At 34.8% G+C, this 144,179-nt stretch overlaps 1 protein-coding gene across 1 annotated transcript; it reads left to right on the top strand.

The window, feature by feature from the left end:
- The first annotated feature begins 35,230 nt into the window (after positions 1 to 35,230).
- On the top strand, positions 35,231 to 107,414 carry LOC149535112 (WD repeat-containing protein VIP3-like). Its single transcript, XM_089803570.1, has 2 exons — positions 35,231 to 35,714; positions 106,551 to 107,414. Exons 1-2 carry the CDS (start codon positions 35,376 to 35,378, stop codon positions 107,178 to 107,180), a joined length of 969 nt encoding a protein of 322 aa, XP_089659696.1. The 5' UTR covers positions 35,231 to 35,375; the 3' UTR covers positions 107,181 to 107,414.
- The last annotated feature ends 36,765 nt before the right edge of the window (positions 107,415 to 144,179 follow it).

Below are 144,179 nucleotides of genomic sequence, written 5' to 3' on the forward strand. Positions count from 1 at the left end.
CTTTCAAATATCTTGAAATAACTCACATTAGGTGTATGACAATACTAGAGTTCATAGAGTGTCTTTCTTGTTCCTTTCTTCAATTGAACTCGATTAAGAGCTATTGAGCAATCATTTTACATGATGACAGTGACATAAATCTTTACAAATTTCTCTCTTGAAAATTTTATCAAATTAACCAACTCCAAGGTTCCAGATGGTTATTTTTCAACCCACTAGGTAGCTCAATTGAAGATAAATGTGAATGTTCACAAGGAGGCCTTTGCTGGTATTTGTAAATCCTATAGAACTTTGAAAAGAAAGTGACCAAAAACTCATATAATTTTGTCTTTTCCAATTTTATGATGAATGCAATTTCCCAACAATTCAACTATATGAATTCCTATTCTAACCACTTGCTCAAAAGAGAATAACAAAGTTAGGGTAAAGAGAAATTTAAAAAGTTTGTGGAAAATGAAATTCCTAATGGACATAATTCATAGCCACAAGACATATGTGAATTGAATTTTTGAAAGGAATCAAGAGGGGAAACAAATAAAATTAGAAGCAATGTGTCCTTAACCCCACCGATGTAATCATGAAAGGAAATAATGAAAATGGTATAATATTTCACAATTATCAAATTATGAAGCCACAAAAAGTGCACACATACAAGACAAATCATTATGCAAGAACTTGAAGGTGATATTTTCTCCAATTCATCACAATAGAAGAATTTGTTAAGAAATGTGACAAATGATAGAACCAATTAGTCGCATGAGAATTAACATACAACAAAACTATTGGCTTCATTGTTATTCATGAACATAAAATTCACAAAGAAAATGCACATTCTACCAAGAAACACTACACACAAAATAAGAGAACCAATCTAGGATAATTTATTGCATCAAAATATTGGCCTTGATTAAATATTACATCTTTGTATCTATAAAAAACCCCATCCTTCATGTAATTATTGGATCTAGGGATTTTTCCTTTAAAAAATAATGCTCAAATCACTAATTTTAGGAAAATTATGTACAAATAGACTCCTAACTAGGTGCTAAGTAGGCTTGCACTTTTTATTTTATTAGTTAAATGGTGCATGGACTTACATGACTTCAAAAGTAATAAAGAAGAAGAAGATAGGAAAAGATAATACTTTGGATGATCTGGGAGTCTTTAGCACTTCTTTGGATGCAACCTTAGGCTTCACTATGTGTCTCTATTACTTAGACTGATGTCAATATGTGTTTTTAGTGCATGAAATGCTCAAAAAGTGAAACTAGTAGTGAACTGTCAGCACTACCATGACCGATCCAAAATTGTTAGAACACTTCCACATATTAGAAAATCGTGCACATGCACACACACACACACACCTTCAAGTATCGTAGAGTAAAAAATGATAGGGATTTTCTAACTCCCAAAATTTTTGTTTCCAACATATGGGTCCTCTTGACCTTCTACCAAAATGATGTTTGGATGTTTTGCCTTAAACTTCTCAATGGTAGTAGCAATCTCTAGAGGATCCGCATATTTAATGGCTTGATACTTGCCTCTTACTTCCCTATGAAAATCTTGGACCTCTTGCCTTACCTTGACAAAATCCTCCATCATGGAGTCCAATTATTTTAGTACCTTCTTAGCTTTGAATATTCCTCACATATCATGTTCAACAATGTTGCCTTGAAAGATGTGTGGAATTGTTACACTACTTTTTCTAGTGAGCATAGCTAAGTCCTGGAGTCATCACTAAAAATCTCCAGACTAGCCATGCTATAATATTTATCTACCTCCAAAATTTGGGCTTGATTCCTTGCTTGCATGTCCTACATGTCCTCATATAGGTCAACATGACCATGTTTCTCAATTGAATCTTCTCAATCTAGTCATCAATCTTGTCAAGCTCTTCCCCTTTATATACATTCAGTAACATTTGGTATATTTGGCCTTTTATAGTCTGCAATGCTTCTAGGTCATTCATCCAGGTGGACACTTCATCCATTAATCCAAAATCTTGATTGACCACTCTTATTAGACTATTCACATTCTATATATGCATGTTAGCTTATATGATCTCTAATCTATGTTCCTAAAAAATGTAGCACCATCTCTTATAGAAATCCAAAAATGAGTCACTAGGTTCCAGGGTTGGAGCTCATTTTTTAGGGTAGTTGCTAATGCAACCTCGGGGTGATATGGGTCAATGGGATTGGCCACCTCTCTCACAAAACCTTAAAAAATTCATTATATTTCCTCAATATTTGGAGCTATTTATCTTCGTTGTCCAATTGTTGGAATACCTACTTTAGAACCGAACTTATTAACACTTTGGTAGTGTTCTTGGTGGGCTTCCCCAACATGATCTCTTATATAAAAAAATCTTGAGCTGTAATAGTCTCAAGATTGACATAGAGTGAAGGAATAACTATATGTGCAACCATGCCATCCTACATATTCTTCAAAATATAGACCAATCGATGTGGCTCTTTCATAGGGGATGGTGTCATCAGCACAACCTATATCAAAATTGATATTCCTTCCACCTTTGTTTGTACATACCTTCACCATTGGGTCTCCACTACCTATATCAACCATGTTGGGGCCATACTTGAGGAAGACATGTCTTGACTTACTGACAAGACTATTGTGAATGCCAATGCCTTTCCCTTATATATACTCCTCTAAGTCTCTTATGTTCCTATCTACTTCATACTAGATGTGACCATTATTATTGTAGGGATGGAGGAGGATGGCTGCACTTTCAAAGGAACTTGTTCTTTTGTTGCACCCACCAAACCCTCTAATGGATCTTCCTCTATGTGGGATATTTGTGCTTCTCCCTTTGCAATGTTCTAGCTTGGCTCTTCCAATGTTGGAGTGGTCACTTATGCAATTTTTTGTTCTGGCAAAGGTGGAGGAGGTATTTCCAGTCTTATAGGAGTCAAACGAGGTATGCCAACTATACATTGTGGAAGATGAGGTATTGAATTCTAGTCATCACCTAATGGCCCCTGGTGTGCTATGTGAATTATCTCTCCTTTCTCTAAATGTGTCCTAATTGGCATCTAGTCAAAATTAAACAAATAAAACATATCTAACCCACTCCCCATTGGTGACTCAATTCATCCCTTTTTATTCTTGATCTATGACATCGTCAATCTTGATGAGTTGGTCTTCAATGGTTGGGGGTGTTTGCGTGACACTTCGTCCTCCTCTTTCTTCTTTGTTCATTGATGTTGAGCATGTCTTCTTACTAAGAGGGAGGGTTTTGATCTCATCATCTTCTCATTCTTCTTCTTCAACCTCAAGGACTGTCTTTGGGCTTTGAGGTGAAGTGGCAATATTCTTCTTCAATTTCCTCCTTTTCATCCATACAACCACCATCTATGTTCTACTATTTTTGGGTATTAATGGGGAGACTTTAGCTTAGGTTGGGGGTCTTCAGGTTGTGTTTCCTCTACCTCAGTAGAATTTATATTCTTCTTCCCCTTAACCTTGTCATCACTCTGGACGTATGCTACCTCTCATTCATGCCTATACACGATCTCGGGCTTGACTAAGGATTTCTCCTGGTAGATAGAGATGGTGACCTTGGTTCCCTCTCCTTTCTTCGACCTTGCAGGTGCCTATAAGGTTGGAAGATTTGGTATTGGTTCCAAGCAGAAATGATTCCTAACCCATTATTTTGTAAGCTTGATGACATGTATATCCTGATGTTAGATATCATCATTTTCCTCATTGCCTACCTCTACATTTATAATCAGGTGCTCAAAGATCTTGTCTTTGTTGTATAGGGGTTCTAGTAAATTGGGGCTATCTTTGTTTCATACTTCTAGAGATATACTCAAATTAAGGGTATTCTCTACAAGTGGTAGACTCATCCTATAATAGTGCTTAATATAAACTTTTTAGTCATTTACACAGTTCAACCAGTGGTCCTCAATAGCAGCATTGGGTATGAACTCCTTTCTTGTGATTTGCAAGATCGTCCCAATGTTGTTAAAGTAAGGGTGGTGTACTAGATAATCATCCAAAGAGTACTAGTCCCATTGTATCTCATATGTAGCAATTTCCTATGTTTGTTTCACCTCAAAGGGTACTATAGTGATCAACCACACCCATGTCTTCCTATGCATTTTTCAAACTCTCTTACATGTAGAAGCCAATTGTCTAGCAATCTCTAGAAATACAAGCCTATCTAATTGATAGCATGGAAGCTTCTTGGGGAATAGGATAGTTCCAGCCACCCAGATATATGTATATGTGTTGAATTGGATAAAATATCCACCCACTTGTGTTACTCTGGTTGCAGCTTCCAAGGATAGCCTATTCACATAATCTCCTTCAATGAACTAAATTATAGAAAAAATAAACAATATTATTAGTGGTTTTATGTGTTATCTTATTATTTGTGAGGATATATGTATGGTTTATACTACTGGCCCTTATCATACATCATCTTTGTTGTCATCACCTCCTATCCCTTTATCTACCTTTATCACTATAGGACTTGTGTCAATCCCATAATACCCTCATGTACCACCTCCCCCACCATCCCCTCCAATCTCCATTACTCTTATATTATTCTTGATTCTCCCCCTCCCCCCATTATTTAACTAACCCTATATGCATACATACATATATACATATATATACATATACATACATACATACATACATACATATATATATATATATATATATATATATACATATATATATACATACATACATACATACATACATACATACATACATACATACATACATATATACATACATATATATATATATATATATATATATATATATATGTATGTATATATGTATGTATGTATGTATGTATGTATGTATGTATGTATGTATGTATGTATATATATATGTATATATATATATATATATATATATATATATATATATATATATATATGTATGTATGTATGTATGTATGTATATGTATATATGTATGTATGTATGTATGTATGTATGTATGTACGTATGTACGTATGTATGTGTGTATGTGTGTGTGTATTTATGTATGTATGTATGTATGTATGCCCTCAAACCTGTCAACCTTTCCCAAAAAGCCCTGCCCTATTCCTACCTACAAGATTGCAATCTCATAGACAATATTAGATGGGGTTATAGTCTTTCCCAATAACCTAATCCAATCCATGTGGGATCTTTATCTTACAAAAAAAAGATACTTTTACAAATTAAGCAAGACCATGATCTCACCCATCCCTACATCAATCTTGCATGATTGAGAATCCCCTACCAAAATTAATAAATGTAGTAAAAACTAAAGTAACGTGAAGTTTTTTGACTTGCCTCTTAGTCCTACACTCTATGTTGGCATACACTCCTCACAATGTCTATTTGGTTCCCCAGTCATTTGTCATGTGCCATCCTCATCCTCTCTCTAAAGTCAATGCAAAAACTCACGAGAAGGCTCTCAAACATTCTATTTCTCTATAGGGATTTGAATGTAAATGAGGCTATTTAAGCCCTCCCCAACCTTATTAGGGTCCCTACTAGGGCATATTTTTCACCTTTCTAGCCCTAGAGTGACATTTTCTCACCATGTTTTCTCCTAGAGACTCTATTTTACATTTTGATCATGATAATGTATATTATTTTCATTCCCCTTTCTTTTATTCTACAAGGGAAATTTATTTTAGAGATATTGCGCAAGCCTCTTTTTCTTTCACAACTTGCTTATCAAGGGGGCATCATCTAGTCTACTAATGTCATTTCTCATAGTCCAAAGAAAATTAGTTACCTTTTATTATTTGGTTCATTAATATTTCATATGTCTTTGAAATAACATTATTTGGACACTATTCAAAAGAGGGATAAAATATAGATACCAAAATTCTATGAACAATTTTATGATCAAATTAGCTCTCTCCTAAGAGTTTTAATTACATATTACTATTTTATTAAACTAGGTCAATCCTCTAATTAATTAATTATAGTCCAATTAATTAAATACATAACCTTGGCTACTCAATTAATTAATCCTCCTTGTTCTATTAATTGAAACAAATACCACTATTTGATTTGTTTAATTACTTAAGCCTTTTCCTCTATTATTAAATTAAATCAATCCCATTTAATCCAATTTGGAAACATGGCTCCTAACTTTAACTACTCTTAAACCAAACCACATAACTCATGGTTATAACACAAACCAACTCATTCACACAAACTAAACTCACTTATATAGTTAATTGACATTGATTAACTAATTACCCATCTACTCATTCTCTCTCCTCCCATTTTCCTTTTCTAATCCTCCCACTTGCCCACTTACCCAAGCCTAATCCCATCCTAAAAATTTCCACAAATTAATCTAAGGATAAAGGTTCATATACCAAGCCTAAGTCAACCTTCTATAATATCCTCTCAAATACCAACCATATGCATTTAAGTCAACCTTAAATGCTCTTACACATCCCTTACATCCTCTTAAAATTTGTCCCCCATTCCCTCTTCCCAAAATATCTAGAATCATCAAGTCTTGGCCTTTTGCATTTGACATAATATGTGCCCTGAAAGACTATCTTCTCAACCCCCCATGTCATCTTGACTTTTCTCCTTATGACACTTGTCACAAGGTTATGTGTTTGAATAAGTAGAATATGTGCACTCACCTTCATATACATCATCCTTTCATCCTGATCATTTGTTCTCCCCTCTATTTTCCTATAAATTGAACCCTTTTCCTTCACAAATCATTCACCGTATAGAGAAAAGTCATAGTGGAATTATGAATCCAAATAAATAGAAAAGTATCCTTCTAATGTCAAAATACTTACTCACCATTGAAGTTTGATAAAACAACACTTGAGCACACATCCTATTAGAAAAATCCACATATCAAAGAAATTACTTGGTGTATGATGTTGACATCCTTTTAATTTATTTAGTATTCTTTTTGTCTTCTCATATATATTGTATTAATTTATTTGTTTGATTACTTTATTTATTTAATTTTATTTGATGGATAATTCATTAACCAACCATTCACATACTAAGCCATTCAATACAAGGGAAAGTGGGGCTTCCAAAAATAACTCTCAAAATAGCCCAAGTTAGATTAGAAATGCCCAAATGGAATTAAATGTAAAGCATGAAAGGAATCAAGATAAATTTAAATATTCACCTTCCTTGGTGAAACCCTTGTCAATAAGGATTTTGCAATACTTATGCATTGTAGATGTTGAATTTGCAATGAAGGATGTAATAAATATACACAAATGAAATGAATCTATCAAAATAACAATATGTATCCATGGATATGAATGTGCATAAATGAATAATATGATTAATTCCATAATACATATCTCCTCCCTTGATGGCCAACAAAACATTAGGTCTTGAAGAGAAAATGCTCACAAAGGATCCGTGAATGCTTGATAAATGCTTGAAATGCCTTAGGAAACTTTCTTTCTTGAGTTCTTGAATGCAAACATGAATGTATTTTTAATGATATATGGATGATGTATGTCTTGTGTATATAAAAATAAGGTGCCTAGGCTTCCTTTTATACTAGTTTTCAGGTACAAAAACAAAGCAAGTCGACAAGGTCACCAAATTTTCAAATTTGGAACCAAGATAAAATTAGCCTTGGAACCGAAAGTCCCTATGGAATATGTCAAGATGAGTCATTATATTATAGAATAGGTCAAACTAGGTCAAACTATTCTATGGATATCTTGAGAAGGGGTAATCATGAGGTCTTAGAAACTACAAAGATGAAAATAGAAGAAATGGGATTGAGTGAGAAAAAGATTTGATTGCACATGAATCCATCCATGGTCTATAAGGTCACTACAGGGTTGGATATAAAAGGTCTTAAATTATGGGTGCTTTTATTTTAAGATGGTATAATTACATTCCTTTAACAACTATTTCGTTGAATTCAAGAGGATTACCACATAACTTTATCCATAATTGGGATGAGCTAGGAGAAAGACTATGCAAATACTTCAAAGATAAAGTGCTCACCTGTCACTTTTAGAAAAAAATAATACAACCAAAAGAGCACCCCATTAATTCATGTTAGACTTCATTTATAGATATAAAAAGACATGACCTGCTTTGGTAAAGCCTTCCCAATGTAACACCTTCTTTCATTGTCTCAAAGTTTTCAACACTGATATTTTTATCATGTTGTAGATAATGGTAGAGACACTTTAACACCTTCATATGATGTTGTAATCACCCAAAAATGGTCACCTAGAATATTATCCCCCTTCTCAACATTTTGGCTAAATTATTTAATTATTTGCCTAGATCAAATCTTTAAAAAACAATTTATTTGATTTTATCCTATAATTTGACCACTATATAATAAGTTCATATTTAATTAAAAGAAAAATGTCCCCCCTTCATTAAATAAAAGACCCCTTTCACCCCCTTATCCTAAGTTGCACACATGAAACATTTTCCCCAATTTAAAAATAAAATAAAAGATTGTGTGTCTCATATGGAGATGCAAAAGTCAACTCTTTCTCATTGGTGGAAATGATCTTGCACATGGATCGTGCTAATAGTCAACCCCATCCTTCATCATATGCCTCTATATTTTGATCTCTACCATTTGTAGATCTTTGAAAGGGAGAGATCTCCCCTCATCTAAGGATTTGAATTAAAATTATTGTTATCCTAAAGGTTTTTCTATAGGTTTCTTAGAGCATTTGTGGATAGCTTCTATTCTCTCTCTCATTCTTGCATAAGCATACTAGCATAGTTTCATAGTGCATTAGCTTAGTTTATTTTGTGTAATAGAAAAGCTTAGATATCTTAATTAGAAGGATTTGTGACACTCTCATATTGCTATGTTTAGTTGCATTCTTTGCATCTCATTTAGATAGTTGCATTATTGCATTGCATTCCATGGAAATTCTTGGACACTAGCATTCTTTCTCTTGTCTTAGAATCTCTCATTTCATGGTTTATTCACAAGGGGCTACATTCCTTAGGCTTAGCTAAGAGCCATCTTATTTCTCATTGTATCCCTTTGCATTCCATGACTAGGGAGCTCCAGTCTGCCATCCAAGCTTCTCAATCTATGGAATACTTTGGATAGAATGGTTTAGAGAAGTGCACAATCTAAGTGTACATTTTTGGTGCCCACTGTGTGGAAGAACAACTCTTTTTTTGCCTCTCTTTGTCCATTTTTAACATCACTACATTTTCTATTTGTGGTTGTTTTTATTTTTCGCTGACAAAGTTATTGTGTGATACTTTTCCAATATCATACGATATTTTGTTATATACTAGTGCGATACTTTACTAGTTAAAATATTGCATACAATGTAGAATTTTATCGCACCATAGTTATAGGTGTTATCGTCCTCATTTATAAAGAGTATTTCACATGCTAAAATATCACTCAACCATACAAGGAATTATCGCACGACATTTGTGCAGTCAAAAGTACCACCCGGTTCAAGGCAGAGGATAGTTTTTAGTTTTGATTGGCATTTTGAGTCATTGTAACATCTATTTTTTGGTTTTGTGCATTCTTTTTTGTTCAACTAGTAGCTTGTAGATTTTCTACAAATTTTGGCTAACCCTTTGTTGTTGCACTAACTCATTGGTTTTGTAGGGTTGTCTAGGTGCTTGCAAAATTATTTGATAAAAGAATGCATGTCAAAGACAATTTCTAACAAGGGCTACTATCATTTTGTAGGGTTTCCCAACAAAAGTAAAAACAAACAAACCAAGTTTGTTTGTTTTCATTTCATTTCAATTGTGACATATGCTAGTTTCTCTATTTTCATAAGCACATAAAAACTTGCAAGTAGGTCTCTTTATTGATAGAAGACTATGATCTTCACCCTTTTGGTGAATCATAAATCTTGACCCTTCATTGAGTCTCAAAAGTGAGTGGCACATTTCACTTTTTAGTGGTCTTAATTAACTTGTTTGGTGTGCTTGGGGGAATCACTTGGAATATGAGAGTATACTCTTCACCCTTTGGGTGAATCATAAATCTTGACCTCTAACTATGGATCCATTTTGTTTCTATCTCTTAGAGAGATATTACCTTTAGAGGGCCTGCTATTGGTGGAAAGATAACAATAGGAATGACCCAAAGTGGGAATGAGCACAACCCAGCTAAGTCGGCCCACTATAACCATAAACCCCTTGGCAAAGGCCAAAGCCTTGGGGGGCATAACACTTGTCTTTATTTAATAGAAGTACTTGTGGGATTGGGACCATGAGGAAAATACTAAGCAAGATTGCTTAAGGTACTCTAGTGGTCGCAAGGTCTATTACCTATTGCAAGGTAGGGTGTCATAATTATAGGTGCAAGAGGAGTTTTGTAAATGAGACCCTTTATAAACACCTTAGGATTAGAAGATACCCTTTTTAATCTTCTTAACATCTTGGTGCAAGGATTGATCCTAGTGGACTACCCAGATCACCCCAAGATTTTACACTCATCATTTGTGTCCCTTTGGTTGTGCCAATGGCACCTCCATGATAGAGCCAACATCTATTATGGAAAACTACTTTGTGTGAGGTGAGAGGGCATCAAGCATGGGCCAAGTTGTTGAGTAATGAATCATGACTCTTAGGTAGATCTTGCTTGATGTGTTAGACTTGTGGGAATTATTTGAACATACACGTGACGATAGCATTCATGGGGCTTTTATTTGAAAATCTCACAATGTGCTCTTATTGGAAAGGTTATCTTGCCCCTTGTATAATTGCTTGAAGACATGTGTTTGTATCACAATTGCTACCAAAACATACTACATTGTTGTCAAAACTGCAACTAAACACTGCTAAAATGGTCTATTCAGTCAAAAAACTCAACCAAATCAAGTCTTTTGAGCAAAAACACATCAAAAATTTTCTTTTCTATCAAATTGGGATACTGTCTTGTTGATGCACACAAAATATCATACAATATTTTTATTTTTTTACAAAGCGTAGTACAACATTTTATGTTGTCAAACTATCACCTGACTTACTGTATTGTCTCGCTTGGTTGCTAAACTTGATTTTTCTTGCTCCAAACTTGTTCTTTGGTTGTCTAGAGTATCTATACTTGGTTTACCATGGTTACTTGGGTTTGAAATCTACATGTTAGAGTATGTTTTGCTAAAATGGCTACCTTGATCTCTTAATTACATTGCTTGATTGGGAGAGTTGTTCATTTTTCTTTACCTATCTATCTACTTGGCTACTTTGCTACTTGGCTTCTTTCCTAGCTCTTGACTTGAGCCACTCATGTCATAAGTTTCTTGGACACTTTGTTGGACAAGTCACTCGTTCATTGCTACCTCTCTTTGACGAGTGAACACTCTACCTCTCTAGTTTGGACATCAAGTTATCTTGTGTCACCTTATTAGCTTCCTCTAGTTTCCTTCATGCATGATTTCCTATCTACCACTATGGAATTCAAACCTTGTGCTACCAAACCTCAATCAAGTCTAGATGATCATGAGTTCTTCTATGTTGCTAAAGAGTTTCAAGATCTACAAGCTTGATACAAAGGACTAGAAGAAATAAATGATCTTTCTTACCTTCATCTCACTAAAAGTGTGATAGAAATCAAGTCTAAAATTGAGATAAATGTTAGAGGAAAGAATGGAATTATCACATGAGCTTCCCTTAAGATCTCAATATACACATGAGTCATCTTCTTCAAGATCATATTCTTCTTCTTCTTCTCTAAAGACCTCTTTAGAGAGCAAGCAAGTGATACCTTCTTTGAGCCTATGCCAAGATTTCATAATAAACCTATCTTTGATGAAGACATTGATGCATTCAATGTACTTGATGAACAACAAGAAGAACCTAGATATAATCTTGAGAGAACTCTTACTCCCTTGGAAGATTCTTATGATGTCATCTTGCAAACACTTCTTGTTAATGAGTTCATCGCATTACCAAACAACTCTAGACCTTATGAACCTGAAATCAAACCTCCATGGTGGAGAGATGGTCAATTTTGTAATTATAATAGAAACAAAGGTAATAAAACCAAATATTTCATAGAGTTTAAGCATAAAATCCAAGATCTTATCGATGTTAGGGTAATTGGAATTGAGAACTCTAATGACGTGTGTGATGAGGATACTTCTCTTGAGCAAGATCATATTGATGAACCTATGACTATTGATGGTCTCCTTGATACCTTCAATTATTCCAACATTTGTGAACTTCCTAAACATTCAAATCTTTTCAACATACCTCCATCAAATAAAGAACCTAATGCTTTCAGTATTGACTATGCCTATCCTCAATGGCTACCTCTAAAAGAAACTCAAGTTGATCTATACTTGGTTGCAAACATTTTCCATGCTACTAAGGCTAAAGATCCACAACCTTCATGCAATGTTATGCGTACTATGCCCACTTAAACTAGTCCTTTGTTATCCCTTCAAGATGCTACTATGAAAACTCAACATTCTCCCTTGTCTTTAGAAGTGGCTCCATGTCAAGACAACTCTCAAAAAGCTAAAACTATAAATAAAGATCAAGACTAATCACCCTTCCATATCCCATGTCTTTTCCACCTCCTAAGTATGATGAAGACACCACTTCAAATACTTACATTGAGCTTATTGAAAATCATTAGAAAATCACTTTGCCTATGCTATCTAAAGAAAATTGTCAAGATCAAAGTATCCCCTCTTGCTCTACTTCTCCATGCCCACTTCAAAACTATGATCAAGCTTCAAATGCTTCTATAAAAGGAATTTTTCCTACTAGAGCTACTCTTGAGGCTATTGATGGCCTTAGTCACATTGATCACTCTAAAGATGTTGATATCCCTATCTACTATCCATTCACATCTTCTAAGTCTATCCTTGGTCCTTATCCATCCAAGCTAAAACCTTAAAACCTTCCATCTATATTGGGTCCTTCTATTGCTCCATCTCCTACTTCCACTCCTAGCTCATCATCTACTTCTACTATACCTCAAGATCAACAAAGATAATCATCCTTGAACCCTTCACATTCAACTTTTTATCTAAACTAGTCATATCAACCTTATTTATTCACAAGTCCCAAGTATTTTGGAAGTAATTTGGATGATCAAATTAAGAATCAAAACAAGAATCCATTTACAAATAAGGATCATTATGTCTCATCTAGTCGACATGTAAATGGACAAAAAGAACAAATATTCATCAGATCACAAAGGTCCACTATTCAAAAAGTGAAATTAAAGAAAATATGGGTTCCTATATCCATTATTGAATAAATACGCTCTAAATCTTCCAAAGGAAAAGAAAAATATAAAGCTATATGGATTCCTAAGTCTATTTTAAAAGACTTTAATATTGAAAATGAAGAAAGTTGACATTCAAGATTCCAAAGGCTTCCACTCCATTTCCTTCCAAACATCTTCCTCAAAATATTTCAAAGTCTTCCACTTCGTCTCCTTCCAAAATTTGTCTACTACCTCATACATCTAAACCTCAAGCTATTTTATCAATGATTCCTCCATCATTACATCACCCTTCAAGGTGTGTGTCAATGTTGATCTTCACCATTTTCTCACCCACCCTTATGAAACCCTTTCAGTCCTACACTTACCTACTATCCATATTACTTCTAGCTTTCCAAGGTATGAACTCTTATCCTCCATATTTGTTTTCTACTACCATCTCTCTTCCATCACCCTATCAACATCTTTGCGCATACCTTTTTACGGTCTTGGCCTATCATAAGTTATCCTTCCAATAGAAGCACTTTTTAGTCTATCTAAAAATTCAAAAAAAGAAGAAAGAAAGAGAGAGAGAGAGAGAGAGAGAGAGAGAGAGAGAGAGAGAGAGAGAGAGAGAGAGAGAGAGAAGAGAAAAGCAATGTGCCTTGGTGAAAACCTGGAAATAGGCACATTGGTAGCAAAAGTAAAATAAATCAATTCATCCTATGGTGAAAACCACTTCTTGTGGCGCCTCAGAGAAGTACCATGATGAAAACTTGGTAAATAGGTGTCATGCATAATTCTTTCATCTTCCACCTATACCCTTTTCTCTCTTTGATCTTGACAATGTTAAGCTATCCTTCCATATTGGCTATCTTATCCATGAGATTCCCTATTATGCTTTCTCATTCACTCACAGCCTTCATATCCAACTTCATTCTTATTGATCTATCACATTTCTATTCTATCCACTCAACCTCTTAGTCTTGATCACACAAATAAAAACACATTTCTTAGTCTTGAGCAAGATTACATTGATGAACCTATGTCTAGTAGTGGCTTCATTACATCTTCCACTTCTTCCAACACTCGTGCATCTCCCAACACTTCAAATCTTTCCAACTTGCCTCCAACAAACAAAAAACCTAGTGCTTTCCATATGCAATATGTGTACCCTCAAAGGGCTACCTCTAAAAGAAACTCAAGCTAGCCTTCACTTGGCTGCAAACCTTTTCCATGCTACTAATCCTAAATATCCTCAACCTCCATGCACTACTATGCCTAATCCAAGCACTACTCCATTCACTCTTCATTCTCCCTTTTCCTTAGAAGTGGCTTCATGTCAAGAGGACTCTCAAAAAGAAAAAGCTATAAATGTCAAGAAAGATCAAGATCAAGCACCCTTTCATCTCTTTCAAGATTTTTCCCCTCCATATCCTATATCTTGTCCACCTCCTAAGTATGATGAAGATAGCACTTCCATTATCTCCCTTGAGCTTACTAAAAATTATGAGAAAAGTTCTCTTCATATGCTATCCAAAGCTACTTGTCAAGATCAAAGCATCCCCTCATGTTCTACTTCTCCATATCCACTTCAAAATTGTGCTCAAGCTTCAAGTGCTTCTATTAAAAATGTTGTTCCTATCAAAGGTACTTATGAGTCTATTGATGGCTTTGACCATGTTGCTCATTCTAAAGATTTTGATATCCCTTCCCACTATCCCTTTGCATCTTCTAAATCTATCCTTGGTCCTTATCCATCTAAGCTAAAGCATTCAAACCTTCCATCCATATTGGGGCCTTATGTTCCTACATCTCCTACATTCACTCCTAGCTCATTCCCTAGCTCTCCTATAATACCTCAAGATCAACAAAGACACTCATCCTTGATGAATTTTCACCCATCTATACATCTAAACTAGTCATATCATCCTTATTCATCCACAAATCCCAAGTCCTTTTGAAGTGAGAATAAACATAAGAATCCATTGAAAAAGAAAGATCACTATGTCCCATCTAACCGACATGTGAATGCTAAGAAGGAGAATGCACAAAAGAGACCGCAAAGGTCCACTACTCAAAGAGCTAAACCAAAGAAAATATGGGTTCCTAAACCCATCATTATACAAAGGCACTCTCAAGCACCCAAAGAATGAGGAAAATCTAAAGCTATGTGGATTCCCAAGTCTCTTTTAAAAGACTTGAATATTGAAAATACTTCAAAGTTGACATTCAAGCTTCCAAAGGCTTCCATTTCATTTTCTTTCAAAAATCTTTCTAAAAATATTCCAAAGCCTTCCACTCCACTTTTTTCCAAATCTCTTCTACCACCTCATACATCTAAACCTCAAGCTACTTCATCCATGATTACTCCATCATTCCAATACCCTTCAAGGTGTGTGTCAATGTTGATCTTGTCCAATATTTCAACTAGCCTCATGAAATCCTCTAAAGCTTACACTAACTTTCTATACATGAACTATTATCCTCCATATACTCTTCCTACTACCATTTCTCTTTTATCACCCTATCAACATCTTTGAGCATACCTTTCTATGGTCTTGGCTTATCATGACTTATCTTTTCTATAAGAGCACTATCTACATTCAAATAGCTTGAGCTCTTTCTAAAAATTCAAAAAAAAAAAAAGAAAAAAGAAAAAAAAAAAAAAGCAAAAAATAAATAAAAATGAAAATGTGCTTTGGTGAAAACCACTTCTTGTGGCACCTTGGTAGCAAAAGTAAAGAGAAATAAATTTATTCTATGGTGAAAACTTCTTCTTGTGGCACCTTAGATAAGTACCATGATGAAAACCTGGCAAACAGGCATCATGCGTAATTCTTCCATCATCCATCCATCCCCTCTTCTATCTTTGATCTTGACAATGTTGAGCTATCTTTGCATATTGGCAATCTTATCCACGAGATTCTCTATTTGTGCTTTCTCATTCCCTCATAACCTCCATCTTAAGCTTTATTTTTATTGCTCTATCCCATCACTATACTATCTAGTTGACCCCTTGGTCTTGATCATAATAAATGAAACATGGTTCTCATAGGTCTCTTGACATGGCTACTCTTTTGGACTACGCACTTCATGCTATCTCACTTGTTGGCTTCATTGCTTATCCTAAATGCTATCTTTCTCATTACTTCCATTTCTTATCGAAAATATGCTTCATATGACTATTTCACCTCTTTCCCTAGCTTGGGTACTCTTGAGGAGTCAGTTCTTGAGGATCACTTTCACTTGCTTCACATTCCTTTCTATGCATCTTTGCTTATCCATCTGGCTTGTTTCTCCATCATGTCCTATACCTTGCTAGACATTAGGAGAAAATGATGTGATCTTGCTTGAGAACTAGTAATCTCTAAAACCTTCTAAAAAATCCAAAAAATCATATAGGATGTTGAAAAAATCCTAAAAATCAGAAAATGTCAAAAAAAATCTGTCAAATTGGTGAAAACCTGGAAATAGGCGCTACTTGAAACCCTTGCACCTATGTCTATCAATCTCAATCATCCACTTCGCTACACATTTCCTAGCTTGGAATTGTTTCTTGTCCTCATCTTGGGGGCATAGCTACTTAGCCTATTGAGGTATTCTTGTTCATTAGGGTTTCTTTGACAACTCACAAAATAGTGTTTCTCAACACTTCCCCCACTTTGACATCAAGTGTTTTTCAACACTTTACAGATAGTTTACCTACGGTCTCCGATGTCGCGATATTTCTCACTATCAGAATCAAGTCTGGAAGAAATGGCCAAGTGACTTACACACACGCACTTTAACATTTAAACGACTAAGCTATGCTGATATTTATCTACTTTGTGTGCTATCTATGATGATTTCTTTGCCATGTGTTCCCTCCCTAATAGTCTTTCGAGGATGTCATTGACTAGAAGACTGGGGGCATGGGACATATTAGCATTTATGCTGGTCCTATTCAACACATTGACTTACAAATGTATCATCCTTGATTGTTTTGCAAGATCGCACTCAGGGTTTATCCTGGCGCTTATGCCTTGATATAGGTGTAATCTTGCTAAATTAAACTTAGGGAATCTAATTGTGTAGTTATCTTGACTTACATGTCTTTGATGCTTAGATTGGATTTCCACATACCTATCTGATATCGATCATATTAATATCCTCATAGCTATACTAGTGATGGTTGTATGATCTCATGATGTCCCTAATAAATGCTCAATGATGAAATTAAGAGTCTAAATGTTATGCACTTCTTGCTAGTAAACCACTTTTCATATTAGCTTGCATTTTAAGTTCATTTTCTAGATTAGTCTTGCATTCTTGCATATGGGAGAGCTCTCTCTTCATCTTTTTTGTGGACATATTAGCTAACTCCTTTCATATATTTCTTTACTTTCTTCTTGTTCATGTCTTTTCATGTTCTTAATCTTTCACTTCATCTCTTTTTCTATCTTATCATCACATTATATAAAGTTTTGACCTCTTAAATAATTCAACATACTAGATTCATTTTCAGGATCGAAATCCAAATTCGAGTTCATCTTGATGGTCAAAACTGTCTTTTAAAATTCTACTTTCTTCTAAGCAATTAGCTGACCTTTTGAGGTCTAATCTCTGAATCATCACTGGGGCATCTTCATTTCTTCATTTCTTCATCATTTCCATACTTCATATCTACTTCAATTCACTATTTCATGTCTAAAATCATCTTTCTACTAGATTTGACCTAATTTTACGCTGTGTCCTTCATGGTCAACTCTAAGTCAAACTGGGGCATTTAATCACTTTCTTATAGTCATTCTTGGGCTCTAATCATCTATCTGTCATCTTGGACATTGCTATATTCTCAATTTTCTCATATCTAGCTACTTTCTGCTTCCTCTTACCTCATTTCAATTTCGATCCCGAGGGGGCAGATATACTCTATTGATGATTGTTACAACTATCTATTTCTTAGGAGCATTTGTTTGATCTTCTCACTTGTTCTCGATCTATCGACTTTGCTAAGTGTTAGCATTCTTCTTGAATTCTAACATCATCATCTTCCTAATGTTCAGTACAACTGCTATCAGGCTGTGCATTTAGGACTTGCTATCTATTTTTGCATTTCATTCTTTGGAATTAGACGTCTATATCTATCACCGCCTACTTGGCTTTCTATTTTCTTTGACATAATGTGTTCCCAGATCAATCACGCATTAGTCAAAGAGGGGCAAATCTAATCAACTAAAAATGGTCATCTAGACTATTAGCCCCCTTTTCAACATTTTGGCTAAATTAATTTAATCATTTACCTAGACCAAATTGCTAATAATCAATTTATTTGATTATAACCTATAGTTTGACTATGCTATCCTAAGTTCATTATTTGATTAAGAGAACATGTCCCCTTTTAATTAAATAAAAGACCCCATTCTTCTAACCCACTTAAAGTGCACACATAAAGTCCTTTTTCTATTTTGCAATTAAAAGAAAAGGCTTTGTGACTTTTTTCTTATATGACAAGTCAACTTATATTCTATTGGTTGACTTGTGTGTGCACATGGATCACTCCTCTTTTTGAATTCCACCGTTGATCATCTACCATCTTCATCTTGATCTCTACCGTCCATACATCTTTAAAAGGGAGAGAGCTTTCCCCCTCAATCCTCATTTTTTGAATATTGTTATGCTCCAGGTTTTCTAATAAGTTTCTTTGGAGCTTTGTGGAGAACTTCTCTTTCTTGTCTACATTCTCTCATTCATGGCATTCTAGCTTAACTTACCTTTCATTTTTACATGTAGCTTAAATCATATAGTCTAATATTTGGATTGCAACACTCTCATACATGCTTAGCATAGCTCCACTTTACATTTCATTCTAGCTTAATCTTCATTTGCATTGCATCCTTGAGGAACTCCTTGGGACATTTGCATTCTTGCATCTTGTCTTTGGAACCTCCCATTGCATGGTTTACTAGCAAGAAGAGTATCTCTAAGGCTCATATGAGAGATTTCTTATTCTTAAAATATACTCTCTTGCACTCCATGGATAGGGAGCTCTAAGGCAGCATCCAAACATTCCAACTCATGGAATTGTTTGGATAGAAAGGTTTAGAGTGTGACACAAATCAAGTGTACACTAGTAATCTCTAAATCATTCTAAAAAATCCAAAAAAATCACATATGATATTGAAAATTAAAATACTAAAAATTAGACAATGTCATGAAAAAATGATCATCCTAGTGAAAACCTAGCAATGGGCATTTTGATGCATCACAAAAAATTTTAAAAAACCAAAAAATATAACAAAATTATAAAAAGTTTTGAAAAAATTTCCAAGTGGCAAAAACCTAGAAACATGCGCTACATGAGACCCTTCCACCTATGTCTATCAATCTTGCTTTGCACTCGCTCGTGCTTCACTTTGCCTTGGCTAGATTAGAATCAACTCTTGTCTAGGTCTAGGGGGCACAACTATTTAGCTTATCAGGGTCTTCTTACGCATTGGTTTCTCTATGGGAAACTGGTCTAAACAATGTTTCTTAGCACTTTCCCTTGACATTGAGTGTTTCTTAACACTTTTCGGATACCTTAGTTACAGTCTAAGATGCCACAATATTTCTCACTATTAGATGTGAGTCTTGAAATGGTCATGCAACTTACACACACACACACACACACACTTAAACATTAAACGTTCCAATACTTGATTGATTTTATTTTCTTTGTGTGTTGTTTATGACGATTTCTTTGCTAAGTGTTCCCTCACTTATAGTCTCTCAAGGATGTCATGGACTAGAAGATTAGGAGCATGGGACATGTTTTACTTGTTTTTTTCTTGTGGGTATACCTTGTTAATCTAAAGTGTCATGAGAATTAATGCTTGTCCTACTTGACATTTTGGGTAGATAGTGTATAATCCTTGTATGTTTTCACAAGACTACACTCCGTGTTATCCTAGCACTTATGCCTTGATACAAGTGTAATCTTTATATACTAAACTTATGGAGTCTAACTGCATTAGTCATCTAGACCTACATATCTTTGATGCTCAGGTTGGATTCCCACATATCTACCCAATATAGGTCATAGTAATATTCTCATAGTTATACTAGTGAGCATTGTATGATCTTTCTATTAGAAACAATAGTCCACCAAGATAACTGAGAGGGGGTGGGGGGTGAATCAATTATCGAATAGTTAAAATATTTATCCACCTTAAATAATCTTAACCATTCAACCAAAGTAAATAATAACCATACAAATATGTAAATACACAATTACACCAAATATGTTAACTAGGGAAACCCTTGATCAGAGGGAAAACCCCAGTGGGAATGATGCCCACAAGATGATGTACTAATATAAATATTCCTCATTAGAGGATGGACCTTGTTAGGAGTCTATTACAACATTTAGTACATATGAGTCCTAGCTAGGAGACTTTGAATCCTTGTTAGAAGATTCCAACCCTCTTAGAAGATGTGCCAACCCTATTAGGAGTTGTAGAAGACAAAAGGACCCACTATCCAAACAACTTCTAGGGAAAAATCACCGAACTCACTGTCCAATTGATCTCTCATATATTCCTTGCAGAATAATTGTATGTATTGTATTTTAACTTTTTTCCTTTGTCTTGTCAACCGAACCAATCACTCTCTGACCTTGTAGACCAAGTCACGGACCTCAAATGCAAGTATCAAACTTCAGATCACATAATAAAACCTTGGCAATGAAGTTTCCTTCACCTTCGCTCTGGTTTACTTATCTTCACATTCCACTCTTTGTGTTGCTTACAATCATTCACTCCTCCCATACAATGATAAAGGAAAATGTCCTTCCTTTATACTGAATCCATAAAATAATTTCCTGAGTTGGCTATTACACCTTCTCAATTAATTATTATAGGACCACATTAAGAACACGTTACACTTAGTGATAACATTAATCTTCCACCTTGTAACTTGAATAACTTTCTATACACATATCATTATGATGAGTGAGCTTAGTTACATCATCTCTAGAATGTATTCTTCACATATTTAACTTCGGCTTCTCAGAATAACAAATCTGCTAAGAGATATAACAAGTTTACTAGAACATGTGTCTGTAAAGTCTATCTCAGAACAGTCTTTACCGAAACTTGCATAACTTCTTCCAAAATTAATATCTTATGTTTTTGTGGTTAGCTGCATATACTAGAAACTTAGTAGTATCTCCCTTTAAGCTCGCTTAATGAAAATGCTCAACTATCTATTTGTACCAACTTGATCTATTTGTTTGTTCTTTTGTTAGAGACCACAAAAAACTACTATGTTGACATCAATGACAAACACAATCATGAATGTAACATATCATCATGATAATGATCTAATCATGCTTCTACAATACTTCCTCATAGAAATATCATCAACATTCATGCTTCCAACAATCTCCCCCTTTGACATTGATGGCAACGTAGATGAAAAACATCTAGTTCCAAGAATACCAATGGCAAAAGACTGTTAACCTTTCTTTTCAAATCCTCTTCATCAATCATTCTTCCATGTTGTACTTCTCCCAAACCATTTTCCATGCTAAACTGTCTTTCACACTGTACTTATCTTGCTGTACTTTTTCTCAACTGTTTCTCTTCTACCAAACTATTTCCAAACTTCTTTTCATGCTAAACTTCTCCCCCATTGACATCAATGTCAAAGGTTTTAACAACAAACAATCTCTGCAAAAACTGTCCCTGACATGCTCAAGTGTCCAAAGACACTGTTAAAACAACATCCAACAAGAGTCCTAGATGAGTCTATCCATCAAAGATACTCCCCCATATAGGAAGCATCAACATTCAATCTAGAAAAACAATAGTGCTATGTTATACTGGACTGATGCACTCTTGCATCATCTACTCTAATGTAGGAAGGAGGCATAACCCATAACATACCTTGCAAATACTCAAAAGTCTCTTTGGGAAGAGGCTTAGTGAAAATATCTACAATTTTCTCTTTAGTGCTTACATACTCCAATCTAATTTCCTTTTCTACAACTTTTTCTCTCAACATGTGATACTTGATAGAAATGTGCTTAGTCTTATAATACAACACTAGATTCTTAGACATATTTATTGTGCTTATGTTGTTATAATGTATGACAACAAGTTCACTCAATTCTATCCTTATATCCTTCAGCATCTACTTCATCCAAAAAATTTAATTACAATTTTTTACTACTGCAACATATTTTGCTTCTAGTGTACTTTGTGAGGTACAATCCTGCTTCTTGCTTAGCTAAGAAGCCAATCTTCCTCCATGAAAAAAGGCTCCACCACTAGTGCTCTTTCTGTCATCCATACTACCTGCCCAATCAACATTACTATAAGCATATAGAGTGAAATCATTAGATCTATCATACCACAATCCAAAATTTGGTGTTCCTTTTAGATATCTACATATCATTTTAACTGCTGCATAGTGTGCTTCATTGGGGTCATCATGAAAACTTGCAACAATTCCAACTGCGTTTGCTATATCCAGCCTTGTGTGAGTCATATATTGCAATCTTCTGATCATAGATTTGTACTTCTCTTGTTCAATAGTAGGTGTCTCATCCTTTGTAGATAACTTGTGTCTAGTTACCATAGGTGTTCCAATGGGTTTACATGTTTCCAAACCAAACCTTTTAAGTAAATCTTTCAAATACTTAGTCTAAGAAATAAAGATTCCTTCTTTGTCTTGCAAAATTTGTAATCCTAGAAAATAAATCATTTCTTCTATCATGCTCATTTAAAATTCCTTCTTCATTTCTTCTACAGACTTGTCACTTTCATCATCATTTCCTCCAAATATGATATCATCAACAAATATTACTAAGATCATTAATCCATCATCAATTTCTTTCCAATATAGATGACTATCTGAATACCTTTGTTATATCAGAGCTTTGTCAAATGCTTGTCCAACCTTGCATACTAGGTTCTGGGTGCTTGCTTCAAGTCATACAGTGCTTTCTTCAATCTACATATTATGTCCTTTTCATCTGTCAAAAGACAACCTTCAGATTGTTCTATGTATACCTCTTCTTCAAGTTCTCTATTTAGAAATGTTGACTTGACATCCAGCTGATATACTTTGAATCTCTTATATATTGCATATGCTAAGAATAACCTTACAACTTCTATTCTTACCACAGGAGCATAGGTCTCATCATAGTCTATTCCTTCTTGTTGTGAGTAAACTTTACATACTAGTCTTGCTTTTTTCCTCACAACTTCACCTTCTTCATTCACCTTGTTCTTGAATACCCATTTTGTTCCTATTACATTCTTGTCTACTGGTTTGGAGACCAATTCCCATGTCTCATTCTTTACTATCTAATCCCATTCCTCTTTCATAGCTTGTTTCCAATAGTCATCTTTACATGCTACATCTGTATTCTTTGGTTCAACTTGAGATATCAAACATAGTTCTTCATTGATTCTACTTTTTTCCATCACACCTTTATCTCTGCTTTCGATGATTTGCTCAGGTGGATGATTCTTTGCCATACTTTTACCCAAAGTAGGAGTTGTTATCTCAACTCTTAGCTCTGTTGAAGGTTTTGAGCTTTGTTCCTGCCTTGGCTCTCCTTCATTCTACAAATCATTGTTAGTCTCAAAGAATACTTCATCATTCCTTGGTTTAGTAACAACATTCTCATCATTTGAATTGTAAGAAACTATTCTTTCTTGTATCTTGAATTTCTCATCAACTCTCACATTTGCACTTTTTCATAATAGTCTTAGTTCTTAGATTATAACATTTATAAGCCTTTCTTTTCAATGAATAACCAAGAAACATACCTTCATCACTTCTAGCATTAAACTTATCAATATCATCATCTCTTATGATATAGCACTTACAACCAAAAATTCTGAAATACTTGACCATAGGTGAGTGACCAAACCATAGTTCATAAGGGGTCTTGTTTGTGTCTTTCCTGACTTGCATTATGTTCATAGTGTAGACTTTTGTATTTACAGCTTCTCTCTATAACATCTTGGATACATCATTCTCAGCTAACATAGCTCTTGCTACTTCTATTACTAATCTATTTCTTCTCTTTGCAATGCCATTCTGTTCAAGGGTTCTCGAAGCTAATAACTGCCTTTTGATTTGATTTGCTTCACAAAAGATGTTAAAATCATTTGAGGTAAATTCCCCTCCTCTATCTGATCTTAAACATTTAACTTCATACTTGATTCATTCTCAACTCTATTCTTAAATATCTTGAACTTATCAAATGCCTCTGATTTTTCTTTAAGAAATGGAACCCACATCATTCTAGACAAGTCATCAACTAAAATCATGAAATACCTTTCACCATAGAATCCTTTAGTCTTCATAGGACCACTAAGATCTGTATGTATAATCTCCAATTTTGTTGTAGTAGTAAACTTCTTGCTGGGAAAAGAAGTTATGTTATGCTTTGCCAATACAAATTCCTTGCAAATTATGTTAGTAGGCTTTACAATCTCAGGCAAATCTCTAACTGCAAACATACTACTAGTCTTTACAATGTTGTCAAAGTTTATATGACAAAAATCTCTTATGCCATAACCAACTATCATCTACCTTTGCAACCAAACATGTCATTTCAATAGGATTCAACTGAAATACATAACCTCTAGTTCTAGTTCATGTTCCAATTACCTTTCCATCTTTGTCTCTGATCATACATGTCTTCTCTATCAATTGCAACTAATAACCTTTATCCACTAGTTGTCCAATGCTCAAAAGATTGTGCTTCGAACCATCAACAAAATATATATCCTCAGTGTTAGTCTTACCATCAAGAGTTATAGATCCATTACCTTTAACTTGGCATGTTGCATTGTTTCAAACTCTAGCAAGCCTCCACCATGAATTTTGAAGTTAACAAATTTGTTCATATTACTAGTGATATGATGTGAACAACCACTATCAATTATCTAATCAAATTTCTTTTCAACCTGTGATACCAAAGCCATTTTCTCTGGACTTTCTTTTTTAATAGCTACAACTCCAATTTCATCATCACTAGCACTTATTTGCTTATTCATCATAATCATTTTCTTCATTTGCCTACAAACATTCTCTATCTCTTCTAGATTTGAAATTTCCTCTATACTTTTTCTCTCTTTAAGGACACTTCAATGCATAATGACCAAATTCATTACAAGTCTAACATTTTAAGATTTTCTTACCGTCCTTTTCTCTTCTTACCAGAAGAGTTACTCCTTCTTCTATCTTTTTGTCCTCATCAGATTTGCTACTGCTAGCAAAGTCTCCTCTAGCACTAGTGCTCCTTGATAAACTAGGTCGAATATTCAAGGCATTGAAAGTTGTTTCTATTTTGGTCAATTCTCTGGATTGTATAAACTCATTCTCAACTACTTCAAGTCTTCCAAGTAGTGTTTCCTTTGTGAAATCTTTGGTACAAGAGATCAACAATTGTATCATTTGAACTGCTAACTTAAATGGTGGCGTTAAGCTTTTCAATATCTTCCATATCACCAAATCATCTTCTTTGGTTCCTCCTTGAGATTTAATATCTATAGTAATTTTTGATATCCTGCCTACATATGTCCTTATAGATTCATCTTCCATCATTTTAGCATCTTGAAATGCACAAATCTAGCTTTGTAACCTCAATTTCTTAGAATGTTCATCACCTTAAAAACTACTTTCCAAAGCTTTCCAAATCATATGAGAAGTAACAAGTGACTTTACCTGGTTGTACTCAATTTTAGGAAGTGCAGACAATAGTTCTTCTTTAGCTCTCTGTCACACACGAAGATTTCCCTTTCTTCCTCAATGCAAGTTTCCAAATCTTTTTCTAGCAATGACTGTCTTTTCTAATTTTGTCAAAATCCAATATCCTGGAGTCATACACAATAGATGTGTCTTCATCTTTTCCTTCCAACTATCATAATTTGTTCTGTCAAATTTCAGACTATCCTTTTCTAAATATGTTCACCATGGATCTCCCAAAGTTTTTAAAAATTATCTTCAAGGACCTGATGCTCTGATACCAATTGTTAGAAATAATAGTCCACCAAGATAATTGAGAGGAGGGGGGGTGGGGGGGTGTAGGGGGTGAATCAGTTATCCAATAATTAAAACATTTATCCACCTTAACTAATCTTAACCATTCAACCAAAGTAAACAACAACCATATAAAGATGCACATACACAAGTACATAGATATGTGAACTATGGAAAGCCTTGATTAGAGGGAAAACCTTAGTGGGAATGATGCCCACAAGATGATGTACTAATATAAATATTCCTTATTAGAGGATGGACCCTGTTAGGAATCTATTACAACATTTAGTACATATAAGTCCGTGTTAGGAGACTTTGAATCCTTGTTAGAAGATTCCAACCCTTTTAGGAGGTGTAGAAGATAGAAGGACCCACTATCCAAACAATTTATGGGGCAAGATCACCAAACTCACTGTCCAACTAATCTCTCAACTATTCCTTGCAGAATAATTGTATGTATTATACTTTGACTTCTTTCCTCTATCCTGTCAACTGAACCAATCACTGTCTGACCTTGTAGACCAGGTCATGAACCTCAAATCCAAGTATCAAACTTCAGATCACAAAATAAAACCTCAGTAATGAAATTTCCTTCACCTTCGATCTACTTTGCTTATCTTCGCATTCCACTCTTTGTGTTGCTTACAATCATTCACTTCTCCCATACCAAGATAAAGGAAAATGTCCTTCCTTTATACTGAATCGATACAAAAATTCCTTGAGTCGGCTATTGTAACTTCTTAATTAATCATTATAGAACCACATTAAGAACACATTACACTTAGCAATAACATTTATCTTCCTCCTTGTAACTTGAATAACTTTTCGTACACGTATCATTATGATGAGAAAGCTTAGCTATGCCATCTCTAGAATGTCTTCTTCACATCTTTAACTTTGGCTTCTCAGAATAAAAAATTTTCTAAGAGATATAACAAGTTTACTAGAACATGCCTCTTTAAAGTCTATCTCATACCAGTGTTTACTAAAACTTGCATAACTTCTTCCATACTTAATATCTTATGCTTCCAAGGTTAGTTGCTTATACTAGACACTTAGTAGTATCTCCCTTTAAGCTCTCTTAGTGAAAATGGTCAACTATCTATCCATACCAACTTGATCTTTCCGTTGTTTTTCTGTCAGATACCACAAAAAATTGCTATGTCGACATCAATGACAAACATAGTCATGAATGTAAAATATCATCATGATAATGATCTAATCATGTTTCTACAATACTCCCCCATAGGAATATCATCAACATTCATGCTTCCAACACTTTTGATGTCCCTAATAATGCTCGATGAAAAAATTAGAGTCTCAAAGTTATGTGTTCCTTATGATTAAACCTTTTGCATAATAGTTTGCATTTTAGGTTCATTTTAGCTTAGCTTTTGCATCTTATATGTTGAGAGAGCTCTTTCTTCATCTTTCATGGATACGTTAGCTAACTACATTCACCTTCTCTTGCTTCCTCTCAATCACATCAACTTAATGCTTCTATTCCTGTCATAACAAGGGGTTAATCTCATCATCATATCTAAATACCCTTTTGGACCTCTTTTGACCTAATTTTTGAATTCCTTAGAATTGTGTGAAAATTTCTCTCCTAGCTAATTTTGACATCCTAGATCCATTTTCAAGATCAAAATCAAAATCTATGTTTATCTTGAAGGTCAAAATCACATATTAAAATTTCTTACTTATTCTATACAATTAGCTGACCCTTTAAGGCCTAATCTTTGAATCTCATTGAGGCATCATCATTTCTTCATTTCTTCATTATTTCTACACTTCTTACCCACTATAGTTCACTTCATTTTGCTTCCACATCATCTTTCTCCTCGATTTAACCTAATTCTAATGCTTTGTGCTTCTTGGTCAACTTTAGTCACACTAGGGCATTTTATCACTTCTTCGTGGTCACTCTTGAATTTTAATCACATATCGGTCATCATGAACCTTGCTTTATCTCAATTCGATCATATCTTTCTCATTTTTGTATCCCTTATACCTCATATCAATTTTGAACTCGAGGGGGCAAGAATATTCTATTATTACCATAAATTGCTTTTCTGCTATGGTTATCTATTTCTTAAGAGCATATGCTTGACCTTTCCATTTGCTCTTAATCTATTTGCTTCACTTGATGTTAGTACTCTTCTTGAGTTCTGATATCCTCTTTCTCTCCTAAGTGCTCAGTACTATCGCTACTAGGCTATGTATTTAGGACTTGCTATCTTGCTCTACATTCCATTCTTAGAACTAGATCTCTTTATGTGCTTTTGCCTACTCAACTTCTTCATTCTTTGACATAATGTGTCCCTAGATTGATCACACATTAGTCAAAGAGGGAAAAATGTAATCACCCAAAAATGGTCAACTATACTATTATCCCCCTTCTCAACACTTGGGCTAAATTATTTAATTATTTTCCTAGAACAAATCTTTAAAATCAATTTATTTGATTTTATTCTATAGTTTGACCACTGTATCCTAAGTTCATATTTAATTAAAAGGAACATGTCCCCCTTTAATTAAATAAAAGACCCATTTTACCCCATTACCCTAAGTTGCACACATAAAACATTTTCCCCAATTTAAAAATAAAAGAAAATACTTTTTGTCTCACATGGAGATGCAAAAGTCAACTCTTTCTCATTAGTGGAAACAATCTTTCACATGGATCATGCTAAAATTCACCCCCACCTTTGATAATATGCCTTTAGATTATAATCCCTACCATCTGTACATCCTTAAAAGGGAGAAATCTCCCCTCACCTAAGGATCCGAATTCAGATTATTGTTATGCTTAAAGTTTTTCTATAGGTTTCTTGGAGCATTTGTGGAGAACTTATATTCTCTCTCTCATTCTTGCATAAGCATACTAGCATAGTTTCATAGTGCATTAGCTTAGTTTCTTTTGTGAAATAGAATAGGTCACATAACATAATTAGAAGGATTTGTAACACTCTCATATTGCTAAGTTTAGTTGCATTCTTTGTATCTCGTTTAGCTAGTTGCATTGGTGCATTGTATTCCATGGAAATTGTTGGACACTAACATTCTTGCTCTTGTCTTAGAATCTCAGATTTCATGGTTTATTCACAAGGGGCTGCATTCCTTAGGCTTAGCTAAGAGCCATCTTATTACTCGTTGTATCCCTTCACACTCCATGACTAGGGAGCTTTGGGCCAACATCCAAACTTCTCAATCTATGCAATACTTTGGATAGAATGGTTTAGAGAACTGCACAATTTGAGTGTACAAATGTATGTGTAAGGGTTGAGAATTTCCTTATTCAAGGAGGGAAGATGACTCCAAGGATGCTGATGCCTTTATTTTAGATATGCCTACACATTAGCCTAATATTTCGTATTTCTACAACCGCTATGAGTTAGATTCTTATTGTTGGTCCATCAATTTCAACCCATTTGTTCACAAACCATACAAAATGGAAATAGCATGCCACGTGATTTTTGTTGAAATTTCGTTAGAAATTTCATTAATGGAAAAGTCATTAATTAGGAAAGAAAATGTTAAGTTTTTGGATATATGTGTCGAATCAGTTGGGTCAGTTATGCACCTTGTTAAATCGCAACTAATCTTGGGAAGTTTTTTTTAAGTTTTATGGATGTTTTCTATTACATCCCTAATCTGCTTCCTTTCTCATTATTCTCTGCTACATTGCCTCTATACCTTTGTTTTTCCATGGGCCAATGAAAATGGCCATGTTGTTTAACTCATTTCCTCTTCTTTCTGCAAAACTGAATGACCTTCATAATGCATTCTTGGAGATGGGTTTCTATATCTTCTACTATCAATCTCAGTGTTTGCTCGAATGGGACTAAAGAAACCTGTCATGAGCATTGGACACATTCAAATGTTGTGGACGTCTGCACAAAACCCAAAAGAACTATCAACGATTCAACTAATTTTGGCAAAGTCTATAACAATCCTCTGTGCCTGGCAAGGTCTTCCCCTTCCAAAAGAGTTTTTCAATGATACAAGCATAAAAGGGGTTTCAACTTGGGAACAAAATGCAATAGAAATCCTCCACCAGGTAACAACAGTGGCAAAGCTATTCTTGATGCTCTTTTTTTTTGGAAAGGCTTTTGTTGAAGCACTTAATGAGTGGATAGGGGCAGCTGTTGGAGAGTTCTTGAGTGAGATTGGCAGGTTGCAAGTAGAACAACAAAAGCAAACTTGTGGTTTTCAAGAAGAAGTGCTAGAAAGGGCTAAACTAGTGAGGGAAAAAGCTGCCCGTGAAGCCCTTGGAAAAGAGAGCGAGAAAGATTTATCTTCTTCATCCCAAATTTCATCAACTATGGTGTCAACAAATTCAAGCTTTGTATCTAATTCTTCTTCTTTACCAGTAGTTCCAAACTCCTCTTCCAGTAACTCTGAGGTATCAAATATAGATTCAACTTAAAATTAGGGTTGCATAGGAAGGAAAGTGGAAGGTGGCAATGCTTGTGACATAATTGAAGGAAATGATAGTGAGCTACCAAAATAGGTGCCCTTTCTTACTTTCTGCTTCTTGAATATTGTGGAAACATTCACCAGTTAAGTTTAAAAATCGATCATGTTGTGTTCTTTTCATTTATTTTTCCCAAAAAAAAGTCTACATTCTCAATGCTTTAATAGCTTGTATATCTAACGTTGCATTTGATAGTAGTTTCTAAGGCATTATCATCAGAAGTAGATGATCCAAAAAAGATTCAAATACATATAAAAGAAAACTATCTGATAGTCACCTAGTGTGTTAACCCACTTGAATAACGTGGAAACCAAATTATCAGTCTCATTCATTCTATGATTTGGAGAACAGTCTTTAAGATTGACCTATGTAAGCATGTCTCTTAAGTTGTTGATTTCTTCATTGTCGCTCGATATAGATGGGTGGATATCTGTAAATGACAGGAGTAACTAGTTTTCTTTTTATCTTCTAAGATCATATGTCATTCCGATAAGAGAAAAATTTGTGCATTAACCTAAACTGTGAAATCTTATTATCTTAAGACATACTATCAAAGTGATTCACAAAGCTTCATTTTCCTCGCCTATTGTGATCAATAGGGTGGTGATCATTTCAACCTTCTTAGATACTGGTGTATGGTTGAATGTCTTCACTAATTTGTGGATACTAATGCAAGAATAGGACCATTGAGCAGTTGTAGTCTCATATGTGCTAGATAAAGATGGTTTTCATTGGTGAGTGAATTCTATAGGTGAAATTTAGCAATAATTTTATTCCATACTTATACTCACCATAGTTACTTAAATTTTGATGGGAAATACTTGAAACTTAGATTTCATTCAAATCATTGACTCCTTAAACTGTAAACGTAGGAGATTTATTCTACCACTTTTCTTGTGGTTTTGAATGTCAGGTTGTTGATTATTCAAAAAGTGCTCCTTACTTATTAACATAGTCAAGACAAATATACTATGATTGATCACAAATTGAAATGAAACTTACCCACCATAAAAATCTTATTGAACATGTGATGTTCTTGACTACTTGATTGGACTGAATTTAGTTTTGTCTTGAAACGTAATAACCATTCTTCCAAATTTTCTTTTCTTGAGTGGTTACCCTGCTGTTGTATAATCTTGAGCCAATACTTTAATCGTTTATTTGTGAATGATCAGACATATACTATACCAAATTAGTGAGATGCCATTAGAATAAAGATGCATTTATCTGACAACTTAATTTTGGGCATATTGTAATCTATTATATTAAGTTTAAGTTGATGAACAATGAATGTCTATGACTATATTTTTGGTTAATGCATAAATGTTGCATACATTTTACTTTGGAATAATGATATTCAAATCTTTCTTATTATTGTCCAAGAATTTTATGAGAGGCTTGAGATTTATGGTGGGATACTACTCAGAAATTATCATGCAACTTAAATATTTCACATGCTATGAATGTGTATTATGATAACTCTTACAGAACACATAATTTATTTGAAATAACTTATGGAAATGCCAATGTGTAGATAGTGCATATTGAGAAACTGTGAATGTGTTCATTTTCTTTTTTGATGCATGAGTGCATTGTGTTACCTTTCGGAGTTGGTGGAGATTTTATGAATATGCTATAAATAATGTATTGCACAATTCCATTACTTCTCTTGGTTTTACCAAGTTAGTCTTCCTTGATGCCGAGCTAGGTATCTTTCATGTCAGGAAAGATTCCAGGGAAGCTTAACAACTTCGTGGTAGGGTAGTAAAGCACTCCTACAATATTCTCGCCCTTGTGTTCTTAGACAAGTTTTGGAGCTCTTTTCAACTTGGTCCTCATGGTTATACCACCTGGTATCTGGTATCTAGTAACAAAATTATGGTTTCTTTTAAACTTGAGTATATAAGAATATATAAGTACATGTATCATTTGTTTAAGTTAATGACAGTTAATCAACTAATGTTGACTAGTCAATATTCAAAATACTTTGAACCTCGTTGATTTTTTCGCATATTATGGAGATTGCTGATGTGGCATTTATTTTGCAGGGGCAATCTTTACAAGTAAACTCTTAACCATGATAGAAACCATGATGCAAAAGATAAAAAATTAACAATATATTTAAAATACATTTAAACTTGTACATATAACACACCTAAAGTAAAATGATTTTCACGTGTAAAACCCTACATAATATAAATGATAATGATGATACCAATTGATAGGCTCGTTTGATCTCCCTGCTTTGCCACTCCTTAATCTATCCAAATGCTCATAAACATTTTAGTCCCTGCCAGGAGACTATAGTTTTTTCCCTGTTTATACTATTATTACTTTTTTCAAAAACCTGAAAAATATTACCAAATGTTAAATGTCTCTTAATATTATTATTAAAATACATATTTTTCACATTTAAATGCTTTTTTTTATTGGTTATTACTATTTTTGCTAGTGATTTAAACATTTTTAAAAATCCATTGAAATTCTTTTATTGCTATTTGAAAGGAAAGTGGCTTAAATAAAGGACGCGCATTTAATTTGGCCTTAGTGGTTGCATTATATTCATTAAACTTCTACCATAAATGCATTTCATTGAGGAGCCATATATGCATTTTATTGTGCATTGCATTTCATGCCTAACTCGTAATTAAAACTTATTGTTTTTACGAGTTTTAATTTAGCATTTTCAAATTTAATTATAAAATGCATATAGTTAGATGCAAGTTTTTTAACTACATAATTTCTATTAAATATTTTTTGATGATTTGATTGGGTGAATCATTTTGAGTCTTATATGCACAGGATTGAAGTTAAATATTTTTATTTGTGAGTAAGTTAGTTTAGATGTTTATACTTTCAATATTCTATTTTAAGAATTAATTTTTTTCAGTTAACTAAAATATTTAAAAAAAAAATCTACACTTATATTATATAATATTTTAAGAAACACTATTATATATTATTATTAAGATATTTTTATTTTTATATTATAATTTATTTATAATAGTATATATGATATATATGAATAGAATTTAACTATATAAGATTTGCATTAATTAAAATATTTTATATACTATGATAAATATATTATTTTAACATTAGATTTATACTAAAAACTATTAAAACTAAGGAAAGTACCAAGCCATTATATTGCACTTGTTTTATATTTCATACTTGCTTTTTGGAATACTCACAAAGCTTGGGTGTTTTTTTGGGTTGGGTTGGAGATAAGTAAAACTAGTGTAGTTGTCTTTCTCCATTATATTCTATGACTCATTTTGCCTTATGGCTTTCTTGTCTTTTATATTATTTGAATTTTTTCTGTTCATATCACATCAATATTGGATTTGTATTGTATTGCAATAGCCTTATATATTTTTATAAAGGGTTTGTATTTATTGCAGAGATTCCATTCTCAATAACGCATCAAAATAGAATTATACAGAGTTCATATTCTTCAAGTAACGAAAACTCCAAGTCAGAGTGGTGTGTTATGTACTCCTTGGATAAAAATGGTGTTCAACATTATATTTTAGGAGAGGATGTCTACTCTCATTATGAAAATAATAGTACATAGTTTTTGTTATTATATAGAAGACTCCAGACATCTTCATTCTTTTTCTTTTTGTAATTTTTTATGTTCTGGGCATTTTTTATATTTGTAGTTACTAACTTTCAGTTTGTGCTACCATTCAACGTGAAGCTCCTCCTTGGCCACGTATCTATTTTCCTCCTTAGTCAGGTACATATTCTTGACATCTCTTTTTAAAGAAAATATTTTTTTAAAGATAGGGCTTTGTTTTCATGGTGAATATTTTAGTGTTTGGCCCATCTTGTAGTAAATTTCATAATTTCTTTCTGCTATCTGATTAACCTTTTTCTTGCTTTCAAATTTTTAAACTAATTGTTACATGTGATATTTTGAGGGACAAATTGGTGTATTCAGATATCTTTTCTCTAAAACATCAACTATGAATATATATTGAAATAAATATATACAATTATTTTATTATTGTCTATCTTAAAATAAATTTATTTACAATAACTAATATTAATTTTGTTGCCATAAAATTGTTTGCAAGAAATGCATTAGATCTTATCCATACTATATATTTATATATTATGTTCTAATTACATACTTATAGATTAATATTTAAAAAAAAAAATATAATTAATACAAAATTTGACAAATCAATCATTAAAACAATCATCTATTTTTTTTTTTTTTGATTTCACTAAAACAATCATCTATTTTTTCAAAAAAAACACGGATTCTCTCTTCTAGAGCCTTCGTTGATATCTAGTTTTGATCACCCTTGGTCTTCGTAAGCGATAATATCCAACTCTGCATCACAAAACTATCCAAATGCTCATCAACATTATTGATATCCATTTTGATAGCCCTTGGTCTTCGTATGCGCAATATCCAATTATGCGTAATTGAAAAAATAAAATTTATGCTTAAAATAAAAAGAAAGTATACACCGATATGCGAGCTTATACACTCCAGAGCTACGCACCATATAAAGAAAACAGTACTCTTAAGAGTCCTCGCAGTCTTTTGTGCCTTTGGTAAAGCTGAGGAAGGGGAATTATTGGGAAACAGCAATAATAAGAACACGAGTATAGCCCGTGCAAAAGAGGAAGAGGAAAAAGAAGAGGAAAGGGAAGGGTATTGCTGGGGGAGGCAGTTTCGGAATGAAGCTTGCAGGTTTGAAAACTGTGCAAAATGCGCACGGAGAGTCCATATGGGCTGTGGCGTGGGTGCCTGCAACAGAGTCGAACCCCGCTTTGCTGCTGAGTGGATCATTGGACGAGAGCGTAAAGATATGGCGGGGGGATGAATTGGAAGAGGAGGCCTGCAACACCGGGCACTCGCTGGGAGTGGTGGCAGTGGCGGCGCATCCAGCGGGTTCAATTGCCGCCTCCACCTCGCTCGACAGCTTCGTCCGCGTCTTTGATGTTCACTCCAACTCCACCATCTCCGTCCTCGATTCGCCCCCCTCGGAGGCCTGGAACATGCACTTCCATCCCAAGGTATTCTTTTTACAAACTCTGCTTCTCTGCTTTATAATCCCAGACGGGTATCAGGCGAAAGGATTTGGGATTACAATCCAAACTAATGATTTGATATTATGTAATATATACAAAATAGTTCCCACGTTCCAAGCTGTTCGTACTTGGGATTATACTTACTAATGTTGCAACCATAAAATTTATAATCCTTTTGTCCTCGACTGTAAACTCACAATTTGATTTTTGTTAATGATGAAGAACATTCTCGAAACGTGGTTGGAATTTATCTATGCTCACAGTCTAAATCAGACGAATATATAATTGCCTGAACGATGCTTGTTACTTTTATCAGCCTAACGTCGTGAGAGAAAATGTTCGTCAAACTTTTATGTCAATGAAAATGGTTTCTGCAGTCTATATTTTGTGAAAATCAGCCCAACACCTCCCGCACGTCAATTTGAAAAGACCTCTACTTATGAATTTGATTGGAACGTGTTGATATATGCTCCAGCTGCATTATCCTTTTTTATCTGATATCCCAAAATTTGTAGGCCTCTATATCCAAAGTTAACAATGCTCAAAAGACGACCTATGTCTTCTCCCTCGCTAGATGAGAGCGGGGGAAGTTTAAATATTAATAATCGTTATGTCTCCTACCAACTATTTTCAGCCAGATTGCTCTCGAATAGTGGAGATTGACTCCTATGGTATCATCATAATGTATATGTTCATCCTAATACCTCCATTATTTTCTCCCATAAAGTTGAAAGGGGTAGTCACCTTGGGTTAGTAAACAACACACTTTACCTTTAATTTGAAGGATAAGCAACAGTCCTTCAAGTGAGCAACAATTCCTTCAAATGTGAAAATTTTGTAAGAGTTCTCCAAAAGGTGAACCTCTGGGCATCGTCAACACACTCTTTCATGCAAAATATAATTGTTTGTTCAGCCGTCTAGAAGTTCTTTTACTAAAAGTTGTGTGATTCGTCTTCCTGTTCTGAAGATTTTGCAGGGGATTTTGTTACTTTGAATACACCCTCCACTATTGAACTCACAGGTTGTGAATAATTAGGAATACAAAATGCCCAGTCTTCATTGTACATCATTTTGTTGCAATTGAAGGTTAATTAATTATTATTGACAATATTAGATGAATTGCCCTGCTCCTGAGACTGAATAGATTAACGCATTTAAACATCTCAACACTTTTGCCAATGTGCGAATGTGGAGGGTGTTACCTTCTCATCCGTGAGATTTGTGAAGTCTACTTTGCAAGGAGTTTAGTTATGCGAGTAGGTTTTCTATGGTGAAAAAGTAACTAGCTCTAAACATGTAACAGTTGTAATTTGGGTGCCAACCAAAAATTCTGAATACCTTGAAAACTTATGTGTTGAAATAGGAACAAAGACATACAATAACCATTGAGAAAAGCAGCTTCATCATGAAATAGATGGATTTGAGCTATGTCCCTAGGTTTTTACGGCCCTGGAGTAGCACCCTATCAAGAATAGGATCCAATCTAAATAAAAGAAAGAAAACAACACAGTTTTGCCAAAAAAAAAAAGAGATCCGCTCCTCGATAAATATAGGAAAAGCTAAAAAGCTGAGCGAGTCATGCTGAAAAAGAATAGCTGCCAAGGAACAGCTAGAGAAAATCTACACTAAATCCCATTGTTATTGGAGTTAGTGGTGTTGTTGAATTTCAAGACTTTAATTTTTGAGGCCCATGTATCAGCAGTCACAACCATGATACTGATGCAAGATTGGAACAGAACAATAGGAGCAATAAGCACCAAGGGTAAGATGCCTCATTTATCAAGATATGATTCATCCTTTATGTAAAATTATATGACATGAACTATGCACGAGTAGAAATATTGCAAGGAAACTTGTTAAGTGGTTACCTGTTTCAATTCCACTGATAAATCTAACTGAATATTAGGATAATAAAAAGGTATAAAATAAAAACTAATTCTTGCATCCCTAGGTGGTAGGACCCAGGATCCACTTTAGTGATGATATAATATCACGATCAGAGATCTTCTTAAAGTGGCTTCAGCGGGGATTCTGGCAATGAGAAGAACTATTGTGTTATCTTGAAATTAAAGAGAGCCAAGTCTCTTCTAGTGGAGGAGAAATGACAACCTGAAGTTTGAGAGGTTCATGTTTCCAACCGTAACACATATAATGTTTGGTTAATTTCTCATGCTCAATGACTATTCACTCATAACTGCCAAATGAAAAGCAAATTTGTGGATTTGGTCCTTGATAATGGCTTCCAATAGACCTTTATCTCAAAAGTTGGTGGATGATCTTTGTTTTCCGACTCAGTCTGTCCATGCCCATACTAGTGGAGATGGGTCAAGATGGAGGCATGTTAATCTCTTGTTGCTTGCAAGTGCAATGTGACTTTATTGTTTAGTCATTCTAGGAGATAGTTGAGTATGATGTCCCTTCCTCAATTTGATACTTGGAGCTTTGTATATTTATGGTTGCATTACTTTCTATTTTGGCTTTTCCAAAGCAATCAGCTTCAAATTGCCAGTAGAGCCTATGCATATATATTTTCTTATAGTTTCCCTTTCTGATAGGCTGCTGTTAAACAGGTAAGTCTGCATAAATTGAATATTCCAATTGCTTGGGAAGCTAAGGTAGATGATGTCTAAAAGTTCCTTGCAGCCATCAAGTCTTCTTGGTGGGTGTTCCAATGCTTGTCAGGAGTCTAAAGGGCTTCCATATTGTGCTTGTGTCACAATCTTAGGTGACCAATCAGCTACTGTATCATGCTACATCCAATGGGTGTGCTGAAATGTATAGTGGCAAATCATGCAATTGTTAAGGGAAAGTGAGGTTCAGCACAGCAATTCTCTCCATGGACCTTCTCTTCTTTTAGTGCCAACTTAAAAACTTATGTAGTGGTAGTTTGTCACAGATTATTGGGATTTGAAAAAGTTCTCTATCAGAAATTGCTAAGTGCCCTTACCATGTCGATGAATATTTAGAATAGCATTACAAAGCAAAGTACTTGTCTGAGATCAAACTGATTTATCAATATGGTAAAGTCTGCATTGAGCTTTGTGATGTTTGGGAAATAATCTTTCTTGAAAGTAACCTTCAAGACATTTTGGAGCTTCATCAACATACTTGCAATTTTCATTATTTGAAGAGTGGTTAAACATGCAAAATGGCGAGGGTATCCAGTTGGGAGGATTTATGTGGATTATCTTATTTTGCTTGCCAAGTTTGCCTATAGTTTGCAAGAACATTTATTTGTTCTTGAGTGCTTTTGTAGAATCATGGGAATGCAGGTCAACAACAGCGAGACTAAAGTCATGGATTTTTCTAATAGTGAAAAACAAAATCAGTATAAGTTTTATTTTGAAGAAGTTGTGAAGCACAAATATCTCAAGATTGACTTAAACAAAAATCTAAGCTGGGAAGGTTGCAGAAAGCAAAGAATGTTAGGAGGATGGGAGGCATTTTGTGCTCTTCAAAGTAGGTGTAGAGAGGCAAAGCTTTAGGATTGGAAAACTACTCAAACAAACTCTTTTTGGTCCTTGAGTTTTGTCAGTTCTTTATGGGTGTGAATTATGGGCCAACAAGCCTCACAATGGAAGCAAATTGAGAGAATCCAAAAATGTTTGACCACAACCAAGTTCAAAATCAAAAGCACTATCACCTATGATCTCATGCTACGTGAAATGTGGGCTACCCCTATTGAAGCAATTGCTATGGTACTTCTCATAAGCTATCTAAAAAGAACCGAACAAATGGAATAAGGTAGATGGCCTAAAGTTGTCTTTGATGATATATTGTGCAAAAGGAAAAAAAGACGTAGATGCAACAAAATGTCAAGTGGATGAGTAAATGGGATATTTATTTCAATATGTGCCCCACACAAATAACAGCCGAATAAAGGTCTTTTTTATGGATAAATTATACAAGTGAAATTGGGAAATTGGACTTAGAAGGAAGAAAAAATATTATATCAATGAGCTCAATCCCACATGTGATCAACTTTAAAAATTGTACATAGGGGCCAACATTTTATGGAAAGCTAAAATTCTTATTGCCGAACTGAGCATCAACTCTTAAACCAAACGCTGGAAGAGGCCAAAAGAGGCTTGGGAAGAGAGAGTTTATAAATTGAAAAACATTTTAATGTAAAATGTGATGCATACAAGGACAGTAGGGACAAATTTGTGAATTTTTTACTTCATAGCTCTTGGCATAATTTATTTGGTGAGGAGTACATTGAGAAGTTAGGAATGCTCATTGTTAACTTGCAGAAGAAAAGAGAGTTACTGAAGCTTGCTTAATTTGGTAGGCTGTCCCACATGCTATATTTAGCCTTGTGGACGTTAAAATTATTTTCTTGATCTTTTTCTACATGACATAAATGAAGTTAGTGTTGGATCTTCTCCACCATCAACATCAAGCTTAGATAAAGAACTATATGTCCTTTTGGCAAACTCCAATCAAGTACTAAACATCGACTAGAGGCAATTGTAGATAAAGTTAAGGTCATTTAGGAGTTTTCTACTACCTTCCACATTTTAGATTTGAAATGTTCTTCACGAGCTATGGACTGCTCAAGAAATTTTATTTGAAGTCAGTTTTCTTAATCCCTTCTTCAACTTATTCACTATAGAAATTTGAGGATGTAATTTGCATTGCTCTTGTGCTTGTTCTCTGGCTCCTACAATTACCACTGGAGCTTGATATTGTTGGCGCACTCCTTTAGTAGGGGAACATCTATTGCAGATCATGTTAAGGCCTTACCACAAGCCAATGTCAGTTATAGTACTTACAAGGTATTTATTGCTTTAGTCCAAGTACTCAGGCAATTGTGCCAATTAGCTTTTTGATAAACATGGCTTCGTGCTGCACAGGGATTATCAACCCCTTCAATTGTTGAGTTCTCAAGCCAAGATTCAAGAACAATAATGTTTGAAATGGCCTTTGTTTGTGTATTAGGTTCATTTGGTTATCAAGTACAAGAAAGGTTGACACAAGAATGTCTTGGGGTTTGAGCAACTAGCATTGCCGATAGTAGTTATTTTATTTCTAGTTTTGATTGGTTTGTTCTAACCTTGGTTTCCTTTATGTAGATGAGTGTTGGACCTTCAAATTACTTTCCCTCCCAATTTAGAGTGGCCACCTTAGAAAGAATTAAAAAATCTGGTTTGAACCTCCTAGAAAGTTGAAGAGTTACATTTTCTCATTAGGGCACTTCAGATGGTGGGCCTCTTGCTTGTTGTTCATTTAATCTAAATAATTTACCATCCTTTGCATGTCCTTGTTTCTTAATGAAGTTCCCTTGTGGGAAGGAGTTTGGAGGTATAATTGTTGGACTAATCGCCAACATTCCCCTTCAGTATTTGTGACATGGCTTAACCACCTCCGGTGTTCTATAAGTCTAGTGGTTGTATTGAGCATTGACAAGTTGATCTCTTATTGTAATGACAACCCTAGCTTGTAATAAGTGGTATCAGAGCTTGGACATAGGTTCTAATCTCCTCAGGTAATGTCAAGGGGGGCATTGTTGGACTAACTACTGACGTTCCCCTTTGGGATTCAGGACATGGCTTAACCGCCTCCTGTGTTTTATAAGTCTAGTGGTTGTATTGGGCATTGATAGGTCAATCTTTTGGTGCAATGACAACCCTAGCTTGTAACAATAATCTCGTATGACAAGCCTTCATGAGAGGGGTCTTAATTAAAGGAATGCTGTAGTCTTCTTAATTAGTGCTTTGAATTTTGTGGAGGATGTTGTCACTTATAGTGGAGGTTCCATGCCATGAGTTAAATGAATTTGAGGGCTATTGATTTCTTTGGAGAATGACATTACATCAAGGAGGGGCTACATTTGGCACTCTAGACCTTCTATAAAATTGCCTATCTAGGTTATATACTTTAAGAGATTATAAACAATGGAGAAGATATCTTAGTTCGGTTGGTTTACAATTTTACAAATGTTTTTTTTGCTGGTTGAAGGTGAAAGGCATTGGAGATTGCATTTTCGGGTTGGGAGATAAAGGGTCGGGCTTCAAGTCATTGATAGGAACTAGTCATAGTTTTGGTAGTCTAGATTTCAATCTTGTGTAATCTTGTGAGGCTGTAATCTTACTTGTATCAATTTTGTAAGAGGAGGCTTTGCCCAAATTCTCCCTTCAAATTTCTTGTAACTCGGTTCGTTCAATCATAATTAGAGTGAGCATATTTCTTGTGTGGTCTTTTCAATTTTGTATCCAAAATCAGCAATGTTAAAACTGTTTTATCCAGATTAATTCCTTATTTAAATCAATATTAGTGTCTTCTGATGTGCTTAAGGTCTGCAACAAATCAGCAATCATCTTTGAAAGTCTCCAAGGCAAAAACTCTATCAACATTTTAGTTAGTGAGGATCCTGTCCATGTATGTAGATCGTTGAATTTTCTGTCTAGATTGATGTCTCATGAGAGCATTTTTCAATTTTATTTTGTCTTCATCTAATAGACACCATATTGACCCCTTAGAGTGGCGTGCTTAAGTCTTTCTGCAACAGAAAGTTTGTCATTCAAGTGACTTCTTTCGCCTGGTTGCATCGAAAGTTTTCAAAAAAGTGGCAGATTTTATTCATTATCCTTTTTGACTTCATAGCATTTTAGATGGTTGATGTTGCTACCTTATCAAGCCAATATCTTGGCTCCTTACATCCTCCAGTTCAATCATTGACATTTCGCAACAGCGCACAATGAACATTCAATTGCTTTTCCTTGACTACAGTTTGAAATATAAGTTGTTGTAAAGGCTCATGCGACCTTGCATTTTTGTCAGCGCTTGAATATAACTTATAACTTCTCCTCAAGGGACTTAATTCACGTTATGGACATTTTGGCATATCACATGACTTGCAATATATGCATTTCCAGTTTGATTGATTTTTCTATGCAGATGGAGGTGGAGTGTTGCATACCTTAGTGTTTCCTTTGCAGCCAGTCTCAGACCTTCAATTAGAAATTTGGGTTACATCAGCTAGTGTTGCTAGCTTCATGACTATGCATATCTATTTTTCTCGGATTGCATTAGTGGTCTTAACTCAACTCAGCAGTAACATGAGTGCATATTTATGGTGGTGTGACTTTTATTCAAAATGACGTTTATTATGCCTTGTGCCAAGATAGTTGATGCTCTGCAAGTCTCTGACCCATTCTTCAAACATATTTGGAGTGATAATGTTTACCACCCACTATTATTTTTTATCATGGCTCTTGCTTGCTGGTTACGTTTGGAAATCATTCTCAGGTGTCTTTGCTGCCAATTGCGCTTTTTGAATTACGTTTACATTTTGCATGGTTTTGATTAGTGGTCTAACCTTAACATTAACATAAGTGCATATTTATGGTGGTGTGGATTTTTTTAGAAAGACTATTTTTATGCACTGTGCCAAGATATTTGAGGCTCCACAGGTTTCTGATCTGTTCTTCAAACATTTTTGGAGTGACAATGGTTGCCACTCACAATAACTTCTGATCATGGCTCTTGTTTGTTGGGTCACATTTGGAAATCATTTTGAAGTGTAAGCACTTCTCAATTACTTTTACCTGCACACTGCTTTTCCATTCATTCAATCCATGCTCTCCACATCTTTCTGTGGTGCAACTATTTGCACCTAAATCAGGATGATTGCTTTTGGTTATTCATGTTTCTAGAACACATCATTTTTGATAGAGAATTTTATATTGTCCGCAACTTAATTCGGCATGATTGCATCTGGTTATTCGAGTTTCCATAAGGCATTATATGTTTTTCTGTTTCTCATAATATTTTGTTAGACTCCTTCATCTTTTATTCATAATATTCTTGAGCAGTCTTTGCACTTCTATTTCCTTCTTAAGCTTGAATTCTTGTCAGTTATCTTTTTTGCTGGATTATTATCATAAATGTATCTCCAATTATGTGTTAGAATTTTTCACCTTTTGAATGTTGAATCCAGACAAAGTACCATACTATTTTAGAACCATTTTTGGGTCCTTAGTCCTATTGAAATCTTGGAACGCCTTTATCAAGCTTCTTTATAGCTTCATATAAATGTCTGTCTGGGTTCCCATCTGTTACCCTTGGAAATGATAAGTGGTTTGCAATTCAGGCAATTCTATAAGTCCATTTATCTCACATTGAATCAAATGGTTTGGTATGTCAAAGTTTGAGGCAAAGTCTGATATAGTAACTACTGCAGTTAGAAGCATGAAAACTGTTTAAGTGATTTATTTTCTATCAAAGACTGAATTGAACATCTCAAAAGAAAGAATGGATCACTGTTTCTAAACAGCAACATAATTATTTCAGTTACAGGCAACGTTACATGGGTGCGGGTGTTTGCATGGGCCATGTACATTACACCTTGTTAACCACCAAATCTTGGGTATGTGGTTGCTCAAGGTTTCATGGGTATGCAAGGTGCTGACCTAGAGATATTAGGTACATGAGGTAGCATCAAAACCAAAAAAGAAACCAAAAAACTTGAAAGTTGACACTTGAAATATAGGATCCTCATGCAACACAGTAATACTAATATCATAGCACATGAGATATTATTTAACAAACAAGTGATGTTATATAATGTATATCAGTATTACAAAATGATTTAGCTGTTGGGTGACGAGCTAAACAATCCAATCTCTGTTTCTTGCTGAAAATCTTTTGTTGGCTACAAGTTGAACACAAGAGTCTTTGGTTTTAGGAAGTTTATGGAAAGCCAACAGTTTGCTTTTAAAGCTATGAAGAGAAGAATGATTATTGAAAATGCGAGTTAAGTCAAATTAATTTAGGGCTGTCCTTTGACTTTTATACGCTTTTTATCGTTCTTAATATTACAATTTTTTTTTTTTAGTATTATATTTTTGTAAAATATTTTAACTGGGGCGTGAACTATACCAAGGGTTATGTAACTAAATTCTCAGACTATGCTTAAAAACTCTAGGATGTGAAGAGGGGTGTGTTTAACACCAACTCCCATTTAATCTACACACTTTTGTTTTGAGAACAAGCCAACCTTGGTTGGGTATGTGCAATCAGACTTCCTTGGTTACACTTAGTCTTTGGTGACTTAAGGAAGCTGAAGTTTGAGCAAGCCTTTAAAAATAATAGCAGTCGTTGAATCAAAAAATTAAATGTCATTTGTTTGTACCAGGATGTGTCCATGCATAGAGATGATGTCCAGAAAAATATTGAACACCCTTTTCCAATGCTCCCCATTGTATGATTTCCTTTTCACATGGATTCCAAGAATAATATCCTTATTTTCTCAAACATACAGATGGCATTATGTAGATGTCTCATGTATTTGTTTCTATGGCTGGCGATAGGAATAAAGCTATTTTGTGTGTTTGTCATTGAGACATTTGTAATGTCCCCATGGAACAAGGGACATCTGAGGGGTGTTCTTGTTGTTAGACACATACTGAGAGAGGGTTTCGGAGGGCGGGGGGAAGTGAATTAAAATTTAATATTTTTTCTTTAAAATGCTGGTTTCACAACACCATTAAAAGAAAATTTAATAAAAATGCAAGCAATGCACACATCAACAAAAGAGAAAACTAGATTTACAGAGAAACCCAGAAGGGAAATACCTTGGTGAGAAAGATGCTTGAATCTAGCGCCCAAATCCAATCTCATCAAAATAGTATAGAAATTATACTAGTTTTATGGCCCAACCCACATGATTTACAAACCCAACATAGCCACTAGGCACCAACTTAGACCAAGAGGCTTTAAGCTCAAGTACAATGAAGTTATAGGACCGACAAAGAATAGTCATGTGAATGCAAACCTTTTCAATACAATCTACATCTCTATCATATTATATCTGCTTCACAATATAATCATAGCGTGGATAGGATATTGCATCTTCACCTACAAAATTTTACAACGTATTTTCATTCACTACCTTCTTCACATCATCATTAACATACACCACACTAAAACAACTATCTATCTATTGACCTACCTATTTATTCCAATACATTATTAACATCATGATAGTGGCCTAGAATCAATTTTTGCCATCTGCAATTCATCCTGTGGGCCAGGATAAATTCTTAGTTGAAAACAACATAAAACATGTAGTTGGCTCAACCCAAAATTGAATGCATTATCCTAGTTGTAATAACATGCTATGTGTTTCTTTTCTTGAACTCAATTGGTCTGCTTCCTTCAACTAGTGCACATTTCTTCTCTCTGGTGCAAAACCTTTGAAACTTGAATATAACATATATCATGTTTAGCCTCTAATCTAAACTGCAAGGCAAAAAAATCACTGGCAGTAGAATGCAATACCAAAAACAATAATAGTGTAACTTGGTACAATTACCATATGAGCAGTATGCCTCGGAAACTTGATGCTAACAATTCTAGACTTTAGAATTCTTGGTAACCATTTAGGAACAACTTATCTTGATATGTCTTCCCCATGTTGCTTTTATATCGATAACCCCAATAATTTCCGATTGACATTCCATAATGATATCAATAATAGTAACTGTCTTGCAGAATTTGTCCAATGCTCAACAATCTCCAGATGACCTTTGTTGACATCCTTGACATTAGTGACAATGCTATGCTCTACACTTCTTGGTTGGCATATCCCTTGATTGTCTTAAGCTTAGGTGCAGGGTATGCAGCAAAGGACTAACACACCTTGTTTCTGCCAATATGGCAGAGTTTACTACCAAGTACGAAACTTTTATACTCAACTAGTCTACAATATTATCCCAGTATTCATACTACTAAATGAGACAGGCAAAATATATCTTTATGTACTGTACCAAAGAGTTTACATTACCAATACCATTGATATCCAAAATTACCACATCCTTTCCCAAACTCTAAGATCTCTATATAAAGGGCTCGGGTTTACGAGAGCCAACTATCGCCATCCTTGGTACATGTCTTTTACTAACAACTAGTTAAAGTACTTTATGTAATTACCTTCTACATTATCCCCCTTCCCCCCAAAAAAATGAAGTTGTCTTCCAAACGATGGTATTACAATACAATACTTTATGAAGAGGGGTGACATGGTGTCCCTATAATGGTGGATGCTTGCAGTCGTGCTAATTGTTGTCTGAGAAGTTCCACATCCCGTTTCGCCACCATTTGTTTAGCGTGTGCACCTTGTAGAAGTCCCAATGCATTTATTATATATTTTTTCTACTGCTGCCAATTACTCTATATACATAGTTGTCATCCGTGCAAGCTTAGATTCCAATTTCTCCACTTGCTCCCCTAGAATAATTCGGTCACCTTCTGTCTTCATCAATTACCAATGAGCTTTTTGGAGCTCCATGAATGTGGATCGAAAAACTTCTTAGACAAAATAATTAAGGGAGGGCCATGCACTTGTACAACTCGCGATGCTTGCCACTGCTGAGACTGTCCCTCTGCCTTGTCAATAGGCCATCCCTGTTCTGTGAATAACCTCATAAATTCCTCATGGCAGCCATCTTTCATGAAGTGCAAAAGTGATTTAACGGTCGGAACTACAGTAGTCATGTCTGCCTCCATGGCTTTCATTCTGATCTCATGTGTAGCTTTAGTGATAGCCTCTAGCTCCTTTAGGAATAGTTGTAGTACAGTGGCGAGTATTCCCGCCTGTCACGTAGGTGAACCGGGTTCATTCCTTGGCAATAATGCTAGAGATGTTTTTGCCAATTTGGTAGAATTTACTATCAAGTACGAAACTTATGTACTCAACTAGTCTACAATATTTTCACAGTGTTTATACTACTAAATGAGGCAGTACACACAAATGGCAAAATACATCTTGATTTATTGTACCAAAGAGTTTACATTACCAATACCATTGATATCCAAATTTACCATATCCTTTCTAATACACTAATATCCCTCTATAAATGGCTCAGGTTCGTTACGAGAGCCAATCGTCGCCATCCTTGGTGCATGACTTTTTCTGAAAACTAGTTGAAGTACTTTACATAATTACCATCTACACACATGAACTAGGTTTTCTCAGGCAAGGGTATACCCTAGTTACTTTAAGTTCACTATGGTTGTGACGTTGTACCCACAGTGTACTTGGGATGCACCCAAGTCTACATAATTACTATCTACTGGGTTTTCTCAGGCAAGGGTATAACCTAGTTACTTTAAGTCCACTGTGGTTGTGACTTGTGTACCCACAATGTACTTGGGATGCACCCAAGTGTATTTTGGGTGTACTTGGGGTGAACCCACCCTTAAGCACTTAAAGAAGTGCAAAACAAATTTAAAAAAAAAAAATTTTGTACCTTTTTTTTGTAGTAAAAAACATTAAAATTGTCAACTTGAAATTTTGAACTTTTAGTTGGCATTGATCAATGATGAAGTATCATACTATCACATGTATTTAGTTTTAAAATTTTGCATATTTCTTTGAATTTTTGAATATCTTATAAAATATGTATATATGTCAATGTGTATACACACATGTATAGATGCACCCAACTTGTACTCGTGCCCACGCCCATGCTCATAATGACAACTTAGGTCTTAAGTAGCACCTACATGTCCCTAGTGACAAGATTGAACACGTGTAAGTATAATTTGAAGAAAAGGGTATGAAATCTTAAAGTGGAGGGCAATTACTTCCAATCCTAATGCAACCTCCAAATCCCAAAATTGTGACTATTTATTTTGTCTAGTAAAGAGAGGACAAAATGAACGAATGAAGAAGAAAAAAGTGAGCAACAGGAAAAGGAAGAGGAGTAGATTAGCATCCAAGGAAGGGCATCTAGCACATATTTGCATTCTTTACTAAGTACTAATGATTTTATCTTTATATTTTCATTTTTAATGTTTGTATTAACAATTCAAATCAATTTGTGCTCAACTTAGTGGCAAGTTATTGAAAAAATTATTCCCACTGATTTATTATAGTTGAGACTTTACCCAACCCCAAACTCTCCCCAGTTTTTGGTCTATTACATCCCTTTTGTCTAGACTGCAGGGTATAGCACCCCCTATAGTGTACTTGAGGATAAGGTCAATGAGAATGAGGAGGATATTCATGGGAATGATATGCCCCCTATAGCGTACTTGAGGAGGATAAGGTCAGTGAGAGTGAGGAGGATATTCATGGGAATGCTATGCCCTTGGGATATTGATCTATTACATGGCCAAATTTAGGTAAGTAGTTTAATTTTCAATCTATTGCTTGTATCATCAAAGTTTTCTACCTATGTCTTCTAGTGACTGCGACATCATCTAAGCAATTTTCATTTTGAAACTTCAGACTTGTTGGTGACACAATCTAGGATTCAATTCCCTTGTCATATTGATAAATGATATTGAGTAATGAATTATCATATTGCAGCTCAACTTTTATTTAGTGGTGCCATTGGTATTTGAATTTTGACTTTGACCCCAAATTTTTTATATGAATTAATTTTGAAATTATTTTTAGTTGCCCCCAAAACCTGGTAGTAATTTTATCGACCTTTAATAAAAATGTCTTCATGTCCTGGAAACTTACACATTTATTGAGTTGGTTTGGCTATTTACTTAATCTTTATTGAAGGGATCCATCCATACATTTAAAAAGCAGTATTATTTACTTTTTAATTTCATGTGTGCATACTCAATTTCATTCTCGATATCTAGTCAAATTTAGGTTAGTAGTTTTGCTTAAAAATCTGTTGTCTGTAACGTGATATCTTAAAATTCTTGTAGCAATCTTTCTTAATGATCAGCCTCATATTTAGATGGTCAACATCTTCTATGGTGTGATGCAGGGCTTGAAAGAACTGGGGGTTATATGTGCCTGTACAGGTCTGCATACTCCTTGGGTATGCCTAGGGACTGCTCTAGACATCACTGGTACAATTAAAGTATGTCTGTAATGTATGTGGGGGTATTTGTGGGATCTGGGCACACCCAAAGCATGCCACGCATGTAGGGGGTATTTGTAGGGCCTGGGCACACCCAAAGCATGCCATGCATGTACCCAAGCAAAGAAAATAAAATAAAAAATGCATTAAAAAAGATATTCAGTCCAAGAAATAGGACTTTTTATTATTTTATTTTATAAAATTGCAGTTAGGCTCTATAAGTTCTTTTTTCCCTGGCAAATTTCAAATCCTCATTGCCATCCTTGCCAACCCAATTATATTAATTTTTAAACATATATAAAAAAAACTATTTTGATGTAGGTAAATTCCACAAATTTTCTTTTCATAAACATCTTTGAGTTTCTGAATCCTCATTACCCCTTCATTGAAAACATTAATCAAAATGAAAAATAAAATAAATCAAAAGAATGACAGAAAAATTGGTTTGATTTTTACCATCTTATCTAGTGATTGCCTGCACATTTGGACAGCCAACATGTTCCATGCTGTGATGCAGGGTTGGCCGGAACTTGGGGTTCTGCCACTCCTGGATGGGCCTGGTTGTATACACATGATGTCCTGGGCATTGTGGGTATGCTTTTGAGTTTGAGTACATTTGAGATTTAGGTGGAGATACTTGTAGAACCCGGGGCACCTTGTGTGTACACAGCATGTTTAGGGGTGAAAAAATAAAACTCCATTTGTCAAAGGAAAAAACCCTCTAAAAATAATTGCAGTTAAGCTTTGTACATTTACTTTTTATTAACACTTGCAAGTTTCAAATCCCCACTGCCATTTTTTACGAACCCGATAAAATGAACATATTAGAAAAACTCCATTTTTGATGTTAAGTTTTGCAGACTTTTTTTTATTTGGAAACTGTGCAGCAAAAACAAAGAAGAAAATAAATGTTAGCAGTGACCATAATGTTCATAATTAAAAATATAATATGAAAACTTATTTTTAGCTAGAGAAAGGTTTAACCTAAAATTTTGGTGTTCAAGTGCATAGAAGAAGAAAACCTATCTGCAAGTGGAGACCCCCAATTATACTAAAATACACTTTTTAAGCATACAATATGATATAATTATTGCATTTTTATGAAAAAAACATTAACAAAATTCAGTAATGGGGAGGCATATCTGCATATCAGACCTCCAAGATAGAATCGAGACAAAAGAAACCAATACTGTAAAGTTTGGTGACACCCCCAGCCTCCGGCCCCTCCCCAGCTCTCAGATAAATTTTCCAGATAACCAGACATGACATTTATACTGTATGCTACTACAATGGCTTGTGCCACCATTGCCAGAATTAGCCAGGAACCAAACAAAGACCTCGAGTAATCTCATCTCTTCCTGCTATGAACCAAAATATCCCCTGCCACAACTGGAAGTGTCAATATGCTTGCAACCACCATTTTGTACCATCCTTATGAGAAACTAATAGAGTTTTCACCAGCATTTGAAGGTCAGGGAAGAAGGATGAAATAGACTGAAATTCTTGCTGCACGGTCCACAGCTCAACCTAAAGAGCTTGAACATCACCTACTGAAGGAGGGGATTGAAGATCCTTGAAAGGGACCTAGACCTGACATTTAGCAACATTCTTCAAAAGCACTCCAACATTTTTAATATATATTATTAGCATTTATTTACTATGTTAGATTTTAAATAGATGTCATTAATGTAATATTATTATCTATATTTATTATTAGTTTTTAATAAATTAATGAGGGTTTTATTGGGGCCATTTCCCTTGAAGAAATTACAATTTCTGAAAGGAACCACAGGCTACCCAAAGCACATTCCAGCTTCAAAAACACAAAGAAACCCTTGAATTTTGTGAGGCCCAGCCTTTGAAAAGAAAAGACAGTGGTCAACAAAAAGGTAAGACTTATAAACCTAAGTTACCAGTTCGATTTTGGTTCCTAGTTCGAAGTTCGAGAATTGGTTCGCAAGTTCATCAAAAGTTTGGAAAGGGGTTTGGGTTCATCAGTACAAAAACATGTAAAAATCATATATATACATATTTATGAAGCATGAGTTAAAATTAGAATGTAGCATAGTAGCATAAATACATTTAAAGAACAAAAACACCATAAACTTGTAATCATAGTGATCATACCATCATATAGCTCAAGTAACAAGTTCAACATCAAAGATTCAAAACATAAAAAATATATCATAGCATCAAGTTCAAGTATCATTGTTTCACGTTCATTGTTTAACTAATGGAATAAAAATCTATTAATATTCTAAGTTCTTCAATCTTCATCTTCTTCTTCATATTTATCTTCTTCATCATCTTCTTCTCTAGCATTAGTTGAGCTAAGGCCAATGAGATTAGCAGTAGCAGCAACAATGGTATTGACATCAAATTCTTCTAAATCATCTAAGTGTAAGCCAAGCAGTGGAAGCATCCAAGTCCGCAACCTCTGCACCTACATCCCACTTCTTTGTCTCCCCTTCTTTGTATTCTTTACTCTTGTGCGAAAGAAGGTGCAAGTTGTAATGCACAAATACCGGGTTCTCTGCTTTTTTTGATTGCAACCTATTGCGCTTCACCTAGTGGATGAATGAATAGGTGCTCCAACTTCCTTTTGATGTAGAAGAACTAGCAACCTATGAAGACAACACACAGTAAACAATTAAAAAAGAATTAATTCAATCTTATAAATTTTTTAATATTACTTTTTAGTCATGATTCTTTTGAAAATAAAGCTACCTATTTTTTTTCAAATAAAACTTACTTGTGATATAACTTTGATTGCAAGGAGCTGCAATGTTTGGAATCTTTGGCCATGGAGGTACCACCAACTATGAGCATCCTTCTTGAACTAATGATGAAGAGCATTGCTACTTAGACCTCTAGCATTCACAAACTCTATGAACTCATCCATGATTACATCTCTCATTTCATCATCAGGAAAGAGTCTTCCAAATGTGGCCGGACACCTGTTAGACACTTCTATATCTCTATAGGGTGGCAACCTTCCTGGTAGATCACAATATTGAGAGCAATAGTATTCGGGCATCAAGGCATAGGCAAGCGAAGTGTAGTGGAACAATAATTGCTTGCAATTGTTTGAAGGAGGTTTCTTGTGGATCTTGCTCCTTGTCATTTATTATTTGCTTGATTCTCTCAAGCATTTGAGTCTATGCCATCATAGATCTCTCCAAGGCAAGGCCTATCCATGTCGGTGTACCTAAGCATGCTCATAATTGACTCGGTAAACTTAAGGAGATATTCCACACGTTCCCATCATGAGTCATCCAATACCCTTTGCTTTATTTTGTTTGCCCTATCAGTATTCCTTTGCTTCCATACACCTCAATTGTGGCTGATTACCATACCTTGTAGTGCCTTTTTCACTAGCACAAGTTGTCTCAGGACAAATATATTTGATGCAACACGGCTCTCAGCAACCTGTGATATAAATTAGAGCAAAGAAACAACTATTAGATACATAGTTTAGAAAAGCATATACATTGCACAAACAAAAAATGAAAAATCAGAATTTGTCAAATATTAAAAATTAAATTACTAACTTGAGTTCAAGTTCATTTACCTTCAATAGCTCCAATTTTGAGTAGGTTCTGAAAACGGATTGAGTCATGTGGTGGTTTGTGACAAACATTTAGATGTCCTTAGCCTTTTCATACACTATTTTGATCCACTCAATATGGTTCCCAATCTTTTGTAGCATAAGATTGAGTGAATGGACCGCACAAGGTGTCCAAAAGATATGCTGATATCGCTCTAAAACCAACAATCCAGGAGCTCTGCAATTCTTTGCGTTGTCCGTTATGACTTGGGCAATGTTTCTAGCACCCACTAGTTCAATGGTCTCAATTACAATATTAGCGATAAATGACCCGTCTTTTACTTGGCCCTCACAATCCACTATTTTTAGAAACATTGCCCCTTTAGGGGACACCACAAGGACATTGATCAAGGGACGGTTCTTGGAATCCTTCCAACTGTCTGAAACAATTGTCACCCCTGTCTCAACCCATGAGTCCTTTATAGGCTTCAATTAATCTTCAATCAGCTAGACCTCTTGATCAAACAAGGCGGTGTGTACTTTCTCAAACCCGGGGCCACAATACCCTCTTGGAGTTTCATTGGCAGCCCTCAACATGTCCTTCCAAAATGGAGAGCGAACAACATTAAAGGACAACCCATTTGCCTATAGGCATCTTCCCACCTTAATGCAACAATTTCCCAACTCTTATTTTCAAAAGCAGTTTCTAGTGGTCCCTTTCTTTTGTGTGTAATGGGTATAGATTTTGTCTTAGTGTTTGCTGTAGTAGTAAAAAAGGGGTGATCTTGTGCCATAACATCTGGGGAGGGGGGGTTGCATCCCCCTTGCTTTTTTCTTACTTTTATTGCTATTGAGTTCGGTTGCCCTACATCCTTCTCTCTCTTCTGCTGCTTCATGCTCTTCAATATATTTTAACATGGTTTCATTTGGTATAGGGGTACCTTTTTTGCCAGGGCATTTTTTTGACTCCTCTTATAATGTATCCACACAAATGGCCCACCACACGATAATAAAAATAATTTCTTTCTACACCGCAATCCCAACATCTCCAATGGAATGCACCACCTCCTGGAAGGGGGTTTATAATATCAACATACTTCTATAGAGATGCATTAGAGTGGGGTTCTATTATTTGTTCGGTATTGACTATTGATGAAGAGGTAGATACAATTGCAGTTCGTTTTCCTATGGCAAGAAATCAGATACATGTTCTTTTTATAATTTATATGCAAGAAAATGGAAAATTCTGAAAAAAATGGTAAGATCTTATGAAGAATGAAAGAGAAATGAAAAAAAGAAAAAATAGAACAAAAACAAAAGAAAATGAAACAAGAACTTACCTTTTCCAGCCATTGTGAGCTTGCAAATCTATAGGAATGAGGCACAAACACTTGGAGAATGCCCACAAATCAATCTTTGAACTCCTCCTTGCACAACCAAACTCTTGCTGAACCACTTATGTGCTCTTCCTTAAGTTAAAATAACCTGTTTGGAAACAAAAAATGACAATGAGAGGCCACCGAAAGTAATTCATAACAACCTTCTAGGGTTGTGGATGCCAAAATATTATTAAATTTTGCAAAAAAAACTCATTTTTGTCGTCTGCGGGGTCCAGCAAACAGGCGGGTTTGAACTTGGTTCACTATGTCCGTCGTGGTCCACCCATGTTCGAATTGGGTGGCAAGAAGTTTGAACCCACAGTGAAAAACCTGAACCCTGCCTGAACTAGACATCGAACCGGACTGGAACTTTGAATCAGTTCAAACTTCTGCTGGTCCGGGGAGTGCAGGGACAAACCATGGTAACTTAGTTATAGACTAAACAATCTTCTTGAGTGGGGGAACAAAACACTCATTTCTCTAACCTAACAAAGACCGAAAGAGAGCAAATACAAGAAAGCTCCGAAGTTAAAGAGCTATCTAAGTAGAGAACAACCTGTCTCCTATCCTTTTTGGATAGGACATCCTCCATACTCCAGCGGGACTTTGAGCTATAGCTTCCAAATCTTCTTACTGCAACCTATCCACTTCTGTCCTATGTCCTTTTATCTCTTTGGATTTTTCCAAGAGTTTAAACCTTTCTCCAGATCTTCATACATTCCTAAATTTCTGGAGAGGGAAATCCTGAAGCCCCAGCCAAAATCTATTGAGAGTCATTCTTGCAGAACAGGCCTAAATTTGTTTTTATATCACCATCACACTCCCTTTTCCTGCCCATCCCTTGCCAATCTGTTTTCCATTGTCCCATAGACGGGTTGAGCAGTAACCCCTTCCAAAATAATAGAAACCCCTAGAGGCTTTGAAGGAAGTGCTGAAGGAGACTGTAATTCCTCCAACTAATATATTAATCAGTCATTTCAACTTTTCTGACCCATTGCTAAAATTGAACCAAAGCAGGTTTTGAAGGACAAAAATAAAACATTCTGAAATTTTATATTGTAACTTAATTACATCAAAAAACATATGAAAGATAAATCTTCAAAGTTCACATATTGAAGCCAAGAACCTTGTGCTGATGAAGCACTGATTGTGTGATGCAAAGGTTTAGGGATATTTTCCATAGCACAAATCCTCACAAAATTGTTCTGAAAGCCAACTTGCTTACTATCAAACCTCACAAAATTGCCTTTTCGCACAGTCAATCAAAGCTTGATTTCTCAAACCCAAAGGAAGTTTATAATAACGAAAGAGGGACTTTGGAGATGATTTCAGTTTTGGGGTCAAAAACATTTCCACAGGCACACACACACACACCAACCTTGCTGAACATAAGCCATTGGAGCACAAAGGCTTCTGAAAGTTGTCTTCCTTAAGATTAAATAGGCCAAAAAGAAGCCCTTGGAAGGCAAAGCTAGGGAAGGACCTTTAACTTTGCAATAAATACTCTCTGTCCGTCTGTAACTCTTAGCTACCAATGGCCTTTTGCCCAAACACATGCACACCAAAGAACTACTTTTTTTCTATCTGAAAAACTGTTTGAAATAGTCTTCAGGAATGATCAGCTCTTAAAAATTCTTCAGCCAACTTGACTGGAGTATCTCCTAAGAAAGAGATTCAGGATGGACAACATCCATGTTTAATTCCTAAGGAGAACTGGCAACAACAATTCTGTCAATCTCTCTGTTGACAGCACTATGTTGGGTACATTGAGCCTTTCCCTTTATCCAATAAAATCTTTATCCTGCAGGAAGGCTGTACATTAATGAAAAGGTTGGAAGCATTTTTATAGAGGCTCTTCTAAATTTAAAGCTCCCATGCTTTATGTGGTTTGACAACTCACATTTTTGTTGCCAACAAAAACAGGCCACCCTATTAGGCCTGGATTTATTCTAATTGTTGTTCCTGTAAATTGTCTCTATACTTTACCCAGTTCTGTTCAGGATTCTTTTTTTAACCTGGGCATATCAATAATATTGTTATATACCTCCAATAATCTGATTGCAATTATACCTGATTAATTGTGAATTATGGAGCCAGCCAATTTCTCTCTGAGAAAAATGCTTGGTTCACGAAAAATTGACCCAATTTCAAATGATATATTGTGTTTAAATCGTGCTAAAATCATGTTAAAATCCTTAAAAATACAACAAAATAGTGAAAACAATCGTTGGAAAAACCTGCAAAGCCTTTAAAAAAATTGCTGAATTACTAAATCGCTAGAAAATAGGGCTAATTCCAGAACAAAGGCCAGCATGGAAACAATTTGTTATTTTCTCGTTTAGTTTTCTATCTAACCTCTAAAAAATCCTAAATAGAGAAGCAATGGCTGTCATCAACCAATTTTGAAAGGGCATTAATCTTCCTCATCCCAGAGCGCATGTGACAGTGTTGAAGCAGATGATGGAGTTGCTCTACACTCCTTCAATATGACTGGAGCTCTCTGCACTCCCTCCCCATGGATTCAGATGTATACAAGTATCTAATAAAAAATATTATACACTAATTTAAAATTTTTAACCGTTATGACTGTTATAGATGGTACTATGATGAGGAAGTAGCCAACTTCTATAGTTTATAGTTTATAATAAAGAAGTTTCAAAATTTAAATTTTTCTTCACAATTAATATTTTTTAATAGTTATATTGATTTTGGAATGATGTTTCGAAGATGCGAAGTGGTCCCAATAGTTTGTTGCAAAAACGATGTTTGTAGACAAAGGAAGTATGTGAAGCTTATTGTAACCCCTTCTGTAAGAGGATGTGCGAAGCAACAACAATTATTATGTTTCATAAGTACTTCAGTAATGCTTTTAGCACTAATTTGTAAATGAGGATGTGTAATACTTCCTAATACCCATATTGTATACATGTTTCTAAATTTCCATTTTTTGGCCAAGGCTGGAGGTTCTTTTGGCCCAACTCTTTTCTACCAGTGCCCCTAGTGAATCAGGTTGTGAATAGGCTTAATGTTAATAAAAATCATCTGGCTACGGTCCTCTACCTACAACAAATTTTTTTTCATTAACAGTTATGTAGTAAATTAAAATTTAAAACAATGTAAAATTTATAATGCACATATGTAATTTTATTATTTACATTGGTCTCAACCTAAAATAGTAGTTGCAAGCTAAGGATTACCAAAACCAGTGGCTTGCTAAACCTTTACTTCAACGAAACAAATTTATTTTCTTGGATTCTACCCCAGATAAAGAACTTAGCAATTGCCATTATGGAATATAAAGCATTGCATTTGTGGATTATAGTTTGATAAGCTTCCTAAAATATTAGATCACCCCTACTAAACTCCTCACCTCATGGCAATGAAAGCCTTGGATCATTGCAAAACGGCTTCCACATTTAATAAATTCCTAGCAGTAGCCAGATTGCTGTCTGATAAATTTTGATCCCAGTTACTTCATAGACTTCGCGAATATTTGATCCCAGACAACTATTTGGTGACTGCCCTCTTAAAAAGTAAATTATTTTGATCTAAGTTACTTCATAGACTTGGCTAATATTTGATCTCAGACTAAGACAACTATTTGGTGACTGCTCTCTTAAAAAGTTAACTGAATACTTGTCTATGGAATCAGCAATATGAATATAAATTGACAAAATCTATTTTTTTCAGTTCATTTTGATCCCTATAACTTCATAGACCTAGCTAATTTTTCATGTCAGACTTAGCCAACTATTTGGTGATTGCCCTCTTAAAATTTTTCACTTGAGTATATTCCTATCTAATGAGCACTGTGAACATTGAATATAAATGACAAAATCTCGTTTATACAATTAATGAATCAAACTCTTTTATTTGCTCTATATATCTCTATGCTATGGAAACATCCTTAAGTTTTAAATAAATTTAATTCGTCTCATTTTCGACAATTTTTTACATTTTCTGAATCTGATTGTTTCCCGATTCTTATGGTTTGCCAATGTTTTCCCCAAATTTTTAATGCTTCTGTGAGCGAGGCTATTCATTCAATAATGGAACCGAAGATAAGCAACATGTTGATTAAATTCAGATGTTAACAAGGCATGCAACAGGGTTGAATGGTGCTTCTTCCTGACAGTTAATGGAGAGATTTGACTTTTGCAGAAGATGGCTGGATGATATTTTTTATTGTATTTTGACTATGTAAATTTCTGTTGTGGTCAATGAACCTCTTAGTGGTCTTTTTAATACATCTGAAGGATTACAGCAAGGAGTTCCATTGTCCCCATTTCTATTTGTAGTGCAGGGTTTTGGAAGATGAAAGGAGATTTTAGTGGCAAGTGGGGTAGAGTAAATTACACATGCACAATTTGCAGATGATATGATGGTCTTCAAGGAGGTTAGTGTACAGGAGGTGGAGATCATCAAGGACACACTTGATTAGTATAGCTGGTGCTTTGGATAGATAATCAGCAAAGACAAACTGAAGATATTCTTCTTCAATACTAGCAAGAGGTGGCAGCAACAAATTGGATAGGTTCTGGGGTCCATAGTTACATTGGTTCCAGCCAAGTATATGGGAGCACCCAATTTTAGTGGGGCAGCTTGGACAAAACTATGAAGTGAAGTTATTGAACAAAATCAGAGCGAAGCTTACGCATGGAAAGGAAGATGGCTAACACTCACCAGAAGGGTCGGCATGATGGAGGTAGTGTTAAGTGCAATAACGATCTTTGTCATGTATATTAGATCTTTGATGGGGAAAGCGACCTCCATTTTGGAAGGATCTTGGAAGAAATTCCTATAGGAGGTGGCAATGAAAACAAGAAAATTACACTGGTTCATTGGGATAAGGTAACTAGTCTAGTTGATTGTAGGGGTGGGGGTGGGAAAAGGATTTAGGGGTGCAGAATAGAGCACTAGATGCCAAATTGGTATGGAAAATGTTAACATCCCCTAATAAGCAGCTGCTACATAGTAATACGAAATAAATATCTCAATAATATAGACCCAAGTGAAATCCCCACATTACCTTTCGTAGTGGCGGTTTGGCTGTTTGGAGGTTTATGTGGGATTGTCACTTACTGAATCATCTTGCATGGTGCATTAACAATGGGAAGATGGAGGATTTTTGGTTTGATTTGTGGAGTGGCAATAAGCCTTTGGATTCTGACTTTGACTTCACAACTTTAGAAGAGATACTACAATCTTAATACCTGAAAGTGGAGTATTACATCCAAACTGTGTAAGGGCAGGGTAGAGTAATATGGATTAACATAAGTGACATCTAGGGAATAAAAGAGATAAGGACAAGTTTAGAGAGGAATTGGGAAACAAGAGGTCATAGTGCAACTCACTGGATGGCATAATATGATGTATGGTGAAGTCTGGACAATATTTTGCACGTTTGGGGTAACTTGTTGCAAAAACTATCCAAATGGTTCATGAGTATTCGATATGGCTGAAAGAACTATGTTGGGCTTTCACATGGATTGCATGCTCCATCGTAGCATTCTCACTTGGGAAGGGCTACAAAAGATAAGATAAATGGGCCAAGTCAGTGTGTTTTTTGAAGTAGGTTGAGGAGACCACAAATCATCTTATGATTAATTGTATGCTTTCGGAGAGATATTGGAATTGGCACTTGTGGCAGGAATGAAACAATTGGCTTTTCAACAATACAAAAGCACTACTGGAAGAAGTGATTGAGAAGATGCAACACAGTCTAAAGAGATAGAAAAATTACAATCAAAGGTAGCTCCCATTTTGCACTCTGGGATATAAAGATCAATAAAATATAGACTGATCTCAAAGTCTCGACTCAATGTGGGATAGGAAATTAGAGATCAAACCCGATGGATGGGCACCCTGACTAGAAAATAAAAAATCAATTTTGACAAGGTTGCTAAAGAAAACCTTGGTCGTGCTTGATATGGGTGCATAACAAGGGGTGCTCAAGGAAAGATGGTTTGGGCAATATTTGGTCAGAGGGATTGGTACAAATATTTAGGCTGAAATTAGGGCAATAAATTGAGGGTTCGGGGAGTGCAGACATAGTAACGAGACTCGCTGTGAGTTGGGCGAGTCAAGTTACCTCAGCGAGGTCAAAATGACCCGTGACCCTGACTCGGTAGGTCAACTGAGCTGACTCGCGTAACTCGGCTGACTTGGCTAACTCGGCTTGGTGACTCGGCTTACTCATGTGACTCGGCTGATTTTTAATTTTTGTTTTCAAAATTTTTTTAATACATCTAAAATTTGCCTTTGTACTTACGTAATCGATGTGTGTTTTATATGTGATCAAATTACATTCTATATTATGATGTTATTGTGTCTCTAAGCTTTATTCAATAATGGGTGCATGGAATTAATTTAAATCCTAAAAAAGCTCTAAATTTCAAGGGTTTTCACTTTGCCAAGTCACTGCTGAGTCACAGGCAAGTCCGAGCCGGGTCACGAGTCAAGTTACCCTTGCCGAGTTCGAGCCGGGTCTGAGTCTCGTTACTTTGAGTGCAGGAGTAGGGGCAATAAGGTGGTTGACATTGAAGGAGACTTAGTGACGTGTAATTGCAGTTAGGAAGTGTTCTACACCAAATTGGAAATTGATGAGAGCAGTGTGTAGAGCTTGGGATGTCTTGGAAAATTTAGACTTTTCCATACGACATGTATATCCGGGGGCCATAAGGTGGTGGACCTATTGGCAAATGATCGCATTGAAGTGGAAGCAAGGGAAATTGTAGATGTGATGCTTGAGAGATGGACTAGTTTGAACAAAGTTACTTTTGAGAACATGGTTTGGATGATGATCTAACTATGTTGTTAGACAACATTTTAGTAGCACCCCATTTGATTGATTAGGCGCAAGGCTGCAAAAATGACTCTCAATGCAATCATATTCATAGGTAGTAGGGGGTGCAATTGGAATATTGAGACTATTGAGATCTTTAGATAGTTGATGGAGATTATGATGTGATCTTGAAAGACACTTGTATTTTTTGAGCATATTGCTTGCCTGGATACTTGAGGGATGAGAGGTGAGAAGAATGCAATTCAATGCCAAGCTTCTTGTAAATAGTTTGACTAATGGGGGTTGATTTTGAAGTGTAATGCCAGTGTGTTGTGGAGTCCTAGGAAGAGCAAACATCAGCCATATTTCGACTGAGAGATGATGAGGCTTGAGAGGCAATCATTAAGGAGATGGGTGCAATGGCTTGGTTTTAGGGGCACATCCATGATGGTTTGGTCTTCAAATCTCTCTTCTCGGTAGTTGTCCAAGTACTAAAATAATGCAGTAGATGAAGCAATTGATCTTCTTCCAATGTAGCATGTGTTAGTAGTGATGGTGGTCATTGTAATCTGGAGGTTGAAGTGTAAGAAGACTGTTTGGTTCTACCTTGTTTAACTAGCACTGCTAGATGGTTGTTTTTGCAATTTTATATTTTTTGGGTTTCATGTTTTTTTGCTTTTTGAAAATATAAATATATTGAATGCATGAAATCAAACTAACTTTTGGAACAATGCACAAATTACTCCTCTTATTTCAATTCTGGAAATAAATTACGTGCAGTGATCAACTAATATTATGAGGAATAAATTTATTGTGATTAGATAAATTAGGAATAAGATCGTAGCTTTGATTTATTGGCTCAAAATGGATCATTGGATTTGTTTGAAAGCAATTAATCCTTAGGTGCCAATGCTAAATGAACAAATGGCACTCAAAGCCCCAAAATGTGCCTTCTCATACACCAGTTTCCTCCCTTATAGGTTCACAAGGCTTCGATATTCAAGCGCTGCCGTCATTAATTCATACACTGATCATACTAGGCTGCAATTTGAACCCCCTTTCTGTCTCTTGCCTCTTTGTTATCAATATAAACAAAAACTATGTCGAAAAAACCCAAAGCATTTATCAATAAACACAAGCATGGCCTTTGAGAAAAGCCATAGCCAATTGCACAATTCATTGGATCTTGCACCAATGCAGACTGCTCAGAACTGGAAGCAATTATGATTCTCCAAGCATTAAACTTCTACAAACCCTTGTCTGTAACAACCAGTTTATCCCAGGTCTAATTTAACATTTAACATAAGCGTAGAATTCAGTTATAACTTTGATTTCATAGGAAGGCAATTACATCATTCATGTTCATGTGAAGAAGATTTATCGTTAAAATCAGTTAAACAAAATTTCTTATCTAATTACTTGAAATACCATTAAATGAAATAACTTCAGAAATTGAAATCACATACCTCGGAAAACTGAGACCGGAAAATCAACTAAGTATGCTTCTGCAACCACCCGGGTTAGTCCACAAATATATTATAACAATTTCTCAAATCGACTGCTATCTCAAAAATCATTTGATGAATACCACTAAATACCATTATAACTAAAATTAGGGCATCACATATCATCTTACCAATTAGGGCATCAATTACCATCGGTTTATTTAGGGCTTTTGGTACTGCTTTACCACTTAGGGCTTCCGCGACCACGGATTCAATTTAGGGCTTCCACGACAACGGATTTATCTAGGGTTTTCGCGACGACGGATTCAATTTAGGGCTTCCCCAACCATGGATTCAACTAGGGTTTTCGATACCACGGATTCAGTTAGGGCTTCCATTACCACCATTTCAATTAAGGTTCCAGCTGTCACACAATCAATTAGGGCTTCGGATTTCTTTTCCTTCTGATTGCTTATCTATGACAATTTCTCAAAATTAGATAATTACTTATACTCAATATTGAGTAAAATGATGATAACAATGAAATACCTCAATTTAATCTTACTTTCTCATAAACAAAAATGATAATACCTGTTTCCGATAGACAATTGATTTCATGGCTTATCTCTGTTTGACGCATATCTGATATCTTGAGAGAGGTGAAACATTGCCAGGGGCTTTACCACCCAACCTCGGACCACAATATATCCCCACACGATCTCTTAACGAGAAAGGCCCTCCTTACCTGGAATTGACAGGGAACATCTTACCATTCACTGGGCATCATGATATATAACACGCTATACGACTTGGCAGCAGAAAATCATCATAATAGGAATATGCATGAGCTATTATTAATGATATGTATTAAAATGTCATAACTGATATTACTGATTCTTATTGTTGATGAATCTTTCCTCACGCCCCCTCAATCTCATCATGCCTCCAAGCCCGTGATTTCCAGGTGCTTGTTTAGTATCAATAAATTCACTCTTGCAGGGTATGAATGTTTGTAATACATTCTAAACTGAATATCCATATCTTTTATACATATTTAATACTCTCTTATGAATAAAGAAACATTTATGGTTTGAGATGGTTTTCCAAGAACAAGAATTCTTTTACTGACCATCTCAATTTAGTCTACAATTGTATTAATGAAAAAGAGACACATTGAACATTCTTGATTCAACAGTTGCATTAGAAAGAAAAACACGATTGGCCATTCTAAATTTGGCAACATTCTTACTGGTCTCCTACGCTTATATCTCCGACCAATTTTCAATATCTATATCCTTGATAAACAAATTCTCAATACACACAGATACAACGGATGAACTCATATTATGTCCAACTTACAACTAGAAAAGAACAACTCATTGCACTCACTAACCATCAACAAATCTTTAGTTCGATGTCTCCTCGGTGCCTGAACCGTTACATCTTACACTTATTCATATGATTGAGACTCTACATACTCAGAATTTCCTTGGTATTCAGGGTTGATATTTATTATTGCTTTTGCTTGTTTGATAATAGAGCATTTCATGACACAAACTACAGATTAATGGCAGGGTTTGTTAAAAATATAATCCTTATTCAAAGGTATATTTGAATTAAGTGTTGGAAATTGGTAATAACCGACAATGTTTAAGATGGAAACATAAGTTTTACTACTTCCATAATTGGCTTCTATCAAAAGATCATCTTTCTAATAAACAGCTAAGTAATCAAGCTCTGTTGGCATTATTCTATTATTCTGAGCACAAGAAAAAGATCAAGACTCTAATCTGTGCACTTTGTATCAACTCGACTCAGAATGAGGATAGAAAAAGATGAAAAACGTGAGTGAAAGGAAATGAATTCGATTTTAGACACCCTTACTTGGCTCTGATTTACGGTGCGTCCAGTCTGGTGAATGTCTACCGAATTTTCGTCGCTCAGGGATGTGTAGGATAGATTCACGTAAGCTCAGATATTTGGTGTCGTGGTAAATCAGATTGATGCTGAAGGCATTGATTGCTTGGGGGAGAAAGGTCGACTAGATATCTTACGACAGAACACTTCCAAGGATTGGACAAACTCGGGTTAATGAAAGTCAGAACTTTGTGATTATGGCAGAAAGCAAGAGCAGACGGGAATGTTGTTGCCCCCATTCGAAAATGACAAAGGCAATATAAAAGATATTAATCGGCTTTTCATCTTCTGCTGTTACAAGACTCTAATGCGATTTGAATTTCCATCGATTGGAAATATGAAACGTTGGAACAAAGGTGAAAAAGTTTTATTAGTATCATTAAATGTTATATTATTATAATTCGAAAATTTATTAAAAACTTGTAAGTATTTTTTTTAAAACATCAATCTATTAATTTATTAAAAGATGCCAAAGTATTTTTATATTCAAATGGACATGTATAAACTATTATTAAAAATATAATATGACAAAAGATAATTAAAAATCTTTTAAGAATACGTTTATATTTAAACTTAATTAATTATTAACAACTCATGCAGTTCCAGAGATGAACCCTGTTACAAATCGCTTGGTCCTCTACTTGTCTATCCAATGATGGTGATGCCCTGCCTAATTCTTTTCTGACAGTGCTTCCACCCCCTTCGACAAGCTCCCTGCAAGAAATTTCTCTGTAATTAAATTATAAATTATAAATAATTATATTAGTTAACCTTTCGTCTTAATTCCATGAATTCGCGATTAACGAATAACTAGCATGTCATCTTCACTTGAAATCATAACGACTAACTATCTTACGATTTTGCCAAATCAAATTAAACTACCAACTGACTTCATGTGAACTTCAATGTCTATATTTCAAACTAGGTCAAAAATTGGGATGTAACATACCATTCCCCTTGAGGTTCATCGTCCTCGATGAACTAAAAAGTGCAACGATCATTATAAAGGAGTATTTTAAAATTGAAATGTAACGTACTATTCCCCTTGTGATTCATCGTCCTCGATAACCTCTGTATTGTAGATACTAAAAGAATATTCCACATACAAAATATATATATATATATAACATTGTGATATCATTTCTTTTCTCAATTGGGTCAGAATGAAAATCATAATCAAACCTCAAGATCCATTTTTTTTACTTTACAGTTTCCAAAAAGATTCTTGTATGGTAATATAAAATTAAACACGCACTCACCTGAGTTCACTTTACTGTAACGATGGTCATCTCAGCATCGGTTGAGTTGATTCTGTATCATATTCCTGTCATACTTATGTAGGCACTCACCATATGATTAGTTCAATTTCAATTTGATATCTTTATTTAAGAAAATTTTCAGGGTTCAATGCTTGAAAGTAGGATAAGCATTCAAAACTGAAATTCTTCAATCAGCAAGTCTAGATCATAACTTGATCATAATTTAAGTCACTCATACGTACCATCTGACACATAGTCCTCATTAATGGTTAGATCATCCTTGTAACTTACAGATTACTTGTAAGAGGTTAGTGAATCCATGTTTTTCCATCTTGGCCTTAAAGCCCAATATTTCATTAGAATAATCATTTCATGGTAGAATATCTCCAAAACAATATACAAAAGCTCAATAAGTAAAGTCAAATTCGCATGTGTATTATATATGTATAACAATGTGTCAAAGGGTAAAAACATGATATACTAAGCAAGCTCATTAAATCAAGATCATAAGTATCTAAAACAATTCATAAGATTCTCATCATTCAATTGTAAATACTTGGAAATTCATCCTTTCCACTACTATGATTCAAGCTTCCGTGCCCATCTCATCAAAAGTTTACATCTGTAAACAAACATTGCTAGTTCCAACTCCTTACTGGAGCACATAATGATCTTTTCATTTAACCAACATTAAAAAGAATCATGGTTCACAGTTTTGTTTTCATTCAATTCAGGTTCAAATTGGTAACAATTTATTTCTTTCATTAATCTGGGTCGACAAACCCGTTCATTGTGGATTTAGATATCATTTTATCAAGATTATAAACTGTGTTTGGATTGCGCAAGTCTAGGCATCGGGACCCTTTTAATCTTCTCATTCTCGACAAAGAATGAGCCTCCCACCAGGGATAATACATATGTAACATTCTGGTCCTGCCACTGAGTAATCAGGTGGGTTGAAGTCCCAACAATTATTCGACAAAATAACTAAAGCATCAGGACAATCAACAAGATCAATTGTTCCGACAAATCTGCCTAATTCCACCCTGGCCAAGGATTTCAAAATTTGGGTCGTCAAACCTGATCTCCACCACTCAGCTTGCCAATCGTTTTTATCTTTTTTTAATTGTTTATACATTTGTTCACTTAATATCATTTCAGCCTTCCTGGCTATTCTGAATGATTTTCCAGTGCGTTTTCCCAGTTTTGATTGCAATATTCGGATATCCAAAAATAAATCTTTTTCAACATTTACATTTTCAGTTTCTTAGAAACAGTGCTGGACCCAAGGTTTCAGGGTTGAACCCAGCGCTCTGATACCATATGTAACAACCAGTTTATCCTAGGTCTAATTTAACATTTAACATAAGCGTAGACTTCAGTTATAACTTTGATTTCATAGGAAGGCAATTACATCATTCATGTTCATGTGAAGAAGATTTACTGTTAAAATTAGTTAAACAAAATTTCTTATCTAATTACTTGAAATACCATTAAATGAAATAACTTCAGAAATTGAAATCACATACCTCGGAAAACTGAGACTGAAAAATCAATTAAGTATGCTTTTGCAACCACCCGGGTTAGTCCACAAATATACTATAACAATTTCTCAAATCGACTGCTATCTCAAAAATCATTTGATGAATACCACTAAATACCATTATAACTAAAATTAGGGCATCACATATCATCTTACCAATTAGGGCATCAATTACCATCGGTTTATTTAGGGCTTTTGGTACTGCTTTACCACTTAGGGCTTCCGCGACCACGGATTCAATTTAGGGCTTCTGCGACAACAGATTTATCTAGGGTTTCCGCGACGACGGATTCAATTTAGGGCTTCCCCAACCATGTATTCAACTAGGGTTTCTGATACCACAGATTCAGTTAGGGCTTCCAATACCACCATTTCAATTAAGGTTCCAGCTGTCACACAATCAATTAGGGCTTCGGATTTCTTTTCCTTCTGATTGCTTATCTATGACGATTTCTCAAAATTAGATAATTACTTATATTCAATATTCAGTAAAATGATGATAACAATGAAATACCTCAATTTAATCTTACTTTCTCATAAACAAAAATGATAATACCTGTTTCCGATAGACAATTGATTTCATGGCTTATCTCTGTTTGATGCATATCTGATATCTTGAGAGAGGTGAAACATTGCCAAGGGCTTTACCACCCAACCTCGGACCACAATATATATCCCCACATGATCTCTTAACGAGAAAGGCCCTCCCTACCCGGAATTGACAGGGAACATCTTACCATTCACTGGGCATCATGATATATAACACGCCATATGACTTGGCAGCAGAAGATCATCATAATAGGAATATGCATGAGCTATTATTAATGATATGTATTAAAATGTCATAACTGATATTACTGATTCTTATTGTTGATGAATCTTTCCTCACGCCCCCTCAATCTCATCAGGCCTCCAAGCCCGTGATTTCCAGGTGCTTGTTTAATATCAATAAATTCACTCTTGCAGGGTATGAATGTTTGTAATACATTCTGAACTGAATATCCATATCTTTTATACATGTTTAATACTCTCTTATGAATAAAGAAACATTTATGGTTTGAGATGGTTTTCCAAGAACAAGAATTCTTTTACTGATCATCTCAATTCAGTCTACAATTGTATTAATGAAAAAGAGACACATTGAACATTCTTGATTCAACAGTTGCATTAGAAAGAAAAACACGATTGGCCATTCTAAATTTTGCAACATTCTTACTGGTCTCCTACGCTTATATCTCCGACCAATTTTCAATATCTATATCCTTGATAAACAAATTCTCAATACACACAGATACAGCGGATGAACTCATATTATATCCAACTTACAACTAGAAAAGAACAACTCATTGCACTCACTAGCCATCAACAAATCTTTAGTTCGGTGTCTCCTCGGTGCTTGAACCGTTACATCTTACACTTATTCATATGATTGAGACTCTACATCCTCAGAATTTCCTTGGTATTCAGGGTTGATCTTTATTACTGCTTTTGCTTGTTTGATAACACAGCATTTCATGACACAAACTACAGATTAATGGCAGGTTTTGTTAAAAATATAATCCTTATTCAAAGGTATATTTGAATTAAGTGTTGGAAATTGGTAATAACCGACAATGTTTAAGATGGAAACATAAGTTTTACTACTTCCATAATTGGCTTCTATCAAAAGATCATCTTTCTAATAAACAGCTAAGTAATCAAGCTCTGTTGGCATTATTCTATTATTCTGAGCACAAGAAAAACATCAAGACTCTAATCTGTGCACTTTGTATCAACTCGACTCAGAATGAGGATAGAAAAAGACGAAAAACGTGAGTGAAAGGAAATGAATTCGATTTTAGTATACCCTTACTTGGCTCTGATTTACGGTGCGTCCAGTCTGGTGAATGTCTACCGAATTTTCGTCGCTCAGGGATGTGTAGGATAGATTCACGTAAGCTCAGATATTTGGTGTCGTGGTAAATCAGATTGATGCTGAAGGCGTTGATTGCTTGGGGCAGAAAGGTCGACTGGATATCTCACTGCAGAACACTTCCAAGGATTGGACAAACTTGGGTTAATGAAAGTCAGAACTCTGTGATTATGGTAGAAAGCAAGAGCAGACAGGAATGTTGTTGCCCCCATTCGAAAATGACAAAGGCAAAATAAAAGATATTGATCGGCTTTTCATCTTCTGCCGTTACAAGACTCTAATGTGATTTGAATTTCCATCGATTGGAAATATGAAACGTTGGAACAAAGGTGAAAAAGTTTTATTAGTATCATTAAATGTTATATTATTATAATTCGAAAATTTATTAAAAACTTACAAGTATTTTTTTTAAAACATCAATCTATTAATTTATTAAAAGATGCCAAAATATTTTTATATTCAAATGCACATGTATAAACTATTATTAAAAAAATAATATGACAAAAGATAATTAAAAATCTTTTAAGAATATGTTTATATTTAAACTTAATTGATTATTAACAACTCATGCAGTTCCAGAGATGAACCCTGTTACAAATCGCTTGGTCCTCTACCTGTCTATCCAATGATGGTGATGCACTGCCTAATTCTTTTCTGACAATGCTTCCACCCCCTTCGACAAGGTCCCTACAAGGAATTTCTCTGTAATTAAATTATAAATTATAAATAATCATATTAGTTAACCTTTCGTCTTAATTCCATGAATTCGCGATTAACGAATAACTAGCATGTCATCTTCACTTGAAATCATAACAACTAACTATCTTACCATTTCGCTAGATCAAATTAAACTACCGACTTCATGTGAACTTCAACGTCTATATTTCAAACTAGGTCAAAAATTGGGATGTAACATTGTCTCCAATTTCTCTTCACACAATTCAATAACATCAAATGCATAGAATGCTCGATATTTTGGCTTATATGTTTCCCAAGTGCAAATTCTATCATGAGTCTTCAAGAATACACGTCACATGATTTAAAGGTGTATTTGCTATTGTTTAAGTTTGAATTATAATATTAAATTATATGCCTCTCCAAAGCCAGGCACCAGAAATCAAATAAATTAATCAGAACTTGGTGCCAAACTTTATAATAAGCTTTTAACATTATTATTAATTAAGTAAAACTTAATTAATAATCTAATAATCAAATTATTAGCTTATTAATTTCTCTTAGTGGTCAACTCAAATTCTAAATGTCCACTGTCGGAGCCAAACACCTAAGTGCCTTGTCGAATATAATGACTAGACAAAATTGACTTACTATAACTAGTAAGCCCCTCACCAAATGAAAAATGTAGAGATAGGAAGCTGATCCCAAATATCACTGAAGAGAAGTATAGTCACCTTTGTTAAGGGTAACAACAAAAACCAGAGACTCTCAAACCATAATATTAGCCCACAAGGGTTGCAATGATGGGCAAACAACTTAACCACTAATTGGCTAAAAAGGGGACATTACATAAAGGAAAGAAGACTCTTATACAAAAAGCATGGAAACTATTTAGGAATAGAGTGAAGAAGATAGTGTTGGCTCCTGATTTGATAGAATTTTAACTATCAAGAAGCTGAAACAAGATAGTACTAGCTAATTCCTATGATTGATGCACTTGAATAGAACATGGGCCAATTGACAAGGTGACACTCCTACTGCACTTTAGGCTCTGCAAAATCTAGGCAGGTAGACCTTGGATTCATACAACATAACTAGTGCTAAACACATTTTTGAATCCAAACAAAGCAGATAATACCCCAAAATCTTCTATACTTATGCAATTAGATAGGTGTGCAATAGCCTAATTACCCACCCTATAAATCCACAAGCTAAGTGAGGGTCCACAATCAATTCTTAAAACATGAAAGGGAAACAAATTTTTGATATTTGAAGATTCAACAAGAACCAGATGTAAAACAACAAAAAACATGTAATCTCCCAGCTAAGAACAACTTCTTATCTACATTGGGCCACTGAGTCATAAAACACTTCACATAGCATATCAAACTTGATCAAATAGCTTAGATCTAAGAAACAATGCTTTGCATGATTTCCATATGAGTTATCTTGAATCAACCTTCTTATCAAATCCTTGTGCAAGCTTGATTTATCTGCAACTCCTATTAAGCATTTAATTGATCCATTGAATCAAAGCATAAAAAGAATGTGCATATCTCACAGAAGACAACAAGTGAGCTAAACCCTTGGTTCATCCACATGAAATAAAATCAAGAAACACATAGGATAGATCTGAAACAAGACTTTATTTCCTTTAATTTCTTTGCTATCTCTGGTATACAATGCAAGAAAATGGTTCAATAAACTAAAAAAACTAACATAGATTCAACTACTTTCCATTATTTTCTCAAGGAAAATGTACATCTGCTGTTCATACACAAAGAAATCCTGAAGAATGGTGGAAACACAAGCTGGAAACTTGTCCAAACACTTGGATCCAACCGGGTACGTTAAGAAAGAAAGAGAAGATATAGGAGAATGAAGAGGGTCGGATCTGATCTTTAGATGCCAAATATCACCATCATTCTTCATCTACCACTGAAGCAAAGCTTTTCTCCTCTCTCTTCAACTGTAAATTCAAAATCAAATCTCATCATTTTCAATAGCAAACTTGCAAAATACCTCTCCAAATGATGATGAGAAAACCCCTTTGAAACTGCCCCAAAAAATTCATAACTGCTGCTAAAACCCTTGCCAAACTTCCCTCTAAATGGATGGGAAAGCAAAATAACACTGCTGATAGACTCGTCTCCAAGTTTGGGACAAACCCACTTCATTTTCCTAGAAACTGATTTTGAATTGCTATGGAAGAAACAAAAATAGTGCAGGCGACAGTTAAATTAAAAAGTATTAATTATTATCATTAACTACCAAAAATTCACCCTCTATTGTTTGAGGGGTTCATTTTCAAATGGATGTTTGGAAGGTCATGAAAGAAAGAAATATTTAATTCAAAGGAAGCAATAATTCAGCCATCCGCTATGTATTAAGTGATTAATATATATAGCAGCGGTGGAATTCAGAGTATGTATAGTTTGATGACACTATGTTGGTTAACAGTTTGTCTTGATATTTTGGTTTATACCTTAACTCTTGACTTGCCCAATGGCTTATGGAAAACAAAGAAGTTAACAACAGAATGGGTTAGTGCAGTAATCTATCAAAGACCCCTGAATTGAAAGGTACAACTCCCTTATGAGTGCAAGATATGCAATGAATTTCTTTCGGGTTTTGGGGGTATGCTCTTAACCAGAGAGCAGAAGAGGCAAAAACCAAGTTACTCAGCACCTTAAAACAACCTAGGCAAGAAGGGGGATTAACCCACAAAATGCAATCTACTTAGACTAACAATGCAAAGAAAAGGAGATGCAAAACTAACTACGACAAGAGGAAGAAAGGAAACATAGTGAAATAAGTAATTCCTGGATTATGCAGTTAGCCAATGTTTTGACAATACCCAAATTGTCTATCCCTCAGCTACTCCACACACCAGTTTTCGCCTTCCTTATGCAATGAACTAAGCTAAACACACAAACCACAACGAGCAACAAAGATAACAGAAGACATGCTTATGTTGAAGAGAGTAAGGCATACAATCCATTGAACGAAGGAAACAGAGCGAAGTTCATTCACATTCATTCAACTTTTAATATTAACACATTCATTCCATAAACTCAAACTGAACTAAGTGAACAACAAAACTTAATATGAACTTAGAGTCTCACACAGTAGTCCCAGCTATAGGGGTTTGCCCAAAGTAAATTTTGCCGATCATATTAACTTCAATAAAGATTATGTTTATAGGCCTTCTCAAAATGGTCGGTTACGTTGAATGATTGCTTCACAGAGCATCTCTGAACAAAAAGACTAACAATAGGACAAGCTTGAATCATTGTCTGTTACAGAGATTAGCAAAATGCTAATAATGGTTAAAATTAGAAAATAGAAGAAGAAGAATGACAAATGTCTGGAAAAGCATCAGAACATCATGTCTTCTTAGAAGTAACCGATTTAAATCTATAAGCTTTCATGGTTTCAGTTACTTTATCTAGTTCTTCAACACCTGGAATGAGGATATTGTCGGCTCGGAACATCCAACAGTCATGCATTTCCATTAGTTCATCAATTCTGGCCACCCTTGATTGGAACTTCTCCATTTCTCTCCTTATGACTGCATCCATTGTTGAGAGTTCCTGGATTTTGGACACTTGGAAGTTGAGGGGGTCAATTGCTTCGTCGAAAAATGCCAGGAACTTGGACTTCATTCTCTCAATGTCCACGAGCTTGCCATTAGTAAACACAAAGGACCCTGTGTGCAAGATCTTCAAATATTGAAACAACTTTTAAATGATCTTTTGCACCAGGTCGTGCACATCCTTGAGTTCATTTGCAGATCTCACAGAGCTTTCTATGACAAACTCCAAGGATTGCTTCCAATGGAATAGTGTCTCTTTGCTAGTCTTCAGAATCCCGTGAGCAATGGCCACATTAGTCTTCGTGTCTATCACTTCTTGTAGAAGGGCCAATTGCTCTGTCAGTTCGTTTGCTGCCTTCTGTATGGTTGTTTAATGATCTAAAGCTGCCTCTTTGAGCTTGTGAGCGTCTAGCGCTAGGCTTCCCAAGTTTTCAACTAATGGGGGACCTTGAGCCTTGATTTGATCGACCCATGCTCAACCTACCTCCCCGAATTGTCTTTCTTGTTGCAGTTTGAGGAGTAATTTCTTGTTCTCCTTTGCATAAGGGTCAAATTGACTGGAAGAAGTACTCCCAAGTGCAAACTTTATGTACTCCACTAGCTCTCTGTTTGAGGCCTTTAATATCTCCTCTACTCTTAGCTCTTCCAACTTGTCCTCAATCTTCTCATTAGTTGACTTCCACATGTTCACCATGGAGTCGTGAACTGGAATGCCAAGATCTAATGTTCTGATTCGGAAGTCATCCTTTGAGAGCTCATGAAATCTTCCTTCTTTTTGAGGCTCAACAATCTCAACTAGCATGTGGCCAATCGTTGAATCTGTAGCTAGTGCAAGAATTGTTTTCTGTTTCTTTGTCTTCTTTGATGGTTGAGAGGAAGTGACCTGTGGGATCAAGTCCTTTGATGGGGCTGCATACTCATATCTCCTCTTCTTCCTATCAATGGTCTCTTCAAGCCAAGACTCTGTAGAGAGCACATTGATAGCAGATTGCAATGCAGAGGGGTGGAACAACTTCCTCGGAATTAATGGAGTTGGCTTGCTTTGGAAAGCAAGAGGAAAGGCAACTACTTTGGTTATCGAAAGGGCTAGAGTATCCCCTTGTTGAGATGCTTCCTGTTCCTGGCCATCCATGGGATTAGTATCACCATCTAAATTGATGACTTGAACATTAGCCACTGATTTTTCTTGTTCCTTTCCCTTATCCTTGTCATCCTCTTTCTCTCCAGTCTTCCCAATATTTGGAAGAGGGCCAACCTCGCAAGTAGGGGTGAGTGGCACATTCATTTTTGGAGGTTGGTCTCCACCTTGGCCAATAGACTATAATGGCCCTGCAGATGTTGATGTAGTAGCTGTAGTAGTGGTTGCTGCGACTGACTGGGCGGCTCCAATAGATACTCCACTCGTAGAACTAGTGCTTCTAGTCCTTTTCTTCCATGCTCGGGTCCACTCCACCCACTTGTTAGTTCTCTTGATTATACCTTGCATGAGAACCTCCATGGTGTCAATGACTGGGTCTATGGGTGGGATTGACAAGATTGGTGTGCCCTTGATCTTTTCATAAGATGTGGGGTGTATGTAAGCTCCATCATCTACAAGGTTAGAAACATCCACAAAATTATTATATAACTTGATTTCATCAATGGTTAGTTGCGACCAAAATCTCTCCCGAGTTTGGTACTCATTAAGACAGCCAGACCAAAAATCTTCAATATCCAGGACATGCCCATAGGCATATCCCAACTTCAGATGATCTCTTACAAAGTTAATTGGATCATATTGAGCCCTGAGCACCTCATAATCTAACAATTTAATCTTATTCTCAAAACTCTTTACCAAATTTCGAGCATCTGATCTGGAGGCACATGAATACGGGCCTATCACTATATGGAATGGAATCCCGGAAATCTTCTTCACATTTGAATATAGGGTGTTCACTTCCAGGATTTGTCGACACAGCTCGACTAGAACTAACTTGTCCTTCAAATATCTGGGCAACCTCTTGGGAAATCCATCATAGGCTCCTATTCGCAAATAGGAGAAGCTCAAAAACTGGATGAATGAGCATCCAAACTGGCTTATGACCAAAATTGCCTGTGGTGAGAATCGCCTCTCATGCACCCTTGCAATTCTCGGCACAACCTCATTGTAAAAGCATCATTGACAACCATGTACTCCTCATAGCTTCTTTGCAGTTGCAGATGCAGGTAGAATTCATAGGCCTTGGTGCGCTCAACATAATTTGGGATGCTTGGGAGACCAGGCTACAAGTGGTGTGTTGCCAAAGCATAAATCAAATAAGAGGACATGGAGAATTGCTTGAATTCTCTGGCAGAATTTAACCATGAAGCGAGCTCATCGCAGATGACCTGTGCCTAGTTGATCAGCATATCCTCAACATAGATTGCTTTTACTAGGAAAAAGTGGTGCTCGATGAACTCCAAAATCTCCTCTTTTCCTTTGAGTCTGAGGAGTGCGAGGATATCCACAATCTCTCGCTTTAGATTTGTGCCAAATAGAGCTTTTGACATTTTGCTCTTCTTCGAGCGGGTAGTGTGGAACCAGGTCCTCTACATATCTTCTTGTTTGAGGGTCTTTTTCTCATTGAACATGGACGTGGAGGACTCAAAATTGACATCACAATATTGCTCTTTCACAGGAATGCCAAACGCTGACTGCATCAACGCCATGTTAATTGATATGAGAATAGACTGATCAGGGAACAAAGTTTGCTTTGTTTCCGGTCGTATCTCTCTATACATTCCTTCACTATTTCTAGTGTATGAACCGCCATTGGAACCCAGCTGCTTCTACCAATCCACTCTCTTTAAGCTTCTGAGTGATTGGGTGTATGGGTTGAGTGTTAGGTCTTTTATGAAGGTCACCCAAATCGTAGAATTTGAAGAATGTATCTATAAGCTCTTTTAACTCACTTTCTAAGCCAATTAACTTATCATAACCAACAACTTTGATTGCCATTCGCTATGATTGCACAGGATGTAGTTCTCAATAAATAGCCGTTTAAATACACTAAACCAATCACATGCAATTCTGATGGAATAGCTTTAGGAATTAGAACATTGGGGCCACACGAACGAAATTAAGTTCGGCCAATGATTAATTTGGTAGGATTTGCATTTAATTCCATGAGTAACGGCTATTTAAACTTTTCATTTATTTGCACATAAAATGCTAAGTTCCCGAAAGCACTCTTACTTTACTTAAAGTGATATGACTAAAAGTCATTAAACAACACAAATACTTAACTTTGCGGGAAGTGCCTCACTTTGCTTCAGAATTTAGAATGTAGATATTCTTAACAATATTAACATGTGTGGGAGAGAGAGAAACACTTAGCTTTTCTGCAAAACAATTTTCCTTTAATTCAGAATTGCGGCGTGGGGAGTAAGCTTTTGCTAGCTTGCGCACTTTGTTCTTCCACTTTCTACCTAAGGCTTTTAACACTACTTTTCCTTCATAATGGGCTCGCATCTCCAACACTTACTTCTTCAGAAGCATCCATTGAGCATCTTCGAAGGATATTCCTATCCTCGGATAACTTGACTTTCTATTCTCAAAGCCCCTGAAAAATAGCCCTTTCTGTTGCCTTGGGGAAGAAAATTCCTTTCTCAGCAACAATTCTTGGACTGAAGCACAACAAACAACATTTTAACCTTTTACTTAATTCGATGGCCTCGAAGTTGGATCTTTGAACATGCTTCACTTGTTATGAGCCTTTAAATAGTTCCTTCAACATTATGCTCACATTATTTGATCATTTGAACTGAGATTTGGCTCAAGTTCATATAGCCTCGGAAACAAAACAAAACGGCTTCATTTCCATTAATATACAACAGCAAAACTGTAAATCCGTATTCCTAGCAGTACCTGATCTTATCTCCAGAGATCTGAATGAGACTCACCCTGGAATCTATCCACAACTTCGTAGGCCTTTGGGTGTAGACAAAATTATATTCACAGTTTATTACTTACTGTCATGGCTTCATCCATCGGATTCGCACTTGATGTAGTTCGCACAAGGGGAAAGTTAGCTCAAAAGCTCGAAATCCGTGGGATATGAAATGTTAGGGCAAGATAGTAGAGAATAAGATGCAAAACACTTCTCATCAAGAGGACGCAAGATCACACCCCAACCATGCCTAAATCACCTACACCCCATGCGCACTGGAAAAACAGGAAACCCGCTTAGAAAGATTAGGTAAATGTATTGCAAAGGGAGGCCCGGAAAACAAAGTAAGTAGAGCACTCGGGAAAGATGAGAAGTAAGTGACCTAAACAGACCTAGACACAACTCTCTCTGAACTTGCTCACCTCTATCAATGACTTCAAGCTTTAAAAAGGGCAAGACTAAAACTTGGCAACACACTACAACAATGATGTGAAAATATGATCCTATTAACAAAGTATTAGGGAGTTGTGTATATTGGAATATCAAGTCCATCATTATTTCTCAGGGAGCGATAAATACCATTATTTGAAGTCAAGAATTTCTACATAGAACAAACCATATCCTGTGTATACTAGTGAAATGCCTACCAAGTTACAAACTATGACTTGTGTGATAGCTGCGATGTCTGTAGAGAAGCACAATATGGAGAAATTGCACATCATATGCTTCAGGAAGATCTCTGGAACCATGAAGGAATTAGGTGTCTCACGCAGGAAAGTGCCATGGTCACGATAGTCATCAATTTAACAAGATGTACATAGCAACCTGTGTGAAAGACATGAAAGAAACAGACATAATATGTCTGTCTAGACCAAACAATGATAATAGCAACATTGGAAATGAAAAGGAATGGTGAAAGGACAAATACGCGTCACTAATACGATTCAAAAGGGGGTTGTAAATATGCAATGATGTTGGAATGAAGAGGAGCTTGCTATGAGCGTTGAGTATAGATGTGTGGATACTAAAAATATTCATACCAATATCGAGCCTAGTAACCAGAAAGCAATACGGGAAATATGTGCGACTCTATCCATAACACGAAGACTATATTGTCAGTCTTTATAGAGGAGAATCGAAGGTCTAATGCAAGATATTTGCGGACAACGATATGAAATCTAGAAGTCAGCAATCATAACAAAGATTGCAAAAGCAATGATTATGATTGATTTGGTGCATAGAGCCCGAATAAATCCATTAAGTGATTCATATGTCAGAATCCAAGATAGATTGGTAGGATCAATGTTATCAAACACTAATTATCATTATTAGATGGATGCCATTGGGAGGCGTGAGAGTTGTTGTAGTGATAAGCCAAAGAACAAATGCCGTTGAGAGCCAACAATTATCAACAATTGCAATCGGACATTTTTGGAGAGACGTGCATGTGGACATACAATAAATGAACAAGCAAATGTGCTAGATGTCACTTTAGAAGATCATGTGCATGATATTTTTCAGGTTTCCCATGTCTCATAGGGCCGTCAAAAACAATGGATTTATATTATTTATCACCAATCATCGTGTAACTAGCATTATTGTGCATTTCTTGTAGGTTTGGAAAGTGCACGCAAGAAGCAAGAATCCTCGTTCCGACTTAGGTCTGACATATGAAGCATGGAAGAAGCATATTGTGGACCTCTTACAAATACTTGAATAGTACAAAGAGGCGGAAGAAATATTCACACAGAACTATATTATTTCCCAGATATGGATTGGTTGAAATATTTGATATGAGTTGAGCCTAAGCTAATTGGCACATTTTAATAATTTCTCATACTCCATAATAAAGCACAAAATGTCATGAATTAGTTATTAGTTTTGAAAGAGTATGTTGTTTTGAAAAGGATTCCCACCTTTTCACTATTCTATAAATAAATTGCCAATGAAATGGAGGGACATACATTTTTTTATAGACACAATTCATATTACTCCCAAATTTTGGTGCATATTGAATGCATTTGATATATTATATTCTTGCATTGGCAAAGAAATGAATTTTTGAACAAAGCTCGTGGATTTGGATCGTTGAGTACAATTTTTCTATGCTATTTTGGAATCTAATTGCATTGGATAGATCATTTGTAAGGAGTGTCTCTAGTGCAATTTTATTTCCGGCAATCAGTAAGCATAATTATTTTATTTAAAAGCTCTAGAGCTGGAAATGTTATGAAATTTCGTTCTTTATAATTATTTTTAAAATTCTATAAATACTTTATATGATAGATAAGTGGACAGGATCAATTATAGCATTTTAAAATCTAACATCATAGATATTGAGAAATATTTAATTTTTTCCGAATCTATGTCTGGTTAGTCTTCAAACCACGAGAGTTAAAATACATTCCAAACTATTTTAAAATGACATCCATATACTTGATCCATCGCATCTTGGTTACTAAATTGTTTATAATTGATGTGCGTAGAATTTTGTAGAGTTGTACGTTTTTAACTTATAATATTGACTTTATTGCCCTTTTATTTTGGCACTGGGCTTTATATTATTCATGATTCATAATTCATACGCTGGTAATTATTTCATATCTTTCCTTTGAAGAATTGATATATTCATTTGTTGTTTTAATCCATAAATTTTTTTTTACAACACTATCACATTCATATAATCATTCACTTTTATTTTCAATTCATAATTTAAGCAATTTTTCCATTTTCATGCAAGTTTAAAGTTTTCTACAATTCTTGCCATTTAGGAAACTTTCATTCAAATTCTAATCAATCTGCTTCAAGTATCTTGGATCTAAGTGGTTTGTCCAGGATCAGGTGTACCCGCCTTGGCCTTGTAGAGCCAAAAGTGCAGGGAACTCGGACCACACTGTTCAGTTCTATCAAGTTGGACATAACCGGTTGGATATCCCAGCATTGAGTTGGCAAGACTCGTAGGATTCCAATCTGCGGTTTTGGGAACCAACAGACCCCACATTCTTTTTCTTCTTTTAATATTCTCAAATAATCCTTCAAATTGGATGGAGAATTGATTATTTTAATTGAATTCAAGCCTCTTCCCTATGAATAATCAAAGTGGGCCCCGCTGTCCTTACTTTTAAATAATATTCTACCAATGCTTTATTTATGCGTGCATGTGATCACGAGGGGATATTAATCTAATAATTCTTTGAACTACCCCATTGAATTTTCGCCCGAATATTTTGATCAACATTGATTGCTGACATGACGCCAAGTGTCACAATATGATTTGCTCCTTGGATCCTTGTCATCAGTGCTTGTGAGACCTATATGCGCCATGTGGCACGTCATAGTGAACCGGCGATACACATCATTCTCATTTGTGGCATTTCAATGTCACGCCACATTTCCTCTTTGCCAACTCGCCATCCTTGGTCCATGTGTCACGTGGCAGCTCATCGTGAACCTGCAATACTCACCATTCTCATTTGCTGCATTATGACTAACTACCATTTGTCTTCTTTGTGTTGATGTCACCTCCGGGTCTGTCTCGGTCATTGCCACGTGGAATGTTGTCACTTGATATCAAACCTCCAAGTCACCGCCTATGTCATCTTATTTGTTTGGTCAAAATTACGCTACTGCATCAATTCGGCCAAGCAGGCCCCATTCAACTTGGCAAACTTGTGTCATAAGGCGATGCCTTTAGACATGTAACTATTGAACGTTCCTATATAAAAATGTATTGAGGAATGAGTATACCATCAATGTGGGATTAAAAGTCCCATATTGTATTTTATTTTTCCAGGCTTCAGGAAATTGCCAAGCTATTTCATTTCAACCAACATTCTCCTTTATCTAATGGCAAGGATGTTTGTCTAGACCTGCGATAGGATTCAACCGTTTCCATCTCTGATCAACACTTTCCACGCACTTCATTCTAAAGTCAATACAACATCTCCCAAAAATGCCCAATAGATCCAAGTGATGTAGAAAAACATATCTTCAAATATAGAGAACGCATGCTCTCCATTCATGTGGGAAATCCCTAGTCTATTCAACTTTGCAAGCCTCCATGGAGATACCCATGCAAAAAACATGGCTTGGCCCTTCAATGGTTTCTTGAAATATTTCCCTCTTCCAATCAAAATGCCAAACACCATGTGTTTCCTTCAAATCATGTCGCTACTCCTCAGGCCTATCTATGGTGGTGCTTTTCTTACACATGGCTATAAAGCAAAAAATCAAGATGAAGACCCCATTCGAGTAAGGATGTTCTGAACACGTCTTCTCACTTCAAAAATTGGCTCCACACAAACATCTAAGCGACATGTATACATTGGGTTGAGAGGATTCATTTTAGACTGGCAACACATTATCTCCCCACGCAGCTTATCTGGCATATTATGCAACAAATTTGGTAAGAAGTAAATAGCCATTGGGCAAACTGGGCCTAACTTTATTATCCCACAGCAGTGGACGTCTGAAACAATGACGATAGTAGGAACAACGACGACTGTCATGAGTAGACTGGGAAAAGAATTTAATGACAGAGGCTTCACGGTGAGGGAGATGCACAACTATCCTGCAGCTTCGGGTTCCATCCCACTAGAGAAAAGCTTGTAACACATTATTCATGAAAAAGGTTTTAGACATCAGTTCACAGGAAGGTCAGTTGATTGGAACGGTGGCCACAAAAAGTGTGAGCCATGGGGTCTCCCTGGATTGTTATTTTTCTTCTCAAAATTAGACAATATCCTTTATTCATACGCTCTAAAACCACAACGTTCCCTTCTTTGTCAAGAGCTTTCATTACTATTGCTCTGCATACATTTACATCATGCCTTTCAAGGAGTGCAATGACCTTCAATTTCAATTGCCCCATTTGATATAAGACAGGATGAGCTCCATAAATTCAAACTGCTATACTTAGTTAGGGACTAGCACTGACTATTAAACATGCCCCTCCATCTCATACCATAGTTATCCTTTTATTTTACACGACACTCTGCTTGCCCATGCTTAATTTGATTTTCAAGAGCGTCATGTTAGAATCAAGATGACTTTATATGGCAAAATATTGTCCACCATGAGGGAGCCAAAAATTGATCAAGTCGGGCCACATAGTGACTCAGCTTTTTTTTTTTTGATTTTAAACAATTGACGTCTGTGGAAATCTTATGGGAACTTCACCTTTTAATTTGATAAATAATTTGATCACTGAGATCATTGATATAACCATTTTTGTAAAATGGAAAATCAAAATAAAAGGCGTTGACTAGCTGCAAAAACTGACCAGAACATATTTCCATCTCATGTTGACTGATAGGTACACTCTTTGGTCCATAACCCTTCATCCTGCAAGTTCATGTCTCATGATGACACCCTGATAAAAAATTATTAATTTATGCATTTACCTTCTGGAATTTATTCTGCACTAGACACGTTTGAAAACAACAATCATCATTCAGTATGACCCTCAAAAATAGTTCAAACGATCACTTGGAAAACTAAAACCCATGTCATAGCTTCACTTTGATATGGAGAATATGTTGGTGCATTTTGGGCTCATGATAATAATCTGGGTGAGTTTGGCATCCGTGCAAAGTTGGCTTCCAAAATTTACAGAACTGGGTAACCTTGTGAAACAGTGACTTTTGCAAATGGAATGGCTTTAGGAAAGTGCTCAAATAGATTTCTCAAAGAAGACATTTGACGAAATGATTCGGAATTGCAACCTAACACTATGAGACACATGCATATACCAAATGAAAGGCATGGAACACCTGAAACACACCATAGGCCTCAAAATGACAGCTGGGTACATATGCATAAAATATACTTATAGGGGGTACTTTTGCAAAGTTTTGACAAATGCACTCCAAAAATCCTTGTGGATTTTCGAGCCCCAACAGTGGCTCTGTCTGGGGTTGCATGCCCCTTGCGGGCAGGGCAAGAAGCCAACATCTCTTGGTAGAGAAAACCTCACCAAGAAACCAAATAACTTATTCAATCAAGAGAATCAACTTATACCTTGTTCGGTGGCCCCGCACCACCAAACAGACCACTTATTTCTCCCTTTGTCAAATATCTGATTCTCATCTTCACAGTCAAACAACTGAAATGATCATCACATACCCATTGTTCATAATCACAATAAAACATAGGTGGGAAACTTGCCTCATTAGGAACATCACCTATATCCTTCCAATCTCCTTTCTCAAAAACATCATGATCAAGCACATGAACTCCATTTTTCATATCAGCAAATAATGAATAAGAGAAATCACAATCATGAAGAAAAATATCATGATGTAAATAGCAATACTCACCACACACTTCTTCCTTTTCATCCGACTGGCTTGCAAATAAGAGAGATGACTTGTATACACAAGAGTGATCAGCACCAAAGTCTGAAACTTCTTCAAGGTTCTCCAATGTGTCTACATGCTCATCAAGTAACTGATTAGAAATCATATGAGATTTATCATCATAAAACTTATGACAAAGTGTTGGTTGATCCACCACAATAACTTCATCAAATTATGCATTACGAAGCTCACAATGTGCAACATTCACCTCAAAGTCACTGTCAGATTTAGAAGAAAAACAATCCGATTTTTCACTGTAAGAAGACATAGCATCATCATTAAAATCAGAACTATTCAACCCTTGTTCCTCCATGCATTCTTCAAAGAGTGGATTAACAATACCATGAATAGACCCTTTATAAACATTATGACAAAGCATGGGCTGATTGGTATCAATGTCTTTATCATACAAAGTATTATTAAACACCTTGAAGTCATTGCCAAACCCACTGTTATGAAAACTTTCAGCATATGAAGAAACATCAGAGACATCACTACACGAAGATTCATTATCCTCTTCTATCAGACATATAGCATTTACATCTTTATCATTTTCCTCAAGAATATCAGAAGAAAAGGGACACCAATCTTTTCCAAACTCATAATTACATGCTGATTTATCAACATTCGAAACAAATGCATGCTGAAGATTAGAATCATATGTTGTATGAAGTGCGTTGTGAATTGGTAAAACTGAATTATATCTTACCTAAGTTGCCGGTTCGGGTTCGGTTCCAAGTTCGAAGTTCGAGAACCGGTTTGCAAGTTCGTCAAAATTTTGGAAAGGGGTGTGTGTTCGTTTGGGTTCGTTAGTACAAAAACATGTAAAAATTATATATATATATATATGAAGCATAAGTTAAAATTAGAATGTAGCATAGTAGCATAAACACATTTAAACAACAAAAACACCAAAAACAGTTAAACTTGTAATCATAGTGATCAAACCATCATATAGTTCAATCGACTTCAACATCAAAGATTCAAAACATTTGACAAAATACCCTGTTTGGAAACATAAAATGACAATGAGAGCCTGCCAAAAGAAATTCATAACAACTTTTAGGGTTGTGGACACCAAAAAACATTTAATTTTTGCCTAGAAAAGCACTTTCCATCCGCCCGTGGGGTCCAGTTCGCTACGGGTTTGAACTGGGTTTGAACTTTTTGGTGCTGGTTTGCCTGAGTTTGAACCCACAGGGCAAAAGCAGTACCTTGGTCGAACCAAGTTTGAACCGGACCAGAACTGTGAACTGGTTCGAACTTTTCGTGGTGCGGATTGGGGGGGTGGAGGTACCCATGCAACTTAGTATCTTCCTGCAACTTCACCGCTTGTCTCAAAAGGTTTAGCTAATAAGTCACCCTAGTTTTCATATACAACTTCATGAAGCTCATGGACAAAACTAGGTAGATCTTCCCTATACATGACACCTTCATTAATCATCATTTTATCCTCATATTGTGTAGACAAATCACTCTCAATATCTTCAAAATCAAACAGACTTGTATAATGCAAAGGTGGAAATACATTTTCAGATTTGAGTGAACTCCTCATACCTTCACTTGCAAAGGAATGTGCACTTTCACCAATGCTCTCTTCTTCCCACGTTGCATCTGACTCATATGGAGATGAACCAATGCCATCTATGTCATCAATCTCACTTGAACAACAAGTTTCAGCATCCTCTTTCTCATAAGACTGTGATGCATATGAGACTCTTTTCTTCATATGATACTTCTTTATGCCACATCGGATCAGTATTTTTGTTTTCATCATTTGAAAAACAACTTTCAGCTTCTTCACCCGTATAAGACTGTGATGTATACACTGCAACTCCATGACTCATAACATCATTAGTATTATCATACACATAATCACCATGAAAATAATTTACTGCTTCAGATTCATCAAGTGAATGGTCATTTATTGGATCACACTTATTACAATCTGAAAAATTAATCTCTGCTGCAACCTTTTGAATATACACACTTTCATCAATATGAAAAGCAATCAAAGTATGCAATAAGGAATCCTTATTGATATGTACTTCAAAATCTGAATTTAAAACCGTGAGAAACCACAACAGAGGTACCCACACATTGATTCAAAGCTGAAACTCCTTCTTGGCATTGTTCACTATCTTCAAATGCATTATTCTGGCAAACATTTCTAGAAAAGTGACTTCTAGTTAATCCATAATTAATGTTATTTTCAATCTCTATTGCAGTCATAAATGCTTGGTATAATGTTTTTGGTTCTTTATCCCTCAATAGGTAGCTCATTTTTCCATAAAATGCATCAAAGTAAATGAATACACACTTGATCATTGGGTCGACAATTCTCAGGGATCTCATTCAAAACTCTTGCAAATCTGATATTAAATTCAGGAATAAATTCATTCCTAATATGAATCTTCAACAAATTACTAAAAGAATCAGATATGCTTACTCTTTCTCCAAATTGATTCGTGAAGGCTGAATGTAATTCATCCCAAGAGGAGATAGAACATGTTGGTAAAAAAGAAAACCAGTCCCTAGCATCATTCTTTAAAGTTTGAACAAACAATTTGATATGCACATCTTCATGAACAATTTCAAAGTCACCCTACAAGTTGCAAAATAATTGAACATGCTGACTTGCCGAATCAACTCGTTTCCCACTGAATTCTGGCTAATGCCCTCTAATGTCATTAGGAATAACATTTGGGAAACCCTTAATGCCATCAGAACAAAATGACTCTTATTGTTTGATAGTAAAGGATCTACAAACAATCTTATTGGGCTGCATACTTAGTGGCATAAGATACGACATTCTTCACAACTCAAATTATTCACTCAATTAAAACTTTCAGATCTACAACTCACAACAAACCCAAATGCAATCCTCTATCAATATCTCACCACAACATACTTCAACTTCATACAACAGTTCTGAAACCAAATGTAGAAACTTTACACAACCAAATCTCCTAATAGTGCTGATCACTTGATGGAGAGAATATTTGTACAACTTATGTTTGTGAAAGAAAATATTCATGAAAAATGAAAATATTGTATTAATTTGTGATGGCTGCAAGCTTCTTCAATGCTGAAAACACTGCAGATCTAAAATCTCATCAAATATTGGAAACTCTTGCATCAACACAAGTCCCTGAAACTTCTTCAACCCTTTGTCAAGAGCACAGCTAAACTCCAATTTGCCTTCTACCTGCTGCTAATTGATCAGAAAACTATCTATATAATGCACTGGTGCATAGATCCAGCACTAGAGTCACCATTCACACTTGGTGAAACAAAATTTGAATCAACTTGAAGATTAAGACAAGCTGATCCAAAATCATAGCAGATAAAGAACAATGATACTCTTGGATGTTAACTCTCTTGACATGGCTGAAACATCACAAATCTTTGACTCTAAGATAAGGCAACAAAGCTGAGAAGCAAATCTGTAGCAAGATAATGAAATACACATCAACACCCTACATCTGCAAGTATTTTCCTCAAGCTTTCTCCAGTAGAGTCGCCATTTTGTTGGCTTCTGATTTGACAGAATTTTAACTACCGGGAAGCTGAAACAAAAAAATTCTAAGGACTAGCTAATTCCAATGATTGATGCATTTGAATAAAACCTGGGCCAAGTAGCAAGGCAACACTCCTTCACTTCAGGCTGTGCAAAACCTAGGCAGGTAGACATTATATTCATACAATATAACCAGTGCTAAACACATTCTTGAATCCAAACAAAGCAGTTAATACCCCAGAGTCTTCTATACTTATGCAATTAGATAGGTATGCAACAACTAATTACCCAACCTATAAATCCACAAGCTAAGTGAGGGTCTACTTTCAGTTCTTAAAAAGAGAAAGGGAAATAGATTTCTGATATTTGAAGATTCAGCAAGAACTAGATGTAAAACAACAAAAACTTCTAATCTCTCCGCTAAGATCAGTGCCTTATCCACATTAGGCCATTGAGTCATGAACCCCTTCACATAGCATATCAGACTTTATCAAATAATTTAGATCAAAGAAACAATGCTTTGCAACATTTCCATATCAGCTATCTTGAATCAACTTTCTTATCAAATCCTTGTGCAAGCTTGATTTATCTGCAACTCCTATTAAGCATTTAATTGATCCATTGAATCAAAGCATAAAAAGAATGTGCATATTCCACAAGACAACAAGTGAGCTAAACCCTTGGTTCATCCACTTGAATAAAATCAAGAAACACATAGGAGAGATCTGGAACAAGACTTTATTTCCATTAATTTCTTTGCTATCTCTGGTATAGAATGCAAGAAAATGGTTCAACTAACTCAGAAAACTAACACAGATTCAACTACTTCCATTATTTTCTCTTGGAAAATGTACATCTGCACTTCATACACAAGGAAATTCTGAAGAATGGTGGGAACACAAGCTGGAAACTTGTCCAAACAATTGGAACCAACGCTGTACATTGAGAAAGAAAGAGAAGATATAGGAGAATGAAGAGGGTTATATCTGATCTCTGGATGCCAAATGTCACCTTCATTCTTCATCTACTATTGAAGCAAAGCCTAGATCCTCTCTCTTCAACTATAAAGCCAAAATCAAATCTCGTCATTTTCAGTAACAAACTTGCAAAATATCTCTCCAAATGATGATGAGAAAACCCCTTTGAAACTGCCCTCAAAAATTCATAAATGCTGCTAAAACCCTCACCAAACGTCCCTTTTAATGGATGGGAAAGCAAAATAACACTGCTAGTAGACTCCTCTCCAAGTTTGGGACAAAAACCCACTTCATCATTTTCCCAGAAACTGATTTTGAATTGCTATGAAAGAAACAAGAAAGACAGTTTGAGAATGACTCTGTTCCACAAAACTGGAAATATCTCACCCATTTAGACCTGCATTTGTTTTGTTAGCAAAATCAAAATCTACACTCTGGGACCTTTCCGCTGGTATATAATAGTTGCATATTTGGATCTCATTTGCAACCGTTACCCTTCTGTGAAAACCACTTTGCTGTTAAAAAATAACCCCCTGCTGGTAAAAGGTCTGGCTGGCAAAAACACAACAGACCCTTAAAATATTTTAACCATTTTTTACCTTTGCCTTCTTTGTCGTGCATCTCAATTCAGCAGGCCATTAGTTTAAAATCTTGACCTCTTTACAATCTAGTCTTTACTATATGACCCATAGATAAATACATAGAGGTCTACAAATAAACAAAAACACAGAATTGGTTAAAACTTTGACTAATGCAATCCAACAAAATCTCTCTTCTTTAATTACAGGCAGATCTCACATTCTTTCTTTTCTTTTAATATTCTCAATTAATCCTCCACATTGGATGGAGAAGTGATTATTTTAATTGATTTCAAGCCTCTTCCCTATGAATAATCAAAGTGGACCCTGCTGTCCTTACTTTTATTTAATATTCTACCAATGCTTTATTTATGTGTGCATGTTATCACATGAGGGGATATTAATCTAATGATTCTTTGAACTTACCCATTGAATTTTCCCTCCAACATTTTGATCAACATTGACTGCTGGCATGACACCAAGTGACTCTATGATTCACTCCTCGGATCCCTGTCAGCATTGCTTGTGGGACCCCGTCGTTGTAGACCCGCAGTACCCATCTTTCTCATTTGCGGCTTAGTGATGTTGCACCACATGTCCTCTTTTCCAGATCACATCCTTGATTCATGTGCCATGTGGCAGCTCATCGCGAACCCGCGATACATACCATTCTCAATAGCAACAATGCGACTAATTGCCACGTGTCTTCTCTGTGCTGTCGTCTCCTCCAGGTCTGTCTCGGTCATTGGATATCAAACCTCCAAGTCACCGCCTATGTCATCTTATTTGTTTGGTCAAAATTACACTACTGCATCAATCTGGCCAAACGGACCCCACTTAACTTGGCAAATTTTTGTCATAAGGCAATGCCTTTAGGCATGCAACTGTTGAACGTTCCTATATAAAAATGTATTGAGGAATGGACATACCATCTTTGTGGTATAAAAAGTCCCATATTGTATTTCGTTTTTCCATGCTTCAGGAAATCACCAAAACTATTTCATTTCAACCAATGTTCTCCTTTATCTGATGGAAGCGGCATTTGTCCAAACCTGCGATAGGATTCAATCATTTTAATCTTTGATTGACGCTTTCCACGCATTTCATTCTGAAGTCAATACATCTCCCGAAAACGTGTAACAGATCCAAGTGATACAGAAAACCGTGTCTTCAAATGCAGAGTTTGTATGCTCTCCATTCACGTCGGCAATCCCCATTCTATTCAATGCTGCAAGTCTCCATGGAGATACCTGTGCAAAAAACATGGCTTGGCCCTTCAGTGGTTTCCAGAAACATTTCCCTCTGCCAATGAAAATGCTAAACACCATGTTCTTCCTTCAAATAATGTCGTTGCTGCTCAGGCCTATTTGGTGGTGCTTTTCTTACAGATGACTATAAAACAAAAAATCAAGATGAAGAACCCATTTGAGGAGGATGTCTTGAACACAGCTTCTCACTTCAAACTGGCAACACAACATGTCCCCACGCAACTTATCTGACATTTTACGCAACAAATTTGGTAAGAAGTAAATAGGCAACGGGCAAACTGGACATAGCTTTATTACCCCACACCAGTGGACGTGTGAAACAATGGCGACAGTAGGAACAATTGCGACTGTAGGAACAACCCATTTGTTATCTTGTGTTTATCTGAGCACACTAGGAAAATAATTTAATGACTGAGGCTTCATCTTTAATTGCAGTCATGGTGAGGGAGATGCACAACTGGCCCGTGACTTTGGGTTCCATCCCGCTAGATAAAAGCTCATAACACATTATTTATGAGATAGGTTTTAGATGCAAGTCCACAAGAAGGCCAGTTGATTGGAACGATGGCCACAAAAAGTGTGAGCCGTGGGGTCTCCCTGGACTGTTATTTTGCTTCTCAAAATCAGACAATATCCTTCATTCATATGCTTTAAAACCACAACATTCCCTTCTTCGTCAGGAGCTTTCAATACTATTGCTCTGCATACATTTACATCATGCCTTTCAAGGAGTGCGATGACATTCAATTTCAATTGTCCCTCCTGATATAAGATAGGCCCCCTCTTTTGCAAATTCGATCCCATGTGAAACAGGATGAGTTCCATATATTCAAACTCCTACACTTAGTTAGGGACTAACACTGACTATTAAACATGCCCCTCCATCTCATACCATAGTTATCCTTTTATTTCACACAACACTCTGCTTGTCCATGCTTAATTTGATTTTCAAGAATGTTATTTTAAAATCAAGATGACTTAAAATGGCAAAATATTTATGTTTACCATGAGGGAGCCAAAAATTGATCATTTAAGTCGGGTCACATAGTGACTTGGCTATTTTTTTTTTTGATTTTAAATAACTGGCGTCTGTGGAAATCTTATGGGAACCTCACCTTTTAATCTGATAAATAATTGGATCACTGAGATCATTTAACCATTTTCGTGATATGGCAAATCAAAATAAAAGGTGTTGACTCGCTGCAAAAGCTGATCAGAAGATATTTCCATCTCATGTTGACTGAGAGGTACACTCTTTGGTCCATAACCCTTCATCCTGCAAATTCATGTCTCATGACAACACTCTGATAAAAAATTATAATCTATGCATTGCCTTCTTGAATTTATTCAGCACTGAACATGTTAGCAAACAACAAATTGCATTCAGTATGACCCTCAAAAATAGGTCAAATGATTACTTGGAAAACTGAAACTTGGATTTTGGCTTCACTTTGATATGGAGAATATGTGGGTGCATTTTGGGCTAATGATAATAATCTGGGCGAGTTTGGGAGCCATGCAAAGTTGGTTTCCAAAATTTGCAGAACTGGGAACCTCGTGAAACACTGATTTTGCAAATGGAACCGCTTAAGGAAAGTGCTCAATAGACTCCTGAAAATTTTAATACTGGCATGAAGTATTTCAGTATAGAATACAGTGGTGAAATCAATTTAGGCTCATCTATCACCGATTCCAAGATATGACATCACAAACAGGCCTCCTGATTGTTCTCTGAATCTTATCTGCATCAACAAGTTAAAAATTGCATTTGGAATTGCGTTTGAAAACTAATCAAACTGATTTGTCAAGCGCCCAAATTTGTAACATAGGAATTGTTTGACCTCTAGAATCCGATGGAAAAATAATTTTTTCAATAGCATCAACTACGTCAAAGTTATAGTTTGTCAAACAGGGCTTCCTGGATTTCTGAACAAGGTGCAATAACAAGACAACAATTAACAACCAACTTTGAGAAATTGAAAACCCTATCAAAACATGTCAGACTGACTTGAAATCTGAAACATAGGTTCTCTGATATGCATGCTAAACATTCCCAAAGTGTTTGGTCCTGAAACTTAATCGGGTGCAAGATGTTCAAATGCAAACTAGCCCTCTACACACTGTTTTACACTTGGGTAAATATGCAGATTTATTAGACGCTCTAAAAGACTTCTTACGAAATGATTCGGAATTGCAACCTAACACCATGAGACACATGCATATACTAAATGAAAGGCATGGGACACCTGAAACACATCATAGGCATCAAAATGACAGCTAGGTACATATGCATAAAAAACATTTATAGGGGGTACCTTTGCAGAGTTTTAACAAATGCACTGCAATAATCCTCGTGAATTTTCGAGTCTCAACAGATAGCTTGGATGAGTTTTGCGCATTAATGGGAAACAACAGAAATCTATTAACTTTGACCTAGGTAGATAGGTTGTTGGAGATGGGAATTTGCTTCAGCCTACACAAGTAATTGTAAACTGTTAACTTTGTAATTTTCTCTTCAATCAATAGATTACTTGTTGTGGATGTCTATGCATGTGTGTGAGTGATTTTTATATGCTTTTTGATTTATAGTTAATATATTTACTTTCATGCTCAGACAAAGACCTACAATTCATTATACGAGCAATATATCCAAAGTCCTCCATGAAACAAATTTTAATGATAACAAACAAGGTTTAGATACTAGTAATAAATGGCCTACAACACATCAGTGACATTTTTTTCCACCTAAAATAGTAGTTGCAAGCTGGGTGTGCTAAAACAAATGGCTTGCTAATATTTTACTTAAACTAAACAAATGCTTTTGTTGAATTCTACCGCATATAAAGGACTTACCATTTGCCATTATGAAATATAAAGCATTGCAACTATGGAATATGATTTGATAAGCCTTCTAAAATATTGAATCACCCTTACAGTACTCCTTGCCTTAATCACAATGAAAGTCTTGGATACTTCAAAATGGCTTCCACTTTTACAAAATTCCTAAGAGTAGCTGCATGGCTGTCTGATAAATCCTGATCTCAGTTACTTCATAGACAGCTAATCTTTTATCTCAGACTTAAATAACTACTTAGTGTATTTGGTGACTGCCCTTGTAAAAGGTTAACTGAATATTTGCCTATGTAATGAGTAATATGAATATATGTTATAAGCTACAAAGTTTTTTTTCTTCAACTGATGGGTTAAACTCTAGCTTATTTGCTATCACTATGCTATGGAAATGCCCTTAAGTTCAAGATTTTTTTTTTCTACAATTTTTTATGTTTTAAATAAATCTGCCTTTTTCAAAAAATCTTCTATTTTTGGTTTGTTGATATTTCCCTAAATGATTTTTGCTGCTATGCTGCTCTATTGCTTTTGATTCCTTTGGTGGTATAATATTTCTGATCCTTCGGTCTCCAAGACATTTCTTGGGATGACCCCTGTTCAGTTTCCAAGACATTTCTTGGGATGACCCCTGATCAGATTCCTTTATCTCCATGATATGGCCAAGCATGCAACCTTGTGTAACTGATCTCTTTTCTGGAAGCAACATTGGGTTCTGATGTCAACTCCTTCTATCTTAGTGATATGGTTCACATCTTGATCTTGATTCCAGTTTTTTAAGTAATTCGTTTGAGTCTGATTCAGTGTACGGAGCATAGAGTGTTATCTCTCGAGCATCTCTACAATGTCTCTATGAAAATTTCTGTCCAACTTATTGCAGGGCCCAAATTAGGATTTATGTCTGGATTGTATGGGAAATCCTGTTCGTTTGTAAATCCAATCTGCACATCTTTGTCCCGTAAGTGAGCATATCCGAATTATTTAATGTGCTTTGCATGCCTCTATGAAAATACCATTGTTCTACATTCTCGAGTCCTCTTCATTATCCCATGTTATGCAAACACAGTTGTAGGGGAAGCCTGATACTTGGACTATTGGCAGTGGGCCAGCGTCCCTCGCAGGATTCGCGACATGGCTTAACCGCCTCCTGTGGTTCTTAAAGACTATTGGTTGTATTAGGCATTAACAGGTCGATCTTTTGGTGCAATGGCAACCCTATCTTTTCTAACAATTGCTATTAGAGCTTGGTCACAGGTTCGAATCCTGCTGGCCACGGTGAGTGACACTGAGAGGGGGATTGTTGGCAGTGAGACAACGTCCCTTGCAAGATTCGTGACATGGCTTAACCGCCTCTTGTGGTTCTATAAGACTATTGGTTGTATCAGGCATTAACAGGTCGATCTTTTGGTGCAACGACAACCTTGTCCTTTCTAACATGGGCACTCTTTCTAAAATACCAGCTTAATGTGTCCTTTCAAATAAAATTGCTGCATAATCCCCAATAGTTGAGCAAGGCATGTGCATTTCATATTTTTCCAACATGTGGTCCTTGGCCTTGCCTTCACATGGATAGCTGATGGGGTGGTTCAGTAGAGGCAATACTGTTGCTTGTTGTTAATCAATGCTAGTTTGATGTGTGTTTCTTGGAGCCAATATATTTATTTGTTTGCTCCAGTGTTGGTAATATATTTGTCAAACAAGTACATGATAGATAAAATGTGGTGTGAGATAATTATGTATGTGAAAGAAAAAACCAGAGAACAATAGTTATCAGTGCAGTTGGTAATCTTAAAGGGAAATGAGTAGTTTTGGGAGGTGAATGCAAAAATTTGATAATTTGATTGTGGGACATTTCTTTGGAGAGCTGTGGACGCTGAAAGACATGTGCAACTTGAGCAGCTAGTTGATTATGAATGAAGTATTTGTTGCAGGTCGTTTTCCACAAGGCTGAAATGGAATGTACATGATTATAAGCATATTTTGCAAAAGTCTACTTTTCCATGCCTGGGCCTCCTATCTGCCATATCCCTTACCTGCTGGCTATGCTGGGACCTAAATTTATTGGCTTTACCTTAGTTTGTTAGAGCTCCCATTGATACAAATAAACTTTAGGGAATGGGACCATAAAAAATTTAATTCGTGGAATACTAACATTCAGTTCTGATTATGTTGTAATGTCCCCATTGGTTGCTAGCATCAGTATTTCAGAAATTAGCCTAATATTGGATCCTCGTAGGCTAATGAGGATGGTTAGAGGGTCTTCTGAGGATTGGTTCATCTCCTGCATTCAGTGATTTATGGATTTGGCCTTCGTTTGATGTCATTTGGGCTCCATTTGCCATACTTCCTATGTATAGTAAGTTAGGGGTAATTGAGATGGACCCTTTCTATTTTTAGACTAAGTTACCGATTCGGATGCGGATTCTAGAGGTAGATACGAGATGTGGGGATTTTTTTTTTTTTTGGATGTGGATGCGGGAGGAAACATATATATATATATATATATATATATATATATATATAAAATATTAATATATGCAAAGAAATGCTATATATATATAAAATATTAATATATGCAAAGAAATGCAAGAAATATACAAAAACAAATCATTTGATAATATGACTATGAATCTATGATACTTAATAGTTAACCCTTTATCAAAATTCAAGATATTTCAAAATTCATATGATATATCAATATCAATATGTGCTTGTCCAACATTAGCGTTTAGTCTTGACTCTTAAACAATAAGTTCAAAATTCATATGATATATCAATATCAATATGTGCTTGTCCAATATTAGTGTATAGTCTTGACTCTTAAACAATAAGTTCAAATAGGTCATGTTCAAGATTCCAACAAAATAAAATTTAAAAACATAGTTAATGATTGGGTTCTAAAGATTCAATCAATCAGACTCTGAGTCTGAATCATAGGGATTCACAAGAAAATCCACATTCTCATTGTCATCTCCAACTGCTGAAAGATCATTTGAACCAAGAATGGTTCCACTTATGCTAGATGCACCACGTGCCACACTATCATCATCACCATCTTCAATTGTAACAAGATCATGAAGTGTTGCATGCAAATTTGCACACTTAGGGGCTACATCCCAAAGCTTTGTTGCCCCTTCCTTGTAATGATCATTCTTACGTGACAAAAGACGCAAGTTGGTGTGGACAAAGACCAAGTCCTCAACTTTCTTGGAGCCCAACCGGTTGCGCTTCACTGAATGGATAAAGGAGTATGTACTCCAATTCCTTTCAGCAGCAGAAGAACTAGCAACCTCTATAGTTGTCACAAAACATACAAATGAAAAGTAAATTAATTTTATAGAATGTGTGAAACACTAAATTCTAGAATGCAAGTGTAAACATAAAAGTTTAAAACAAATTTACAAAAAAAAATAAAAAACTTGTGATAGGACCTTGATTGCAAAAGGTTTAAGATGCTTGAAAGGTTGACCATACATGTACCACCATGTGATAGCTCCCATTCTATTTTGGTCCTTTAGTGCAAATGGAGAATGCCTTAATCCCGAAGCAAACAACCCAAATTCTTCCCTCACTTTTTCATGCATTTCTTCCAATGGGAAGAGTCTTGTAAGAGCTTTGTGGCACCCCTCAGCAACCTCCTCATCCGCAAATGGTGCAACTCTACCCGGCATACCAACTACCTCCTCACTATAGTACCTAGGAGATAAGGCATATGCAAGGAGGTGCAATGGGGTAGTCATCTTATTCCAGCGATGGTGGATAATTGCTTGCACTTGTTTGCATAAGGCTTCGCATTGTGTGGAGTCACTCTCATGTGCTTGTATAGAATGTTTTACCTTCTCAACCATGGTGTCCATGTCATCATACACATCCCCCAAGCAAGGTGTATCTATATCAGCAAAATGGAGCATAGTCATGATGGGCTCGGTGAAATCCAATACATATGCCACATGAGCCCACCAACTCTCATTCAAGATCAAATCCTTGATCCTTTGGGCTCTTTTTGAATTTGAGATCTTCCATACACCCAATTGATTACCGATGACCATTTGGCCCAATTCATCTTTTACCTTGAGGAGTCGTCTCATAACAATTGTATGAGATGCAAAACGGGTCTCAACAACCTAAGCAAGTTAACAATATGTCAATTGACAATATAATTATAAATTTTTATTTTAACTAAATTACAAAACCATGAAACTTAGTAATTAAAAAAATTAATTTACCTTCAGCAACTCCAATTTGGAGTATGTTCTAAAAATGGATTGTGACATGTGGTGGTTGGTCACAAACATTTGTATGTCCTCCCCCTCTTCATATATTTTCTTCACCCAATCTACTTCAGTGCCAATCCTCTGCATGATCAAGTTAAAGGAGTGAACAGTGCATGGGGTTTAAAAAATATGGTCATACCGACTCTCAACTAAAGCATCCGCACCCCTGCAATTTTTGGCATTATCTGTGACCACTTGTACCACATTCTCACTACCCACCATCTCAATGGCCTCGATGAGAATTCTAGAAATGAATTCGGAATCCTTCACTTGCCTCTCACAATCAATAGCCTTCAAAAACATTGCCCCTTTGGGGGAAACTGCAATCACATTAATCAGTGGCTGGTTTCTTGTATCCTTCCAACCATCTAACACAACAGTTATACCCGAAGTTTTACAAGATTTTTTGATTGGTTGAAGGTCTTTCTATATATGTGCCTTCTCTTGTTGCAATAGAGTTGTACACACTTTTTCATACCCCGGGCTTGTGTAATCAGCTGGTGATTCTTTGATTGCTACCACCATTTCCTTCCAATATGGTGATCTCACCAAGTTGAAAAGAAGCCCATTCGCATAGAGGCAATGTGCAATAGCTTCATCAGCACGGTCTCTTTCCTCCATTTTAAATGCAGTGTGCAATGGGCCTCTTTTGCGAGTTGAAATTCCCACTTCTTCCTCATCCTCTCTTGGCACAGGTACTTGCAAGAATGTCATGTCCCCTTTTCAAATAATTAAAAAATAATAATCTTTGCTAAGCCAGGCAGGCCCAAGAAAGTGAAGTTTCAGAAAAAGGGGGTTAATCTTTGGAAACCGTTGGACTAATAAATGAAAATTATTATTAAAATATGTTTCATTAACCTCTCTTGGACGTGAGTTACAGTTATGCCCTCTTTTAAGGGGTTTGGAGGCATTTTGGGCTGATGGGGGAGAACTTGATTTTTGCTCATTCTTTGTTATTCTTCAAAGGCTGCCAAACCTGTGGAGAAGGAGACCCAAGAACGAGAGTTTGCAGGTTTCCAGGGAGACCCAAGAACGGGAGTTTGCAGGTTTCCAGGAAGGCTAAGGACGGGAGTTTGAAGTCATTCCATGTGCATGCTCATACAGAGTTTGCCTTTGTGCTGAACAGTGTAGATTTGTGGGTTTTTGGGTGTGTTTTTTGCATGAGTTTGGTGTTTTCAGTTGAGCATTTCATATCAGTTTTGGTTGCTGCTGTATTTCAGACTTTAAGCTGTTAAAATAGAGCTGAATATATGTATTGGGACGTGATTAAACTTCTGAGATAGTTTATTAGTGTTGTGTGGTGTTTCCGGGCATTTTTGTGTTAATTTCGGGAGCCCGATGAGCATAGTTTTTGTCCTACATTTGAGAACTGTTGTGTAAAGGTTATACGGATCTGGAAATGTCATTTTGTAAGCTGTTATGCTGCTGAAATTTCTGTAAAAATGTCCACTTTCAGATTTATTAATAATTGGTGAAGCTGTGAAGCTTTTGGCACAATTTCTGGCATACCCGATTTGGGGTTTCTTGAGAAATTTGGAGGATCTTTGTGATATTAGTTGTTTGATCTTAAAGATCTGATTAAAGGTTGGAAATATCATGTAAAATCAGAAAAGGGACATTTCAGTGGTATCAGAGCCATGATCTTGCCAGCCTGAGGGTTTGTAGAAGTTTGCAGGTCAGTTTTGACAACTACCCAGATCTTGCATTTCAGTTTTGAGAACTACCCAAATCTTGCATGTCATAATTTATGATTGCATGTTGCTTCTAATCAGCTGCATGTCAAAATTTATGGTTGCATGCTACTTCTAATCATTTTCATGTTAGTTCTTGGTGAATTTGGTGGTTGTAGAATTTTGCATTTCAGTTTTGACAAGTACCCAGATCTTGCATGTCAGTTTTGACAACTACCCAGATCGTGCATGTCATAATTTGGTGGTTGCATGTTGCTTCTAATCAGTTGCATGTCCAAATCTATGGTTTCATGCTACTTCTAATCATTTGCATGTTAGTTCTTGGTGAATTTGGTGGTTGTAGAAGTTTGCATGTCAGTTTTGACAACTACCCAGATCTTGCATGTCAGTTTTGACAACTACCCAGATCTTGCATGTCATAATTTGGTGGTTGCATGTTGCTTCTAATTAGTTGCATGTCCAAATCTATGGTTGCATGCTACTTCTAATCATTTGCATGTTAGTTCTTGGTGTTTGAAGAAGTTATATCCTATTGGGGTTACACTCTACTTTATCCAGAATGGACAGGTATAGTACAGAGTCTCAGAGGGAACGATCTTGGACAATTGATAGCCAGAGTCAAAATAGTAGAAAGGATGGTTATTTAGACATTCGAGATAAACTTATGAAAATAAGCCATGACATGTCTAAACAGTTGGTTGAGCACCACCGTATAATGAATGACATGTTATCTGACCCAGCTAAGGTGGATAAGTTGACTGGATTTCTATTTGGCAGATTTTCTCACAAGACAGATGACACAATTCCCAAGAACTTGCATGAGGAGTTTGAGAAACTAGCTGATAGCCAGGTAGAGGTCTCAGATTCTACTCTGCCACAGGAGGTGGTGGGAAAGGATATTACACAGATTGATAGTAACGGTCAACTTGATACTCAAATTGAGACAATTGTTTACAAGTTGTCAAAGGGTGATGCCACAGGTATTCAAGATGGTATAGTTACAACAGGCAGTGACTACAGTGTAGTGGGTTCAGATGATGATTATGAGGATGTTGTTGTGCAGGATGGTGAGATACCTGGTAGAGATGAGCAAACATTGAGCATTCATGACTTTGCTGAGAAAGAGTACCAGGCACAGTTAGATGCTTCATCACATGAGGTTGAGGCAGGTAGTACTTCACATGATTTATCCCGCCAGCTGAAGGTGAGTGAAGATAGTATTTTGACTTCATTATCTCATCATGATAGGTATGTGGAGTTAGTTGGTATTGGTCATATTACTCAAGTGAGGATTTTGCTTGAGTTACCAGCTGATTCTAGTTTACAGATATGGACTCAAGATTGTTATATTGGCATTTGGGATTCAGTTGACAGGAGATCTTTAACACTTTTTGGTAGCAGTGTTTGTTTGGGTGCTATCATGGATTTGATTAGCAGATTGCACAGTGTTGTCTTTTCTTGTGCTAGCAGCTTGTCCAATGTTGGTATTAGTTTTTATACACCGATGTTGGGCTTTGTTCATATATCCAGTCGACCATACTTGCTAGAATGTGTTGATGATATTTCATATTTGGCAGTGTGTATAGATGAGTCCCAGGATCATATTGGCATTGATGACATCCAGGAGGATGCAGTGGGCAATTTTGAAGACTTAGTTTCCTTGGGTATAGAGGAGTTGGACAGCAATGCTAATGTTTTTGATACTCCGTATGTTGATATGAGTTTTAGATTTGATTCACAGGATATGGATGGTAATACTCTAGAGACTAGTAACTTTGAGGATACTCCTTTAGACAGTGCATCAGAGGAGGTTTGTAGGAGACAGTCAAGCCAGTGCCATCATGTGTCTAATCAGTTGAGAGTTAGTGACCAAGACATTGCTATCACTTGCCAGCATTTCGATGCTGCTTGTCAGTTGTTAGCAGTTTATGGATGGGGTTCTCCTATTAGTGATGAGCAGGGAGGCAGTTATCTTTCCTTGACAGAGTTCCACTCTTTATGGGAGGCTATCCAGATTCTGAGACAGGATTATATGCAGTTGGTAGCCGACAGAGATTATCTTATGAAGTGGGGCAGTACAGCATATGATGCATTGTTGGCCAAGGAAGATGAGGTGAGTGAGCTTACTGAGCAGCTTGTGGTGACTTCTGAGATTCTTGAGAGTACACAGTTGGCTTTCAAGGAGTCACAGTTTCATTTGGCTAAGGTGACCATGGAGTTAGAGCGACTACAGTCTTCACCTGATTCTATACAGTCACAAGCAGTGGTGTTTGGTGATCCGAGGATGTCCATGGCCGAGATTGTCAGAGACAGTGGAGATGGGGATGCATCCATTCTTGATACTAACATTGGAATATCAGGTTCATTCCCACTAGAGTTAGGTTCAGTTGAGTTGGGTGTTGTATCAGATTGTTGTATGCCTGACATGGTGGTGGCCTCTAGTATTGATGGCACAGAGACTAGAGATTTATCAAAGATCATGTGTGATGTTGGTGAGTCGGTAGTTGGCATGGTTCCTACTAGTAACACTACTCCCTTGGTGATATCTTCGGAGGTAGTAGTTAGTTCCAACATGGTTAATGATCAATTGCAGTTAGTTTCATCTGGATTACAGTCTGAGCCACTGACTAAGATTGGTGCATTCTATCGGCATTACACTGTGAGGTATGCTCATCAATTTACCTTTGATGACCATGTTGATGAGATAATGATACAGAGATGTACTTTGGTTCCTAGTGCTTATCATCAGTTATGGGACAATTTGATGCCTCAAGATGAGAGTTGTGATGGGCATGACATGGCGATAGGTTCTACAGTTGACAGCTTGATAATACATGACTTAGAGCAGGAGTTTCAGAGTGATGCTTCAGCGGGTGTTGTTATTGATTCTACTCCTTTGGCTATGACATCTCCTGACTTAGCTGGTGATCAGTCACAGTGGGTTGTATCACTTGTTCATGGTGAGTTGTTGACTAAGGTTGGTTTTTTTTATCAACATTATATTGCAAGGTATGTACATCAGTTAGCATTTGATCCTTGTGTTGAGGAGTTGATGGCAGGAAGATTTGGTTTGGGTTCCAATTCTTGCTGTTTATCTTGTGATGGCTTTTCACCATCAGGGGTGCATGGTAGTTATGGTTACGAGATAGTGGCCGGTGATTTGCAAAGTTGTGTTGACTGCAGGAGTTGTACAGTGTGTGGATTCTCCATACTTGGTACAGTTTAATTCGAGAGCATTCACCATTGTTGCAGAGTTGGATTGTGCATTCCATATAGGCCAGTGGGATGCGTTGATGGTATTTACTGTGTTGGTAGTTTGATTTGTCCACTTTGCTTGGGTTCTGATGTTCTAGGAGTTTGTGCCTCATGGGTTTTTGATTGTGGTAGTGGTGATTCCGGAGTTTGGTTGAGCTATAATTGTCAGTTTGATTATGGATTCCTCTTGGTCATATTGCAGAGGATATTGCAGGAGCCTGTGTTAATTGGTAGTAGTATAGTTCATGACTACATTTGGGATCCAGGTGGATTGATTGGTTTATTGTTCAACCATTGCTTGAGGACAAGCAATGTTTGGTAGGGGAGGACTTGTCATGTCCCCTTTTCAAATAATTAAAAAATAATAATCTTTGCTAAGCCAGGGAGGCCCAAGAAAGTGAAGTTTCGAAAAAAGGGGGTTAATCTTTGGAAACCGTTGGACTAATAAATGAAAATTATTATTAAAATATGTTTCATTAACCTCTCTTGGACGTGAGTTACAGTTATGCCCTCTTTTAAGGGGTTTGGAGGCATTTTGGGCTGATGGGGGAGAACTTGATTTTTGCTCATTCTTTGTTATTCTTCAGAGGTTGCCAAACTTGTGGAGGAGACCCAAGAACGGGAGTTTGCAGGTTTCCAGGGAGACCCAAGAACGGGAGTTTGCAGGTTTCCAGGAAGGCTAAGGACGGGAGTTTGAAGCCATTCCATGTGCATGCTCATACAGAGTTTGCCTTTGTGCTGAACAGTGTAGATTTGTGAGTTTTTGGGTGTGTTTTTTGCATGAGTTTGGTGTTTTCAGTTGAGCATTTCATATCAGTTTTGGTTGCTGCTGTATTTCAGACTTTAAGCTGTTAAAATAGAGCTGAATATATGTATTGGGACGTGATTAAACTTCTGAGATAGTTTATTACTGTTGTGTGGTGTTTCCGAGCATTTTTGTGTTAATTTCGAGAGCCCGATGAGCATAGTTTTTGTCCTACATTTGAGAACTGTTGTGTAAAGGTTATACGGATCTGGAAATGTCATTTTGTAAGCTGTTATGCTGCTGAAATTTCTGTAAAAATGTCCACTTTCAGATTTATTAATAATTGGTGAAGCTGTGAAGCTTTTGGCACAATTTCTGGCATACCCGATTTGGGGTTTCTTGAGAAATTTGGAGGATCTTTGTGATATTAGTTGTTTGATCTTAAAGATCTGATTAAAGGTTGGAAATATCATGTAAAATCAGAAAAGGGACATTTCAAAGAATGGGTGTTGGGAGGATGCAATTGGTTCAGTGGGTGTCTGTAGCTTGCTCTTTGAGGAAGGACCTTGATAGTAGCTTTTTTTTGGTCTATTGACCAATGCATCAGCAGCTTCTTGTTCTCTTACAAATGAAAGTATTTTTGCACTAGTCATCCCAGTACCATTTTTGCCTTTGCACATTCCAAATCCTTTGCCAGCAGGGCCCATAAAATGAAGCTTCACTTGGGAATATGAGCTATTGAAAGGTTTTCCTTTGTTACTTTGACAATAATGGCACTTCCAATAGTATGAGCCACCTCTTGAAACTTGTGATATCCGTGTTGTATGTCTCCACAAAGGAGAATCTATATCAATTTTGAAATTATTAGTCCCTTCCCCTCCTTGGCCCCTCACTGAACTTTGACTAGCACTACCACCGATATCCATTCTTGCCTAGTTTTTTGCAACCTATTTTATAAGAAAATAAATAAATTTTAATTAGTTTCTAACAACTATGAACATCATGCATACAAATGGAAAGAAGTTAGGAAAACTACTAAAATAGATACCCAAAGTTGCTTCTACATATCTTTCAAAGAAAAAAAATTTAAAAAAAAAAAAAATCTTCAAGAACTTGAAAAAAATCATCAAAAACTCAAAAAAATTCATCAAAATACTCAAGAAAAGGATTGATCTCTTACCTTGAATGGTTTAAACTCCTTTGAGAAAGCTATCTCTCCCTCTTCGATTGATCCTCTTCGAAAATGCTGAACTTAGCTTCACAATGAAGAAGTGGCTGTAGGTGCAAACAAAGTTCTAAAATGACTCTTGTGAATGCTTCAATATTCACCTTTAGGGTCGTTTTAGGGTTTCATAGTAAAAAAAAATTTTAAAAAATCATTCCATCACATGTCATATTGGTCACTTAAGTCATTAAAAAAGGCTTTTTATTATTTTTTTGGGTTTGAAAGACTGCTGGGCCCACGGATGCTCCCAGATGTGCCTGGAAGCCCTGCGGGTGCTGGCTTGAAGCCAGCCGTAGGCTCCCAGATGCGCCTGGAAGCTGAGGCCAGAACCCGCAGGGCATCTGGGAGCATCTGGAATCCGTCTGCCTCTGATGCAGAAGCCACTCCTGGGAGCCACGAATTGGTATCCTAGTTTTTAGAAAGTGTATTTGGTCACACGGGGAATTATGAGGAGGGACTCCTATTTTAGACGGCATGGCAATCAAACAAGTATTTCAAGAGGTATTAAAGTTTAAGTGACTTAAGTGATTTATTTAAATATTTTAATGTTATAAAGTTATAAAGTCACTTAAGTGACTAAAAGACAAAATTGGCTTTTAATCCTACATTGCCTAGTTGTTTGTGTCTTCTCTCATATCGAGGTTATACAAGCGTGGAGCTACATTGAGATTAAAACAACGAATATATATGATATTTCTACAAAATCATAATGGTTGCTTAAATGTGACTGGATATTTCCTAAGGACGAAATCCCTTAAGGAAAAAGGTGAGACTGGATGCAAACCTAGTTCTCACAGTACACTTTCAGAACTAAGGGCTGGAATGAAATTTTGAATCTCAGATAATTACAACTTCAAGACGTTAACTGGCATAATTGGTGTTGGACGGCAAGAAGAGTTGAGGAATCCATCTACAGCAGAGGAGTAAGTACCATGTATGTATCTTCTTCAAGTTCAGTTTAGTTCTGTTGAAACAGTGTGGGTTAATATCATAATGCCAAGATGAGAACATAGCAGATATGGGGATTGAACAGCAGTCCGGTTGACTTCAGATTAACGCCCACATGTGAGAGACCATATACAGAAGTTACAGGTCGGAGGTAATAACAGGAATACATCATAGAGGAAGACGCGTTTGCAAGGGTAGTTGCACGTTTGGAGGTAACATGGAATAGCAATTTGGCTTTGTGTGAAGCATCATCATCTTCAGACCGGTCCTATCTCAGTACTCCAGCCACAGAAACAACAGAAGAAAGGTTTGATCGATTATTGCAGTCGGGTCCAGTATACTTCAGATTGCTGGCAGCATTTAAGACTAGGATGTGGATGTTAGGAGTACATTCTGGGTTGAATCAGTCCTCCAGTTGATATTTGCTCCAGTAATGGGACTGTATGTTAATCATCACACACTCTCAATCACTGTATGTTCACAAAATCTGTCATTAGAACATTGTATCACAGCTGATTGATTTGTTAACATTTCCACATTTTGCTTATTGCAGTATTGAGTTCACGACCACCATCTAGAAATTTGATTGAAAGAGTTCAGTTTTCTCCTTAGTTTAGAAATCTTTTGCATATCATTCCTGTTAGTATTCACTACTGTGACATGTCAGTAACATGGTTGTTCAAGGACTTGATTTCATGACAATTGTTTGACGATATCACCATAATACCATTAGTCCGAATTCTGTATTTTCTGTTCCAAATCCATCAGAGGTTATTACATTATGTTGTTTATTCTAAGAAATTGTTTCTAATCTGCTATGTTTTATTCAAGAAATAATCTCCAAGAGATAATACATAAGTATTTATTAAAGGAGGATGTGGTCATGGAGTCTTGTATGAGATAGAACTTATTTGAGTTGTTGTAAACTAGGTATCCTCAATAGTTTGTTGGAACTTAGATCACGGTTGCACAAAAATCCGTGCTGTATTAATAACTTCTACATTTTCAGTGCTTTGTATCATTTAGTGGGATGTTGCAGACAAATTCTTGTTTATATGGAAATCCATTGACATCTCTCTGTTTTTTAGTGTATAATGTATGGTAATTTACTGCATTCTTTCTGAACTGGGGTAGAGTAATTGCTAATTGAAGGCAAGTTTGATGCTGTGTGATAGAGAGTGCTACAGAAGTTTAGCATTATAAGACAAGCTGCTTGCAGACAATCAAGAGGAAAATATTATAGAGGAGTAGATTATAAAGCTGGCTCCGGTGTTTTTTGGTTTTATGTTTTAGTTAAATGTGACAGCTGAGTTCTAATTTTTTTTTCCATTTTACAATTAGGGTGACCTACTAGCTATTGCTGGAGGAGGCAGTGCTTCTGTGAAGCTATGGAACACTGCTACATGGCGAACTGATATTTCTCTTTCAATTCCTAGAGGAGAGGGTGCCAATGGAAAATCATCAGACAAGTCTGGAGGAAAATTTGCTCTGGCTGTTGCATGGAGCTCAGACGGTAGACGACTTGCATGCAGTACAATGGATGGAACAATTGCTATTTTTGATGTGGCACGTGGAAAATTTCTATACAACTTGGAGGGTCACTACATGCCTGTGAGATCTCTTGTGTTTTCTCCCACTAATTCACGGATTTTATACACTGCTTCAGATGATACGCATATTCACTGCTATGATGTGGAAAATAAGAGCCTCATCTGTGCCATGTCTGGACATACAAATTGGGTTCTGAGCATTGATGTTAGTCCAGATGGTCAAGCTATTGCCTCAGGATCCAGTGACAGGACAGTTAGACTCTGGGACCTTTCCATGAGGGCATCTGTTCAAACAATGACCAATCATACAGATCAAGTGTGGGGTGTAGCATTTCGTCCACCAGGGGATCAAGGTGGGAGAGCAGGCAGACTTGCAAGTGTTTCTGATGACAAAAGCATATCATTGTATGACTTTAACTGAGCTTTGCTATCTGCAGATTTATGATTTCTGTTCACCCACCTAGTTTATGGTCAAGCAAATGGCTTCACCTGCCACATTAGAGAAAATTATTATTTTGTATGTTTAAGTCACAATGCATGAAGTATCTTGCCAATGATTTCTTTCGTTGGTCTCAATTACACTTTATAAGCTACTTACAGAATCTGGAATTGATTTTTTCAGAGGATAGAAATCTATACATTTAAGTTTTTAACAGTTCAGCCTAATGAAGAATATGAAAATGTTATCCAGAGATTTTATTGGACTTTTTAGAGTCTATTATTTGGGCTTTAGATTGGTGGTACGGTATTAGTTGTATGAATTGATTTTTCTTTCCTTCACCTTTTGATTTTTCCAAAGCAGGGGACCACCATACTGCCAATCCCTAGAGCTATTAATAAACAATTTCTATCAAACTTCCAATTGATTTTAATATGCATCACGAGTGTTCTTTGTAAAAAGTGGATGGCTATATTCTGCTACCCTTTAGGATGGTCTCTTTCTTCATAAATCTTGTCTAGTCAGTTCCCAACTCTGTTAACTGTTGAGCTCCATTCTCCTTTTATTCTGTCACACGTTTCAAGAGTTGATTCAGTTATGCTCATTTCTGTGTTGGACAAACTGCAGCTTTGATAGTTCTTTGCTCTTGGTGGTGTGAATCCTGGTCTGTCTTAGATTTCCACGAATATTGTTTTCTGAAATTTGCCTTCACTTTTGATGGGGAGAATTAATTTAAGTATGATGAGGTTGGAAGTTCAATGTCACTTGCGTATTTCTTGTCATCACAAGTAGCTTTAGCAGGGGAGGGCAACCTCCAGGTTCAGTTTAATAGAAAAGCCAAATTCTCTACTAGCTGCATAAAAAGAAAAGGAACCAAATGCCTCCTGAAGAGATGCCACTTGTCAACATATTATCCGTGAAAATCCTTTTGAAGCACTTGGAAGAAATGCGGAGGTTATGGAGTGTCTAAGAAAATAAAATTATAAGACATGCAAATTAAATGGTTGAACTTAATACCAGTACACTGTTGAGGGTTCAGAATAAAGATGATGGCGGCAATTTCATTAAGCTATCCAGTTCACATCTAGTCCCATTCCCCTCCTACCAAGATCACAACTAAAATTTTTATACCCACAAAATCCTAGTTGACAAAATGAAAATGAAAAAACATTCTGTGATTTATGAAGGCTCACTTACTATATCTTCCACAAAGGAAAATTGTGCACCGACAACATATATGCGAGGTGAAAAAGGTAAACAACACCGATAATCTATGTATGGTCTTTTGACACTAAGTTTTATGTATATTTATTCATGGCTTTCTTTTTTCTCATGATTTTTATCCTTAATAGATGTTTGTACACCCGCTCAAGCATTTGATCACTTCCACATGCATTTTTAGTAAGGTTTGTATGTTCAAGCACTGTTAAAGATTCAAGAGGCTATTTTAGGTAATAGGAGTATTAAAAGGTAGAAGCTATATAGCAAGAAAATTTGATGAATAATGTGTTCACCTTGCAAAGATGATCTTCAGCAGGGTAACCACAACAGCTACATAAACTCGAAATGAACTCGAGTTTGCATACCTAAACACATGCCCAAGTCACAGGGAAAGATAAAGAGATAACATATATGTATTGTCATTAGAGCATTACATTGACATGTATTATAAGCTAAGGATAGTCATAATAGCCTTACTCATTATTAAAAGGACAAAAATATGCGCTATATATTTCAATAGTTGTGAAGAGTAAATACAAGGGGTTTAACCGAGCTATAAGGAAATTTAAAACACTTTTTTAACACCTTGGTATAGCAAGTGTCTGAAGAGGTTCTTCAACAACATATTGTCCAACTTTATGCAAAGCAAGCAGGCGAGTGAACTCTATCAAAATTGTAGGTAGAAAATCACAAAATATCAACAACATTGTAAATAATGACTAAATTGTCAATGACATCAATTTGATATGGTCTATATAGATGAAATGTAATAATTAAATGTAATTATCGTAGTATGTATATCAATAACTTAACAAATCACAACCAATTTGTACATCATCCCTTTTTAGAAGCTAGCTAAAATAATATTCTTGTTTCAATTTTGGTTTTAATTGTGAATCATGTTTAAGTTTTTAATGCTAGTTTATATGAAGTTTACTTGATTATTTGTTCAAGATTAGCATAAGTTAATGAGTTCAAATCAATCGTAGTGTTTACTTTTCCATCTCAGATTCATCACCTAGCTTAATTTATTATAAGCCAAGCATAATCAATGGGAAACATTGAATTTTATGAGACCCTAAAGTCTCAACATTAAGTCCCTAGTTAGAGTAAAATGAGACAAGGGCTTTGTTGATAAACAAAAAATGTTTACGAAAATTGTAAGGGTTTTAGCTTTCCCTTATATTTTGATGTTAACACCTTAATCTTTATGTTCTATAACTCTTTATATGCACCATTTTTGTTGTAGTCTATTTCATTGTTATGGGTTTTTCATGTTGGTTCAATCTAGTGTGTTTGTCACTTGAGTTTTGGTTAACATTCGGATATTAACTTGTCTTATCATTTTCAAGTTACACAAGCCATATTTGTAAGCTGGTGGTATCTGAGTCAAGTTCTAGAATGTTTGTCGGAGTTCAATAATCAATCTGAAATAAATCAAAGTGTAAACCCCTTTGATAGTTTATTTTTCAATATTAATGTTCATTTGAACTGCTTCTCATGTGTTTGTTGGTTATTTTCATGAGGATTATGTATAAGTTATGATGTCCTATGTTTATGATTATAGATTACTGTTGGCAATTTGGCTAAGAGGAGAGTATGGATATACTATGAGGTTTTGACAACATATAACCTATATTAAGACAACAAGATATGAAGACAGAGAAAATTGTCTAAGTGTTATGAAGACTAACTATAAGCAAATATACTTTTTTGGTTAGCGCACTTCACTGACAATATTTTGGCACGTGTGCACTTGACTCAAGATAGTACAGAGTATAAAGAATATATATCTGAGAGCACAAGTCATAATGACTTGTACGATCAAAGTTATCAGAGTTTTATGACTTGACTCAACATGAAGTAATTTTTTTGTTTTTGGACATGTGTAAAGACTTCAAGACCAACATGACAAAACAAATGGGTTTAAGGTAAAGAGTTTCGGATGCAAAGTGATGCAAAGACTTTGTCATTATTTTGTGATATTTGTATGATGCAAACTTTTGTGTTAAAGTAGAGCAAAGATAATATATGCGAATCTGTGTAAAGAGAGCCACCAAGGACAAATCAAATATTGAAGATATCATCACTATCAAAAAGGTTTTTGTATTTATACCTTTTGTATATAGAATATATCATTGTATGTGCATGTTTGAGTATTGGGCTCAACTTGATACTTTTGTAATTATAATAACTACTCCTAACAAGGTTGGGGCTTCTAACAAGGCCTAGTCCTCTAACAAGAGCATATACACTATACAAATGTAATATAATCCTAATAGGGGCAATATATTTCACAAGATACTTTTGATTATTAGATCATTTTGGAGGTACCATCCCCACCGGGGTTTTCCCTTGGCCATGGTTTCCCTAGTTAACAAATAATAGTGTTATGAGTTGCATTGCGTTGTTCTTATGTTTACTTTTTAATTTAATCTTATATGCATGCTTAAAGATTGTTAAAGATATCCATAGTTGGGTAAAAGTTCGTGAAATACTGATTCACCCTCCCCTCTCAGTGTTTCCTATTTCCAACAATCGCTATTAGAGCATAATTACTTAGAAGATGCTTAACAACTTGAGTAGGATCTCCGTGACAATTATAGAAGAACTTGGAGGAAGCTCTTGAGGAACTTGATGTAATAAAAAAAGAAAGAGACAACCTAAAGGTCAAACTTGGAGATGCACAAGATTTCATTTAGAAGTTGAAAGAGTAGATTGAATCTACTAAATCCAAAAAGAAAGAATCAAATGATCAGATCAAGGATAATGATGCAATTTCTAAGTTGAAGAAGTGGAATGGGATTCTAAAGCATGAACTTGAGATCAAAAATCTTAAGATGAGCTTGATGGAAGATGAGAAGAAAAGTCAATTAGATTTGGGATCTAAGAATGTAGATTTGAAACTCAAAATTACTAAGGTGACATCTGGACTTGAATCTACAAAGCTTCAATTTACAAAACTTGAGAAGTATAACATTATTGTGAAATGAAAGCTTACACAAACAAAACATCTTAGAGAAGTTGTATTCCAACACTGAAAATTTTGATGAGCAAATCATGTCGCAAAGACCTAAAGGTGATATAATTGGTATAGGCTACTATAAAGGAGAATCATATAAGAGATCTGAAGTTACAGAGGAATCAGATCTAGTGATCCAACACCCTGAACAACAAGTAGATTTGAACAAGGAAGTACCTAAACAATCTAAACAACTTAAAGAAGTGATGAATAATTTATTGGAAGATGCTTCACATGCAATGGAATTGGTCACATGAAGAATGATTGTACATGTAAGTATACTAATCCTTTTTTTGGTTATTGCTATAACTGTTATGCTTATGGACATAGAGCTAATCAATGTCAAAAACCTAGATTCAATAATAATAATATGTATCAAGGTACTAACCCTGCAACTAGTAGACCTATTGGAACAACAAATGTCATAAGAAATGGAGTTATGTTATACGTGCAACAATTTTGGACATATTGCTAGAGAATACATATTACAGATAAGTTAATTAGGACCTAGATATGGGAACAATGTCTTAGCCTGTTATAATTGCAACAACCTTGGGCATACAACAATATTTTACAGATTCAATGGTTTTGGAAACAATATGAGGACAAATAACATGCGATCACATAATGCAAGGACACCTATTTATAGAAGGAATGCAAACAACAATATGAGAAGGGATGAAGACAACAATGCAAGACAAAGAAATGGTGTAAGAGCAAGTAGAGAACTTCAATGCAATATTTGTTAAAGCTAAGACACTTGCAAGCACACAAATATGGGTAGAAAATAAAAGAAATGACTCATTTAAGAATAAGTTGGAAGTAAACGATAGTAGTTGACAAACCCTTATCAATCTAAGCAATCAATTCATCAAAATTAAAGGAAAAATGACATAAAATTATTTAACCCCTAATAGGTTGCATTAAGACTTGTGTAGTTAATGATAGTATGATATGGATGAGAAGAAGTTACAGTTAAGAGCACATGTCATGTGGAGCTCATATGTGAGTGCGCGAAAGGAAAACAATTCTTTGGTAAATGATAACAACTGTTTTAATTCTTGCGTACAAGTGCAATTAATGCAAAATCAGTTTGAATCAAATTTAATGGTTAAAATCGATTGAATGGACTCCATTTGATCATGCAAAGTGTTGGAGAGCCCTAAGAAGCAAATTTGAGAGCAAATTTGAAGAGTTTCAAGAAAATTGAAAGCAAATTCACAAAGGGCCTAATTTTATAATTTGAAAAGGTATTTATCACCTACATAGTTGTATTTTAAGAAGAGTTTAAAGTTTTCCATTTGAAAGAATGACAATTCCTGTAGTGTGTGATGTTAATGAGAGACCTAGGTATAATTTCAAGAAATACTGTTACATTTCACTCGAGGATGATCCATTTGGATTTTTTCACAAGTTCCTAGTAGGGTTTTGCATGTTGAAGATATCCGTATGTATATTAATTGCAAATTTGAATTAATTGGAGATACTGACATATAGAAGGACATGAACCTAGTATACAACAATGATATGACCTTCAAATAAGGGCTTGAACACTTAGATAACTTGAATATCACTAAACATATGTTCTTTGAAGAATTCGATCAACATGAATGAACTAGAATTATACTGAGAAGAATTCATGAGGGTATGTTTTGGGTAGGAGAAATTCCTGTTATGATTACCAATGGTTTGATTCATAAACTTACTGGACTTAGCAATGAAGGTAGTAACCCTGTCAATGTGAAAATTGTCAAGAAGTTAGTTGAAACCAACACCGAAGCAACATCAAATGGCATAAACATGAAGGTTGATAAGATTAAATAAACTGATAGTAGATTGATAAAAAATATTATAGGATACAAGATGAATTATAGTTCAAGGGTAAGTTCAGTACCTGTTGGATTTATACATGCAACTTATATAATGATAGTATGAAAAGAGAAAATCAACATGAGTTGCTTCCTAAAGTAGTAGGTAATCATTTATATTGTAGTCTTTTTAGAAGCTCAACCATATCCCCATTGGACTCATTCTTGGCGAAAATGATGAGAAACTCAATAGAAACAAAGGAGTATAACATTGAAAAGTTGGGATTAATTTCAACGTATTCAATCAGAAAAATCATTGAGAAAATCAAGACAACCAAGAGTACCCAAGAGACTATAGAGAAAATGACAAATAAGATGCAGACTCTGATATCAATATAGATTAATGAGAATGATCCTTAGAAAAGGCTAATAGAGTATTAGAAGAGTTTGACACTCAATTCAAGACATTAGTAGATGTTGCTATTATGAAAGCCCAAGCTGAACATGATGCTAATCTTTTTAACAAGGTATGTAATAATGTCAAAGATGAATTGGAAAATTTGGATATATGCATCAAATAGTTGAGAAGGTGTATACATGAAGGTAAATATTTATATGAGAAATGTGTTTTGTCACATGAATACATTCAAACCTTCACTTCACAAATCAGAGACAAATAAAATGAATTGAAAAGTACGGTTATTGAGTAAAAAAGTGTAGATGTTCAAGTCATCGACTTGGAGCATAGGATCAACAAAATTCATGTTGAGCACAAAATGTTGGAGGCAAGAAAAGAAAATATATTGTAGATAGTTTCTCTATTGAGAGAACATTTATCATTGAAGATTGATCTAGTACAAAAATAACCCGATGAATGTTTGAAGGCTAATTAAGCCGATAGGCTTATTGTGGGAGCTTTGCTCCCGAAAATTATTTCTTTGACAAAAATGTTGTAAGACCATCGGTTTTTTATTTTCCAGCTGATTTTCTGATGATACATAGAAAAACTCACTTCTAAAAGTTTCTAAAAATTAAACTTTCATTTTTAACGTTAGGAATACTCCATGTTTCTAAATAGCAATTTTAGAAATAAATATTGTAGACATTTATTATGTTTCTATTAAGGTATGTGCAACCCACTCTGTCCATTTATTCTCATTTTCTATGGGTAAAGGATTGGTACAGATTTAATTTCTACATTTTATGCCTTTATAGTTATTTCCCTTTTGCAAATTGTGTGTACAAGATCAACAACATTAGCCTTAGAATCATAATGCATAGAATCAGTTTGCATGCAATCAAGTTTTTGTCTCTTGATGTTGCACATGAATAAAGTATTAATAATTTTAACATATGAAAGGAGGCTGGAGGTTCATTTATATCAGTTACTTGATAGTTTGGTGCAAAAGTAACTATCAATTTCTTGGAAATTCATCTTTTGGCACAAATAAGACTGTCAAATGAGCATTATTGTATGCATTCTTTTAATAATTCTCTACAGATTTATTTACATAACTTACAAATATTAAAATGCATTCAAAACTTTGCATATTTTTGTCATTGAATAAATTTTCTTGTTCGCAGATTTCACTCCTATTGTTTGCGATTGTCCACCTTCCAATTCCTCCTCAAAGAAAATCATCCATGGATTGGTGATTCAAATAATTACGAATGGAATGGTTGTTGTTTTGGTCTGCGTTGTTATTATTCTTTTTGGAAAAATTAAATATCTGATATATTAATGTATATTAAAAATAAAGTATAATATGTACAAATAGTGGTGGGTATTTAATTTGTACAACTTTGTCATTTGGTCTTTTACATTTCATACTTTGTCCCATTAACAAAATACAAGCATCTTATTGTTTCATAATAGTGCGTGAAAAAAATGTCAGCATTTTGACATGATTATTTTATTTTATATATAAATAGTATCATTTTATTTTTAACTAAAATAGAATTTACAAACATGCATTATTTATTAGTTTTTAGTTAAAATATATTTGATTTAAATGATTGTGTTGATATTTATAGTTAAAGTATTCTATAATGAATCCTTTTTATCTTTCAACAATTTGCATGCATCTCAATTAAAACAAAGTTTGCAAATGAAATGAGAAACTTTTACTATCAAAAAATAAAATCTACAATTAAATATAGAAACTTCCTTTCAAAATCCATCATTATTTGAATCCTTATCTCTTATACATTTCCACATAATTAGCTTTTTAAAAAACAATGTATAGTATGTAGTTGTACAAATAGTGGATAGATAGGTATTTAATTTTTACAACTTTGTTATTTGGTCTTTTACATATCATATTTTTTCCTATTAACAAAATACAAGCATCTTATTGTTTCATAATAGTGTGTGAAAAAGAATTTTTATCATTTTGACATGATTATTTTATTTTATATATAAATAGTATCATTTTATTTTTAACTAAAATAGAATTTACAAACATGCATTATTTATTAGTTTTTTGTTAAAACATATTTGATTTAAATATTGTGTTGATATTTATAGTTAAAGAATTCTATAATGAATCTTGTTTATCCTTCAACAATTTGCATGGATCTTAGTTAAAACAAAGTTTGCAATGAAATGAGAAACTTTTACTTTAAAAAAATCAAAAAAATCTATCCAATTAAATATAGAAACTTCCTTTCAAAACTCATCATTACCTAAATCCTTGTCTCTTACACATTTCCACATAATTAACTTATTTAAAAACGGTTTCATTGTATTTATCAAAAAATAGTTAATGTAGGCATAAAATTTTATTAGAAATGGAAATTTTTTTAAATTGACAAAAAAAATTTCAAAAAGAAATTATGTTAAAACTCATGCATATTATTTTACAAAATGATAGAAAAAAGGAAATATAAGAAGTCTAGGTAATAAGATGTACACATCTTATTGGTACAAAACCAAATTAATAGTAATTGTTTAAATACATTGTGTCACCTATAGTTCCATTTTGTTGTAGGAAGTAATAAAGAAAATAAATACACAATATTATATTAGCATCTAAATTTACAACAAACACCAAGGTTTATTAAATTGTGAAAGTAGTTATATTGTTGAGAGACTATTTGAAATGCATACCTATGCTAAATTTTTTTTGAAAATTTTTAAAATAAGAAAATTCAAATCATATTCTTTTTAACTAAAAGGTCCCACTTATAAATATATAAGTACAAAATGTGCATAAGTTCATTTGTTTTATTCAATTATACATATTTTATTATATATTGTCAAAGTATAGGTAATTAAATCAAACACCTTTTTTTTGCTTTGTTCGATTATTTCATTAAACAAATGAATCCTATCGGCTAATTGTTGCATGTACATAAACATGCAACTGCTAGTATATCTTATGAACACTTTACTTATCCAAACTTCTAAGCCACCAAATTGACATCTTATGGTGTATGCACACTTATTAGTATATTAGATTCAGTGAGCAATGCATGGGATATATAGACTTAATTAGTTTGAAGAGAAAGTTTGCTGATTTCATAACATTGTTAACTAGTCCATCAACACAATAAATTGGAGGTAGACTCAAACTTCTGACATATATATAGTTTTTGACTATGAAAATTGTATGTATGTACAAGGAGATATAAGGTAGAGCATAGATTAAAGGAGAGTATAATGTAAAAGATGGAATATAATAAAAATGATCCACATTTTCATTTTTTTTTATGGCCATATGAGGAACTTCACAAATTTTGAAAATTTGAAATTTAAGGGACTTAGCCAATTTTCCCATATGTTGCCATCAATGCCAAAGGGGGAGATTGTTAAGAATTGGACTAAGACGAGAGTATATACTATGAAGTTGTCATTTATGACAACATATAACTTGTATTAAGACAAAAAGATATGAAGACATGTTTTTGGTATGAAGACTTAGAAAATTGTCTTAGTGCTATGCAAATTAACTACCAAGAAAGGCACCTTTTTTATTAGCACACTTCATTGATAACATTTTGGCACATTCACACTTGACAAGAGATAGTACGAGTATAAAGAATCTATATCTAAGAGTACAAGTCATTATGACTTGTACAGATAGATTTATCAGAGTTCTATTAGTTGTAGTCATGTACAAGCATAACATAACATAGGTAAGGAATTGGTAAATTGTGTTAAGGAATTATATAGGGTTACCAAAATAAATATTTAACTATTATGGGAAAACATCCTAGATGTCAACCCTAACTCAACATGAAGTGATTTTATGTTTTGGGAAACGTATGAAGACTTGAAGGCTGTTAGGACAAAACATATGGGTATAAAGGAAAGAGTTTTGGATGCGAAGTGATGTGATGACTATGTCATTATTTTGTGTTATTTGTATGATGTGAAATTTTGTGTTAGAGAAGAGAAAAGGAAGTATATGTGAAGTTGTGTAAAGAGAGCCACTTAGGACAAATTAGCTATTGAAGATATCAACAGTATCATTTTAAATTTTTTTTTTTTTTTTTGTATCTATACCTTTTGTATACAAAATATATCATTTTATATGCATGTTTGAGTAGTGAGCTCAACTTGCTACTTTTGTAATTATAATACCAACTCCTAATGGTGTTGAGGCTTCTAACAAGGCCTAGTCCTCTAACAAGGACGAATACACTAAATAGATGTAATATACTCCTAAAAAGGTTAATATCTTTCACAAGATATTTTTGTTTAGTGGATCATTTTGTGGGCACCATCCCCACTAGGGTTTTCCCTCGGTCAGGGTTTCCATAGTTAACAAATAATGGTGTTATGAGTTGTATTGTGTTGTTGTTATGTTTGCTTCTCAATTTAACCTTATATGCATGTTTAAAGATTGTTAAAGATATCCATAGTTGGGCAAAAGTTTGTGAAATACTAATTCACCTCCCCCCTCAGTATTTCTTATTTCTAACAATTAGTACTCCATATATGCATGTGTATGGTATGTGTGCCCATTTTACATTATGCTTGATGTGTTTGATATGGTTGAGGCATTCATAGTCACTCGCAAGTCAACATCTACATGATGTACCATTCCTCGATATTGTTTGTTATATAGATATATTTATACATGCTCATCTTTTTATATAGGTTTGCGCTTTTTTGAATTTTCAGGATGAGCATACCTTATCACAATATCTCAATGGTAAGAGGGGAGATAATATACAAACTCAATCTTATCACAAGCCAACATTCTCTTGAAATATGGACAAGTATTTGACTCACTACCTATTCAAATTCATCAAGATGATGTGAATTTATGAACCTAACCTTGACCATGATAGCCTTTTGAGTTATTTTTATGTGGCTCAGTCATGTGAGCTTTGTCATATGTTTACTTGGTGAAATAAATTTATTAACATTAATTATGACTTAGGAATAATTAATTCTTATGATTATTGAATATTAAAAGTTAGAGCGTTTAAGTGTGATGATTGATTAAATAGATTATGAAATTAAATATTTAATTAATTATTAAATAAAAAACCCAAATTAAAGTTGCACAAACAATATACATCTGTTTTAAAAGCTAGGTTGCATATTATATTTTGACAAATTTATTAATTATATTTAATTTTAATTCCTCTACAATATTGAGATAAAAATATAATTCTAAATTAAGGTATAATTATATTTTTTAATGCATAATAGTTAAATAAGCATTGATAATCAATTCATAGTTAAGAAGTTGAGTGAGTTAACTAAAGGATTAAGTTATTAATTTTTTTTTTTGAAGGTTGAGTTATGGTTTTAGAAAATCTAATGACATTTTTCTATGAATTAGACGAGTTGGTCATCTTAGGGACTCCTCATTATTAGGTGAATTTTTTTTTGGGATTCTGAAGGAATTAAAAAAAGTAATGCAAAGTTGAAATTTTTGGTTGAGGATTTCTTTCTTCAATTTTGGTTATTATCTTCATTGTGCCAATATGAGTTTTCAAGTATTACATTTGAATTCTATGTGACTATTGAAATAATTATTTAGGTTAAAGTTTTGTTGTTAGGATTTTTATTATATTTTTATAATTTCTATTTTAGAAATTCTATGGTTAGCAATTGCTATTTTTAGAAATTTTTGTTTTAGGAAAAACTTTTTTTAGAAAAATATTTAAAAAACTATTTTTAGTAATTATATTTTTAGAAAAAATATTAAAAAACAAATGTACTTTTGATAACAATATTTTTTAGATTTTTTTTAAAAACAATGATAAAATTTCTATTTGATGAGGTTCTATATGATTTTTTTTTATAGCCAAACTAAATATTAGAAAACAAATTGAACCTTATTTCATCATAGACTATTTATGTGATTATATATATGCTATTGTCCTCTTGGATATTGGTTATTGTGGGATTTATGTTGGTTAGAAGGGTTGTGCAAAGAGGCCTAAGGAGTGTTTGGTTCATGTGATTATGTTTATGTTAAGTACTTTATGTTGATATTTCAATCACAATTACTTTTTCCCAACCAATGTTCTAAGATCATGTTGTTTGTACTCTTTGAGAGTGTCTTATGTGACAATTTGAGGACCAGTCTTGGATTTGATATATATTGTGGTTTGAGAACCTATGTGTACTTATGAGAATTATAGTTTGAGGACTAGTGTGTGTTCCAATTATCTACTTTATGGAACCATACTTGATTATTACTTGATTTAATTTATGAGTTTCTTTATGATATCAACATAAGGATAGTTGGGTTGACACTCTCCGCCCGATCAACTGAGTGACTAGGATATGGTCCCAAGACCATGCCTAAAATAAGTATATAGATGGGGTGGCTTACAATAAGTGTCGAGGCCCAAGTGGTTGCTAGAATCATTGATTTTAACTCAATCAATTGGTAAAATGATACATTAAATGGAGAGTTTTAAAATGATTTTATAAGATATGTTCCTCACCCTTGTCTGAATACTTGATTGAGGTCTTGACAATGATACACATGGGAGAAGATACTTGATTGAGGTCTTGCATGGTTAGCAACCTTGTTTGTAAGAGAGGTTTGGTGATGTCACATATGGTTAGTTGAGGGGTCTAGAAGAGATTTTTAGGGTGAACCTCAAGGGTAACTTGCAAGTGATGATACTTCCCTATATACATTGTAGTCTTACATGTGTTGTTTCCTCTGAACTAGCGTGTACCACCTATATAGTTGAGTATTAATTTTGAGACAAAATAGCTTTTTGGGATTCCATCCTTGATCTTTGTGATTGGTTTTATGGTTTGATATTTGTATGGAGTTTTTTGTTATCTCCTCGACACAAAGGGAGTGAGTCTTCTTTGGGTTTCACGAGCTTGAGTGGTAGTGTGACTTTTACTATTGAGATATGTCTTGACTTCTTGTACCAATGCTGGATAATCCTTATGGTAGTTGCAATCTCTTGATTCATTTTTGGAGACATGTTCTATCTTCTCATATTATTCTTGTGTATTGATTTTGAAGGATTTGAGCAATACAAATCCATAAAGCCCAAAGAATACCTGCATGTAAAAACTTGTCATAGAGAAGAAAAAGACAAGAAGAGGCAAGGGTTTTGCTCTAAAAATATGCAAATTGTATTCTCAGAAATGAAAGATCAATCCTTATAGAAGGAAAGTGAAACCTAAAAAAGGGCAACTTAAAAGATAAAAGCTATTTAACAATTACTAATTAATTATTAAATGTGAATGCAAAAGTGCATAAAGTGAAATCTTAAGAAGGGAGAAAAGGTAATTTAATAAATGAAATAAAATTAACCTTTTGCTCTAACCACCCCGCCTCGCCCTTAAGATGAGCAAAAATGAAAGGAAACTACAATGCTGAAAGCAAACTTGGGTCCTGACAACAAGGCCTAATGAGGTACCCAGTCACAACCAAATCTCTATGACGTGGAGCAATAAGAAAATCTAGTGGGAAAAACCCTACTCCAAAAAGAGATAGAAAAGGAAACACAAATGAAACATCTCAAGGGAATCTCTCAAGACCATAAGTATAATGAAAGCCTCCATGATAGAAGCTTGAGACTCCATGCTGCCCCCCGCTCCCCCCCCTTCCCCTCCCCCCCCCCAAAGAATGGAAGAACTCTTGTGTCGATGAACATACCAATGTGACCCCAATTTGAAGGAAACAAAGGCAGTGGACAAGGATGATAAAACCCATGAATATAAGGTGTAGCTAGAAGTCCTAGCTAGTTGATGCTCAAAGGAGAAAGCATGAGAATCTTGAAATGAAATTTCCAATGGAGGTGAGATAATGGGTCTGTTGAATCTATCATCTAAGAGGAGATGTGTGTCCTCTAATATATCCTCAACAACTGCAGTAGGTGGCTTTATGATTGGAGATGAAATAATAGGAAATGATGAAGAGTAATCCCATGCAAGAGATAGAATCTAAATAGGAGGTGGAGGTGTAGAAGTCACAACACTAACCTCAAGAACAACACATAAGTTCAAGTGACCTGACTTCACCTCAGTAGACTTTCGTGAAAAAAGAGAGCGAGTCTTCGATAGTGGAGATGGTGGACCAAAATGTGAGAATGAATATAGGGGGGAAGGATGATCAACTATCCCTGTAGAAATAATATTGGATGTCTCACTATCTTTGATGTACTCTAAATCTTGTGCAAACTCAATTGTCTTCCTTGTGCTACTATGTGTAATTTGATAAATAGAGAGAAGGTTAGAGGAGAAAGATGTAACAAAAAGTACATCATCAAATGTACTATCATCAATGTCAATAGAACCTTTCCCACATACAATCATAACAGTGTTGTTCCCCATCAAAATGTGTGGAGTAGGAGAAGCCTCAAAAGAAGAGAACAAATCCTGAGAAGATACCATATGGTGTGAAGCACCCAAATCCAGTAATTATCTAGAAGAAATAATAGTTTCACATAGCGCATGACCTTTTCCTATATCTTTACCATCTAACTAAAATGATGATGATGAAGAAGATCTATGAGAAGTAGAAGGAATTTATCAATGTTTCTCTTCAGAAGGAGAGCTGTCAAATCTGAAACCTGTTTGGCATAGCCATCTAGCTTCTTCTCATAGAAATGTGACTCATCATGATTAGTTTTACTACATAATACACACTACGGTCTTTCTGGCTTTGGTTTACCCTCCTTAGGAGGAGGTGGCCCTGATGAACTATGAGTGCTAGAATCAGTCTGAGACTCTGTAGAATGAGATTTTTGCACCTTTTCCTTTGTCCTTGAAGATGACTAAGCTACCAATGCATAAGTCTGTGAGCTTGTGAGAGAATCCAATTGAGAGATCTTAGCTTTCTCTCGAGTAAAACAATCACAAAAAGTCTCAAAGGAAGGCATGGTAAATCTATTACCCAAAACATCTTTGGTGGAATAGAAGGTAGAAGCAAAAATTTGAAAGTTTCTGCCAAGCTTAAAAAGAATAAGATAAATGCACTTAGTGTCAATCTTGGTCTTCCCACAATCCTATAATAAAGATCTTTGTTGATTGAACTTCATCAAGAAGTACTCAATGGAAGGAAAAGTTTATGGTACAAGAGAGCTAAGCTTTGCCTCAATCTGAAGTGCTTTGAACTCATTCACTATACCAAACAAGCCTTCAAGCTTGGTCCACATAGCTAGAGGGGTATTGCACCCATCAAGAGGAAACTGTAGATTGTCATATACCTGTAAAGAAATCAATCTTGTTGCCTCATCCACCTTGTTCTAGTGTTGCATGACCTCAAAAGGCCTTTGTAAAACTGGCTGCACTACATCTAAACAAGACCACAACCCTTTTGACCAAAGAAGTCATGTCATCAAGGTCTTCCATGTGTGATAGTTATGAGGGGTAAGAATTTCTATACTAGAAGAGGTCTCAAGCATAGTTCTAGAAGGTGTTGAATTGTTACTATTTTTTGTTTGGTTTACTGATGTAAATAACATAAACAATAATACAAAACACCCCCCAAAATACAAAAAAATGAACCCCAGATGCTAGAAGGAATGCATAAATGAGAGAAGAGAAAAAAGCTTTATAAATGAATTACAAATACCTAGTACAAAATACTGGTGAAATAATAGAGAATCTGGAAAGTCCTCAAGAAGATCTTTTCAATGCTTTTTCGGATAAAAAAATAGAGCTATAACAAAGAAGTTATGCCCCTTAGAAGATAGAAGTCATCAACAGACTTCAAGCACAAAAATAGGTACCAAACTAGAAAAAAAACCAAAAAATACTTGCTCCATTGTCTCCATCCCAAAACTATCTTTTTGATACTTCTTTCGAATTGAAAAAAGACCCCTATATGCTCAAGATATTGTGAAAAAACTACAAGCTCTTCTAGAAACAATAAAATGTGTGTGTGTGTGTGTGTATATATATATATATAGAATTCTTCCACCGCTGGTGGCTAGGCAGGCAAAGGGTGGCGGAGGTGGGCTGGTGGTGTCACTAGTGGTAGTAGCCGATAGAGCAGTAGGTAGTCACCGAAACCGCAATGGTCAAGGGATCACTGATGGTTACTAGGACTGCTAGTGGTTTCAATGATTGCTAACTAGTTTGGCTAACCACATCGGCCTAAAAATCATTTTTTGTGATTTTTTAATGATTTGAGCACCTCACATTGTGTGCAAACACCGCACGACCTTGTTGTGCAATTTTTTTGCCTCATAGATCAATGTTGTTCAAAATAAACAAACTTTATATGAAAATGGGTGGGTTTGACACCTTTTGAATCCAACTGTGAGATCTTTTTGGCCTCAAAGTGCTCCAAAAATTAGAGAACCCCTATTTTCACAAAAAATGCCTAAAAAACACCAAATCTATTCTATTAAACCCTTGTTCTTCTTTTTCTCCAAATATCAAACAAGCTATAACAAACTTGACTTTGATACCATAAAATATTTGAGCAATACAAATCTACAAAGCCCAAATAATACTTGCATCTAAAAACCTATCATAGAGAAAAAAATGACAAGAAGAGGCAAGGGTTTTGCTTTGAAAAGATTCAAATTGTATTCCCAGAAATGAAAAGGATAAGAGATAATTACAGAAGATTAATCCTTATAGAAGGAGATCGAAACTCGAAAGAGGACAACTAAAAAGGTAAAAGCCATTTGATAATTACTAATTAATTATTAAATGTGAATGCAAAAGTGCATAAAGTGAAATCTTAAGAAGGGAGAAAAGGTAATTTAATAAATAAAATAAAATAAAGCTTTTTCTCTAACAAATTTATGTATTATCCATGACATTTTTAAGAGATGTATATGTACTTTGATTGTATTCCATACCATGTGACGTGTGTAGTGGATGTAGAGTTTTATATATGTGGTTATTGTATCAGTTGGATTTGGGGTTTATACATGTGATGATGTTCTTGGTCATTCATCTACATTATGAGTTGTTTTTTATGATTGTACATTGCAAATTTAAATGTATACATAATTCTAAGTTATGAAAACCTTGAGATTTGCAATCCATGTTTTGAGTTGTATTGTATTCACATGTTATCTTATTATTACTTGTTTCTACATTGTTGTTACTTAACTATTTGTAAACTCTTAAGGTAAACAATTATTCATTAAACTTAGTTGCATTATTTAGGTTAATCTCTCTTGGGTTACCTAACAGGGCATTACACCTAGTATCAGAGCAATAGTTTTTACACTAGGAACTCTAGGAGTATTGTACACCCACTAGATGTCTAAATAGTTAAATACAAAAATCAAATGTAGGCATATAACTCTCTTATATTTCATACTATTATTTATGGCCCCAGTGATAATAAATCAATATGTTGGATTAGATTCTATTTGAGTGTTGCATATTTTATTGCACGTGAGTGTTGGAAAGGATTAAGATTGATTTTGAGATTAAAAAATATAGTTTATAATATTCTTATTTAGATTAAAGTAGATTTTACATTAATTTGAAATCATATATTATTTATTGTGTGAGTTATACATTTACAATATTAGGATGTTTTATCATAGTTGGCCAATTGGGTCAAGGACCTAAGTCCCCAATTAAATTATGCATTGTATTCATAAGTGAACCATTGTAGCACCTTTGTGCAAAACTTAGACTCTTTATTTTTTTTTTGTTGGTTTCCACGAGTAAGCCTAATTCTCAGGGAGGTGGATGTAATACCCCTTTGCTAGTTTACTTTTCAGTATTAATGTTGAATTCTTTTTACTACTTTTCATATATGTGTGTGTTGCTTATTTTCATTAGGATTATGTATAAGTTATGATGCTTTATGTTTATGATTATAAATTACTTACCCCATAATTGCATGTGTATGACGTGTATGTTTGTTTTGTATTTCTACTTGACGTGTATGATGTGGTTGAGGGATAGATTTGTAGTCATCTGCGAGTCATGATCTAGATGATACACCACTCTATGCCATTTTCTATTATATAGATATATAATTGTACATGCTTGTCTTTTATGTAGGTTTGCAGATCCTAGACATCAACTTCACCAAATTACCTGGATGAGTGTGCCCTACTGCAATATCTCAATGGTAAGAAGTAGATAATTTACATACACGATCCTATCCTAAACCACCATTATCCTCATACATGGACAAGTATCTCATTGACTACATATCTGAATTCATTAAGGTGACATGAATTTGTGAACATAACCTTAAGCATGATAGTCTTTTGAGTTATTTCCATGTACTTTAGTCATGTAAGCTTTGAAATGTATGTTTAATTGGTGAAGTAAATATATTAAGATTAAGTATGACTTAGGAATAATCAAATCTTGGGATTATTGATATATTAAATGTTAGAAGATTTAACTCTGATGAATTGATTAAAAACCTTTATTTAATTCAAAGTTTAATTGTAGAATTAAAAGATATAATTAATTATTAAATAAAAAATCCAAATTAAATTTGTACAAATAATGTGAATTGATTTTACAAGTTAAGTTGCATATTATATTATAATTGCTCCATAATATTGTACAAAAAATATAATTCTAAATTAACCTATAATTATGTTTTTAAAATGCACAAGAATTAAATAAGATTTAATAATTAATTTTAAGTTTAGAAGTTAAGTTAAATGACTTAATTGAAGATTTAAATTTAAATTTTTATTTTTTGAAGATTGATTTTGATATTTAAAAAATCTAATGGAATTTTTCTATAAGTTAGTTGAGATTGTCATCTTATGGATTCATTATTATTAGGTTGATTTTTTGGGATTTTTGGAGGAATAGAAAAACAATAATTCAAAGATGATTTTTTTGATTAAAAATTTGTTCTCTCTCCTTTTCAAATTGCTTCATTGTTTTGAGGTTGTGTTTTAGACCTTTGCAATAAATTTAAGAAAAAAAAACTTAAATTTTGGGTTGGAGTTAGTCTCTTTATTTTTGAAGTTGATTCTTTGAGTTTTTTTTTTTTTCCTTTCTTTTTTTTTTCAAATTTTAGTTATTGTCTTATTCTTGCAAGTACAAGTTTTCATGTATTATATTTGAGAATTTTCTATGCGCTTGTTGAAAGAATTATTTGAGTTAGGGTTATTCTATTTAGGGTTTCACATTTAATTTTTTTTTTATTATAAATTTTAGTTTTAGAAATTCTTTTTTAATTTTTTAGCAAAAAAATTCTATGTTTAGTATTATATTTGATGAGGTTTTATGAATATTTTTATAGTCAAACTAAATCTTAGAAAATGCATTGAACTTTTATTCATTAGAGACAATTTATGTGATTGTATATGTATTATTGTCTTCTTGAATGTTGGTTATTATGGGATTTATGTTGGCTATAGGGTTTTACATAGAGGCTTGGAGAGTGATTGGTTCATGTGATTGTGATTGTGTTTATGTTAAGTACTTTATGTTGATTTTTCACTCACGATTACTCTTTCCCAACTAATCTTCTAAGATCATGTATTTTGTATTCTTTAAGAGTGTGTTATGTAACAGTTTGTGGACTATTCTTGAATTTGATGTATATTTTTGTTTGAGGAATCATGTTTTCTTATGAGAATTATGGTTTGAGGACCAATGTGTATGTTCTAGTTACTTTCTTTATGGAACCATACTTGGTGATTACTTGATTTGATTTATGATATTCTTTATGATCTATGAGCTTAGGATAGGTTATCTAGGTGTACAAATAGAGTGACTTGCAATAAGCGTCAAGACCCACAAGTGGTTGCCAAGATCACAAATTGTGAGCAACTTAATAACGAGATAACATGATACATGAAATGGGGGGTTTTAAAATGAATTAATAAAATATGATCCTCGCCCATGCCTGAATACTTGATTGAGATCTTGACTAGGATGAGAGTGGGAAAATATGTTTGATTGAGGTCTTGCATGGTTAGTAGCCTTGACCATATGAGAAGTTTATTGATGCTACGTATGGTTACTTGAGTGTTGGGTTCTAGAGAGATTGTCAAGATGAAACTCAAGTGTCAGATGTATGTGATGACACTTCCCTATATACACTTAGGTTTCTCATATGTGTTATTACCTTTCAATTGACATGTATTACCTACAATTGAGTATTGATCTTGAGATCAGATAGCTTTTTAAGATCCCATTCTCGATCTTTATGATTGGTTTTATAGTTCAATATTTGTATGGAGTTTTTTGTTATCTCTTCAACACGAAGGTAGTGGGCCTTATTTTGGTTCCGTGAGGTCAATTTTAGTGTGACCTTTATTGAGATGTGTTCTGACTTCCTATCCAAGTGCTAGATAATCATTATAGTAGTTGCACTATCTTGATTCATCTTTGGATACATGTTCTATCTTTTCATCCTATTCTTGTGCATTGATTTATGTAGTGGTCATGACATATTTACAATATGTATATGTACTTTGATTATATTCCATATCCTATGACATGTACAATGCATGTAGAGTTTTATGTATTTGGATATTGTATCTATTGGATTTAGAGTTTTCACATGTGATGATGTTCTTGGTCTTTCATTTACATGATGAGTTGTGTTTTATGATCGTACTTTGTAGATTTAAATGTATATGTAAATCTACATTATGGATCCCTTGATATTTGTAATCCATACTTTGAGTTGTATTGTATGCATGTGTTATCTTATTATTTCATTCTTCCACATTGTTGTTACATTATTGTTTGTAAACTCTTAAGATAAATAAATTATTTAGTAAATTTAATTTCATGATTTAGGTAATCTTTGTTGGGTTCCCTAGCGAGGCAGTAAATAGAGCTTTCATTTTCTTACACATCTCAACCTTACTAGTCTTATTTGAAGTTCCATATTTTTATTTGGTTCTTAGCACTTTTTTCCACATCATATTCGCTATACTTTTATCATTTCCAAAGTGGAACCTAACTCCTAGCCTGAAAATGTTTTTTGCATGTCTAAATCTCAAGTTCAAAACTTAGCGTCAAAATCTAATATTTTTTCTTCAACATTATTAACATACAATTCAAGAAGTGGTGTTGGAACTTAACATAAATTATGGAAGTTCTTATGAAGCATTTCAAGTCTGAAAATAGTTCAAGAATTGAAGGCACACAAGGAAATCACATAATGAACCATTCTTTTCTTTAGCACATACATGAGTGTTGATATAAAGTTTACATATTCATTGGAGGTGATTTCTTGGGTATGAGGTGAAACTTGATAGAGTAACCAATTTTTTTTGAAAAGTAACTAGGTGATGCATGCATGAATGAAGAATAAAGGTGTTTTACTGACATTGATGAGACCAAACATCTAAGGACCACACATAAAAAACCTAAAATATTTTTATGTTTTTTTTCAATATATGCCCTTCTAAAATGATTTTTTTTCTAGAAAACTAATGGTTTTGTTTAGTCTTGCTTCGTCAAAAAATGATGTATAAATCCCTTAATCTTCAAATTTTTCTCATACTATTCACAAATAATTTGGTATGCAACACATTTAAATTTAAAATTTCATTCTGATTCAACACAACCTTTACTACAAAATGTACATGTGCTTTCGTCCTCATCCATCTACCCCTCCTGCACTATAGAGGTGGACGAAAACATTAATGACATAGCATGGAAAATATAATATTGAATGTTCAAGCTTTAATTCACATTCTCTTACGAAGTAAGGGTGTATCATTCCCAATGGTGATAAGTTTGCAGTTGTCATGAAAACATTGTGGGACTACAAAGATAAACAAGTCAAATAACAAGTTAGATTCAACCGTGAAACATAAACATGACATTGTGACTCTTCTTTTTATTTTATTTTATTGTAAATTTTAATGCCATTTATATGCCCTTTTTAATTTTTTGTATGAAGGATTAATTATATTTTTGGTAATAATTGTATATGATGGGAAATTAGGTGAAAGATGGTTTGACAAATGTAAGTCTTGGACATTTAAGAGGAATGACAATTTTGAACCCGACTTATTCTTTGAAACTAAGCGAGAATCAATTTTTATTTTGCAAATCAATTTGAAAGTATTTTTTTTGATCAATAAATGACTGAAGCCTAGAGTATTTATTATTTATTATTATTGTTTGTGGTATTAATTATTATTGTGTTAAGCTTGAGTAGAGTTGAACCCAAGACCTCCCAGATAAGAGGCTCATAATTTACCATTGGGTTGGAAAAGTTATTGTTGATAGAAATTTCTAATTTCTATGGATATCTTTATGTATCTATGGTTTGTTAGTCATACCCATTTTGGAATTTTTATTTTAGACATTGATTATGATACTCTTTGTAGTGTGAATGTTTATGTGGATATTTTACTATTCTTAAAAGTTGCCTCAATTTCCTTGAATGATTTATTCAAAAATTGGTCATGTTTTATGAATTTAATCTTTGAATTATCATTTTGTGAGAGTTATTTCTTACCACAATTGTCTCATGGTGTTCAGACTATTGTTAGTCCCTTCCCCACTTTTTGGGTAAAATTAATACCTAAATATTTTAATTTAAAAAATTAAAATTTATCTGAATGAAAAAGTTGTACTTTCAAAGCTAAATTTTAGAAGGAAATCGTTCATTGATTCACCCAACTATTGTTTGATTGTCTTGGTCTTGCTTGGGTTATAAAGTCTTAATTTATAAACCTTTGGAAAGACCTTGGAAACTCTATTGAGGAGTCAAAAAGTTGTGCTTTAGAGATTAGTAATCAGATATGAAAGAAAATAGTGTTGCCTCATGAGAACACCTTTCTTGTACTTCAATAAGATTTTGGGTGCCAAGATGAGTAGGAGGATATACTATCGCAATGGAATCTACTAGCTTAAAGATATACACTCTATGTTTCTATTTATATATTTATAATATGGAAATAATACTCTATGTTTATATATATGGTTATTGTATAGTGTGCATATTTATCAGTTTGAGAGTTGTAAACCTAATTATGCCAAGACCTTGAGCTAGTGACTGGGATTTATCATAAGAACATCATGGAAAATAGAACATGTTTCTATAGAACTCTCAAACTGATAAATATGCACACTATACAATAATTTCCTCTCTAGAATTAGTCTTTCTCAACTGTGATTACTTATGATTGCTGCCCTTTAATAGAAAAAGAGTGTGTAATGGCTATTGCACCAAATCTTTTATTGCAAATCGACAATAACTAATAGTGAAATTTTTAAACTCTAGCAGGAGATTCATGTTGGTTGATTGAGGAATATACAATATAAACTGGATAGTGGGAGGAGGAGGGTGGTGGCAAATCAAAATTTTAAACACTTAAAATTTTCACAGATTCATCCACACTTATCAATAACTTGTCCATGTAAGACTACAAATGTAAATATGTTGTAACATCTAAATTTGATCAATCACATGCATTAAATTAAAATAAATAAGACAATATTTGTTACCTAGAAAACCTCCAAGGTAAAGGTAAAACTAGGGTGGGGATGACACCCATAAATACTCACTACTATAGCAATAAAGTTAACCAGATTAGGTTACAATGTTTGACCATAAAATATGATCTACCCTATGAGGGATATGCCCTGTTAAAAGCTTAAGATACTACTATGTCTCACCTTGTTAGGGGATTTAACACTTACAAAAAAGTAAGGACTCTATTAGGTAATTTACAAATATCTATTAAGACCAATTTTAAAAGATTTACCCTGATTCAAGTTTGTTAAAACTTATTTAGTACCCAACTCTTGGTTTTCTCTATAAGATGATTTTGAGTCTTCTCCTTGCTAACTTATCCTCTCCTCTAATTTGATATTCTTTTCTTTCCCTTTCACTTTACTGTAATGACTAGGTCACTTGGTTTGTCAGATGATAATAAAACCCTTCAATGACTTCTAATCTGAGCTAAATCCTTTTCTGCCTATAGCTTCATGTTTGCACTTAAACTCTTTTCATCTCCTTCTCTCCTGGCATACAATCTAGGTTAAGATCATTACTATATAAAGAGTTTTGTGAAGAGTTTTCTAGATGATTCCATGTTTTACCTCTTCATCCTAATCGTCAAACACACAACATAGGGAATTGTGATCCACAATGTGTAAATGTTCTGTAACAACCTCTGAAAGTATTAGATCTTCTGTAACAACCTCTTCAAAAATTAAATATCCCTTCCAAGTCAGCTTGATAATTTTTTTTCCCTAAAACTTTGTTTCATTCCTAACTTTCATGTAAACTCTATGCAGCTCAAACTTTACTATTTCTTGATGCTCGACATTGTTGTTTCTCAACCTACAATGTCTTCTATACATACTAAGTAACTCGACACTTGTGTTCTCAAAAAATTTCTCAATCACTGATGAGCTCAGTTTGTATACAAAAATACTCCGTGACCCAATAAATTACTCCAATATTATAGAGCTAGGTACATACTTATGTACATGACTCAACCTATATAGAGTATATTGGTCACAGTGATGATCATCTGACTCTGCCTTGTAAATGACTAAGTGGTTGACACTAATAGAAAAAAATGGTTAGAGATACCAACAATCTCCTCCTTACATAATAGTGGAAAAAGAACTTTTTCATATTTACATCGTTACAATACATTATAATAATGAGCTCCCCCCAAGTCTTATGACTTTTGAACAATGCAAGAACAATACAAAAATGAATAACAAAACCATTTCACCTTTATTCAAATATGTACACTGTACATCTTATTTTAGCTTTCTTTTGCATCTTGATCACATCACATTATATTACATTTTCACCTTTAATTTTCTTTTCCCATCTTCATATCTCTCTCTGTCTACATATGTCTCTTTCCCCCTTGTTTTTAAACACTATATGTCACTGCTTCTGGGGTTAAATGAGTGGAAATAATTCATATGTTTCAATGAATTCCTTGTGAATTTTGGTAATCATGGATAGTGCATGATGCCATTTGATTCTTGCTACCTCTAAAACCTTATTTTGCAACTGTAATCTTGCAACTAAATCAATTAAACTATCACCCACTATAAGATTATGATCTTCTATTATAGATCCCGAGCTATTTTTAGTTCTCTTTACATGACCTCCAAATGAGGTATCAACATTACCTAAATAAAGATCAGTTTGGATCTCATGTTGTCGTGAGGTATCTAAAGCTCAGCCAACGTACCTTAAGCATTCAATAGATTATTATAATGGTCAATGCTTGATCCTGCTGACTCTAAAATAATGCTACTGGATCTCTTCATCTCAGCTTGAGTCTTATTTATTTGTGCCTAAATATTATCTATAAATCTTGGCACATCTAAAAAAATTTTGTACAAACATTGTACCTTTTGTAGTAACTTTATCATAATATCTTCTTTCACCTGTAATTACACTTTGTGTTCAGAAATAGTTCTTGAGACTTTTTTCACAACCTTGGTTTCAAATATTCTTGCTTACCAATCCATTAACTTTACATTTGATTCCATAACTCCAACATTCACTTGATCAATTATATTTACAAGTTGGTTTATGATTGGTAAATCTTCAAAATTTTGAATCTCAAAAGCATAAAAAAATGCTTTACATCATATAATACATGTTTATGTTTATGTTCCCTCCTGAACTCTTCATGTCTCTTCTTGTTTTCCAAAACTTCTTGTAGCAAAAAATTTTTCTCCAAGGTGAGATTTGCCAAATCTAATTGTGACATTTCAATCATTTCATCCAGACTAACCTCAATATATAGTGAAACATCTTTTATTTCTTTCCTCTTTCAGCTAGGTGAGGGAATTCTACCACTCAATGTTTCCATACGAGTAGGTGAAGGGGTGTCACCACTTGGTCTTTCTTGTGCATCTATTCTTAAGATAACAATAGTTGCAATTTATTCATCTTTATTTGATTCTTTTTCTTCCTCAGTATGAGGTGTTGAAACAATCTTATCATTCTCATTTGTTTCTCTATCTTTACCAATTCCTCTTCATTTGTGATCCTTGGCTGCTCAACTTCTAGAGTGTCAAGGCTATCGGCATGTATAGAAGAAATACTACCTTGTGGAATTGGCATACCTGAGTTTTCTCCACTATTCTATTCATCATCAATGTTTACAGTCTCTACCTTTTTTGTAGTTAGTCCAAAAATGTTCTTCCACAGTATCTCACTTTGTTGTTCTGCAACTTCCTCCTTATTTATCAATATAAAAAATGATCTATACTTTGGAACAAATTTGTTCTTATGCTTCTCCAAAAATGTGCCTTTTTAATCTTTTGATAGATCAGGTATAACTCTAACTAATGCGTCAGTACTTATCATTTTCTCTACCTTCTCTTCCTATTCTCATCTTCCTTTCAATTTTTCATGCACATCTTTGGGTATCTCTCTTTCTATTTCACTAGGAGCTAGATTAAAATTTGAGATCATTTCTATCATAGCCTCCTCAACTATATTCTTGTCATCATTAGCTAGTGTATCATATTTCAAAAATTTGAAACTAGACAATTTTGGGGAACTCTTTACGTCTGAACATACCTCATCAATATAATTATGTTTCTTCTGAGGAGGTCCTCTAACCAATCTCCTTCTTTTGGTTTTAAGGACACTGGACCCAATAGACTCTGCTACTTTATGCTTTGCAGACTGCTTAGCATTAGCAACTACTCTGGTCCTTGACTTATTTGGTGGTGGAGGTGTCACTGCCTATTCCTTCTTTGCTCTTTGAGCTTTCTTTCTTGGTGTCATGTCAACAAGTAGGGATTTACTCTTATCACCTTCTTCTACTTCATCTTCCTCATCACCATTATCTTGTTCTTCATCTTCACCAAGACCTTGTGAATTTTCAATGGTTCCTTGCCCTTGCCTTGGGTGCCCAGTTTAGCTTCTAGGTCTTCAATAATCTTCTTCCTTTTCTTCTCTTTAGAAGCTATCTTGATGTTTATAATTATGCTTTCTTTGGCTTCCTTGTACCTTTCGAAAGGTTTAGCCTTGACATCTATCTCTTCTTTGAGCAGTGCATCAATGTTTGCACTTATGACATCATTATCTATCTCATATCCAAAGATTTATAACTGTGCCTTCCTTGACTTAACTTCTTGTACAAAAGTATTGTCTGCGTCAACAAGAAAACATATCTCACTATAATAATTTATGACCAATTCTTCTAAAATTCTCATTTTCTTCTTCATCCTTAGCTTGAATTAATCAAAATAAGCATTCATTGTATTTTCAAAGTTATCTCCCAATTAAGTAATATGCTCATTGATTTTCCTTACCACTGGTTTGTCTTGCTCCCATACAAAATTTTCAATACCTGGAAAATAGTTTAGGATATAAAAAAATATATAAATAATGAGGGATCCAAACTTACAAATTGAATTCTTCACCTTTCTCATTGATAATAGATTCTCTACAAGTTGTAACTTCTATAGCTTGTCAAGATCATACTCATGATCTTTCATTACAATCTTCCACACTTGATCCACAACCATACAAGGTACATTGTTCAATCTACATGATTGATAGAACTTGTGAACAATGATTCTCATTGAAAATTCAATTAGTGGATCAGAAATGTTTGTAATAGACAAACGACATCCATTCCACTCGACTCCAATGTCACCCTTCATTTGTTTGAGGCTCAAACATTGCACGGTCTTCTTCTTATCTAGGGTTGGATAACCTATAACCCTATGTATTATTTTCTTCAAGATTTCCACTACTCCATTTTGTAACCAATACATATGTCATCAATACTTCTCAAAAGAACTTTTATCCATTTGACTTTGAGTTTTTTGATAATTCTAGGGCACAAGTTAACCCTTTTCTTGCAACAATTTGAAATTCTTCCTTCAAGATTTTTTCATTATACAACTTCTCATAAGCTTCTCTTATTTCATAATCTCTGAATTCTCCAATTTTGTGCATATAATAGCTTCTGACATCATGGATCATAATGACCTTAGGTGGTATTGAAGATAGTGCACCCATAGAGCCTCCTTTTTGTAGCAATCTCTAGAATAGCATGAAACTTAGGTGGAGGACATGCATCACTCTTCACCAGTTGAATTTTACTAACCTCTTCACTTATTCCAATGGTTGAAGAAGCTTCCATGATAGTAGATAGGGTTTGAAGTTATTCCTTTTCTGGATTCTTGATACTAATTCATGCTCTTTACTCATTCAAACTTTTGATCAAGTTGCTTTCAAAATCTTTGTAGGTTGCTCAAATCACTCAATTGCGAGCCGTGCTCTCAAAAATATGAATGCAAGGTATGTAATAATGTCTTTGAAATTTGTTATATACCTTCTTACTAATAAACTAGGGTCTCCATTAATGTTGTGTACTTAGATGAGTGGAATCCAATTATCTCAGTTGATATTGATGTCTTTCAACTAGGTCTACAACTCAGTCTCTTCCATGTCACCCAATCTCTATCATTCTTGAAATGCTTGATCCATGTTGCAATGCTTGGTCAACATAAAAAATTTCCTTACATTGGGAAACCTTTCACAAATTTGTTCTTATGCATCTTGTATATGTGGATATGAACTTTTGGCACATTATCATGTAAAGAACTAATGTATGATATATTAGTTAAGTATACAGTTCCATACATACCTATCTTTCTTAGTTTGAGATGTCATGATCATCTTCTCCATTGGATTGGGTGACCTCAAATCCATTATCTCCACTACTTCTATCTTCTATTTTATTTTTCCATTTTTGGTTCATTTCATTTCTCACTTGTTCAATGTCCACTTTGCCTTTCCCTTTATACTTTGTCTCATTGTCTAGATGTACTTGAGTCCTGCAATTCTTGCTTTGATGTCCAAACTTGTGACACTTGGAACATGTATTGATAGGTGCATAATTCTTCTTCTTCTAATTTGGCCAATAGTATTTTTTTCTAATCTTCCTTCAAATGCTCTATGCCCATATTTCTGACACTTATAGTAGTAACCTTCAAATTTAGGTGTAGTAGGTGTATTCCTTAGTCTTGACCTACACTCTCGCATTTGTTGTCCTTGTTGCTTGCAATAAAAATAATAACCTGTAAACTTAAGTTTATAATTTTGCATACCATGTCTACTTCTACAAATATTTGCAGTATGACCAAGTTTTCCATAGTGATAACATATTGGCTTCACCTTTGGCTTTGCATTTCTTATTTCTCCATTCCTAGATGATTCTCCTTTCTCAGTGCAAGAATGTCCTGACTCATTAGAACAACATGATGAATTCATAAGTTCTTCAAATTACTTCATTGCTTCCTTTAATTTGTTGAATCTCTCAATGAATTTCTTCTCATTTCTTAATTCATTCTTCTATATGTCATTCTATGATTTTAGATTTGCAATTCCCACATCCTTGTGATTCAATTCCTAATTTGCAAGCATGAGTTTATTCATCATGTCTAGTTCAGTGTTTGTGAGATTTTGTACACCTGATATCCTTTCTTCAAGTCTAAAAGCCATCACCCTTTTGTCTTCTTCAAACATAGTCCTGTCTTTTTCAACTTTCTTCTTTTGTTCAGTCACTTCACATAGTCTTACTAATTGGATTTCATGTTCTCTTTTCAGTCCTCTTATTCCTTCATTCAAGATTTTGTTCTTGTCAAGTAGATCAACAAATGCTTTGTCATTTGGATTAATTGGTTCAACCAATCCTTTAGTTTCAACTTCTTCATTAGAGTATTGCCTTATCTGGATGGCTATTTCCTTTCTCCTTTTTAGGGAATCCTTTAGATATTTTCTTGCCTTCTCAAGTTTCTACAATGTGAATTGAATGTCAATCACCTGATTGTCAATAGTCTTATCCAGTTTGAAAGCCTCCATCTCCAAGATCTAATCTCCAAGAATTTAAGCTTCTTTCATAGAACCAATGCTTTGATACCAATTTTTGGTTGATGGAGGAATAAACAAGATAAACTAGATACTAAGAGGGGGGGTTGAGTTAGAATCTTAAACACTTAAACTTTTTACAAATTCATCCACACCTATCAATAACTTGTGCATGTAAAACTAGTAATGTAAATATGTTGTAACATCTAAATCTAGTCAATCATATGCACTAAAGTAAAATAAATAACATAGTATTTATTACGCAGAAATCCTCCAAGGTGAAGGTAAAATTGGGGTGGGGATGACACCCACAAATCTTCACTACTATAGTAATAAAGTTAACTAGTTAAGGTTACAATATTTGACCATAAAATATTATCTAACCTATGAGGGGCCTTCCCTATTAAAAGATTAAGATATTGCTAGGTCTCACCTTATTAGAGGATTTAACAATTACAACACAGTAAGGACTATGTTAGGAGATTTACAAAGATCTATTAAGACCACTTTGTTAAGAGTTACCTTGATCCATCTGTTAAAACTGATTCAGTACTTGACTCTCAATTTTCTCTATAAGTTAATTTTTAATCTTCTACTTGCTAACTAATCCTCTCCTCTAATATGATATGCTTATATTTCCCTTTCACTTCACTATAATGACTAGGTCACTTGGTCTGTTAGATGATAATGTAACCCTTCAATGACTTATAATTTGATCTCAATCCTTTTCTATCTATAGCTTCATGTTCACACTTAAACTCTTTTCATCTCCTTCTCTCCTGGCATTCGATCTAAGTTAAGATTATCTATATATAAAGAGTTTTGTTAAGAGTTTTCTAGATGATTCCATATTTTTCCTCTTCATCCTAATCATTGAACACAATATAGGGTTCTTTGATCCACAACATGTAAATTTTTTGTAACAACCTCTTCAAAAATTAAATATCACTTCCAAGTCAGCTTGATAATCATTTTTTCCTAAAACTTTGTTCCTTTCCTGACTTTCATGTAAACTATGCATAGCTCGATGTTTACTATTTCTTAATGCTCAACATTGTTGTTTCTAGGCCTTCATTGTGCTTAGTACATACTAAGTAACATGACACTTGTGTTCTCAAAAACTTGCTCGATCATTGATGAGCTTGGTTCATAAACAAAAATACTCTGTGACCCAAAAAATTACTCAGATCCTATAGAGCTAGGTACGTACTTACTTATGTACATGACTCAGCTTATATAAAGTAACTTGGTCATAGTGATGACCATTTGAATCTACCTTGTAAATGACCAAGTGGTTGACACTAATAGACACCACTAGTTAGAGATACCAATAATTCATACTTCTTTCTATTTTTCATAATATCTAATTATGCTAGTGTATAGTCCAAAGCTTATCTATCCTTTTGGACCTTATATATGTTCTCGATAATGTTCTATGTCCCTAATCATGTACTTGCTTAGTTGGTGGATTAATTACCTATGCTATTTGAGAAAGGTTCTTTAGTTGTATGCATCTTCTTCCCATTTGACCCATATTTTTCTCATATCCTCTCTCATTTGTTCCTTATCCACAATTTTTTTTTTAATCATTATCAATGGAAAAATAATACTTGTAGTCATAGGAAGAGTGTCCGTACTTTGAACATATGTAACACTGTAGTGCAAGTGATCTCCAAGGTTGAATAGGCACGATCCTACATTTAGTAGTCAAGTGTTTTGGGTTCCCACATTTATAAAATTTTACAAGATCATTTCCTTTAGCCTCCCACTAGTGCGTTGATTTCCAAGTTGTCGATGATCTAGTTCTACAAATTTTAGCTTTGTGACCATATTGATTGCACTTGTAGAAATATCCATTAAGAAAAAAATTCAAATGTTTTTTTATTAGTTCTAGATATAGACCCACAAGCTTTGTGACCAAATGGGTTACAATTATAATAGTTAACATTAAATGATATTCTTCTTGGTTTTGTCTTTTGTTTCACTTTATATACATTTTCTGTGTGACCATACCAACCACAATAGTGACATATAGAATTACAATCCACCTTACCTATTTCATCATCTTGAAATATTTATTTTTCAAAATTCAAGGATTCACCCTTATCTTTTATGTTGTTGCTGACATATCCCAAATTGGTAGTGTTTAAATGTTTGTTTTGTTTTGTCAAAAGTTCATCAAGCTCAAGCATACACTTTTCAAACTTTGTAAGTCTCATGTTTATTTACCTCTCAACTTTTATATTATTACTCATGTCATCATTTCCCATCTTCAGTCTCTGATTTTCTATCTCTAAGTATTGACTTCTTTAATTTATTCTATCTAATAGATCATCTAGTGCTTGAATTTTGTTTTAATTTCTTTCCATGACTAGGTATTTTCCATCAATTATCTCTACAACCTCATGATATTTTGACTCAATAGTTTCTTTATCATTTTTGACAATTATAATCCCATCCAATATCTCAGTCATCTTGATGGGTTGAACTTCACACCTTTCTTCATGTGGTTTAACTTTTCCTATAATTCTTTGTTCTATTCTTGAAGTTCTCTACTCTTTTTGAGTGGATCTTTGATTACAAAATCAACCTCCTTAGAGTTGATACTTCCCTTTGATAACCTATCCAAATCATCAAAATTAATTTTAATTTTTTTGGTTAGTTTCCTTCTTTTTTCAAACGAGGCTCTTAGCTTGTCCCCTAATTCAATAATTTCTTCATTAGCATGCTCCAATGCTTCTTCTAATTGCTTCTAGTACTTGTAAATTACCATTGTCCCATACCTACTTATATTTTAAAAATTTATTTTGAGAATCAGTTCTCTGATACAATTATTGGTAAGTTTTAGGATGATGATGAATCAGTATCGCATAAAATTTCATCTTAACCACTTTTCATAACATGAACCAATAAATTGTTGATCACTTTTACTACTATATCCTCTTGTAATCAATAATATCATTGTTAGTTTGTATATTGATGTTATTTACTATAATGTATACTAAATAAAATAAAGTAAACATAAAACTTATAAACACATAACATAATATTTTGTTCTCGTAGAAAAAACTTGGTTAGAGAGAAAAAATGTGGTGGGGATTATACCCACAACTCTTTACTGCAATAATAAGGTGTCCTATTAGGAGCTTACTGTAATCTTATCTTCTATATAACTACAACCTTTCAAAAGCATCTAATACCCTATTAGGAGTATCAAAATTCCTCTAAAAGACTACTCCATTAAGATATTTAATCCCACTAATAACATGTTCATCATATTAAAGGATTTGTAATGAGTTCAAAACAATAATTTCTTAGTCCTATTAAAGACCAACTTGTTAAATGATTTAACAATCTTGTTGAGAAATTGTTAAGTATAAAAAAACAAGAAATTTTACCTGTAATAGCCTTTCTTTACTACCTAATAGGTCCTCTTTGTTCTATAGTATTTAATCTTCCTTTCGATAACTTGCTTACTCTTTCTTTTGATAGGTTGTTCTTCTTTTTTCTATATCAATTCACTCTTCCACATACTTAATCCTCTCTCACATTCTCCATGTCTTTTTTTACCACGTATACTCTCCCTTGATCTAATTCCTTTTGTGGTTTGTGACCTAATTAGGGTTTCTTAATGTTTGCATAGGTTGTTCATAACCCATCCTTGGCTTATCTAATAAGCTTATCCATTTGTCAATAGCATAACCTTAATAGTGTCTTCATTGTGTCTTTACACTTGATTTTTGCAAATAATGACAACCTTCAAAATCTTAATCATAGGGTTTTCGGATTTTGTCAAGTAACATCCTCTGCTATCAATAAAGAGCCTATAAAATATGCCCCTCAAGTATATTCACTAGTAGTATGTTTAAGCTATAAAAGCTAGTGTTTAAAGGAATGCTATGATAATTAAAGCATTAAACAATAATATTTAAGGTACATATATGAATAGACTTGCAAATAAAGATAACAAGAAAAAGAGAATGCAAACCATACACCTTTAATGACTCCAAGTGCATATGATTTGTACAAGATGGAATGAGTTCTCAATAGTATTACTCAAAATTAAAGGGATGGGTTTGATTCAATAATAGAGGATGAAAGATGATTCAAGTTATGGAGTTGTGGATGGAAATGGGCATAATAATTGTAATCTGATAGTTTTTTGGTTCTGAACTAGCATTAAAACTTTGTGTATGGAGATAGATAATTTGTGAAGGGGTGAGGGTTCAATTTATAGGAAAATAGAGGATGTAATGGATGGTCAAGATGCGGGGAAAGGGAAATACATGGATTGTTCTTTCTCAAATGCATAGCCTTGCTACAATTGTCATAAGTTGAATGCATGAGATGGGATTGGGTTTTTAGAGGGAATGTGACCATCTTGGGAGATGTAAAGAGGAAAATGATGTAAGAGATGCACGAAGTGTGTAAGAGGGATGTAAGAGAATTTAAGATTGACATTTAATGCACTTGGTTAGGGAGTGGGAGGATTTTACATGAGGGTTGACTTGAGTTGGGTTAGGATTTCTTAATCGTCATACTTAAATTTGTACAAATAATTAAGCCTTGATTAGGCTTGGATTAGAGGGTGGTTAGGATGGAAATGACAATGTTAGGATAATGCAAATGGGTTACTTAATTACCTAGTTTGAATTAGTTAATTAAGTGGGCTTAATATGGGTGAATGGGTCGAGTTGAGTTTGAACTTGATGGTTAGGATTGGGTGGAGAGTTAGGCTAGGATCAAGATTGATTAATGGGGATTATTTGATCAAAATAAAGTTTGGGAAATTAAATTAAACAAGTTTTGTGAAATTATTTAATTTAATAGAGGAAGGGGGATTTCATTAATTATTATACTACGGGTTTCATATTGATTTATTTATTAGACTATAGTCAATTAAATAGATTAATTAACTAGGTTGTAATTATTCAATATTAAAATTTTAAGTAATAATGCCTTAGAATAGGATTGAATTTAGTTAAAAAATTATGTAATTAGATTTAGGTGTCAAAATTTTGCCCCTCTTTGACATAGTGTTGAGCTAATATTATTTTGAAGATATTTTAAAATAAATAGACAACATGCAGAGTTGTCAAAGAAAATAGGATACCCTAGTCTTGAGGGGAAGATGAGAGACTAGAGTGAGTGATACCCCTCAAGAAGGTGATGGGGAGAACAAAGGAACCTAAAAACATAAAAAATTTAGTTAAAAAATTATATAATTAGATTTAGGTGTCAAAATTTTTCCCCTCTTTGACATAGTGTTGAGATAGTATTATTTTGAAGATATTTTAAAATAAATAGACGACATGAAGAGTTGTCAAAACAAATAGGATACCTCAGTCTTGAGGGGAAGATGAGAGATTAGAGTGGGTGATACCACTCAAGAAGGTGATGGGGAGAACAAAGGAACCTAACAACATAAAAATATTAATAATGCCCTAATATAAATGATGAAACAAAAGGGACATAAGGATGTTAAAATTGTGATTAGGATGGGAAAATAACTAGGGAGGGTGAAAAGGGGTCACTTGGGAGGAAAAATGGGGAAGAAGGGCTCAAAAGGAGTCCTACATAAGAGCCCAAGGTGCTTGAAAGGAGCTCATTTGCATTCATATTTTCTCCTTAGATATTTCCTTTTTGAGGACTAGAGAGGGATGATAAGGTGGCAAGTGGAGGACATTCATGATATTGAGGTAATGTAGTGAGGAGTGTGCAAAAGCCTCGTGGGGTAGGTAAATAGGTAGGATTGAGAAACTAGCTTTGTGATTTATGTTTTGCATTTTATTTCCAAATTTAGGTTTCAAAAATACATTCACATCGGGTCAGGTTAGACATGATTTCTACTATAATTGAAAACATCATGATCTTGTAAACAATTTCTAGGAATGAGATGGGTTAGGGTAGGAGTATGGGGATTTTCTGTGGGATCAAAAAAAATCTAAGTAAGTTAGAATTTTTTTGGGAATGCATTCCCATGAGAAATTTCTCATAGGATCACATTTTTAGAGAAAAACATGGGAGTGTGTGGGGTGAAAAATATGACCACACAAGGGTTCAATAGGGGGTAGTCTAGGTCAATTGCATGAATGCATTCCTATGATGATAAGGTGTTGGTTTTGGGTTTGCGTCCCTATAGATGTAGGAATATGGGAACAAGGGTTGATGCAAGATCATCTTAATTAAAAGTCATGATAAAAAAAAACTATGATAAAATTTGGGTTTGATAGTATCAAGGGTACAAGGACATAAGGTAGGGGTAGGGGGGGGGGGGATTGGTTTTTTTAGTAATCTACCTAAGGTTGATACCACTTGGTCTAACTTGTATGGACTAGCTTATAAATTTATTGGTATCTTGAGAGATGTAATATGCAATACTGAGAGTGGTAGAGTAATTCACAATTATAGACTAGACATAGGTCAATGCTATCAACCTTGGAAGCTTAGTGAGGATGTTGTACCAAAAAACTTACATGGATATGGTAATAGAACTATGTGAGTGCTAGAACTCAAAGAAAATGATATTCCATCTCTAGATAGGGAAGATCATGTTACTTTCAAGGATGTTCATTAGATTTTCTAATTAGCTATCTAGGGGTTAGAGGCAATTTCTATGGAGGTGACACAAACAAATGTTGTAAAGTGCTAGTTGGACTAGGGATGGCATTGATATTGTGCCAGTATTAGATCACCTTCTAGATGCAATGCCTAGGAGGGAGGTTTATTTATTTTATTT

The sequence above is a fragment of the Cupressus sempervirens genome, chromosome 10 (genome assembly GCF_028749045.1).
Source record: "Cupressus sempervirens isolate cs-2001-9-10 chromosome 10, ASM2874904v1, whole genome shotgun sequence".
Taxonomy (NCBI): Eukaryota; Viridiplantae; Streptophyta; class Pinopsida; order Cupressales; family Cupressaceae; genus Cupressus; species Cupressus sempervirens.

What these genes read in the sequence shown, in the direction of transcription:
- LOC149535112 (XM_089803570.1), top strand. Translation starts at nt 35,376, where the DNA reads ATGAAGCTTGCAGGTTTGAAAACTGTGCAAAATGCGCACGGAGAGTCC. An exon ending in ACATGCACTTCCATCCCAAG is followed by an intron (nt 35,715 to 106,550) that starts GTATTCTTTTTA and finishes TTTTACAATTAG; the next exon opens with GGTGACCTACTAGCTATTGC.